This window comes from Callospermophilus lateralis, chromosome 20 (genome assembly GCF_048772815.1).
Source record: "Callospermophilus lateralis isolate mCalLat2 chromosome 20, mCalLat2.hap1, whole genome shotgun sequence".
Classification (NCBI taxonomy): domain Eukaryota; kingdom Metazoa; phylum Chordata; class Mammalia; order Rodentia; family Sciuridae; genus Callospermophilus; species Callospermophilus lateralis.
The window spans coordinates 3247385-3385044 of record NC_135324.1 but is presented as its reverse complement, the minus strand read 5'-3'; the positions used below and the strand labels follow the sequence as shown (position 1 = coordinate 3385044).

The following is a 137660-nucleotide window of genomic DNA, read 5'->3' as shown; positions in this document are numbered from 1 at the left end:
GACTAGTGAAGACACAGTGTGAGTGTTCTTGTTTGGATTCTTTCTTTGGTGGTTCTTGGGTTTGAACCCAGGGCCTCACACATGCTAAGCAAGCACCAGACCCCTGAGCCTCATCCCAACCCCTTTTATTTTAACATAGTATCTCACTAAATTGCCCAGGATGGCCTTGAACTTGGGATCCTCCTGCTTCAGCCTCCCGAACCTCTGGGATTACAGGCATTGGTAATGCACCTGGCGTGGTTTGGACCTTAATTGTCTTTCAAAAGTCTCGTGTGCGCCGGTGGCCGTGGCACACACCTGTCATCCCAGAGGCTTGGGAGGCTGAGGCAGGAGGATCACGAGTTGGAAGCCAGCCTCAGCAAAGAGGGAGGCCCTAGGCAACTTAACGAGACCCTGTGTCTAAATTAAAAAAAAAAAAAAAATTATACAAATAAGGCTGAGGATGTGGCTCAGTGGTTGAGTGCCCCTGAGTTCAATCCCCGGTACCCATTAAAAATAGAAAAGAAAACAAAAAAAACCAGTCTCATGTAGTAAAGGCATGTTCCCTAGGAGGAGACAGAACCTTTAATAGGCGGGGCCAAGACAAGAGGAAGTGAGGTCACCGGATTGCATTTGGACCCGCCCCTTCCGGTTCCTGCTTTCCCGCTTCCTGCTGCCCAGTCTTGAGGGCGTTTGGCCGCCATGATGCGCTGCCTGGTGCTCAGACCCGAAGCGACGCTGCCAAGGGGCCTCGGGCTGCAGCCTCTGAAGCCGTGAGTCCAAATGGACCTTTCAGCTCCGTAAGTCGATGATCTCAGGTGTTTTGTGGCAGTGAGTGACAGAGAGGTGACAAAGTGTGTCTCAGGGCGGGGGCTGTAGCTCAGTGGTCAGAGCACCTGCTTGGACCCTGCCAGGACCTGGGTCCGTCCCTAGTGCGCCCAAGAGGATGAAATAAAATAAAACAAAGTAAATAAGACAGAATGAAATAATAAAAAATAAGAAAATAAATTAAAATAAGAATAAAATAAGACACAATAAAATAAGATAAAATAAGACAAAATAAAACAATAAAATAAGACAATAAAATAGGACAGAATAAAATAAGAAAATAGATTAAAATAAAATAAGAAAATAAAATAAGAATAAAATAAGACACAATAAAATAGGACAGAATAAAATAAGAAAATAAGAAAATAAACTAAAATAAAATAAGAAAATAAATTAAAGTAAGAATAAAATAAGACAAAATAAAATAGGACAGGATAAAATAAAATAATAAAATAAGACAGAATAAAATAAGAAAATAAATTAAAATAAGACAAAATAAGACAATAAAATAAAATAATAAAATAGTAAAATAAAATTAAAATAAGACAATAAAATAAAATAAGACGAAATAAAATAGGACAAGATAAAATAAGAAAAAATAAAATAAAGTAAGAAAAAATAAAATAAAAATCTCATAATAAAAATTTATATCGAATATAAATAAATATAAGTAAAAATTTATAACAAAAATATTATACATAAAAATGTAGTACGCAATTTAATTTTTACATACATTCACGTGTAATTACTATTCATATGATACATATAACAGTATTCATATACCATGCATATAAATAAATATAAAATTAATAAAATAGTAAAAGTAAGTAAATGAGATAAGAATAGACCTTATCTGCTTATCTACTTGGTGTAAAATGTCATTGAAAGCCAGGTGTCATGAGTCTTCATCTGCAGTCCCAGCTCTAAAGGAGGCTGAGGCGGGAGGGTCGCCTGAGCCCTGGACTTTGAAAACAGCCCAGGCAACATGGCAGGACCCTGCCTCAAAAAAGAGAGAGAGAGAGAGAGTCAAATGACATCAGGTTATCTTTTTAACATTTTTGCCTTTGCTTGGTGCTGGGCATTATTTTATGGATTTGTACATCTGTATCTGCCCTTGATAGATCTTCGGTTGGGTCTGGTCGAGTCTTGTACTGTGGCTTACACGCAGAGGGTCCATCTTGCTTCTGTCGCATGGTGGTTTGTGGTAGTTTTTCAGTTTTTGAATCTGGTTCCATTGTGCAGATTTGGAGGGTACGGTTCGATGATTCAGGGTATGTATATAAGCATGTATTGAGCCAATCAAGGTGGTTGACGTTTCCATCTCCAATATTTAAAAAAATCAGCCAGGTACGGCCGTGCATACCTGTCATCCCAGTGGTGTGGGAGGCTGAGGCAGGAGGATGGCAAGTTGGAGGCCAGCCTAAGCAACTTAGTGAGACTTTCAGCGACTTTTTTTTGGTAGAGGGGTACTCAGCATTGAACTCAGGAGCACTAGGCCACTGAGCCCCATCCCCAGTCCTGTTTTGTATTTTTTAAGAGACAGGGTCTCACTGAGTTGCTTAGCACCTCACCACTGCTGAGGCTGGCTTTGAACTCGAGATCCTCCTGCTTCAGCCTCCCAGGCTGCTGGGATGACAGGTGTGCACCACTCTACCTGGCCAGCTCTCAGCAAGTTTTAAAGGGCTGGGGCCGTGGCTTAAAATTGTTTTTACTTACATGTGATAATTGCACATATTTTTGAAGTGTGGTGTTTCAACATATATGTGTGCTGTGCACTGATCAAATGAAGGTTAATGAATGTTTCCACCTCCTTGTCATTACTTTGTGTTGAGTTGTAGTTGTTTATTCTGGTAACAAGTCCTTTGTCAAATGCATACGGGTGTAGTGAAAAATTGTCCCCAGTCTCTAGTTTGCCTATTAATTTAGTTAATGGTGCCTATTTAAAAAAAAATTCTGTACTTGCAGATGGACACCATACCTTTATTCATTTATTTTTATGTGGTGCTGAGGCTCGAACCCAGGGCCGTGCTAGGCAAGAGCTGTATCTCTGAGCCCCAGCCCCAGCCCTTAAAGGTGCCTTTCAATGAACAGAACATTTGCATCTGGATATAGTCCACCTTCTCTTTTTTTCTGGGGTTGGGGTTTTATGACTCCTAATCAGGAAATCTTTGCCTCCCTGGTGTCTGTTGTTTCCTGCTTTTCATATCTAGATCCACTTTGAAGTGAGTTTGTGGAGCCGTGAGCTGGCGGACGAGGTACATCCCCCCTTGTTCCACATTATTTGTTAAAAGTGTTTTTCTTTCCCCAGTGACTTGATTTAATTTGCGTTGCTTTATGTTTTAATTTTTTCTAGAGAGAGAGAATTTTTTAATATTTATTGCTTTATGTTTTAAAAGCATTGTTCTTTAAATAGTTCTAATCCTCTTTTGTGTGTGTGTATATATATTAGTGTGTGTGTGAGAGAGAGAGAGAGAGAGTCAGGGGAACATTATAAAAAGGCTTCAGTGCAGTTCTTGCAGGCATAGTCTTCAACCCTGGGGGGACTGTCAGTATGGGGGCCTCTCCCAGCTCCTGTGCAGGTGACAGTCCCCTGATGGGACTGGGCTTGCTGACTCAATTGATGAGGTGTTCGTGGTTTCCCCCGAGTGGAGGAGAAGTTGATGGACACCAATTGTTCCTGTGAACAAGATCTCAAGGTCTCAGTGGACCACAAGCTCAACCAAAACCAAGAATTTAAAGCAACTTATAATAACTTCCCCGTGAACACAGGTGACCAGAGCACGGTGACTCTCCACATGTACAGCCACCAGGCTGGGGTCCTGATTGGAATAAGGGGTACTCCATGATTTTGTAAACAAGTCAAAATATACTGTCACATATAACCCAAAAGAGCAGATGTAAAAAAAAAATCGAAGGTGGCTGAGGTGTCCTCTGCTGCTGGCTTTTCCGACAGTCCATTCCGTGGTCAGGGTCGCCGAGGGTCCTCCCTCTGTGCGTCTCAGGCCCTGTCCTCTGTTTGCTTCTTCCCAGGGGTCTCAGCCTGTCTCTGGAGTGGACAGAGGCGCGGGGAGAATCTGCGGGTGAGGGGCAGGGGAGGGCGGGGGACGCCCCGTGGGGTGTCACCTCCAGGTGCAGGAGCTAGTCCTGGTGTGGCCTGTCCCACATGCCAGGGGTTCCCAAGGAGAGGGGTCCTCCTGACGGGGCACGGGGCAGCTCCCTGTCCTTCCAGGCTGGTGACTGGGAGGCTGCTTGGTCCCCCTCCACAGCCCAGTGCCCGGGGGAGGGCCCCAGGAAGCCCTGAGGAATGCGTCACCAGCCCCTGGCTCTGTCTGGAATTTCACGGGGACATTTTACAGTCACTAAACTTAGCACCAGGGCCTGTGGCCTTCGTTGGCCCAGGGTGCCAGGCTGGGCAGGAGTCAGTGAGTCGGCAGGAAGGAATGCGATGGGCCCGGCTCTGGGGACAAGGTTCTCCAGGCAGGAGCCACTGGGACTCGCGGGGTCTGTCCTGTCCAGGTCCCTGTGGCCCTGAGATGCCTCCCCTGCCCCAGATAAGGGTCCATGTTCCTTCCTCAGGGTAGGGTGAGGCCTGTGGTCAGCCATTCAGTCCATAAGTGTCCATTCAGGACCTACACCCTGTGCCAGGCCCCTGCTGCGCCCTGGGGACACTGCAGGGCGGGGACAGGAACCCAGTTGTCTCCTGGAGGAAGCAGATAGGGTCTGGGGAGAGGCGCCCAGGAGAAACCCAGGGGGGCTTCCCTGAGGAGGCAGCGTCTCAGTGGGGACCTGGAGGTAGAGGGAGGGGCTTAACTGGGGCAGGGAGGGGACGGGCTCCAGGCCAGGCACTGGGGACTAGCCTCAGCTCTCCTGCGTCCACCCCGGCTGCTCTCCAGGGCACCAGGGCACCATCTTGACCTTTTTGCTTATTTAATTAGTGCTGGGGGTTGAACCCAGCTTAGGGCCTTGCTGTTGCTGAGGCTGGCCTCCAAAGTGCGATCCTCCTGCCTCAGCCTCCCGAGCGCTGGGGCTCCAGCCGTTGGGTACCTGGCTGACTTATCTCCTGGAGACGAGGCGGGAGGAGCAGAGGCCGCCCTTGGTGGTGGCAGCTGGGGTGTGGAATCACAGTCCCCACCTCCTCCTGTGTGACACCTCTCTGGCCTCTGTTTCTCCTTCTGCCAGATGGAGGTCCTCTGTCTTCCGAGGGCCATCGTGAGTGGGAAGGACGTGTCCTAGTGGGCGTGGGGCCGTGCTGCTGGGGATCAGCAGGTCTTTGAGAACCTGCCCGGCTCCCATGTCCCCTGCGGTTCCAGGCCCCTGGTTCTGTGAGCGTGGCCTGCGGCCCCCACCTTGGGACTGGCTGGTCCCCGGATGTGGTGGCACAGTTTCCCAGGCAGCCCTGGTCTGTGGCCAGGATGCGTGGCCCCTCACTGACGCCCACCACCCAGCCTGCCCCGCCCCCAGGGCACAGGGAGAAGGTCATTGTCCCCTCTGTGGCAGCAGCTGTGAGCGACAGGACCGCAGCTGCCCTTGGTCTCTGTCCTGTGTGGATGGTCCTGTGGCTGCCAGCCCTCAGATGGACAGGGACAGCTTTCCGCTGCCCTGGCCTGGGCCTGGCAGGCGCCCTGACCCACATCCGCCACCAGCCCGCCAACTCGGGCAGAGTGGGGCCGGGCGCAGAGACCCCCGTGGGCTGTGTCCACTGCAGAGCACTGGGCGCCCAGGGGGGGCTGGTGTCCACCATGCCCGGCTCCTCCTGGGTCGCCAGCCTGTGAGGTATCACAGGTGTCCTAGGGGCTGCTGTGGCGCTATTTTTAGATTTTATTGGGTGCCTCCCGGGAGGCGCATCCTCCTGACCCCAAACCCGGGCGTCAGGGCCGCGCTGAAATGTCTGCGTGGGCCTCATGGTCAGGGTACCGAGGGCTGCTGGGGGCTGATGGCCCGGGCGGGCAGGGCTGGGAATGGCACCTGACCCGTGGAGGGGACCCTCCAGCCAGAGGAGGGGCCAGGGTGAGCCAGGCCTGTGTGGCCAGCCCAGGGCCGGAGCAGGCGGCCCCGAGGGCCCAGCAGTGGAGTCGGGTACGGTGATGTCCAGAGTGGAGGCTGGGGGCGGGTGACGAGTGCCCACGACCTCATTGGTGCCCTTGACCTGGTGATGCCGTGACGCCCTGGCCAGGCTGCCCAGAGGCTTCCTCCTGACGTGTGCGCTGTGCCCCTCCTGCTCCTCCCGGCCACCGCGGGTTGGCAGGAGGGTGGCACCAACTGGGCCAATTGCAGCCCGTGTGCCCTGGCCACGGTTGGCACAGGCCCAGCTGATCTGAACTGGGCCAGGGAGGCCCGACTGGGAGGGTTATTTTGGGGGAAGGTGGGGAGTGGGGACTAGGAGGGTCGGGTTCTGGGGCTGTGAAATGCGAAGCTCAGGGTTCAGTCGAGGCAGCTTTCACTTGGCAATAAACCTGAGCATCTGTGGCTTTAGCAAGTTTAGTCGTACTTTTCCTACGTAACCAGAAACGCAGACCTAGGCCTTGCTTTAGTTGCCCAGTGGGTAACAGTTGGAGTTGTGTAACGCTTTTGCCTTTCCTTCAAGGGTATAAGGTGGCTGCTCCTGTTCCAGCCATCACATCTGCATTCTAGGGAGAATGAGAAAACAGAGCTCTTCCCAGAATCCAGAGCACGCGTCCGGTCACAGTCTTCACCAAGGCTGTCTCATGGCTGCAGCAAAGGAGGCTGGGAAACGAACTTGGGTGAAGAATATCAGGCCCCTTTTAAAGGAGAAGGGACACTGGAGGGATGGGCAGCCACCGCTTTGCCCTCTCCTCAGGAAGCAGAGAGATGGGAGGGCCGTGGCATCTGGTGCTGATTCTAGACTGGGTTCACCTCCCGTGGCCTCTCCGGTGCCTCAGGCCCTGGTTTTGGCCTGGGGGTTGGAGTGGGTTTCCACACCAGCCTGGGAGCTCTTCTGGACGCCGGGCCGTGGCCGCCTGGGACTGTGTGCCCACCAGGGGCCGTGGTCTGGCTCTTACGATCTGGTTGCCATGCCAACATGGTTAGGCCAGTAATCAGGGCCCGAGGACCTGGCCCAGTGACAGTCTTCAGGGAGAGCATGGCATGTGGGTGTCAGCTGCACACCTCCTGAAGAGAAAGGAAGAGGGAGTGTCACTGTGCTGGGGGCAGAGAGCAGGACTGAGGGGCCGTCCCTGGGAGGATCGCAGCTCCCAGAGACCCTGCCGTCTGCTCAGGGTAGTCGGCCGCCTGCTGGGTGACAGGTGCCTGCTCCTGGGGACTCCCTGAGCCTCTGCCTCCTCAGTGTCAGGCAGCTGCATAGCTCTTCCCGTCTCTGAGGAGATCACGGAAGACTGTGGGGTCGAGTGCGTGGCCCAGTGTCTGGCGCATAGTAAGTGCTCACTAAACTGTGATTTCAGCGTTATTATCGGAGTGGGCCTCAGCATTCTTCTCTCCCCACTCCTAGGGTGGACCCAAGGGTGCTCGGCCACGGAGCCATCTCCAGCTCTGTTCAGATCTCACTCTGAGCCGGGGTCTCTGCTGCAGTCACTCACACCATCCGGGCCTTCTCAGCCCTTGGCCCCCCCCTTCCTGATGGCCTGGGTCCTCTAGCGCATCCTCTGGGCCCTAAAAGGAAGGAGAAACAGCTTGGCACGTTGGCCTGGGGGTTTAGGGTCAGGTCAAGGAGCGCCGTATGTCTGCCCACATCCCATTGGGCAGAACTGAACCACAGCCCCACCCACCTGCAGAGCAGCCTGGGATATGTAGTCCAGGGGGTCCCAGGACAAGGGCCATAGGTGCGCGTGGGCACTGTCTCCCCAGAGATGGGCTCCCCGTCCTCACCGGGTCTCGCTGGGCTCCCCGCATCCACTCTACACAGAAGAGCAGAAGGATTTGGTCAGCACAGAATCCAGGGCCAGCCCCTGTCTGCCTCACACCTGCCCCGGCCTCCCCACGGGTGGGACGGAGGCCAGCATCCTGTCCTGTTGCAGGACTCCCCTGCCCACTTCTCCCGATTAAGCAGTCTCCCCATTTTTCAATTTGAGAAATTTGGGGGTTTTCTAATTGAAGATTTGCAGATTCAATAGAAATGAATGTTTTTCTGTTTTGTTTTAAAAATTCAGCTGGCCGAGGGGATCTTTTATAAATAAGTATGTGAATATGATCAGATGATGTGTTCAGGAGGTTTAGAAACTGGAATTCATGGTGTGTTTGTTAGTTTATTTTTTTATTGGGTACTGGGGATTGAATCCAGGGTGCTTAACACTGAGCCCCTCCCCAGCCCTGTTTTGTATTTTATTTAGAGACAGGGTCTTGGAGAATTGCTTAGGGCCTCACTAAGTTGCTGAGGCTGGCTGTGAACTGGCCATCCTCCTGCCTCAGCCTCCTGAGCCCCTGGCACATTTATTTTTGGTACTGGGGATTGATGCAGGGTCGCACTATCACTGTGCTATATTCTTAGCCTTCTTTTTATTTTGAGGCAGGGTCTCACTAAGTTACCGAGGCTGGCCTCAAACTCGTGATCCTCCTGCCTGAGCCTCCTGAGTAGCTGGGGTTCCAGACGTGTGCTGTGCCCTGTGACAGCCTCTTTACTTCCTTAAAAAAAAAGAGAAGAGATCTTCTTAGGCTGGGAGGGCCAGACTGTCTCTCTGAAGTCCATGATGACGGGGCGTCACCAGGTCTTGCTGTGGAAGGTTCTAGAACTCTAATCCTAGTCCAGCTTCCCAGCTCCCGGCTGTGGGGCTGGTCTGGCCCTCTGCAGAGGGAAGCCCTGTTCATAGTCCGTCACCTTCCGTGGCAGTGGGTCCCATGCCACCAAGGCCGACTCACCAAGTGCCGTTTGCAGAGAGGTGCGTCCTTGGCCCCTGTGAGCCCGTGAGCATGCTCCGCCGTCCGCCCCGACCTGAGACGAGACGGGGGTGGGGGGGCCCACTGTGCTGACAGGTGACTGAGGCTTGGGAGGGACTGTGGTTTGTCCCAGGTCCCCGCCTGCGAGGACCCGGCCCTCTGCTTAGGCATCCTGGTGGCCGATTCCTCCCGTCCCCACCTACCAACTTCTCCTCACCCCTCAAAGCCCTACCAGAGGGTCGCCGACTCTGAAGTCCCCCTTGAGCTCCGGAAGAGGACGTCTCAGGACACACTGCTTGGACATCATGGGGTTCAGTGACAGTGACAGTGGGAGGGAGGTGCTGGGCGCTGAGGGAGGAGAGGCTGGAAGGAACAGGAGGTGGCAGGGCCAGGGAGAAGGGAGAAGTGACAGGAAAGACGGGGGCCGGCGGGGAGGGCAGAGTGGCCGGGGGCTTCAGGCGGAACAGGAATGAAATGACAGGCCTGTCCCCTTGCTGCCCAGGAGTGACAGATCTGGGTTCCTCCAGAGGCATCATGCAGGGTGAAGGTCAGTGGGGAACGGGGCCCTGGTCAGCCCCAGCGGCCTCAGGTCTGTCCCCAGCCTGGCTCACCCTCCTGCCCCTGAGTCTGCTTATCAGTCTCCTGAATTGGGGCTGCAGGGGGTCCCAGCCGGCAGCCTGATGGGGCAGGGGGGACTGGGAATTCACGGAGGTCCCCTCAGTCTTCCTGGGGCCTGGAGGACTCTCAGGGCTGGACACAGCGCCCACAGCTGCTCTCACAGACACGTCTCACATGGGGTCCATGCTGGCCTAGGGTGTGGGGGGCCCCAAATAGTTAAACAGTGAAGAGTCATAAGAAACCGGGGGCCAGGTCATAGGGCCAGGTCAGGGCCAGCTGGGAGGACCAGGACGGGCGGGCACTGGGGAGCCACGGAGGGTGCTGGAGAAGGAGAGGGGCCGGCTGGCCAGGAGCCACGCAGGGCTGGTTCTGGCGCAGACCTGTTGTTTATCTGTGTCTGGCGAAGGCCTTGGCTCCCGTGGAGACTCGGGGAGCCAGCAGTGGGCCCCCAGTTAAGCCCTGAACAATGGCCTGTCAGCGGCCTGTGTGGAGCCAGATTCCTGCTGCCCAAACCAGCCCACTTCCTGCTCCCGACCTGCTGGGAGCTGCGGGAGGCGCCTTGATCCCTGGTCAGGCGCCAGGGGGAGAAATGCGAATTCACCCTGGGCCTCTCCCAGCCCGCCCCGCCCCGCAGCCCGTGCCAAGGGACCTGCGCGGGCCAAGGCGATTGGCAAGCCTGGGCTTTGGCACTTACTCAGGCGAACGGTTCCTAAAAGGTCCCTCTTATCCCCTTTAGGTGCTTTATCTGCACGGCAGGTTCAAGCAGAGTTGAGACCTAAGTCTGAGGCCCACGTCAGGAGAGGGCACCCAGTCCGCCCAGGGGCAGGGGCGCTGTCAGAGCGCAGAGATTAGCTTGATTCAGAAGCTTAAGATGCCAGGTCTTAGTCCCTCCTAACCGTCCTTTGTCATTAAGCAAACTGTCACCTCCTGCAGACAGGAGCCTCCCAAGGGCACCTGGTGGATGCGCTGCACCTTCCCCTGAGCTAGCGCCCAGGCCGCCCCCCACCCGCCCCAGGACTGGAGCTCAGAGGCTCCACCACTGGGCTGTGTCCTCGGTCCTGTTTTGACACAGGGTCTTGCCAGCCACCAAGGCCAGCCTTGAACCCCACGTGGCGGGGACCACAGGCTGCATCTCAGTGTTGGAGGCACGAGGCGCAGTGAACCTTTGTGGGTCAGGTGTGTGGCCCTTGTCCTGCCACTCACAACAGGAGACCCCATGAAGCTGGGAGACGTGGGTGTCAGGTTTGTTTCCAAAGCCTGTGTCTGAGTGAGCAGGGTGCAAGGAAGAGAGGAGAGAACTTTCTAGAACATGACGCCACCTCGTGCTTCAGAAAGATCTCTGTTCTGGTTTAAAGTTGCAGGCTCCCAGCACCGGGAAAGTTATTGTCTTTAGGAGGCTCATTTAACCCAGTTCTTTATGGAAGCTGTTTGGCAAGGACCTGGTGTCGGTACCTGGGCCATGGTGACGGCACAGGGCCACCCACAGGCTGGTGACCTTGCAGTTGTAGTTGCTCAGATCACCGAGGTGCTAGGTGAGAAGTGAACCCAGGGGAAGCTCATCTGTCCTTGCCCTGGACGTCTGTCTGTGCTGTGCCTGGGGCTCTGTCGGGCAGCAGGGCGACCCTGTCCCTGGGCTCAGGGGTAGAGCGCTCACCACGCACGTGGGAAGCCCTGGGTTCCATCCTCAGCACCACAGAAAAATAAATAAAATAAAGGTATAGTGTCCAACTAAGCTAAAACAAAACAAAACAAAACACCTCAGGGCCATCTCCTTATTCAAACCAAAAAGCTCACATTCTCTGTACCAAGAAAATCCACCCAGGAGCTTTTACCCACCTGAAATCTCCACACTGGCTCCCACGCACGTTCAGGGGGCACATGTGCAGTGACCAAGGATCAGGAGCGCCTCAGGGTCCTTCACGTGGCTCAGTAAGAAGAGTGCCTTCAACTGGTGCCGTGGCACACACCTGTAATCCTGGCCTCTCAGGAGGCTGAGGCAGGAGGATCATGAGTTGGAGGCCGGCTTCAGCAATTTAGTGAGGCCCTCAGGAACTCGGTAAGAGCCTGTCCCCAAATAAAAAATTAAAAGGGCTGGGGACGGGGCTCAGGGGTCAAGCACCCCTGGGTTCAATCCCTGGTACCAAAATGAAATAAAAGGAGCCACTGTGGGAAAAGGGACAGACCCCTGGGAGCCGAGCAGCCGTCACCCACCCGGCCCAGGAGTCTGGAAGCAAAGGCTGCAGGACTCCACAGGTCAGCCTGGCGCTGAGGCCAGCATCCGGTGCGAGTGGCCGTCCTCTGCTGGGAGCAGGGGCTGCTGGGGCTGGTTCAGACCACCCCCGAGTCGCGGGTGTCTCTCTGGGCCCTTCCTGGGTGTCGGAGACATGTGCTGCGTCGGTTTCGTCCCTGTGTTATTTTGGGAAAGGGAGATGCTGAATCCCCTTTGGAATCGAGTAAAGGCTGATTTTATTTTATTTTGGGTCCCTCTTGGAAAGGTGTCAGTCTCTTATTTTCCTGTTTCAGGGGAAGTGAAAGGGAAGCTGGTGTTGGGGGCGGTTGTGGAGAGGCCCTGTACCGCGGTGGGCTGAGTCTGCTGTGTGTGGCAGGAGGACGGCCATCCTGGAGCCCTCGCCCTGCACAGGGGACCCTCCCCGCAGCCCCTCTTCTCCCGGCCCTCGGCCCCCCCCAAGCTCAGCCCTGCGTGGCCGTGGCTGCTGTCCCCCTGCTGCCCTCATTGTTTGCTGTGTCGTCCTGACGTTGCGGGTGCTCTGCGACTCCCTGTGCTCTTCTCTGACTCTGTGTCCTTTATGACCTCCTCAGTCCTGTGCTTGTGGCCCCAATTGTGCACCTCTGTCTGGACCCCGGCACAGGCTCCAGGCTCTGGATCCTGGGAACCCCTTGAACATGCCCCACGTGTCTGGAGTCACACATGTGGTTTCCGGCCTCGGGCCAGCTCTTCATTTATTTGCTCAGATCAAAACTGTTGGAGGGAAGGCCTGGGGCCCACACCTGTCATCCCAGTGGCTCAGGAGGCTGAGGCAGGAGGATCACAAGTCAGAGGCCACCCTCAGCCACTCAGTGAGGCCCTAAGCAACTCAGGGAGACCCTGTCTCAAAATAAAAATTAAAAGGGCTGGGGAGGTGGCCAGGGGTTAAGTGCCCCCAGGTTCAGCCCTTGGTGTGCCCCACCCCCCCAAAAAATAATCTTGGCGGTCCTTTGACCTCTCTTTCTATCTAGAAAGTCCAGGGGCCAGGGGCGGTGGCCAGCGGTGGGGCTCTTGCCTGGCATGCATGGGACCCTGGTTCAGTCCCCAGCACGATGGGGGGAGATGAGGTGAAAGGGTGCGCCAGAGCCTGTCCGTGTGGGGGTGTGACTGACCACTGACCCCAGGCCCAATCACTGACCCTGACCTTGGAGTGCGGCCTCCCTCAACCTTCATTGGATGGAATTCTCCCCTGAATTTCTTGTTCCCCAATAAAAGGCTACTCCCTGGCGTGCTCCTTCTCTCTCTCTCCTGCTAGCCCTGAGTAATCCTTGCTGCCCTTCTAGGTGGGAGCCAAAGGGAGAGCCCTCTGGGACCTGGTGATAGAAAAAGGTAACTGAGTCTGTGTGTTGATTTGATCTTGCTAACTTTATGTTAGGAACCTCTTTAATGAAACCAGTGCGCTGGTCGCATGGTGGAATCCCTCCTCCTCCCCACTCCCTCCTCCCCCTCCTCCTCCTCCTCCCTCCTCCCCCTCCTACTCCCCACTCCCTCCTCCCCCTCCTCCCCTCCCCCTCCCCACTCCCTCCTCCCCACTCCCTCCTCCTCCCCCCTCCTCCTCCCCCCTCCTCCCCCTCCCCCCTCCTCCCCCTCCTCCCTCCCCACTTCCCCTCCCCACTCCTCCCTTCCCTCCTCCCTCCCCTCCCCTCCCCCTCCTCCTCCCCCTTCTCCCCCTCCTACTCTCCCCCTCCTCCTCCTCCTTCCTCCCCCCCTCCCCCTCCTCCCTCCTCCCTCCTCTCCCTCCTCCCTCTTCCCCCCTCCTCCTTCCTCCCCCCTCCTCCTTCCTCCCCCTCCTCCCTCCCCACTCCTCCCTCCCCTCCCCCTTCCCCTCCTTCCCTCCTCCCCACTCCCCCCTCCTCCCTCCCCTCCCCCTCCCCCTCCTCCCCTCCCCCCTCCTCCCCCTCCCCCCTCCTCCTCCTCCTTTCCTCTCTCCCATCTGTAATATGAAATCAATAAAAACCCTAAGGTTTGGAAGACTCGGGTCTAGGGCTTCGGATCCGCGCAGGACGTCCAGCAGTGGGACCGTGGTCCCCGTCTCGCTGTGAGAGCACCTGGGGCTCAGGGAGTGGGGGCTAGGCCTCTGGGCTGGGGTTGGTTTGACCCCAGGAGCCCTGTGCCGGAGGGTGGGCGGGCGTTCAGGGGAAGCTGGGTCTCGGGGGAGGCCCTTGGGTCATGGTGCTGCTGGGGCATCACGCGCTGGCCAGCACTCTGCCCCCTCTAAAGGAGGACCTCTGAGCTCTGGGGGGGACACGGGGTCCTAAGAGCAAGCCTGTCCCCAGATGGCTCCCTGTCTTCCTGTTCCAGCCCTGCAGATGGGGAGGCCCCTGCCAGTGGCCACAGCCACCCTGGGCTCCCTCACCTAGTCCTGGGCCAGAGTCCAGCCCTGCCACCCACCTCCCTGTCGCTGTGGTGTCCTGTTCCTGTCCTTGGTGGTGGGGACTTCAGATCCACTGTCCCCAGGTGGGAAGGCGGGCGGGGAAACCCAAGGTCAAGGTCCTGCAGGGCCAGCGTCTAGTGAGGGCTCTGTCCCTGCCCTGCAGGGGCCACCTTCCCCTGAGGTCTTGCTTCTGAAGTCTCAGCTGCCCGGGGTGGCCCGGTGGATTCAGGGGTTCAGTCCAGGCTGGCTCCATCGCCCTGGGCCCCAGGTGAGGCGCAGCTCCTGGTGGCAGGGCACGGGGGGCAGCTGGGTGCCTGGTGACAGCCAGGAAGCAGGGCTCAGGAGCCCTCATCCATGACTGGCACAGGAGGGTGGGCGGTCACCGGTGGTCTTCTGGGTCACTTGCTGGCACTCTCAAGCCCTCAGTAAGGGGTGGTCTTGGTGTCACCGTTGGTGTGAGCGACCATGGCCTCAGGGTTAGCCTGAGCAGCCCTAGCCCTGGGCGCCCCTCTGTAAGAAGGGCCACCAGTGCCCGGGGTCGCTGGGTGGTTGAGTGAGCTAGTACTTGGGGACGCTCAGTGTATTGGGCCAGTGATCGGGACCCTGCTGACTGTGGTGGCCGTGGCCGTGACCCACTGGGTCCTGGAAGGCTGGTGGCCGCGGGCTGCTGTGGGAAGCCCCTTCCTTGTGCCCGATGGGGGAGGGAGGCCTCTGGCGGCCAGCCCCTTCCCGGGTCACCCGGAGCCCCTCGCCTTTCCCTCGGCAGGTCGCAGCCCTCCTGGGCGGGGTCGGGCCGCCTGCTGGCGTCAGCCCCGGGCCAGGCGGGGAGCAGCGGAGGAGCAGCCGCAGGCGGGAGCACGCGGGGCCGCACGTGCCGGGGCCCTGCACGTGGCCGCCCACGCCGGGCCGCCTGCCCAGCCGGAGGCCAGGGTCGGGCTGCGGAGGCGCTGGCGCCGGGGCCGGGCTCCCTTCCTGGGCCTCCAGCGAGGGCTGCGTGGGCCGAGGGGCTGCTCGGGGACCGCTGGGTGCCGCCGGCGGGGAGGGCGGGAGGGCGGGGATGGAACCGGCTGGGGACCTGGGTGGCCCTAGTGGAGCAGCTGCGGGGCACCCTGCCTCGCCCCCAGGTCGCCTTTGTCGCCTGTCTCTTTAACCCCACCCACCCACCGCCGGGACCTCTTGTCCCCAGACCACAGCCTCTCTCCCAGCCCTGGTGTGGCTGCACCCCCCCCAGGGCCACAGCCGCAAGGGTGACAGCAGCGACCGCCCTTTGAGCCCGAGAAACAAGGCGCTTCCTTCCGGGGCTGCTGTCTGCTGAGACCCCTCCCAGCTGCTCACTGGGGGGGACAGTGGGGGCACAGCTGTGCAGTGTGGGGACCTTGGGGAAAGTCCTGACATCTGGGTCACGCAGAGGACGCTGAAGGGAGAGCATCAGTCCCGGGAGCAGGACGGTGTAGACGACGACAGATGCCACCCCATCCCGCCACCCAGGGAGACGCGCCATGGCCCCACGGGCTCCGCCATGTGCCCCGTGGTCGCTGGGTGTCTCTGTAGAGGGGTGGCCTGGTGGCCCTGTTGTGTGCAGAGAGAATCAAAGAGCTCAGCCTTCGCTCTAAATCGCTCCATAAAATAGTTTTCTTTTTTTAAAAAAGTTCAGATGTTGGTTTTAGTATCACAACTCGCACTTGGAAAGGTCTTATTTTTATTTAAGTTAAAATGTTGTGACTTCGTGGCGACCCTGGTGTGTCGGGGCGCTGTGGCGGTTGGTGCGAGGTCAAGGACCTGGGTCAGCGCTCCGGCCTCCTGGGTCATTTCTTCCCATTGGGGATCCTCCGACTCCTTCCTCCTCAGCTGCTCATGACATACGTGACACAACGAGACCCGCGGTCACCCCGATGTACTGAACTGTGACCCGCGGTCGCCCTGCTGTTCAGGACCACCCCACACTTGCTCCTCGGTGCCTGTGTCTCGGTCCCTCCATCTGACCCCATGGCCAGGGCCTCCTGGTCCTCCAGGCAGCCGCCTCTTGGTGACCAAGACCTTTCATCTCAGCCAGGATTCCCAGGTTTGTCCCCAAGGGCAAGGAGACAAGGACCCAAGTGACAGATGCTCAGAAAGAAGAGAAGGGTGGGGGTTAAGTCACCCTGACCTTGAACCCGAGAGGGGCACGGAGCAGGGCAGTGGGGTGGGGTGGGGACAGCTCCGCCCAGTGAGCCCTCCCGCCAGCCCCTGCACGTGACCTTCATAGGGCGCTGGCCTTAGGCAGCTGTTGCTGGAGCTTGGGTCTCGGGTCCCCTGGGGGGCCCCGTGTTCAGGCTGGAGCCTTTAGGAGATGGGGCTGGATGGGGGGATCAAGTCACCAGGGGAGGGGCTGACCTTGGAGGAGGTTCTGGGACCTTCTCCCTCCCTGTTTTCTTCCTGGCCATCACGAGGTGACAGCCCTCCTCTGCCATGTGTTTTCATACACTGCTGTCCCGTTGCCCAAAGCAACAGGGCCAAACATGCACACATCAAGACCTTGGAGACCGTGATCCAAAATAGACCTTCCTAAGTTGATTATCTCAGGTATTTTGTCATAGTAACGGAGAGCTGGCTCATACACCCGCAGCGCGAGATGCAGTAGTGAGCGAGACAGACCAGGCTCTCTGCCCCCTTGGAGCTTAAACTTTGGTGCTAAAATCAAAAAATAAATGAGCAGAGAAAGACAGTAAGAGATCAAGAAGGATAAGGCAGAAAATTAAAACAGGACGAGGTAGCAGGAGACACCTGAGCTACGTGACGTTTGTGCCAAAACCTGAATTAGGACGCTTGACTCCCACCCTCCATCAACACAGTGGGACACTGATGTCACTGGTCCGTCCTTTGCAGCCATCTGCACAATATCCCCTTTGCCTGATGTGGGTGGGCCCTGTGCTCCCCTGAGGGGTCCCCTCTGGGCCTGGAGGGGTGCAGCCTGGAGACCCCAAGGCTCCCACCCATCGCCCAGGTGCTGGGAGGGCAGAGCCCAGGAGCCAGCGGGAGGAAGTGTGTTGGAATGGCTGCACTTGGCCCTGCGCAGGGTCATGTGTCATACCCCGGGGTGACCGCGACTGTCCAGGTTTTCCTAGAGCTGTCACCTCAGAGGACATCGAGGTCCTAGGACATCTAGATCCTCCCGGGTTGTCCACCGCCCCGTGCCACGGCCCGCACCTGCTGCAGAGCCGAGTGCGTGGGTGGCACCAGGTCACCCTATAGGTCTCCCTGTGACACGAAGCCCCTGGCAGGACGGCCCTGCCACAGGCTGTACAACCTGTCCCCACCGCTTCCCTCCCGGGCCACGTCACCCTGTGTGGCCAGCAGCATCACCTTCAGATGACAGGGGCTCGTCCTTGGAGTCTACCAGCTCCTAAATTTAGCAGCGTGGACTGAATCCAGGGAAACGGAGTTACGTAACCGCACGCCCTCCCCCCGCAGCCCTCCCCCCAGCCCCCCCCAGCCCCCCCAGCCCTCCGCCCCGCCCCCGCAGTAATCAGCCTTAATCAGCTAACGAGGAGGAGGAGGAGGCTGGGAGGCTGCGCAGCCCCAATCCCTGGGAAGCTGCGGGGCTTACATAAGGAGTGACATTGGCCTGGTGTGGGATGACACTTGGAAATGCGTCCTCCCTGCCTCCCTGTCGATTGCCCATCTCCCCCTCTCGCCGCCTCAGCCCCAGGTCCGCCCCCTGGAGGCTGCCCCTCCACGTCCCGGCTGCTGAGGCTCCACTGGGGTGCAGCCCCTGCAGGCTGAGAGGCTGTGCCGACAGGAGGCTCAAGTTTATCACCTAAAAATAAGTCACCTACATCTGAAATGACAGCTACTTCAGCAAGGAGGGGACTCTCTGCCGCAGAGAGCGGGGGAGAGGGACAGAAAGGGAGGCTGGAGAGGGAGGCTGGAGAGGGAGGCCGGAGAAGGGCCTCCCACAGAACCTTCCAGCGCCCTGATGGCCTGGCAGGTGGTGAGCTCCCTGTCCCTGGGGGTGAGTAAGCCGCCATCGGGGAGAGTGGCTGCGCATTCCTGCCCTTGGCAGAGCCTGAGTGGCACCTGCCGTCCATACAGCGCCCACCGAGGGCCCTGCTGTGGCAGGAATGGCAAAGGTGCCCTCCCCAACACCAGGCCTGCCCAAAGGACACGGGGACCCTGAGGCGCAGCGGGTGGATGAGCAGCGTCCGCCTTGGGTGCAAGAAAGCCAGCGAGAGGTGTGTGGGTCACCAGTGCACCTTGTCACTTATGTGTCCCTGTATAAGCAAGTGACTGGGATTCCCGAGTTCCTGCACCTGCTGAGCCCAAGATCCGGACCCAGGCGTCCTGCCCAGGGGCTGTGTCCCTGGTCATCGCGCACTCTGCCCCACACACACTCGGGGACCGTCACTTTCTAAGGCCACGGACAGCCGAGTCCACGGTCTGAGGCCCCCGGCTGACTCTCCCGACCCCTGCCCACCTGATGCCCGCTGTGGGAAGCGGAGCTGTCCCCAAGCAGGGGCCACTCCCCTCCTCGGCCTTCCGTTGGGTGGCATGGCGCAGCCCATGCTCCTGGCCAGAGAACACTCTAGAACCAGCACAGGGCGCAGGCCAGAGGGGCTGGGAGGGACCTAGGCTCATGCCCTGGCCCCCCTGGTACCAGCAGCGCCATGCCACCAGCCTCCTGGGGGTTCCACAAGACCCCAGTGACGGGGACGTGCCCTTCTCCAGCCACCCTCCAGGCCCAAGGCGCCATCCTGGCGGGAACAGCCCAGTCCTCCTGGTCTCCTGCCTGTGGCCACCTCCCGGCCACCTCGCCCTGTCCCCTCTGCGCAGAGGCCCCTCTCTCCAGCCTGCTGTTGAGCCACTGTCCTCACCTCGTCCTCCCACGGAGGTCACCCCCCCTTGTTAAACACAGGAGCCAGGAGGACGAGAGGACGTCACATGGGACAGATGTGCCAAGATCTTCCAAGGACATTAAAACAAGGGGGAGCAGGGCCCAGGGCTGGCCTCTGGCAGGGCCATCAGCCTCTCCCTTGGTGAAGATGGGGACGCTGTGGAGGACAAAGGCAAGGCAGCTCTAGGGCCACTCGGGACCTTGGCCAGGACCTCTGACTGAGGCGCAGGATGCAGTCACTTCTGGAGTGTCTGATGGTGGCTGTGACTGGGCCAGGTGGGGAGGGGCCGTGGAGGCTGGGAGCAGAGGCCGTCCTCCCTGCCTGTGGGAGACTCAGCCTTGAATCTTCTCCACAGTGGACACAGGGTCCTGTTGACACCACGGAAGTGCCCCCAACCTGAAGACAGACCCCGGGGCGCTCGCTCCCAAGGATTGGGCTGGGTTTCTGGTTGAAGGTGGACCTTGAACCGCGCTGCTCCACAGTGTACTTGAGCCTCCACACGGCTCCCTAGCTGGGGGCTGCCTGGGGGGTCACAGGGCCAGCCATGTCCAGGTTCTTGGCATCAAGTTTTTCCCCCAGTTCTGGTGACTGAACCCGGGGCGCTTAACCACTGGGCCACATGCCAGTCCTTTTTTATCTTTTTTTTTTTTTTTTTTTTGAGACAGGGGCTTGGCAAGCAGTTGAGGCTGGCCTCAAGCTTGCGATCCTCCTGCCTTAGCCTCCCACGTCACTGGGAGTTCAGGCGTGTGCCCTGTGCCGGGCGATCCAGGTGGCTTCTTACAAAAAAATCCTGGGGCCCCAGTCTGTTGAGACGGAGTGACCACCCAAGCTGTCCAGGTGGGATGGGCCTGTGACCCCACTAATGTGACAGGCAGAACTATGTCCTGTTGCCTAACTCTTCCTTTGGGGGGCGTGGTCTGTGGTCATCTTGATTCTCCAAAGGCCGCCCGCCCCCGGAAGGGTTAAGAGGGGCTGGAAGTGGCCACTGCGAGTCTAGGATCCTGTGATTGTCACGTCTATTTCTGTCACCTGTTTGCCTTTCTAAGCTCTGTGTTTCTGCAGCTGACATTTCAATGAGTCCGCGTTTGCGGAGCCCACACCAACTGGCGCCCGGTGCCCGGGTGAGGGGTGAGGAGGCCCAGCCCAACAGATGGGCAGGGAGGGGCCGCCCAAGATTAAAATGTGCTCCCAGCTCATCGGGAGTTGCCGGGAGCTTCTGTCAGCTTTAAAGGGACAAAGCCAGGTGCTGCAAGAAGGGCACGTGGGGTGGGGGTGGGCCGCTCCTCCAGGTTGTGTCTCTGAGAGGTGCTGTGTGACCTCGGCCAAGACCCTTTCCCTCTCTGTTCTCTGTGTGCTGTGAGGAGCGGTGCACCTTCTGAGATGTGTGTGGCCCTAATCAAGGGACATTAGCTCCCTCACATGGAAACGGATCAGGTCCAGGGGGAGGGTTCGGGCTGGTACTGGGCACTCGGAGGACCCCTGTGACCCCTCTTAGCTGGCAGACGGGGACTTCGAGGTGCAGCACCTGGCTGTGGCGTGTGCACGGGTTCTAGTGACAGGAGCCAAGGGCCAGCGTCCCAGGGCAGAGATCTGAGTGGCCAAACCTGGCTGGGCCTTGTGGCCACGCCCTGGCAGGGCGCAGTGACTGACAGATGGGACTCTCTGCCTGCAGTGGGGGGTGGGAGGCTGCCTGAGGAGGAGCCGGGACCCCCGTCCAGGAGGGGGGGGGAGACAGGTGGCGCTCCTGTCACCTTGCCCCCCCACCGGCCTTGACTTGCTCCTCTGTCACCGTGGGGAAATGGTCGCGCCCTCCGAGGACAGTGGAGGAGAGGAGGTGACGTCCCGTGCGCAGGGCCTGGCTCTGAGTAGCTGAAACCCTGTGAACGTCACCGATGGGTAAAAGCTGTCTGGATTCAGGGCACAGCCCGCGGCCTCCAGGTTGGCACAGCCCCGTGGGCACATCCGGGTGCCAGGTGGCCTGGGCACAGCCAGGCGGGGCCAGGGGGCAGGTGGGGCCCTCGCTGAGAGGCTGGGGGGAGGCTGTGGGGGACCAGCACCTGCGGTGTCCACAGGGCGGGTGGCCCCAGCTGAGCCACTGCGCATGCCAAGGACCGGGGGGCATGATGGTGGCCCCCGTGGGCCTGGGGGGACCCTGCGAGGACGGGGCTGCGGGACCTGGGGGAGCCCCGGTGTGCAGTGGTCACTGTGACCTCTGTGGCTCCATCTGCTTCCACGGACCCTGGAGCCTGACCCGGGGCCAGAGCCCAGCAGCGCTCACGGTGCACGTGGCAGTGGACAGGCCACGGCACGTGTTGTCACCACTGTCACCACCACTGGCTCGTGGCCCTTTACCAGTGGCCTGTGGCCTTTAGGGTTTCCACGGTGACTTTCAGGGAGACAACAGCCATGTACTTGGGGAGCCCTGGCTGTCCCCTGTCGGCCCTCTCGTCACCCCACGCTTCCCTGTGGGCACCAAGGCAGGCCACGGTCAGCCGGCTGGTGTCGTCCCCAGGTTCACGGCTTCAGGCTGGGCACAGCTTCACGTAGAGAGGGGGACGTGAGTCCTGGGGTCCGCAGGGAGGTCACAGAGCCTGGCCACCAGCCCCGCTGTGTGTGGCTGCTCAGTGGCCCGGGTGGCCCTGCCTCTGTCCCCCGATGCTCAGTTTTGAGGGCCGTGCACCCGGGTGGCTGTGGGAAGGAGGGAGAGGAGGGTCGCCGAGGTTCTGCTTCTGTGTGACAGGCGAGTCCCAGCCCCCGAGCCTCCTCAGTACGGGGCAGATTTGTGCTGGAAGGAGGGCCAGGTGGGCGACGGCAGGGTGACGGCGCTGGGCAGCGGGAGGCCACACGACTGTCCCTAGGCTGCCAGGTGGCAGGCTGCGGGGCTCTGCCCCAACCCAGGGTCCACGCGCATCTGTGGCCGCTCCGCTCCTCGCGCCTGGCATCCTCCTGGGACCAGCTGGTGACAAAGGCACGGGCAGGTAAAGGCCCTCAGGGCCAGGCCTGGGCCTGTCACACTGTCACTTCATCCCAGTGGGCAGAGCAAGTCCTGAGGTCAGGTTCAAGGTGAGGGTGGGCAGCTCAGGTGGGACCAGAGGGTCATTCTCAGCTCCAGAGAGAGGGAGAGCGAGCGAGAGGGAGGGAGGGAGGGAGGGGAGGGGGAGGGAGGGGGGAGGGGGAGGGGAGGGGGAGGGGAGGGAGGGGGGAGGGGGGAGGGGGAGGGGGTTGTGTTGCTACATGGGGGGAACTGGCTCATGTGACACTGAGTGTGACAGGTCCCACCGCAGGCCCAGCACAAGCTCGAGTGTCCGGGACGCAGCGCAGTGGCTCAGAGCGGGTCTGGGGACCTCAGAACCAGAAGGGCCATTGGGGCGGTTCTAGCCAAGACCCAAGGCCGGGACCCCAGGGGTCATGTGCTGGTGTCCAGGGCGGGAACTCGGGCTGATCAGTGCCCACTGTCCCTGGGCGGGGCCGCCTTCCCTACTGGACCCCTCGGTCCCCATGCCAGTCTTCTCTGGAAAAGGGCCCTGGGGTCTGCTGTGTCGGGGGACAGGATGCCCCGGCAGGGAGTGCCCGCCTCAGAAAGGCCGTGTGGGCTCCTGCCAGGGAAACACGCCCAGAGCTGGGCCCAAGGGTTGCCCTTGAAGAAGATCCAACGGATCCTCTGCCGAGGGACCACCCTCCACGTCTCAGATCGGCCAGGACAGGACCCTCGGGTGGACGGCCACGCTCAGCCTCGCAGGTGCAGCAGGCGGTGCCCCCCAGGCTGCCAGATGGACGGTGCCTGCACAGCGGCCTCCTGAGGAGGCCCTTCCCCATCCCAGGCCCGTCCACAAGATGCACTGAAAGAACAACTGAGCGTCCAGACTGCGGACCCCCAGATGGACACACGGACAGACTGGACGTCACCAGAACTAAAAGTGCGCTCTCTGCAGAAGCTCTGCCCAGAGGGAAGGACCAGCCACTGTCTGCGAAGGAGTGTCTGCAGGTCACATCTGCAGCAGGGGACGTGTGTCCAGAAGGTCAGTGGCCATCTGAACTCAGAAACACATGGTCCAGTGGGACAGAGAGCAGCAACTCGGACAGACGCTGACCTGGAAGGGGACACGCAGGGCGGACGGTGTTCATCTGGAATCCCAGGTATGGGGACCGTGGAGACTGCGAGGCTGTGGGAAAGCAGAGGCTGTGAGGCTGTGGAGGCTGCAGGTTGCAAATGGGTTCTGGGACTCCAGCCTGTCCTCTTCCTTTCTGCACCTGCTGCCACCACACTGGACCACCCTCCGTGCCCCAGAGCCACACTCTAGCCAGCCTAGACTGGTACCTCTCCAACGGGAGCCAGAACAGACCTGGCCTGTTTTTAAGTTGACGAGCTCAGGTATTTTTTTGACAGTGACATAGGTGACCAAAGTACCACTGCTGCCCAGGACCCCGCGCAGCCAGAGCCCTGAGACTCTGCGCATCACACAGCCACTCTGGAAAGTGGTTCAGCTTTTGCTTTCCAGGTTAAAACCACGTGGCTGGGCAATTGTACTCTTGGGTACTTGTCCCTGAAACATGAAGGCGGCTTGCAGAAAAAACTGTGCACATCCCTAGTAGCTTTATTTATAACAGCCTCAACCTGCAAACACCCACATGTCCCTGCGTAGGTGAGTGACTGAAAAATGCCACCATCCATACACTGGAATTCTGCACAGTAATAAAAGAAATGGTCCCAGCGGCTCAGGAGGCCGAGGCAGGAGGATCACAAGTTAGAGGCCAGCCTCAGCAACTTGGTGAGGCCCTGAGCCACTCAGCGAGACCCTGTCTCCAAATAGAAAATGCAGAGGGCTGGGGACGGGGCTCAGTGGCCCTGAGTTCAGTCCCTGGTACCCTAGAAAGAACAAAAGGGCTGTTGGTAAACACAGCGTGAACTGACCCCAGGGAAATCCTGCCAGCGTCAAAAGGCCACCTACTGAGCTCTTCCATTTCCACAAGTGTCAAGGTGACGTGAGAATCACGGTGACAGAGAGCCACGTCTGTAAGATCCGCGGTTGCCAGGGACCAGGGCTGGGCGAGGCTGCGGTTGGCTGTTGACACCAAGTCCTTTCTGGGGGCAGTCGATCAGCTCTACATCCAGGGGTCACAAAGCTGGTCGGGTGACAACCTCCTATAGACCTGTGCGCCCCAGAACGGCCAGCCCAGACCCCTGTGCTGTGGAGACTGGGGACTCCAAGGGACATGGACTGGAGGTCCCTGTCGGGCCCTGTCAGCGCCCGGGTTCTGACGGTGCGCCCTGGTTACGCAAGAGGGTCCCAGGGCGCTGGGAGGAGCAGGGTGACAGGGACTCGGGAGCTCGCGCTGCTGTTTCTGCAACTTCTTGTGGCTCTTAAACGATTTCAAAATGAGGATGTGACGAGCAGCCGTGGCCTGGAGCGGCCGTGCGCAATCCAGATTTTTTTTTTTTCCTGTAAAAACAAAGAGCAAGAGGAAGAAAGTGAGTCGAGTGTCATCCGTGTGACAGGTGAATGCTGAAGTGATCCTGTGGGTGACAAGGTGATTCCTGTGGGACAAGGTCCTGGGGATGTGGGAGCCGGCCACAGACAAGGACAGAGAGACAGGTGACAAGGGAAGGCAGGAGGGTGGCTTTGCCTTTTGAGAGTTTGGGATTTTACGCTGTGAACACCTGCTGCTGTGGCAAAGTGTCGTAGAGTTGGTGGCTGATAAGTAGCAGAAACCCGCCGCTCACCGTCCTGCAGGCCCCAAGCCCAAGATGACAGTGCCACTCGGCGGATCCTTGCGCGGGGGACGTGTGCCGTGAGCCACCTCCTGGGCCGCAGGTGGCACCTTCCCACCGTGTCCCCACAGGTGCCAGATCATCAGGAGCTTCTGGGGCCTCTTCTATCGGGGGCCCTTGTCCTGATGTCGGGTGGCCACCTCAAGCCCTGCCTGTCCACTGATCAGAGGCCTCACCTCGTCACACCGTCACCGTCACCTGCGGGAGAGAGGGTTCCAACACGGGGGTTTTGGCAGGACCCAGTGATAACCAGGCAACGATAGTCACCTCTCAAGAACTCAGAGTTGATTTTTGTGAAGCTGGGAGCAGGGCCCGAGGCAGGGGGAACTGAGGGGTCATTATTCTGACTCTCTGGAGGTCCTTAAGCCAGTCCAGTAGGGAAAGGGACAGTACCCCGGGGACAGAGATTTTATCAAGAAACTGACATTTGTGCAGTGGTGCATGCCTAGGATCCTAGTGACCTGAGGCCACCGCAAGAGGATGGCGAGTTCGTGACCACCTCAGCAGCTCAGTGAGACGCCGGCTCAGAAATAAATGAGTGAATCAGGCGAGGTGGCGCCCACCTGTGATCCCGGCAACTCAGGAGGCTGAGGCAGGAGGATCGCAAGTTGGAGGCCAGCCTCGGCAACTTAGTGAGGCTCTATCTTCAAATAAAAAGGAAAAAGTGGCTGGGGATGTGGATCAGTGCCAAAAACCAAACCAAAGAAACAGTATGTTTGAAAAGTGCAACTAAATCAAGTGACTTCTAGGTTTATCAAAGTGGGACTCTTTCTTTTTGGTACTGGGGATTGAACCCAGGGGCCCTCGACCCCTGAGCCCCGTCCATAGCCCTGTTTTATATTTTATTTAGAGACAGGACCTCACTGTTGCTGAGGCTGGCTTTGAACTCGTGATCCTCCTGCCTCAGCCTCCGGAGCCGCTGGGATGACAGGCATGTGCCACCACGCCAGACAGGTGACAGCCTTTCTTTGCTGTTTCCTTTTCAAAAATGGGGACCACAGGGGCACCTGCCCGCCCGGGCCCCCTGCTAATCTCCAACGGGCTCCATCAACAGGCAGCTTCAACGCCTGGCAGCTGCCCAGCGTCCATCAGCAGGTGAGGGGTGACCGGGCAGGTCCCTCCCTGGAATATCATATGGAGCAGGGAACAAGAGCAACCACAGCCAGATGCGAAGAAGAACTTCCCCGAGTACTGAGCAGGAGGAGCTAGTGGCTGGGAGGGGAAGGGAGCAGGCTGCGTGGTCTCTCTGACATCAGCTTAATCTATGGGGACTGGGGTAGGCCTCTGGGGGCCACAGTCACGCTGGTGCGCTCACTTGTGACAACTTGTTAACTGGATGAGAAGGTGACCTGAGGTTGCGCCTGGTGGAGCCGCGATTTCCGCACTTTGTAGGCGGCTGGAACCTGCAGTCCTTCCCGCCCAGGTGTTCTGGGGTCAGATGGTGGCAGGTGATCGCGTGGGTGTGGAAGTGACTCCCTGGGAGCCGGTGGGTGGGCTGTGGGCTTCTGAAGCCCCCTGGTGGGGAGAGCCTCAGGCCCAGTCCTGCAGGAAGGGAAGCCTGCGCTCACAGTGGACCCCAGCAGGCCCCAGACCTGATGGCCAAGGGCCCGGGGCCTCCCAGGGCTGAGCTGAAGAGCGCCGCTCCCTCTGGAGTTCCTTGTAGATAAGGTCCCCGGGGTGCCCACCTCCCCGCACGCCCCAGGCAGCCTCCTGGTCACCTCTGGGGACTGTCACCAGTGCCATGTTCAGTCCTGGGCAGTGCTGCCTGGTCCATCGGGTCAGAGCAGCTCCCAGGCCTGAGGCCCCTCTGCTCTGTGGATGGGGAGGTGGTGGGGGTGTCGGGGGGCCTGGGGCGCCCCAGGAGAGGGCTGGCTCCTGCTGCCGGGATGGGACAGCACTGTCCTGCTCCAGACCCCCCCAGCCCTCGCAGTGGCCTGGCCCTGGGTGCAGATCCCGCCTGAGCAGGCAGCGGGGGGCCACGCCCTTCACCCTCAGCCTCTTCCTTGGGTCATGGGCCCCGCCTGGGGCCTGTGGTCCTGGGGCCAGGACTCTGGGGTTACTCTGCCGCTCATGGCTGTGTGGCTTGGGGCAGTTACTGACCTCTCTGGGCCTCAGCTTTTGCTCCTCTGTAAACTGGGGTAACAGGCCCCGCCTGGTGGGCGTGCCGTCCAGAGGGAGCTGGCTCCTGTCCAGGGGGCCCCGGGTACAGGCATGGCCTTCGTGGTGCGTTCCAGGGGAGCTGGTCTGTGGAGGCCCGTGCTTGGTCGTGTGCAGTACCCTGGCCCATGTGCACGGCCCGTCGGCCCCCTGCCTCCCGTCCCCCCTGGGCCTGGCTCCCGGACCTCTCAGCCGGCCAAAGCGCCTTCAGTCTGGGCTGGGGACAGAGCTGGGGACAGAGGGGAACCTGCCTGGGCCTGAGGGGCAGGGACTGCGGAGACGGGGCTGGAGCTGTCCTGCCTTGGCCTCGCCTGCGGTCCCTCCTGGTGGCCACGCAGGACTCTGGTCCAGTCACGTGAAGGTCTGTGAGTAAACCCTGTTCTCAGGCCTCGCTCCCAGTCCAGTTGAGCTGTCCCCCGGCCGGCTGGCAGGAGCCATCTAGGAACACTGCACGGTCCCAGGGGCTGACCTACGCAGAGCCCTACTGCCCTGCCACACTGTCCTTCCACGGTCACCCTAACACTGGGGACACCCCAGTCCTCGCTTCCTAAGTGACAAGCTGAGGTCACACGGAGGAAAAGGACCCAGGATCCCGAGTCGGCCACCCCGGGAGCCGCGCTGCGTTCCCTGTTGTCCCCCGACACCCCTGAGCCTTAGGGGCTTTGACAGTCACTGCGGACCTCGCTCCTGGGGGTGCACAGCGGCCACTGCTGAGAGGACAGGGCCTCTGCTCCCGGGGCAGCCGCTGGGCCTGCTCGGTGGGCCCTGGAGTGGGCAAAGCCCAGGTCACCGGTTTGAAGACATTCAAGTGACTTGGTGGGGAGGGGGCAGTCAGCCCAGGGTGATGGTGACCAGCAGAGTTTGGGGCGTCCAGCTGGAAGGCACACGGGGGCCACCTGGAGCATGCGCAGCTCTGTGGGGGAGTGGTCCCGGAGGACTTCCCGGAGGAGGTGGCTCCTGGGCTGAGTTAGGAAAGCTCTGCTCCCGTGGCCGCCTCCGAAGCTGGCTCTGTCCTCTGCCCACCGACACCTGGACGCAGAGATGAGGAGGGAGCCTTCCCCAGTCCACGGTGAACCCCCATCCCAGGGGCCAGACTGAGGCTCTGGGCGGGCAGTGGTCTGAAGGACGCTCCAGGAGGCCAGACGCCCAAGGTCCCGTCCTGGACGGCCTCCACTTGCCCCATCAGCACCGCACAGCGACCCGAAGGCAGCCCGAGTGGCAGGCGCCGGAGGACACGGGTCCTGAGGCCCCTCAGCCGCCCACGTGGCGCAGGATGGCAGCTGGACCCCAGGGCAGCTCGGGCAGAGAGGGGGCTGCCGGGAGGGAGGCGGGAGGGGAGTCGGTGAGCACCAGAGGACCCTCTGAGTGTCCCCGGGGAGGGACCTTGGGGCCACCACTCGGGTTCTGTTAGAGCCCTGGGGGTGGTGGGAGCAGGGCCTGCGCACACTGGGGCCGTGGGGACACGGATCCACAAGTGTCACCTCCCGCTCTCACGGAGTCGCAGAGTCGCGTGATGGTCCTAGTGAGCATCTCCTTTGCCTCCTGGTTCTGAGACCGGGTCCAGATGCTGTGGTCCCAGGATCTGTTTCTAAATACTCAACTCTCACATTCTGTCCCTCCTGGGCTGGGCGGGGCTCAGTGCAGAGTGTCACCTAGGGGTGCAAGGCCGGTCCGTCCTCAGCTCCAAACAAATAAAGATATTGAAAATAGATGAACAATGCAGTCGTTCTAGACCTGACCAACCATGAGACTTCGCATCTGTATCAGCAGCTGGAAGCCAGAGATTTGCAGAGGAAACAGTGGTTTATCTGTGGACCACGTAGATTGCATTTTCCTTTGCATTTAAAATTTAAATTTAAATTTTTTTTTAATTCCTTCTGAATGGTCAGATCATCAGAGGTCATGGATTTGGAGGACAAACACTATTTTCTAACCACCTGCCAAATCCGCTTTGGTAACAGGGTCCTGGCACCCCTCAGGCCCCCTGGGTCCCGCCAGCCACCTGCGTACTGGGGTTCAGGAGCTGCAGCCCAGGGTGCCGGCCCCTTCCCCGCCACTCTGTAGGCGACAGTGAGGTGTCCACTGTCAGGGGGCAGCGAGTCACCCCAGGGCAGGCTCTGGGCAGTGAGGATGTGCGGTCCACCCACCCGTGGGGCTCTGAGGAGGGCCGCCCAGTCTCTCTGGGTGGAGGTCCGGGGCTGGAAGTGGGGTGCTGTTCCCCAGGGGAGTCTCCCCTGAGCTGGACCCCCCCTGCCCCCCAACACTGGACACTGTACAATAGCGCCACCTGGTGGCCAGCGCAGGCACCCAGAGAAGCAGCCCCAACCGTGCAGTTCCCAAAAAGTGGGAATGGAGATAAAGGGACAGATGACCAAGGCCCAGCCCGGTCTGGCAGCTACCCAGGTCCTAAGTGGGTGGGGCAGCAACAAGAGCCCCCCAGGGAGACCGGCTGCCCAGCTCTCTGTCACCCTGAGCGTCCCGTGCCTGCGCCCCCTGGAGCATCTTGTGACCCGGAACGTGTCGCTGTGACTTCTGGCGTGTTTGGGGAGCAGTATCACGTTGATAAGATGCAAGGAAGTAACCAGGTCATTTGCCTTTAGGATGACACTGGGCAATGCCCATTTTCCTTCTCAGGATCTACTTTTCCCACATTTTTTTTTAAATAGGGGGACACAACACCTTTATTTACTTATTTACTTTTCTGTGATGCTGAGGATCCAGCCCAGCGCCTCACACGTGCCAGGCCAGTGCTCTGCCCCTGAGCCCCAGCCCCAGCGTCTTGGACCATATGTTCCCAGTGGTGTGTCCATTTGGGTGTGTGGATTGAGCTGCCCCATGAGAGCCTCGGTCCTCTGGTTTCAGTTCATGAATTGGAAGGACTGCTGCCTTTCTCCTGGACTCACCCGCTTCAGGTGGGAGGTGTGATCCCAGACTTCTTTGGTCCCCCAAAGGAAGAGTGTGCCTTCCCCCTAGAAGAGAAAGCAGAGCCAAATTTGGGGAAAGCCACATTCTTGGGGACAGTGTCTGAGCACCTTGATCTAGCCACACCTGAAGGCATTTCCCTCCAAGACTCTTTATATCTGTGAACCAAGAAATCCCCTCCTGGGAGGCTGAAGTGGATTTCCTCTGGTGTCTGTCACTGGTCACTCAGGTTCCCAACGTCCCCTGGTCTGGCGGGAACAGGGACTTGCCCTGGGCGTACCGTGGCTCTTTTCTGGAGGCAGAGCTTTGGCCCAGTGGCCTGAGGTGTCTGTGGGACTCGGAGCCAGAACCTGGAACCCGCCGGCTCTCCTGTGACGGCCCCCAAGCCACAGCCTCCTCATCCGTCCAGACCCTCAGGAAGGGGACCCAGGGACAAGAGTGGCCCTGGCAGGCCCCTGGGGGTTGGCTGGGGCCCAGGACGTGTCCCCCCTGCCCCTGTCCATCTGGGCTCCCTGCAGGGTGCCCTTCTGGGAAGATGTGGCCTGAGACCGGCCGCCCACCTCCCCTCGCTTGGGCGACCTGAGGTGCCACCGTGGGCCGAACCAGCCCCAGAGAAACAGGTGGGTGAGACCCACACCTTTCAGGATCCAGGCTTCCAGAAGTTTCTTGATGCAGTAGAGCATGCTGCTGACCACATGCACAACGACACCGTCACTCAGGGTGACGCGCCAACGAGGCCTGTCCCTTGCTGTCGCTCCTGCTCAGCACGACTCTGCGGCCGGATGAGCTCAAGAAGCCAGATCCGGAAGGAAGGTGACTGAAGACAGGGAGGAGGCACGCGGTCATCCTCACTGTCACTTCGGACCATGATGCTGTGGTGGGGAGGACCCAGGAGCATCTGCAAGGTGCAGAGTTAACGGTAGGCCCCGCTGGGGCTCAGCGGAGGGCGGGCCTGGGTGTCCCGGCTCCGCGTCTCCCTCCCCGTGTGTGGATCAGGATCCCGGGACCCCACCACACGGAAGGCCACCTGAGGAGCTGCCTCAGCAGCCACAGTCGGAGACGGCACAGAGGCACCGGGCGCAGGGGCCCACGCCTTCACCCCAGCAGCTTGGGAGGCTGAGGCAGGAGGATCACGAGTTGGAGGCCAGCCTCAGCGATTTAGCTGGACCCTGTCTCAAAAAAAAAAAGGGGCCAGGGGTGTAGCTGACCGTGACCTCTTCGAGCTCGGGATCCCTGTTCCTAACCCTGTGCTGAGGTTTGGGTGGCCCCGTCCCTGCATCCCAGAGCTGTGGTCACACACACAGCCTCTAGCAGAGCGGCCATTACAGCTGGCCTCTGTGGACGGAGGACCCTAGGAACAGGGCCCCGGGGGGCATGCGGGCAGCTGGCAAACCTGTGACCCCATCCAGGGCCCGGACCTGGTGCAGGCTCAGGCCAGCGCCGCCATGGGTACGGGCATCATTGGCTTCGTTTGCAGGTTTTCTTTGCAGCCTGCTGTGCATGTGTCCCCCTGCAGCCTGCGAGGGACGGTCCCCCAAGTCACAGAGACCAAGGCGCCACCGTCGGGAAGGAAGGGCGATGAAGGATTGTCCTCAGCTGTCGTCCTTTGTGTTTTGAAAAGCCGGAGGACCTTCTGATTTCTCCCAAGGACTGGAAGATTGGCAGCTCAGAGAAGCCAGGAGTCGCCAAGCGGGAAGGACAGCGGGGTGAGAAGTCTGAGGCCCAGAGATGGCAAGCGGGGGACCCTGGGTCACACAGCGACTCAGCAGGAGCAGAACCTGTGCAAGGATGAGCCTGGATCCCTGCACCTCAGGCCCCTGCTGGATGGAGGTGGGGAGGGGACAGAGTGAAGACCAAGCCCAGTTCCCTCCAGTTCTTGAAAGACCAGCCTCCCTGCTGCTGAGACCCTGGCCTGGCCCCTGTCTTGCAGGGGGGCTGCCAAAATCCAACCAGAACATGCTCAGGGCACCCCACTCGCAGAGCGTCCCGGCCAGGAGGAGCGGAAGGCAGGCCTCGGTACTGCTGTCCCCAGGACACAGGCAGGCAGGGCGCCAGAGTCCAGGGCTTGAGGCCCGGTCATCTGGAAGCAGGAGGAGGGAGCAGGCCAGGTCCCTGAGGTGGACACTCAGGACAGTGTGAGTCCCCAGAGGGGCCTGGGCTGGTCTGTGTGGTTGAGCGCTGCGAAGACTCAAGAAAAGTCCCGCCGGACACCTCGCTGAGGCCTGGCTAGCACGTGGTCAGGGCTGTCCTCAGAGGACATGAACTTGGCGGTCGACGAGAGAGGCCCTAGCGGAACCCAGACTTGGTGTCATCCCTTAAGTGTCTAATTGGTGGCCTCTGAGGTGGCTGGTGCTTCACCCGTCCCCAGAGACCCTGAGCCTCCTGGCTGCTGGGAGGAGGAGGAGGAGCATGTGATCTGGTCACTAAGCCCATTGTGCCACTGACCCCTGGAAAATTGTGCAACAGACACGCCCAACCTGTGCCCGCAGCGGTCCCCAGGGATCCCCCTGCAGCCTTGCCCCACGCTCAGCCTCACCCTGCGCCCCGTGTCCAGGGCTTACCCTGGCACACGTGACTGGAAGTTCCAGGGGAGGCGAGGACTTCAGGAGTGGCTTGATCCAGGACCTCTGAGTCTCGTCGACCGTCCACTCCGATGCCCTCCTGTGCTGTATGTGGGAGCCCACTCTCAGCCTGGTGGGCTTCTCCCCTCCCACCTGGGGCTCGGCCTCTGTCCTGCGCTTATTGGACCAAGTATTTATGGAGGTGACTCTGTGCCATGCATCAGCTGTGAGTGGGACACGGAGAGTGAGTGGATCTGTCCTCGCCCTCACACGACTTGCACTCTTGTAGGACACGTGACAGAGGGACAGATAGGCTCATGAGTGACCATACACAGCCCTGGAGCCCCGAGTGACAGGAGGGGTTCTGCGGGGAGAGCTGAAGGGCGCAGATGGCGGGCTGTGTCCTCTTTGGGGCTGAAGTGACGTGGCTGATTCCTGGCGTCGTCCTGCCGCCGTGCAGATAAGATCTCCCAAACACGGGGACCCACGGGGCTGTTTGTCTGCTCCTGCTCTCAGACTTGTTTATGCACGACTTCAGGGGAGGTTCCTTGTTCAAATAGACGCCAAAGCCCCGCGGAGAACTGCCTGTCCCCGGGGTGGGGACTGCGTGTTCCACATCCCTGCTCCCCCCAGGACTCTGCCCAGCACCAGGCGGGGGGCGTGGATTATTTATTGACCAGACTCCGTGTGTCCTCTGTCGGTAAAGCCGGGGCCAGAGTCCTCGGCCACGTTTTCAGGGTGACAGAGCTGTCCCCTGAGGGGAGGGCTCTCAGGACCGTGGCCCCCCACCCCAGGAGCAGAGATTCTGGATTAGCCCGGGGTAGTGTGTCCCCGGAGGCCCTTCCTCCTGGGCCTGCGTCCAGTTCAGTGTTTCCTTCGTGTCTGGCCCTGGCCCGGCCCTGGCCCGGCCCTGGGGCAGAGTGATGAGCAAGACAGACCCAGATCTACCCCCGTGGAGCCACAGACAGGTGGGGGACGGCTGTCCATCACATCGTCAGGCACCGTCTGAGTGTCACCCAGGTGCTGAGTGCAGTGTCGCACACCTGTGATCCCGGGACTCGGGAGGGGTCAAGTTCAAGGCCAGCCGCAGCAATTTAATGGGGCCCTGTCTCAAAAAATAAAAAGGGCTGAGGATGTGGCTCAGCTGTAGAGCACCCCTGGTCCTGGGTTCAGTCCCCAGAACCAAAAAAAGGGGGGTGGGGGTGGTGTCGCTTGTAGGGCAGCCCAAATACATAGTCCATAATAAGTGTTGCTGAGTTGCTGAGCAGGACATAGAGAAATGCATGGGGGTTTAAGTAGGAGTGACAGGTAAGCTGGTTTAGGTCAATGATTTAGTGACATTAGAACCCCAGAAGTTTGAAGGGTGAGCGCAGTGACATGGAAGGGGAGGGAAAGCAACCAGACAGCATATGCAAAGGCCCTGGGGAAGGATGGCTCAGGGCATGTGCAAAGGCCCTGGGGAAGGATGGCTCAGGGCAAGTGCAAAGGCCCTGGGGTAGGATGGTCTAGGGCATGTGTAAAGGCCCTGGGGTAGGATGGCTCAGGGCATGTGCAAAGGCCCTGGGGTAGGATGGTCTAGGGCATGTGCAAAGGCCCTGGGGTAGGATGGCGCAGGGCATGTGCAAAGGCCCTGGGGAAGGATGGCTCAGGGCCTGCTTGAGGAACCAAGGAGGCAGATGTGGCTGGAGTAGAGTAAGAATCTGGTAGAGCAGCTCAAGAAGGGGAAGGGCAAGTGGAGTTTGAGTACCCTGGAGTTTCTTCTAGAGCCATGAGCAGCTATGGAAGGTGTGAGCAGGAGGCCAGCATGGCTGCCTCGCTGGAGACCAGGCCAGACCCCCTCCCAGCTGTCTCTTCCTCGGGTCCTTCCTGCCCACTGCGGTCTTTCCAGAATACCTCTTATCCCCTCTCCTCAGCCAGGGGCTTCATGTGGACCCCCGCTCTAGTGACTTGGGAGGCCGAGGCAGGAGGACCCAGTCTTGAGGTCTTGGTAACTGGTCTCAACGTTGAAGATTGAATACGGGCTGAGGGTTCCCTGGAGGGTCCCAGCTGTCACCTTGTCCTGACGTCACGGTCTTCTTTAGGGAAGAGGCCGGGAAACCGCCTTTCTCAGGTGTCCAGCAGGAAGCCTGAGCAGGGCGTGGCCCACACTGTCATGATGGTGGCCACCATCAGGCCTGTTCATTGGCTTGTGATGACCACACTAAGCACCTGACCTTCCGTATTGATCAGCTGTCGCTCGGCAACCCGGAAGCCTAGACTGAAGGACTTCTTATTTAGCCCAGGGCTCGGCAGCAGGCTGGGCTCAGCCGGGCGGCTCTTCTGGCGGTGCCTGGGGCCTCCAGTGCGTCCTCAGCTCACCGCCAGCTCCACGTGTGCACCTCGGAGCTCTCCGCCCCTGCATCCCTCTGGTCTCCCGCCATCTGCCACCCCATCCCTGACCCTGCAGTGAGGTACGGGCGCCTGGGCTCTCAGACGTCACGGGGCGGGAGAACCTCGTGCTGGCCAGGAGGCGCAGAGCTGGAGCACTTCTGTGGAGCAGCCATGTGAGGAAACAGGCCGTACCCACCACGTGGCCTGGTCTTCCCACTTCCCAGTGTTTATCCAGGAGGAGAAAAAAGATGTCAACCCAGGACTTGGACCTGAATGTTTATCGTAGCTGTATTTATACAAGCCCCAAGTTGGAAACCATGGACCGCATGGGCCTGTACCACAGTGAAGCTGGGTGTGGTGGCCCAGGCCTGTCATCCCCACGACTCAGGAGGCTGAGGCAGGAGGATCTCAAGTCGGAGACCAGCCTCAGCCACTTAGCAAGACCCGGTCTGAAAACACAGAATAAAAGGAGCTGGGCATGTGGCCCTGGGGTGAAGTGCCCCTGGGTTCCTTCCACAGCGCTCCCCCAACCCAGGAAAGCAGAGGAAATCACCAGGCCCAGGAGGGAAGCCAACCGAGTCGTTGGGGAAATGAGAACTCTGCTGCTATTTAAAATATTTCTGGGCGCAGAGAAAGAGGGACGCCTTCCAAATTCCTTTTATGAAACCAGCGTGACTTGGGTACAGGAACCTGGCAGGAGCAGCGCTCTCAGGGGGGCGCGCGGCTCGGCACACACTTGTGGAGTCATTGTTAACTCTGTCAACCGTCCCACGGCAGCTGGCCTAGACTCTCCCTCTCCTCCATCCCCAGTTTCCAGGCATTTCCTGGGGCTCTCGCCGAGGGAGGTCAGCATCCAGGTTGGATGTGCAGAGGGACAGGGGCTGTTGGCCTCGAGGTGGACGCCAGTGACCAGGCTTCCCACGGGGACCCCAAGACCAGGGGCAGAGCACGGTCCTCCCTCTCTACGTTCAGGGTACGTCCTGGGGCAGACAGCACCAGGAAGTCCACCCTCCGGTGACACTGTACCCCCCAGGGATGTGGGCACAGACCTCGCAGTTCACCAAGGAGCCAGGGGGTCCTGGGAGGAGAATCGGGGCCAAGGAGGACAAGGACTTGACCTGTGTCCCCTGTGGGCATGGCTCAGGGAGGTCCAGCAGGACCCGAGCCTTTACCACAGGTGTCCAGCAACAGCAGCAGAGCCCGGGACACCTGTCACACCAAGAGCCAGGACGATGGCAGGTGGAGTGAGTAAAAGGGTCACCAGAGGCCAGCAGGAGGCTGGCGGACATGACCTGGCCTTAAAGCAGCCATTAAAACGGCACCCAAGGGCCATCGGGAGCCAACTGCAGAAAAAGAAAAGAAATGAAAATCCTCGGGAAGGAAATAGAAGGTACGAGAAGCTCCAGATAAGCCACCTCCTCGGCCTTTTGTCGTATTTTATTCTGAGTCAGGGTCTCACCAAGTTGCTTAGGGCCAAACTGAGTTGCTGAGGCTAGCCTCAAACTTGGGATCCTCCTGCCTCAGCCTCCTGGGCATCCATCTCTCTCCACTGCCTGATGTCATGTCCTGCTGTGTCCGCGGGGCCCTAGGAGCACGGGGCACCTGTCGGAGGTCTTGTGGGCAGCAGGCCATTCTGTTTACGTTGACATACGGCCCTGTGACGTTCATGTTTGTCAAGGTCTCCTAACTGAGCAGTTGTTAGGTGGCAGGAGGTGAAGGGTGACTGTATCCATGACTACAGTAGCTCCCATTTCTCCAACTGGCCACGCGACTGTCCCGGGGTTTGTGACTGCCTTGTCTGCCTCCTGTCCCCTGTTCTCTGTCCCCATGAGCACATAGCTGGTCGTGGTTCTTCCCTGGAGGACAGGTAGCATCAAGAGATGCCCTAACGCACCTCTGGTGCCCAGATGGCCTCTTCCTTCACACAGTGGCCACGCTGTGCACCTCTGCATTTCCACGTTGCACAACAGACACAGTTCCCAGTCGTCACCCCATCCCACAGGAGGGGACAGTTCCTCTGGGTGGTGACAGCCGGTGCCAGGACTCATCTCCTCGATGGCTTGCCTGCAGGGTCCCATGCTCACCTCCAGGGACCCCGCCATCCCCTGCCCGGTGTCCATTTCCCCCACTCCCCTGAGTCCCAGGCAGACCCCCGAGAAGCCAAGGGCGGATCTTGGGTGCTCTGTCCTGGAAGCGCTGCGCAGAGGCTCTGGGCCAGTGGCTTCTGGGAATGTCGGTCTCTGGACCGGCTGCAGCAGGAGAAGTTGGAGAGGTGACAGGCTTGGCCAGGACTTCGCAAACAGCAGCTCATCCAAGTGGCCTCGTCCCAGGAGCTCACTGTGGAGACTCGGCCTCCCTGATGCCTGTCAACCTGGCTGAATCACTGACCACCCACAGCCCCATGCCCACCCTCAGTCCCCGTCCCCCAGGTGGGCCCTGGCACACTCAGCCTCTCCTACATAATAAATCCCTTCCGGGGAAGCTTGGGCATCATTTCCTGGGCCAGCCACGACGATTGGCATCTATTTGATCATCCCTGAAGCCAGCAAGGAAGGTACTGTGATCTCTCAGTTTATAGATGAGGCCCAGATCCTTCTTCAGAGTCACACAGGAAACTAGCCAGGCCTGTTGAGCTCCATGTCCATCCTTCTTCCATTACACTGGATGCCATGGTCCCCCGTCCAAAGAGCCCAGCTTCTGTGTGTCCTTGAGAGGAGTGGCCTTAGGGAAACTGGGAAGACGGAGGGCTGAACTAGTCTGTTTTGTGTTGCTGTAACAAAATACCAGAGGCCGGACACTTTAAAAAGAAGAGAAGTTTTATATTATTAAGTTTTGAACACTTAGAATGTAAAATCAGGCCCTTTCAGGCCACGGGTGAGGGTCCCCTTTTCTGTATTTCAACATGACAGTGGCTTGTGGGAGGGGGAGATCACGTGAGGCGACAGGGGAGGGGCCAGGCTCACTTTTTGACAGCAACCGTTTCACAAGGGCTCACCAGGCTCCCATGGGAACCACCGTAGTCCCTTCTGAGTGCAGTGACATAAACCCTCCCACTAGGTCCCGTCTCTGACACCCCCCACACTGGGTCCAAGCTTCCCATGTAGGGACCCTTGGGGGACAGGGCATCCAGACCCAGTAGAGGTGGGGACTGCCCTCAGTCCACGGGGTCTGCTGAGTTTTCTCAGCGGGAGGCCCACATTTGCATGTCTGCAGGGATTGGCTGAGCGATGGGCGTGTGATTCCAGCCGGACCAATCAGAGCTGCCCGCGGGGCTGGTTCTGAGACTCTAGGGCAAGGAGGGGCGGCGCTCGTCTGCAATCCCAGCGGCTGGGGAGGCTGAGGCAGGAGGATGGGGAGGTCAGAGGCAGCCTCAGCCGGGAGAGGGGCTCAGCGACCCAGCAAGACCCTGTCTCCGCCTATAAGAAGGGTGTGCTGTGGCTCAGTGGTTAAGCACCCCGGGTTCCATCCCTGGGCCCAAACAGGAAAGGACACAACGTATTAGAGGGTGTCCTGAGAGACCCGACAGTGCTTTGCCTCTACGTCCTGAGAGTCCTAGTGTCGCTGTCACCTTGGTTGTCAACAGACTCGCAAGTCCCCAGGCACCAGGGGCTTTAATTCCCCAGCGCTCAGCAGTGGTGGGTATAGAGTAGGCGCCCAATCAATGCTTGCCAGGATCAATTGGAAAGTAAATCTGTCCTCCCACCTGGAGTGGGCTGCTTGGGGACAGCGGCTGGGTCACCCCGATCTTCCGTTCTTGTCCTTGCCCTCGGCTCGCCATGGTTTTGTGTGACCATTTATCAGTTAGGACCAAAAGGATGGAAATAAGTGCCCGGCACAAACCCCGATGTCTGGGGCCAGTTTCCCCAACACGGGGCTCGGCTGTTCTGCTTATTTCGTGTTTTCCTTCAGAAACCCAGCCGCACCGGCCGGCCCTGCCATTTGGAAATGAGACCCGGTTCCCACGTGTCCCTGGTGCCGTCACCGTGGGCGCAGAAACGGGACGTCAGGTAATGGGGAGCAGCTGCTTGGCTCGGGCGGCCTCCCAGGCCCCCAGGGGGTGACGAGGTGCCTCAGACGAAGGACAGGCCGTTAGGGTTTGGGCGGGGGCTCCGCGGGGACTGGGGGAGTCCTCTGGCCAAGTTCACAGGCAGGCATCTGTCCCCAGCACCCAGAGCGGGGGCCTGCACCCTGTGGTGGGGACACATCCCCCAGGACCTGATGCACACAAGAGCTGACCTGGGCCCAAGGAGCTGCCTGGGGTGGCCCCTGCTGGCCGCTGCAGCCACATGCCAAGCTCATGTGTCCCTCAGGGTCTTGGCTGTCCCTCTGCCCACAGCCCGGCCCTCATCTGCACCCCGCGTTTGCCCGGGACACCCCCATTCCCACTGTGGGTCTCAGCACAGATGTCATTTCCCCCAAAGGCCAAGCCTGTGACCTCTGAAGGGCCCGTGGCCTCCCTCCGTGGCCACCCTGAGTCGTCCTCTGCCCAGCACAGACCTGGCTCTTTGTGTATTTGCTTCCTGTGTGTCCCCCCATAGACTCCAGGGGCCTCGGGCACTCACCTCTGGTCTCTTGTCCTGTAGGATTGGGGTACAGCGGATATTTGGGAATGAACGACGTCGTGGAGGGACGGATGCTACACCTGCCTCCCTTGTCCAGAGTCGCTCTGTCCCACGGGCCACTTGGTGACAGAGACGTATGTTTAGAATGAACTGAGGTCATGGCCTCCCTCACTACCCAGGCCTCTATAGCTCCAGCTGCTCCGATAACACTGTCCCCCTCGCTCCCCCGCAGGACCCTGCAAACATGGACCCCCACCTGCTGCTGGCAGCCCATCTCTGTCATCCTGAAGAAGAGGTGCCCGTAGGTCCACCGAGGTGACCCCAGAGGACACCCCCTGGCGCTGGAGGTGTTCTTGCACCGATATCAGGAGGTGGGTGGTGTTCCAGGGACTCTCCTTTCAAGGTCACGGACACCTGACTGGTGAGAGGCTGGGACGCCGTCCAGTCTGCTCCTGTCACCCACCGGGCCAGGCTCTCTGCTGTGACAGGCGGAAACAGAGGACATGACCTCTGCAGACCAGAGCCAAGGAGCACCAGGGCCCGAGCCGCGGGAGGCCGGGGTGGGGGACTGAGGGCCTTCAGTGCTCTTTGTGGCCTGAGTCGAAATGACCACAGGTGACGGGGGACAAGGGAAGAGAGAGGGCCGTCACCAGACTGGGGTTTCGCAGTTACGGGCGCCTCGCGTGCCCAGGGTCTCTTGCTTCCCCACAGCTGCCATCGCGTGGGATGACTCTGTCGGAGGGACACTTCACTGCTGGGTGGCCCTGAGCCGAGAGGTGAGTCGGCGTCTGCCTTTTGGATTTTCAGATAGAACTTCCAGAAGGGAAATCCCACGGCCCCAAGCAGGAGCTCCCCAGTGACGTCACAGAGAGTGGGTGACAAGCTCCAGGCGCCCCCTTTCCCCTCCGAGCTGACAAGGGTCCCAAGGTCTTGCGTTTGTGTGTGGCCCCTGTTCTTTCTGCTTCGCCAAATTGGCCCTTTTATGCCGGTGGCCCTGGGCTCTGCCGTGCGGTGACCCCCACAGACGGGACGCGCCCCACTTCTGGTCATTTTTAAAGTCGGGCCCCTGCCCGGGGCGTCGCCCTGTGTCCTCCTGGGGAAAGCTCTCCTTGGTCCCCTTGTCCCTGACCCTGGTTGACCCTGGCTCATGTCCTGACCTCGTGTCCCCTTCTGAGGATTGAATCCTCCGTCCTCCTTGTCTCTGGTTTGATGACACCGGGTCCTGGCTGTCCTTCCAGAACTTCAGCCCAGCTTGCTCAGTCCACATCCCTTCCCCCTGTATCCTGTGTCCCTAGCGATGCCCAAGCAGATCAGCGCTGGCCCTGTGTCTCTGACCATGGCCAGGCTTGGTCCCAGCGCCGTCGTGGGAGCAGGGCCCATGTGGCCACTCCCTAGGGCAGGAGAAGCCCCTGCCGCAGCGCCGTCCACCTTGCCCTCCTGGACACAGTGCCTCCAAGGACGGGGACTGTCCTTCCCTTCCCTGACAGCCTTATCCGAGAGCCCGAGCTGCTGACAGGCCCGAGAGCCTCAAGTCACTGTTTCCTGCTGCGCTGAGGGTGGTGTGGAGCCCGGGCGGCTGCCAGCCTGCGTCCTGCCATCCTGGCTGGGACCCGCGGGGGCGGGTGACATCAGTCATCACCTCCGCTCTTCACCAGGACGGCTCCTGGGCTCCTGCTGCCTCTGGCCATTCACAGAGCACAGATGACAGATGCCAGGTCTGGCTCGATATAGCCCCTTATCGTGGCTCTGCTGCGTGTGGCTCATTGAGAAGTTTGGGGATACTTTATCAATGAACTCGGGGCAGGGCTCTCTGTGGAGGAGGCTCCTGAGATACAGGACCTGCTGAGGTGACGCGCTTTCCCAGGGAGGGCAAAGTCAATGTCAGGACCGTCCCAGGAGAAGGACACCGCGGGGGTCCCGGGCTCCAGGACCCTGCAGGCCTCACAGTGGGAGAACGAAGCCCAGTGCGAGGAGCAGAGCTGACCAGGGTTACCTGGGGGGTCACGGCTGAGACGCAGGGCTCCTGAGAGCAAGAGAAGGAACAGATGAATGAGTCTTGGACATATCCCCGAGATGCACGTGAAAAGAGAAATTTTAAATAACTGCATTGATTGGATCTGCCAGTTGTCACGGACCACACCTACTTCATTCCTGTAGTGGGACTGAATCCCCTGAAACCGTGTCCAAACCTTTCTTTCCTTTAAGCTGATTGTCTCGGGTATTTTGTCACAGTAACACAGAGCTGACTAACACGAGATGAACTCGACATACCTATAATCATCCAAGAGGAGGTTGCAAGGGGCACCTGAATACAGAGTGAAGTCCAGGGACACTTTATCACTGAGTTGATCCTGACTCTCAACCCAATATCACTACGTTGGGCCCTGGGAAGAGGCCCAAGGTGATAGTGATATTGGTTTGAGCGTTGTTAACCTCAACAAGGTGCTTAAAACCTACACAGGACAGGATGACATCGCTCATCAAGAGAACGAGTGCCGTGGGAGAAGAAGGGGAGTCAGGCCTGGGCCCGGCAGCCCTAGGTCAAGGCAGCCAAGGAGACAGAGGAGGAGAACCCAGAGGAAAAGGGAGTCAGCAGCTACGTCCACTGCTGCTGATTGGACAAGAGACACTGAGAAGTGACCACTGACCATGTGATTAGCAACTTGGAGGTCACCCTTCAAAGGCACGCCCCCAATGACCTAACTTTCTCCCAATAGGCCACGCCTCTTAAAGGTCCACCGCCCCCCTAAGGGCACCAGAGGCTGCAGGGCCCGACAGGCCCCAGCAGGAAGGGACAAGGGAGTGTCTGAAAGAAAACAGGCGAAGTCCTCTGCATGAAGGACCTGGAGGAGGGCTCTCAGAGAACGTCACTGTCAGGTCTGAGGACCAGGTCACCAGGTGACAGTGACAGGAAGGCGTGGCGGAGGCTCCGAGGGGCCCAGAGCACAGCAAGGGGGAACCTGGAAGCCACCGTGGGGCGACAGGCTGGAGTCGGATGGCCCAGAGGTCCAGGGCTGGCCAGGGGGGGCAGCCTGCTTGGACCGCAGTGGCCAGGCCCGAGGGGGCAGGAACAGGAGACCTGCTGGCCCTTCCTGGAGGCCACTGATTGGACAAGAGACACTGGGGAGTCACAGTTTCTACCAAGAAGATGAACTGGGCGTTGGTGGGACAAGCTACAGGTCACGTCGCTGCAGTAGGTGCCCCTCCTGTCACTCCTCAGTCTGCGAAGCCCTCTGTTTTTTGAAGGGGGCACTGGGGTTGAACTTGGGGCCGCTCCACCCCTGAGCCCCGTCCCCAGCCCTGTGTTGCATGTTATTTAGAGACAGGGTCTCACTGAGTTGCTTACGGCCTCACTTTTGCTGAGGCTGGCCTCCACCTTGGGATCCTCCTGCCTCAGCCTCCAGAGCCGCTGGGATGACAAGCATGTGCCACCACACCTGGCCCAAAGCCCTCACTGTGACCAGCACTCCTGCTAATGGGGTTGTGGGTCTGGTGACTAATGGGACCTCTGTCTCTGGGGGGTTGACCCCCAGTCACTATGCTGTGGTCAGACTCTAGTTGCCCATGATCATTGGCCCTGGACAGAGGAACACCAAGATGAGGAGCAGACCCGAGTCCTGCGTGTTCTTTCCTGACCCCGTCATTAGCCGCGGCCCAATTTCCCTGCTAATCGGGATTTAATGTCCCTACAAGCACAGGAGCTCATGTTTGGGTTTTGCCTACTGCCCCCTTGGCACCCGGAGCCTGCAGTGTCGGGCACGCGGTCACTTCAGGTGTCCCTGGGAGGAATAGGTCCCTTCGCTTACCCCTGGCCATGTCAGGAGGCCCAGAGTGCCAGTCCAGCAAGTGAGTGGTGGTGACATGCCACCCCAGCTTCCATCCTGTGCCCCATGTGGTCATTGGCTGGAGCCCCAGCCTGTGGGACAGCCACCGCTCTGGACCTTGTGCCGCATCTTGTAGCATCTGAGGTCATGTCAGAAGCTTGTCCTGCCCGCCTCCCCCCAGAACCAAATAAACTGGCAGCACCTGTCAGATCAACTTTACTGGAAGTTGGAAAACTAGACTTTCCTCGTAGCCAACAATGCTTACATCAAGGAAAAACAGGGAACAAAAAGTCACCAGGTGGGGTGCCGTGGACCACGCCTGTCACCCCAGCGGCTTGGGAGGCTGAGGCAGGAGGATCGTGAGTTGGAGACCAGCCTCAGCCACTTAGGGAGACCCTGTCTCTAAATAAAATAGAAAAAGGGCTGGGGACGGGGCTCAGGGGTCATGCGCCCCTGGGTTCAATCCCTGATACCAAAAAAAGAACCGAAGTGTCCATCTATTCCGTTTATGGGGACCGACACTCCCCACGTACGATCTCCATTCACTCTCTTTGGGACGAGCATCCTTGTCGTGCACCTGGGGACACTAGTGACTGTCACCTGAGTGGCTCCCTGGTGCTCACGGGCTAAGAGGGCAGGTGCCCATGGACGCGGGGTCAGCCTCCATGAAACCCAGTCCATCTGTGGCATTTCTGGGACCAGCGTCAGTCCCAGCCCCTGGCACATACTGGTGGCCAACCATGGCCTCTTCTTCCTGAGTGTGGACTTGGCCATCCTCCCTGTCCCCAGGAGCAGCCGCCAGTGGTCACACGGATGCTCCCCGCAGCCCGTGGGTCCGTCTCCTGTGGTCTCCGTGGCCATGGTCAAGCATGCTCAGTGGAAGGTTCCAGAACACACAGCCCTCGGGTCTTCAGTTGTGAGGTTTCAGTCCCTTACTGTGCCTGATTCATAAAGTGGGCGTCACCACAGATGTGACACTTCTGTCCCATCTGCAGTCCAAGCCCGTGACTGGGGGTCTTGGAAGGTGTCCCCGTGGATAAGGTGGGGGCCGCGTAAGTGGCTCAAGAAGGAAGCTCGTGGGCCACCCTGGCGCCCACGCGATGCTGCCCTGCTCTGCCTGAAGTGGCATCTGCTGGACCTGCCCTGGGGTCAGCAGGGGACCAACTCGGGGTGAAATCCCCGGGGACCTCGTGAGGTGGCTTTAAGAGCCTGGCTAACTGAACGCACAGTGACAAGGTTGGAAACGGAAAGAAATAGGAGGAGACCCCAGGCAGGAGACCACAGTCCCCCACCCACGTCCGCTTCATCTGCAGGAGGAAGCAAGTCACCCAGGATCCCCCACGGGCTCCGACGGAGCATCCTGGGTCCTGAGACTTTGGTTGGGGAAGGGGGGACCGGCCCTCACACCTGTCATCCCAGCAGCTCAGGAGGCTGAGGCAGGAGGATTGCAAGTTGGAGGCCAGCCTCAGCCACTTAGCAAGGCCCTAAGCAACTCAGGGAGACCCTGTCTCTAAATAAAATACAAGAAAGGGCTGGTCTGATTCCAGTCGGCATTTTTAGGAGAGAGAGGGAGGGAGGGAGGGAGGGAGGGGAGGGGCTGGGGCCAGGCTGCCACCTCTGCCACCACCCACGACTTCCCAGGTCCAGAAATTCTGGCAATGCTTGTTAGGACAGAGTCAAACAAAATATCTGAGCTACAGGACCTGGAAACATTTTGCACGGTTCTGGGGATGGAACCCAGGTCCTCTCACATGCTGGACGTGGGCTGCCCCACTGAGCCGCCTCCCCAGCCCAGGACCCAGAAACTTGAGCCTCCTCCTGGGCACCGCGATCCTGGAATAGGGAGGCGGAGCTCATCAGGATTCCCAGACGAACCCGACAGAGGACGTTTTCCTGGGCACAGTATCTTGGGGAGGCGTTTTGTGAAACGAACTTTAGGGAAAGTTCGATTTGGGGGGGGTCTGTAGGATCCCTTTCAATCCGGAGAGATTGGAATTCAAAATGCAGTGTTTTGACTTGGGTCTGCGGAGATGCTAGACCACATCCTGATGCATAAATACCATCACAATCACAGTGGTGTTTAGATGGGGTTTCAGAGGGAATTTTTAGAATTCCAGTTGCTAAAAATGAGTGCAAGGCGGGTGCAGTGGTGCCCGCCTGTCATCCCAGCTGCTTGGGAGGCTGAGGCAGGAGGATCAAAGCCAGCCTCAGCCAAAGCGAGGCCCTGTCTCTAAATAAAATATAAAAAGGGGCTGGGGACGGGGCTCAGGGGTCGAGTGTCCCTGTGTTCAATCCCTGGCACCAAAAAAAAAAAAAAAATGGAGTGCAGATGGAATGGAGGGTAATGACCCCCAACAGAACCCTGTGAGCTTGACCGTGATTCATGACACAGTAACTCTCAGTTGCAAAATCAAAAAGACTTTGTTTGGACAAAGAATCAGGCTCAGGCAAAGAAATGTCCCCGGTGCACTTGGTCCCCGCAGGAGAGGCAGAGAGCAAGCCCAGCCCACAGGCAGCTCTCAGAGGAACTGGCCCCGGGAGGACATTAATCCCACAACAGGCTTAATTGCTAATCAGAAAAAATGTGCACAGTGTGACTGACACCCCGCTCAGAAAGCTCCCTTTATTGTGGTGTTCTGGTGACCATGAAAGTACCCACAGGAGAGGAATTCGTAAGTCCAGCCTGGATGGGGGGCCCCTAAGTGGATTTGCACTTTAAAAATGGAATTTTTCCCATCCTGGGAGTTCTCAGGAAGCCGCAAGATGGTGGGGGGCAGAGGGCATGACTTTGGAGTCAGACATGGACTTGGCAGATATGGATTGGGGTGTCCTCGGGTCGGCCCCCAGCTCTGGCATTGTACAAAGTCCAGAGATTCTTACAGAGGAACCATTGGCACAGATTTGGGGTCAGTGAGCACACAGTTTGCCCAGTTTGGCTGTCTATGAAAAATGGGGTCAATGAGCCCTACCTCTGGGTGGAGACTGTGGACTCCCGGAAGGAACATGGATCTTAGCTGGGCATGATGGCCCACGCCTGGAATCCCAGCAGCTCAGGAGGCTGAGGCAGGAGGATGGCAAGTTGGAGGCCAGCCTCAGCAACTCAATGAGACCCTGTCTCCAAATAAAATATAAAAGGGGCTGGGGATGGGGCTCGGGGGTTAAGCGCCCCTGAGTTCAATCTCTGGGACCCAATAATAATGATAAACAAATACAGAACATGGACCTTGAGTTGGGTGGACTTGGCTTCAGATTCTGCCTCTGCCATTTGGCCCAGCTAGTCACATCCTGTCTCTGGGACCCTCAGTCTCTTCATCTGCAAACGAGTCTCTAGCACCCACCTCGAAGGACTGTCACTGCCAGGGGGTTGGGCCACGGGCCACACCTGCACAGAGGAGGACTTCGATGATCAGGAGCTGCCGTTAATGGGGCCAGGATTTAAAAGGAGGGCCTGCTGAGCCAGCAGCGCCCCGCCTTCCACCATGACGCTCACCTCCTCTGGGCATTGGGGTTCCTGATCAGTAATGGAGCCTTCTGGGGCTCAAAGCCGTGTCGGGGGAATCCCAGGCGCTGCCCCAGTTCCCGTCAAGCTGCACAGTGCGCGGCCCATGTCGCCCGTCCTCCTTAAAGACGTCTCTCAAACTCGCACAACGCCCTTACCGCTGTGGTCTGTGTCCCCTCCAGAGCCCGTGTCAAAACTCAATTGGCACTGTGACAGGGTCAAGGGGCGATGAGGTAAAGTGAGTCCCGAGTGGGTTGCTACTGTCCTTGGGGACAGGGACTGGCAAGAAGCAATAGATGTGTACGAGCTGAAGAAAAGCCCTAGTATGCGAGTGTGGGATAATGCTCACAAGAGTGGGTTTGTTATAAATCTGGCCGCCTTGCACACTCTGTCTCACACACGCTCACTTGCCCTTCCGCCCTGTTATGATGAGACGGGAAGGCCTTGACCAGATGCCTCTGCCAGGCTGTTGGGCTTCTCGCCCTCCAGAACCACGAGTTAGAGAACCTTTTTACTTCATAAATCTCCCAGCCTCTGGGATTGTGTAACAGCAACAGAAAACGGACTGAAACACCTAGTGACTGAATTCTCCTGCGATGCTCCTTCTGGATCATGTGTCGTAGCCCATGTTGGGTGTAAACCAAAGCTGTCCCTTCTTGGGGTGATTGGAATGTCCTCATCATTCACTTGCCAGTTTAGCTGTGTGGCACACTTAAAAAAAAAGTGACATTCATCAGCAACAAGAAAGGCCTCTCCCCTGAGGGAGCTGTCTGTGAATAATAGTTCCAAAGAACAAAGCTGTTTGCTGTCCCACCGCCTCGTCACCTCTGAACCCTGTGGCCCTAGTGAACGGAGACGGTGCATGTCTCCCTCTAGAATGTCGAAGCTCTGCTCGTGTGTCCCCTTGTCCACCCACCCACTACGCGTTCCTGCCAGGGCTCTGCCTCAGATGCCCACAGATAAAGCCTCTGCGATTCTCGACTTAGTTAGCTGCTTCCGGGAGGAGGAGGAGAGGCATCGACGGGCACAGATCCATCCTGTCCTGGGCCCAGGACGAGGGCGAACCATCTCAGGACGGGACGTGTGGGCCACAGGATCCATGAGGGGACGAGAACTGAGGCCCCTGGGTACGGGCTGCCCTGCTCCCTTCATGCTCCGTCTCTTCGGGAGACATTTTTGATGTGGGTTTTATTCTGTTCCTTCTCCCCCCAGATCTCAGTGCTGCCAACGTTACCCGATCCCCCCTCCGGCTCAGATCCTGCTGCCGTTCCACGGAGCCTGACCTCTGCCCAGTAAAGCAGAACGTCTCCCTCTTATCTTGAACTTGGACCGAGAAGGAACGTGGATAATGAAAACCACCAGCAGAAATGGCCGAGATACAGCACGTTCTGGGTTTCTTTCCTGCCAAGAAAGGGGAACAGCGAGGGTTAGTGCTGGGGCCACGAGACGCAGGTAGGTGACCTTGTCACTGGGGTGGAGGGAGCAGGGGAGCTTCCCGGGTCGGCTGGGCACTTGCTGTGTGACGTCAGGTCGCTGGGCAACCTCTCTGAGCCTTGGTTTCTCGGGCAGCTCTTGCTAACGTGGCTGGGGGACTCCCTGTGGGTAGGGCAGAGAGCAGGCACTTGGGACACGAGAATGGACCCAGTAAGGGACACTGTGGGCGGAACTGAAGGGTCCTGGTGAGCATCAAGGAGCAGCTAAACCCGGGAATCAGAGCAGCCCCCACCTTTCCTTCTTGAGTTTTTGGGGTGCACCCCCCACAGCCACACGCGGTCACACGCGGTCACAGCCACAGCCACACACGCATTGTCCCCAGAGCTACCTGGGACTGCACAAGGCACCCCTATTTCCCTGGTGGCCTTAGGAGGACGGCCCTTGTCTGACATCACCGTGTCCACAGCTAATCGGTCCAGGTTTAAATTTGGTCAGTGGCTCCAAGAATAACCTTCTGGAACCCCGCGGGTGCCTCCAGGTCCAACATCACCTATTATATTCTCCCGTCCCGTCTCTTTGGCCGGCTTTGGCCTGGAGCCGTTCCCTGGCCACGTTGTGTTCCTTGACCCCTGCAGAGTGCACTCTGATTATTCTCTGGAACATTCCTCTATTCGGGTTTGGCTGACGTCTCTGAGCATTGGATCTGTTCTGTTTTCCCATCGTCACGGTGCTGTGTAAGTTGAACGAGTCTTCTTCATACATTTGTCTCATTTCCTGACTCCTCCAGGCGGGCACGGTGGCCCACGACTGTCATCCCAGCGGCTCAGGAGGCTGAGGCAGGAGGATCGCAAGTTGGAGGCCAGCCTCAGCAACTTAGCGAGGCCCTGAGCAACTCAGTGAGACCCTGTCTCTAAGTAAAATACAAAAAGGGCTGGGGACGGGGCTCAGTGGCTCAGCACATGCCCTTTTCTCTGTCAGGAAGGCCACAGAAGTTGCAGTGTCCCATTGGTAAGGGCAGGACATCAGTGGGCACGCACGTTGGTCGGCTCCAGCGTTGAGGATGGTGGCCTGGGCTGGGCTGTGCACTTGCGGGGGTCTCCTCAGCCCCAGGTCTCTTCACTCTGAAGTCGCTACTTTTCCCTTTAATTCCTGACTGGTTAGCGGGGAGGGACTTTTACCGTGTAAATATCTGGATTGTCCTTGGCCCCAGGATCCACAGGCGATCATCTTTCTTTCTCTATCTTTGCTCCTACTTAGTAGTTGCTGTTTCCGTTGCTGTGACAAAACACCCGAGGTAAGCAGCTTACACAGAGGAAAGGTTTCAGCCCATGTTTGCTGGGCCCCAAGGCCGCTGGGTCCTTGGTGAGAGCAGAACATTGTGGCAGAAGCAGGTGGCTCAGGAAACCTGTCACCTCGTGGCAGCTGGGAAGTGAGGAGGGAGGAAGGGGCCAGAGTTCTCATAGCCCTTTCTAGGGGAAGGGCCTGCCCCCAATGACCTCACTTGCTTCCTTTAGGCTCCGCCTCTTAAAGGTCCCACCCCCTCTCAGCCGTGCCTCAGGCCAGAGACCAGGCTTTGAACACATGGCCTTGGGGGACATTCCCTGCCTCAGCCTTGGAAGCAGCCATCTCTCTGATGAGCCTGGATCCTTTTGGGGCTCAAAGATGTTTAGGATCCATGATCTGGTGGCGGGGGGTGGCAGGGGGACTCCTGCTCCCAATATGTCATTGAGTCCAGGCCCCTCGGGGGACGGGTCAGGAAGTACTGCTGCATTTATCCCCCAGTTGCAGACGGGCACAATATTTCACTTATTTGTTTTCATGTGGTGCCGAGGGCGGACCCAGGGCCTCACAGGAGCTGGGTGAGCGCTCTGTCACCGAGCCCCAGCCCGGGCCCCCAGGAAGCTCTGGATATAGAAAGCGCGTGAGTCACCAGGCTCTTGCTCCAGTGCAGGTTCTGACTCAGTGCCAGCTGGGACTGCGTCAGAGATCCGCACATGTGACCCGCTTCCTGGGTGTGCGGGGCTGTCAGTCCCCAAGGCACATGGAATACAGCGGTTCTCCAAACCTGGTGGCATCGGAATCAACCCGACGGCCACGCAGAGTCCTGGGCCCTACGCTGATATTTCTGACTTCAGCAACTTTGGGAGGGGCACTGAAACTCCGCCTTTCTGTCTTTCTTTGGTGCTGGGGACTGAACCGAGGGACACTACCACTGAGCTATATCCCCAGCCCCTTTTTATTCTGTAATTTTGAGACAGGTCTCGCTAAGTGGCTGAGGCTGGCCTCCAACTTGCGATCCTCCTGCCTCAGCCTCCAGAGTCGTGGGGATGACAGGTGGGCACATGGCCCCCTGGTGAGAACCTGCATGTGGCTTAGTCCCCTGTGATGCTGCGCGGTGGCTGACCTGGGGCCACACCTGGAGGATCACCAAGGAAGGGCACTGGTCCTCAGAAGCTCAACCTGGACCACTTGGCCAGACCCTGTCTCAAAACACAAAACAACACGGAGGGGAGGCAGCTCGGCGGCAGAGGGCCCCGTGTTCAGGTCCCAGTTCACACAAACCACAAGGAGGCCGCTGCGTGTGGGCAGAAGGAGGTGAGGTCAGAGGCCAGGGCTGTTCTGAGAGATGGAGGCCATCGAAGGCTCTGGGCAGGAGCGGAGTGACCTGAACATTTAGCCAGGTCCCCACCCACCGTCGCGAGGCCAGCTGTCCCTCTGCCAGGCCGGGCACTGTCTGCCCGAAGGACTTTGGCTTCTGGTGAGGAAAGGATGCTTCACAGTCTGCTGAGAGCCACCCTCAAGTTGCCCATGGGTTTGTGCAGAGTTACTTTTCGAGGCTGGGGGCAGGGGGCAGGGGGGTCATGCCTGTCATCCCCACAGCTGGGGAGGCTGAGGCAGGAGGATCGCAAGTTGGAGGCCAGCCTCAGCCACTTAGCGAGACCTGTCTCTAAATAAAATGCAAAATAGAGTTGGGGACTGGGCTCCATGGCTGAGGGCTCCTGAGTTCAATCCCTGATACCAGAAATAAAAGAAAAATTAAAAAAATGAAGAAAAGCTGATAGCATAAAGAAGTTTAATGGAGGGTGACCAAATTGTGCCCACATATTGGACAGTTCTCAAGATGTTGAAGGGCAGCAGGAGACGGTCCAGTTCACCAAGGTAGAACCAGAGCTTTAGAGAAGGCGACGATCTCATTCCCAGGTGAGACCAGCAGCCAAGCCTTGGCCGCTCCAGATTTCTTTCCATTTTGCTTTGTGCCGTGGGAAAGGCACCCAGTTCCCTCTCCCCCACGAAGACGGCCTCCCACCATCGAGACCTGGAGCCGGGTGTGGGGCGGACTCCACGGCACCTCCTGAGGCTGCGGAGCTGCAGTGGGGTCAGGTTGAAGACCCAGAGTGGCCATGACAAGGGGATTGTCCCCGATGGGCCCTGAATCGAGCCACCTTCAGGAGAGGGTCCCTCCAGGGCACCAAGACGCAGCTCAGTGGACACAGCCCCCGGGAGCCAGGGGCTGGCTGCTGTCCTCCTGGGCTGTCACCTCCAGCCCCGTGCTGATGACTTATCTGTCCCCAAGGGCACCGCAGCGGCCTGGGCTTGGCCGGACAGGATTCCTGGGACGCGAGTCACCGTCTATTTTGACTCTGGCAGTTGTTGACATTTCTTCTAGGAAAAGGGGGGGGGACCTGTTGGTAGGGATCCGCTGTCCCCAGCGAGTTCAGGGCAAACTGAGCAGGGACGGGGTGGCCCGGGTCCCTTGGGGGCTATGGCAGCCCCTCACCCAGGACAGAGGCCTGCCCCGAAGCCTGTCCGCCTGCCCTGACGGTGACCTGCCCTTTCCCTGGTGATCGGAGCCGTGCGTTTTCCTGGGCAGAACCTGACAGTGATGTCACCGTCCCCTGATGCTGCTGGGTGACCTTGCTGGCTGAGCCGGTCCCCCTTATTCCTCCCGCACCCTTAAAGCTGCCCAGGGGACAGCATTGCTGAGAACCGAGGTGGGGGGGCAGGAGGCTGCAAAGGGGGCGTCGCTTGGCCCCTCGATGAGTCCTGGGCCCAAGACAGGGTCTCCCTGAGTGGCTCAGGGCCTCACTAAGTTTCTGAGGCCGGCCTCCACCTTGCGATCCTCCTGCCTCAGCCTCCCCAGCTGCGGGGATGACAGGCGTGGGCCAGGCTTACTGTCCCCCTTTCCTGGAGGAGGAAACTGAGGGTGGGGGAAACTGAGTCTGGTTCACATCCTGCCAGCCACGGTGCTGGGCTCCGGATCAGGGCTCAAACCCACGTCTTAACAAAGAAATGTGGCCGTCCGCGTGAGGCCAAGTGTTTTATTTATTTTAACTCCAAACCTCGACTCTGTGAGTCCAGTTCAGTGATTCCAGGCCTTTCTCGGGACCTACCTCGGTTGAGCTGAGAGGACACTGGACACGGGAGGGAACAGGGATCCGCTCACTGGAGGGACAAACCCAACTTGAGCCCTGACAGACGTTCTGTCCAGCGGGCAGCTGGGGACAGGGACAGGCCCCTGCGTGCTGACAAAAGGCTCTGGCTGGGAGTGTCGTCCTCAGCCCCGCAGGCCGTGGGCAGCACCAGAAGCCCGTCTTTCCTTACAGCTTCCATGTGGAACAAAGAATGTTTTCTGTACTTTGCTTTTGGCAGCAGAGCGTAGGATGGAGTCTCACCAACCACCGGGACTGAAGGGCAGTGGGTCATGTTGCACACAGACCAAGGGCGCTGCGAAGGCAGAAGAGCGCCACCTGCTGTCACAGTTGAGATTAGGAAACGGGGCTCAGCAGTAACGGGGCAATCTCAGAGGCATCTCAGAGGGGCAAGAAGGGCTGGTGCGTTCTAGCAGGAGGACACCAAGGACAGTATGCCATGTGCTGTCATGGGCTGTCCACTTCCGAAGTCCACCAGAAAAGATCCAGAAAACTGCTGCCCATGATAAGTATCTGAGGATAAAAAAACCATTTTTATGTCTTTATGCACCAGTTAAAAAAAATGTGTGATTGATGGGGGCTTGGTGGTGCACGCCTGTTAGCCCAGAGACTTGGGAGGCCGAGGCAGGAGGATCGCCAGTTGGAGGCCGACCTCAGCAAATCAGTGAGGCCCTGAGCAAGTTGGTGAGACCCAGTCTCAAAATACAAAATAAAATTAAAGACTGGGGATGGGGTTTAGTGGCTGAGTGACCCTGGTTCAATCCTCAGTACCCAAAAAATAAGTAAAACAAAAATAAAATAAAACAATGACCCACACTTAATTGGAAAAAAAAAATAAGACGGGAACTTTAGGCGCATTCTCTGGGCCTCTTAGATTATTGTTACTATATATTACTTTATTGGGGGGCACTGGGGATTGAACTTAGGGGCATTCAGCAACTGAGCCCCGTCCCCAGCCCTATTTTGCATTTTATTTAGAGACAGGGTCTCCCTGAGTTGCTGAGGGCCTTGCTAAGTGGCTGAGGCTGGCCTCCACCTTGCGATCCTCCTGCCTCAGCCTCCCGAGCCGCTGGGATAGATTATTATTATATTTTAAAAATACTTTCAGTCGTAAATGGACGTTGTACCTTTATTTGATTTGTTGATTTTTATGTGGTGCCGAGGGTGGAACCCAGGGTCTCCCACGTGAGAGAGACCTCTCCTGTGGCCTCAGACAGATCTCTGTCCCCCTCCTAGATTCTTCATCCCTGTCTGCAATGACACCTGGGCCTCTGAGGTCCCCTTGACCCTGTCCCTGTCCCACCTCACCGTCCCCTGGCCTCCTGGGCTTACTCTTCTGGGGGCTGTTGTCCCCTTGCCTATCTGTGATCCACCAAAAAGCCTCTTTTTTCCTTTTTCTTTTCCTCAGTTCTGGGACCCAGGGCCCCGTCCCTACTAGTTGAGGGCCCCGCCACAGAGCCTCATCCTAGCCTCCCGCCACTGGCCTCTTTATGTTGAGACGGAGTCTCGCGGAGTGGTGGAGGCTGGCCTCAAACTTGAGATGTTCCTGCCTTGGCCTCCCGAGTCGCGGGGATCCCGGAGTGTCCCTCCTCCACGCCTGGCGCGTGCTGGACACCTGGTCGTGGCATGTGATGAATATGGACATCCCAGCGCCAGCCCAGGCTGCTCCTGGAGAGGCCTAGCCGCCCTTAGGTGACCTCGGGGCACCTCGCTGGTCCCACTGGGTCGGGAGCCACCATGGGCTCCTTCTGCTGTCATCTCCCAAGGACAGGAGGGTCCCTGTCAGGTCCCCAGCCTGGATGCCCCCAGCATGGCGGGTGGGGCTGGCAGGGCGGAGCCCAGGAAGGAATCCTCCAGAGTCATCCTTGGAGAACCCCCGGGCCAGGTGGCTTCCACGCCCTGGAAACTTCTAGAAGCTGCCAAGAAGACAGGAATCTACACGCTCCGGGGTGTTGGCAGGAGCCACGGCGGAAGGGAATTCAGAACCCGCGTGGCCTTCTCTTCCTGGGGTCAGGGACGCCGGGCGCGGCCTCGCAGCTGGCTCATCTGCCACATCTGGCAGGTGGTGGCCACAGGGGAGAGGGCGCGGGGGGCGGGGGAGAGGGACGCGTCGTCCAGCCGTGGGGGTGGGCACCAGTGTCTGGGGACAGCCCACAAACGCTGACTGCAAGGTCCCGAGGTCACCAGTTTGGTCACCGGCCTGTGGACTCGCTGGGTATCCACAAGGCCAGGCCTGGCCAGGCCCGAGCCAGGGCTGGGGACACCGTCTCTGCATGGAGCAGCAGCCTGTCCAGTGCCCGTGGACTCTGTCCAAGGAGCCGCCCTCCCAGGAGGACCCTCCTGGGAACCCGACACTTACCCTCAGCCTGACACCCCTCCTGGTGGCAGGTCCCCAGCGAGACCCCGGCCAGGGGACTGCAGCCACCACTGGGCCCGAGTCCAGGGCCCCCCAGTGGGTCCCCAGCAGGGGCTGAAAGTCACACTGAGGTCTCTTCTGGGAAGTGGTGACCACGGTCACGTCACCCACAGCATCGGCTGCCTCTGTCCCCTCCCTGTCCCCTCCTGTTAGGTTCCCCTTGAGGGAACCACCTGTCCCCACTGGGGACGACCCAGGCCTGTCACTGCGCCCCTCCCCTGGTCCCTCGGGCCCAGGAAGAGCCCAGGGAGACGGGGACCCCTCCTGGTCAGGCAGGCCGGTGGCCGGTCAGGATCTGTCCAAGAATGAGGTCCAGGCTCCGCAGAGTGAGGGACAGGGATGTCCTTTCTCTTCCCTGAGAGGAGGAGGGGTTACTGGGGCTCGTGATTTTGGGGTCTCAGTCCACAGCTGGCCGGTCCCTCGCTCTGAGCCCCAGGTGACGCAGGGCATCTGGCCCAGGTCAGCAGGCAGGACGGGGCGCGGGGAGGCAGGGGACCAGAAATGGCCACTGAGCTGCTCGGCCCGGCCCAGGGCGACCCCTGGCCTTGCAGATGTTTTCTGTGATCAACACGCGGAGAGCCACTCAGATGGCAGCCGTCACCCGGGGGACAGTCCCCTCCCGGCAGTGGCTAAAGCAGCAGCTCGGTGTCATTTGTAAGAGTGAGTCAAAGGGAACTGCCCGCCTCGGGTGGAGTTTGAAGATGTGCCCAAGTCAGAGCTCTGGGCCCACTGGACAGTACTGAGACCGTCCCTCCGTGGCTCATGACTGTGGCTCGACTTGGGACACGCAGAAGTTACTCGGGTGGACTTTAGGGCCCCTTCGTCTCAAAGATGTGGCGGGCAGTGGCCATTCATGAGTGTCCCTCCAACAACTCGATCAACGTGAAGTTTTGTAAAGTTCATTTTGTTCATTTTTAATGTGGAGCCCAGGACGGAGCCCAGGGTGTCACCTGGGCCAGGTAAGCGCTCTACCACCGCCAGCCCCCAGCCCCAGGATCTTTAAAATGGTGACAGATTTTCAAGCTGAGCTTCTATAAAGTCTATGGTCAACTACGACAGTAAGACGAAGTAGGTGCTCAGGAAAACCTGACCCTGACGTGATGACGGACACCAAGTGCTGAGGTCAGTTCTATGTAGAGGCCGTGGTCATTTACAGGAAGGCAGATAAATCACGGTGTTCACCACGCCAAGTGCAGGTTAAGGTCCAGAGGCCTTCAGAACCCGTGAAATTAATGTGACCCGGGAACAGAGGTGCACCACGTCCTGATTTCAACACACCCATGTCCTTATTTTATTGCTATTTACAGTCTGGGTCCCAGGAGAACCTGCGGCACAGAGTCCTGAGCGACTGTGAGTATCACTCATCTGGCTGACCCTTTTTTTTTTTTTTTTTGTACCAGGGACTGAACCCAGGGGCACGCACTTAGTCACTGAGCCCCGTCCCAAGCCCCTTTTTATATTTTATTTAGAGACAGGGTCTCCCTGAGTTGCTCAGGGCCTCGCTAAGTGGCTGAGGCTGGCCTCCAACTTGCGGTCCTCCTGCCTCAGCCTCCTGAGATGCTGGGATGACAGGTGTGGGCCATCCTACCTGGCTGTATTTTGCATAATAGATGAAAGTCCTGTAGACACAGGTGACTGGCTCTGTTCCCATTTACTGTACAGTCATTATTTCAACTGATGAATGATCAAAATCAGGAGATGAGTCCCTAACTTCTTAGAAAGTTCTTTTCATAGGAAAAGAAAAGTGTGTGGGGTGCGGGGGACCCTCATGAAAATCCAAGGGGGATCCTAAGGGAAAGAGAGTCAGCGGGTGGGAAAGGGGAAGGGGGCAAAGTGCAGGGAGTGACACTGGCCCAATGATGTCGTCATAGCATGTGTGTAAGAATGTGCAACCACACACCCCACCATTGCGTACAGCCCTGATGCACCAATAAAAAATAAGTAAAATGTTCCTCTTAGCATTTCTGAATATGTGAGTAATTTCACGATTTTCTCCCTTCGTTATGGTCCTGTAAGAGAATCTGAGTTGCTCTGAGTCTGACCGAGTCCCACCCATATTTTCTCGTATTTCGTGACACCCGGTTAGTGACGACGTCCCCTTTTCTCCTGAGAACAAGACAGGTGTCCACTAGGGGGAGGAGCCAGGGCGCCCGGGGTCTGCAGTGGAGGGTCACCGTGGGCCCATGGTCAGGGCTCAGGAGTCCGACTGTCTCACCTCGAGTCACTGAGCAGGTGACTGAGGGACTCCAGATGTGGCCAGGCCGTCTCATGAGTGACAGAAGGTTCTGGTCTCCCCAGCACTGACACCACCCAGTTATAGTGGACGTCCTCTACTGAGGCTCACACCCTGGCCAGGCTGCCCATGAGGTCCTGTCTGTACAGAGCATCTCTCCGTGGTCAGTGGTCAGGGCTGGGCACATCTGACCCACTCCCTCTCCACAGCATCTGTTGAGAGTGACAACTGCTTTCGAGTTGCCAAACCATGAGTCTGAAGTGCGACCTGGACTGGGCAGTGGACCCTGTGTTCAGAGGTGACTCCTGTGTCAGCCCACCTGGCCTCATATAGTCACCTATAGTATTTGGCAGGTTTTTTTGTGCGTGCTGGGGATTGAACTCAGGGGCCCTGGACCCCTGAGCCCCGTCCCCAGCCCTATTTTGTATTTTATTTAGACACAGGGTCTCCCTGAGTTGCTTAGGGCCTCGCTTTGGCTGAGGCTGGCTTTGAACTCACGATCCTCCTGCCTCAGCCTCCCGAGCCGCTGGGCTGACCGGGGTGCGCCATGCCGTTCTAACATGACTCTGACCGTGTGGACTGACTTCTCTGCAGGTTTCAGTGTTATCTGGAAACTTGGTCCTTCTCTGAGGACAGTCCTGGGACTCATTTTGAGCTTCCCCAGCACCATGGGAGCCATCCACATGGCCACCAGGGGTCCCTGTGCCCACTACCTTCCTGTAAGTGTCCTCATGAAACCAGGAAGACAGGGATCTAGGTGTGGCATCTGCTGACAAGGACTCCAGAGGAGTGTGACATCACCAGAAGGTCCCCTCCAGGTATGCGACAGCACGTGGCAGTAACCACCAGTCCCCAGCTCCCACGACGTGGCCACCGGCTGGCGGCTGGGGCTCAGAGTGCTGTGTAGCTGCAGAGGCCCAAGTCACGGCTCCCAGGATCCCTGGGGACAGCCCTCCTGCAGCCTTGGGTAGGTGACCTCGACTTGGGGACCGTGGCAGGGCCCTGGTTGAGCTATAGGGACTTAACCCCAGCTCCCCAAGACCCCCCACCTCACAGTGCCTCCCCTGCCTCCTCATCAGCCGCGTTTACTCTGCAGTTCCCTTGTCCTGGTCCCCGTCCCTGTGGGCGGCCGTTAGGTGAGGGGCGTGTAGGCTGCGGTGGTCCTGTGCGAAGGTCCCCAGGTCACATGGCAGGTTCCTGTGTTTTACACTCAGGGGTGAACGATCCCACGGGGCTGCCGGCTCCAGGAGGAGGAGGACCGAGGGCGGAGCAGAGGTGTCCAGAGACTGAGGCACGAGGTGCTGGGGAGGGCAGACGGGGGGAGCGCAGGGGCACGGCAGGGCCACCCCAGGCCACCCCAGGCCGGGGCCTCTCAGCGCCCTGTCCCCTGGCTCCACAGGGGTCCGGTGCTCCTTAGCTCTCCGCACCTGCAGAGGTTTTTGTGAGGATACAAAGTGCCTTTGGCCTGCGCATGTTGTTCCATAAAGGCCGGCGACTCTCCTGTCCCCCTGTCCTCGACATTCAGGCCAGAGTTCTGCTCAGGAAGGCTCCCAGGATGGCGGCTGGCTTGCCCCCCACCAGAGCCGCAAGTCCCCGTTTCCTACAGTGAACAGCCTTTGCCTCCAGGGACCACTGACCCCAAGGACAGCCCAGGGGTGGCTGAAGGGAGGCTGGGGTCCCTCGCGCCCTGGGCTCAGCACTCCGTCCTTCCCCAGTAACTTGCGGGGACAGGACAGTAAATAGTGAAAATGGACCCTGTGGACACGACACCCACTAAAAGCGTCCCTTGCCTGTGGCTCAGTGCGCGTCCCTCGCGACCACACGGCAGGGCCCGATGGTGGGTGTGCCAAGAGCACCCCGTGTCTCCGGGTGGGTCGCCCCAAACCAGACTTTCTGCTTTTCAGAGTCGACGCTGGCGCAGGGCCCGGGGCTCCGCCGTCTTGATGAATGGCTTGAGGGCAGGGCGGGCGCGGGGCGGGCAGGGACCTGCTCTTCTGTGTTTAGGGCACCAAGTGCTGGGAATCAGGACAGCTTGGCTTTTAGCCACCCCCTGCCTTCAGGTGTCGCTAAGGTGTTTTAGACTCGGCCTCCGATGACCCAAGAGTGGAAAGTGACCTGGGGATTGAACCCAAGGTCACTCAGCCACTGAGTCCCTCCCTAGCCCCATTTTGCATTTTATTCAGAGACTGGGTCTCGCTGACTTGCTTAGGATGTCACCAAGTTGCTGAGGCTGGCTTCCAACTCGCGATCCTCCTGCCTCAGCCTCCTGAGCCCTGAGGTGACAGGTGTCCACCAGGCTGCAAAGTGGTTTCTCTAAGTGTAGCTCTGGTGCCAGAAATCACACCTTGTGGCCCACAGGAACGTCAACATTAAAATGACACCTGAGGTCGTGCGGCACCCTGTAGGTACGTTATTGTGTCACCTGAGTGCCCTGCTGTCCTGCAGTTGTTGGTTTGGACAACCGCAGGGGACAGGCAGGGCACAGGGACAAAACCCCAGGTCCTGCTCTGTCAGCTGGTGCCTCCAGCACCGCAGTGGCCCTGTTCCTGGGCGCTGCGCGACACAGACACACGCTGAGAAGAATCCACAAGACAGGAGGCCGCGTTAAAAAAGAAACCCAAAAGCAAACACCAAATTTAATAAAAACCCAAACAAACCATCAGGACGCGTGTGCAGGAACAACGGGGGAAACTGACCCTTGAAGAAGACGCGGGCATCTGGAGGGATCGGAGGGGACAGTGCACTGAGCTCAAGAGGCTGCAAGTTGTTTGCAAACCAACTCATTTCCGGGTGGAGGAGCCGCGGCCATTTTCTTAGTGACACCACGCAGCAGCAGGCTCGTCTTGTCAACGTCCTGGACATTTAAAGGGGCAACTGTACACGGTCTCCATCTTCTATTCGGGATCCACCCTTGGTGTCAGCCGACTCTCAGTGGAGGGGCGACAAGCACGACCCCATCTCCCCGGACAAAGAGCATCGGAATGTTCCGCTTGGTCGACTGCAAGACAAAACCAACCGGGCCACGTTGAATGACACTAAATAATGTTAATAAACATAGTTACAGAGACACATCATTTAGGATATACCTGAGCCACCCACGAACCTCCCCCAAGGGCTTGTCTGGGGTTGTCCCCCCACCACTGGGTGGACTCAGGTGACCCAAAAACCCAGGGGGATACCAGAGCCACCAGGAGAAGCAGCTGGGTCCCTGATTTACCACCTGAGAGCATGCTAGTGTGGCGGCCTCCTGGGGACAGTGGGGACAGTCGCAGGGGCAGGAGGTGAGCTGCTTCTGTGCTCTCCACTGGGCATTGCTTGCGGGGGCTGCAGGGGGCATGGGGCACGCACAGAATGGACACCTGAGGCTTCCGCTGGCTGCTCGGGCCTGGGCCTCAGGACGCCTGGACTGTCTGAAATCTGTCTGAGCCTTGGCTGGATGTCAGGTAGAACCTGGAAAGGAGCTGCAGGCCTCCCAAACCTGCAGGCCCTGGAGGGTTAGGGTGGAAAGGGCCAAATGGGAGTGGGTTTCACTCTCAGGGGACGCTGTGTCCAGCAGACAGCCACAGGAAGGAGGTAAACTCGGGCAGAATCTGGCTGGTCTTCACGCAGAGAAGAGAAGGAACGGAATCCACAGAGTCAGACATGCTGAAGCCAAACAGCAGACGTATAGATTTGAAGCTTGGATGAGCGAAGGCAGGGGGCTGTCCGTCCACCCAAACCTACGAGGCCAGTGGTCAGCAATGGCTGGAGGGAGGGGCACAGACATCCGCTGTGTGGCCTCCAGGCCTCTGGTCCCTAGGGTAAGGGAGGGAGCCCTAGGCAGAGGGGACACAACTACGTGGTGAGCTGAACTCATTAAGTGCAGGGTAAACTGATGGACAGCTAGGAAGGTGGCTGGGGACGCAGAGCGCAGGCCACTGTCAGCAGCCTGCACAGCGGCTCTCCAGCTGCAAAGTGACACTCAAAAGAGCAAGGCCAGCCGCTCTGCCCTCCCGTTAGTGGTCAGCAGTAGGCTGAGTTGTCCAGGAGTTGGTCACGTAAGTTACAGGAAGACCCCACAAGACACCTCTGTTCTGTGTGTCCTGGTGCTGCGGACAGACGGCCCTCCGTTATGTCAGTAGACGCACAGGGCGAGGCCACACTGGGCCCGGGGGTGGAGGGGTATTAGCCCAGTTTCCCGTGTTGAACAGGATCATCCAGGGACGGCATTTTGACACTCCCCCAGGAAGTCCCACAGTCAGGGGTGTCTGCGGCTGAGCAGAGTGTGACACTCCCCTGCAGCTGCGCCTGGAAGCCAGCCCCGCCCCCTGAAGGCTTCTGTGTGGTCGTCAGAGGACCCTGCAGAGCCCCAGGAAGCAGGCACCCCACCGGCCCTGTCTGATAGTCAAGGTCGCAGTCACAGTTGGGGTCGGTGCTTTGGCTCCGTTATATCAGTGGTGAGCGGGACCCAGATCTGAACTCGGACAGTTCTGAGATCTGAGCCCATTATTTTTGACCACTAGAGTCCAACAGGCCACAGACTGGCTTTGTGATGTCTAAAGCCTTTTTTGAGGAGATATTAACAAATGTGAGTATTAAAATATGAAGCAGTGAAATGTGTGCGCATGACTTGGTGACCTGGGCATTTCCAATGAGCAGTGTTTGGGGTCACCACATCATGCTTCTTACCAAGGTCCATTAAAGTGCAAGGCAAGTCCGTATTCATGGAATAAGAATATAAAACAGCTTAGTGACTCGGTTTCCGATGCCACAGGGCGATCGACCGTGACTGCAGCAGGCGTCTGTAAACACCCTTCCCTTTCCCAGTCCCCATCTGTGGGGTCAGACTCTGACTTCGACAGTAGACCACGATGGGGGACATGCAGGCAAAGGGCACGCAGACCTGCCCTCAGCTGGCCAGGCAGTAAGGAGGTTTGCAGAGACATTGGCAAACTGCACAGCACACGCACTTCACTAAATACTGTTCTAGGAAACAGCTGTTGTTTGTGACAGTGTTATTTTTTAAAAAAATATTTATTTTTTTAGTTGGACACATACCTTTATTTTGTTTATTTATCTTTATGTGCTGCTGAGGATCGGACCCAGGGCCTTGCACGTGGTAGGCAAGCACTTTACCACTGAGCCACAACCCCAGCCCCGTAACACTGTTACTAGTATTCACAATGGATATGCGTGTGTCTGAGTGAGTGAATACTTCTGCGAACTGTCTCCGTTTTAGTTCCTGACACATTAGGATCACTGGGTCAAGTCCACGTGATGTGGAAGACTATCATCCTGTATTCCTGCTGTACGTGGCTCACAGGCAGCACCTCACCCTGTCACAATGACCCTGGCCACCCCAGGAGGTCGGGCGCAGCCTTCCTGCTCACCCGCGACAAGCCGACTCAGTGGATTCTCTTGCCCAAGGGAGCCCGGGTAGGTAGTGGCCAAGTCAGTAGCGGAAACCAGATCCGCCTGACCTCCGGGCTCTCCTTTTAATCGCCACACTCGATCAAGTCCGTAAGTAGGTGTCCCAACCTGACAGGCCTTCCCGAGCTGTGGCACGGGAGCCGTGGCATGCCGAGAACAAGTGGCAAGTTCAAAGTGATGAGCTGAGATAGTCGGGTGACTTACCTTATAGATCTCTTCATACGTCTCTTCGTCGATCTCTATCGTGGTCACGGTTTCCTCCACGTCGCCCAGGATCATATTTAAGTGTTGATCATAAGCCTGGAGTTGGAGGGCGAGGAGTCAGAAAACACGCACCCATCCAGCAGAGAGACCACCACGAGCAGGGCCCACAACATGTCACCTGGACCACCACAGGTAATGCACCCGATGCTCACAGCACACGCTTCACCGACCAGTGACAACAGTCTGCTGCTACCCTACCTCTTCACAGATGGTCTCAGCGACAGCTGAACTGACCCAATAAAAACAACGCTGCCTATCACGGCCCAGAATGCGTTTACTAAAAGTGACTTGGAATAATTTCTTGAGTGTCCACCCTGCTTCTTACCCACAGTGGTCATGTCATGTCATTAGGAAAAGTAGCATATTGTCACTGATCAGCAGACTCGTTTCCATGGAGCCTGTCACAGTGTGAAAGGAAAGAAACAGGAACTGAGAGAAGAAATTCTTCAACTGTTAAGATGACGGCACTGCAGGACCCTGTCATCAGACCCGCCCTGTCCTGGGGTGGACTGGACACCACAAAGGGCAGGTAGGCGGAGCAACTGTCCAGGACATGGACGTGCCTGGCACCTGTGGGCCGAGGGAATAAATGTAACCCAGACACTCAATGCAGCCTCGGGAGTTCACGCACTCTGCCAACACGTGGGCCCCAGGTCCCCGCTCAGCGTCTCCTCACACTGACTCCAACAGTGTTGGATGGTTTACGTGCCCCCCTCAGAATAAATGGCCCACAGGCCACGTGGGGAGGTGCTGGGCAGGGAGCACAAACCAGGGCCAAGCAAACAGTTTAGGATGGAAAAGAAACCCCACTGGGCCACGGCGAGAGGCAAACACCTCAGAACAACAGGACCTGACGTGCAGCTGGTGCTCAGTAAACGTCAGCTGTCTTTAACAGTTCAGGGGACAGAAACAGTGATGAAAGCAGCACGGTTAGGAGGTGACCAAGGAGAGGCCACATCTTCCAGGTTTTCTATGAACAAACAGGATCACTTCAAGGGGCCAATTCTACAGAAAGAATTGCACACGTGCACAAAGAAATATGTGCATCATTTATAGGAGCAAGAAATGGAAGATAGTCTAAATGCCACCGTCATACCGTCATAAAGTCACCATTATACCCAAGGACTGTCTGCAATATAAAATAGCGCTCATTCATATAGCACTGTTATTCGTTATCTAAGTCTTCCCTAGTGGAAGCAAAGGAGACTTATAAATGAAAAAGGTGCTGAAAAACATGTATAACAGGATTCCACTTTTTTTAGAGGTGGTGCAAATATAAGCACATACACACAGACGTGTGTACGTATATATATGTCTTACACGTGTGTATTTGAGAAAATATACAGAAAAGATCTGAATGAGTATATATGCATATATTTAAGTAAGAATGGAGGAAAAATTTATTTACAAATAAAAGTGAGAAATGAAGGGGAGGAGAAGGAACTATAACAAATATCCTTGCTGAAATTGCTAAAGAAAAAATGGCTAAAAACAAGTAAAGCACAGTTGTGTTGGGTTTATAGAAACAGGAGCGATTTTCTACCCACCCCACCCTTCTCCTGCATTTTAAAACACGCTCTCACCTGCACAGTCCTGCACTACAAGGAGCGAGGGAGGAAGGAGTGGCAGAAAACAGTCTGATTTCGAGGTCATCTGATGTACTCACATGTAACCTGCCTCGCAGCTCCCGGTCATTTCTCATCTTCACGTAAATGCGCTCATCCAGGCTGAGCCTGATGAGGTCCAGCGGCTCCTCTACGGTGTTGGTGGTTTGTTGCTGGTAAAAGAAAACAAGCTTAGGATGTGATACTAGAGAGGGCGCGGAGTTTGGATCTCTGCCCTGCTGTGTCACTGTGGGCAAATTACTCAACCCCTCTGTGCCTCAGTCTGCAAAACAGGAATACCAATAGTGTCCACCTAATTCTGTTGTTGGGAGGCTTAAATGATACATATGAAGGCTTAGAACAGTGCCTCTTGTATAACACCTGCAACATAAATGAGGGCTAAGACAGAAAAACATGAATTACTCAGCAAAATAAGCATGACTTTGTTTCCTTGATATCCAGGTACTTTAGTCTTGTCTCAGATCTTACTCAGTCACTTAAAATACATTCATCTAGGGCTGGGGATGTGGCTCAAGCGGTAGCGCGCTCGCCTGGCATGTGTGCGGCCTGGGTTGGATCCTCAGCACCACATACAAACAAAGACGTTGTGTCCGCTGAAAACTAAAGAATAAATGTTAAAAAATTCTCTCTCTCGCTCTAAAAAAAAAAAAAAAATACATTCTCCTAATGTCTCTGTGAATTCAGAATTTAAGGTGCAGATTTAAGGGAAGATCATGAATCAAACACTGGGCAGGTGGAGTTTACGGTGGGAACTGGTCAGGAAGATGCAGAATCTGGCAGGCGTATAGAATACTGACTGAAAGCACCAGCTTTGGAGTCAGCCAGTCGGTGTCCAATCCTGACTCTGACTGGACTCTCCTGAACTCGGATTACAAATCCTGCCATCACAACCCTCAGACTCCTCATTTGTAACACGAGGAAGCCATAACCTTCCTTGAGGGTTCTTATGAGGACTAAATGACCCAATACCCAGTGAACAAAATACATGGTTTCCATCATCACTGTTAGACAACTATTCAACATACGGGCCTCAGAGGTCAGGGCTGGATGACATAGGGTCACCCTCATGGACAGGATGGCTGCAGCCAGGAGGAGTTGGTAAGATCATTCAAGAACTGCCTCACTGAGTACACGAAACTAGTGGAAGGAGGTGACAGGAGGTTCCAAAGGAAGAGTGAGACGGTAAAAAAACCCCAAACCCCTGACATCAGTTGGTACGTTCCTCACCTCAACTGAACAGCTGTTTAAGGACTGGCTGACCACAGTCGCCACCATCAGGGAGCTCAGGACATCATTATCATCACTTTTAAATATTCATTTTTACGTGGTGCTGAGGATCGAACCCGGGTCCCGCCCCTGCTGGGCGAGCGCGCTACCGCTGAGCCACGACCCCAGCCCAGGGAGCTCATATTATCGTGGAGAAATGCACATTAATAGGTAACGAGAGTTCTATAAAACCATCCTCCTGCCACCCGGCCCAGGATGCCCACGGTGCACCCCGAGTCCCCACCACTGGGTCCACTCAATCCGTATTCGCTGGGCGCTTCCACTGCTCAGGACAGTAAAGGAGCGCGAACACAGCAAGTGCGCTCCCCTGGCGGGAGATGCCCACTAAAGGACGCAGCTCACGTTCAACATAAAAAAAATGCTGTAAAAAAAGAAAAAGAAACCAAGCGCCACTGTGCGTAAGTGGCCGGGAAGTCCTCCTCGCGCGGCGGGGACGGGGCAGTGGAGAGCCGCAGAAGCCGTGGCCCGAGGCGCAGCGGGACCCGGGCGAGCGCCGGAGCAGGGGCCGGGCCGGCCACGCCCTCCCCACCCGGGGCCCACGCTCCCGTCACACTCCCCGTCACAGCGCTGCACCCGTCTGTCCTCCTGCAGAGCACGGGCTCCGGGGCAGGCAGGCGTCGCTGTGTGACTGGCAGCGTCCCCGGGGCCACAGCCGTGTCCCTCCCGAGTGGCGTGTCCCCTCGGCCGGCGCCCGGGACGGGCTCCAGGGACCCTGACCGCCCGGTCCCGCCTCCCGCGGGAACCCCGACCGCCCCGGGAGGCAGCCAGAGCCGGCTCCTTCCACTCCACAGACCAGGGCAGGCCTCGCGGGCCCAGAGGTGGCGAGCGCGACGGGCCCCTCTCGGGCGGGCTGACAAGGGCCCCGGGGTCCCGGCCGAGCGCGGAAGGGGCGCGACGGCCGGAGGCACAAGAGGCAGCGGCGACCCGGGACGAGCCACCGCGGCGGACCGCCTTCCCACGGGCTTGGAAGCAGACAGCCCTGGTACGCGAGGCCGAGCAGGGCCACGGCCGCAAGGGGCGGGGACGCTGTTTTGGAGCCGGGTCCTCAGAACCCACTCACCTGGTCCACGTCGTCCGCCATGTTTCAAACCCTGCGCCCTTTCCCGCCTTCTCGCGAGAACACGCGAGCGTCTCCGGGACCGGAGAACCGGAAGCGCAATGACGCCACGCTCCGGAAGTAGTGATGAGGCTCGGTTCGCCTGGGCCCTTCGGAGCTGGGCGGAGCTTCCTCCTGGGGGAGGAGCTCGGCCCAGCATGAAGGGGTGCCGCCAGGCGTCGCCCCGCCTGGGGGCGGGCCCCGCGCGCGCGCGGCTGTTTTGGGGAGTCCTCCTGCGTCACGCGCGGGGAGATTTGCCCGGGCAGCATGGCTCGCAGGCGCGGGGCCCGAGGGAAGCCGCGGGGACGCGAGCCCAGCGGCCGGAGCGTCAGGGGCAAGAATGCGGCGGCGCGTGAGGAGGCGGCGGGTGAGAGCGGGGCCGAGCCGGGCTCCGCGGGGCGCTGCTGCGGGCGGCGGCGGCGGCGGGCGGAAGCCGGGCTGCGCCGGGGACGGAGCGGGGTGGCCGAGCCGGGAGGGGACCCTGCGACGTCCCGTGCCTTTGTTCACCGCGCCGGCAGCCACCCGCCACGAGCTCCCGGAGCCTCCCTCCTCCCCGTCCCCGTCGCCCCTCGGTGCCGCTTAGCCGCTGGGCAATGCTCAGGTCGGCGCGGGGGAAAGTGGTGTCCCCAGAAGACACAGGGACCAGGACGTGGTTAGTGGCGACTCCCAGGATAGTGAGTGCCACCAAGTTTCGTCTCTGAGCCCCTGCGCTGCCCCGCGTGGGTGTCGGACGGGCCTCCTCACTGTCCCCAAAGCTCAGCCTCACTGTCCCCAAAGCACAGCAAACGGCTTTTCCTCCTTCAACATGTCCTGGTCCCATTTCCTTCCATCTGAGTACGTGATCCCTTGCACCCACTTGTTCCGGCCCCGTCCCCGCTTCCTCCCTTGCTCCCAGTCCGTCTGCAGACTCCAACCAGCTCAGCCTCCCAACTGTGCCTCCCTCCTGTCTCTCTGTCCACCGGATTTGCATGTCCATCGCCCTGGTCCCAGCCACCATCACCTGCCTCCTTTCCTGCTTCCCCTCCTCCCTCTGCACTAGGTGCCCACCTGGCAGCCCCCCAAGATGTTCACAGCAAAAAAAAAAAAAAAAATGTGCCTTGCTCCTGCTTCGAGACCTTGTGGGTTTCCCATTTCTTGGAAGTGGAAAATCTGCCGCCGTTACCGGGGCCCGCGTGCCCCTGCAGATCTGGATGGGGCTCCTCTCCTCCTCTCCTGCCACTCCTGCGTGCCAGGCAGCTTCCTGGTTGGCCCTCTTTCCCTTCCCCAAATGCGGATGCCAAGTTGTCTGCCCTTTGATGTTGGAAGCCTTTGTTGTTGATGTTCCTTTTGCCTAGAATGTTCCCCCCAGGGGCTCATCTCTTGTTATTTCTTTGTCCCATGGGACCCTAGTCGTTCTCCGCCCCCCCCCTTTCTCAATCTGTAATGATCTTGTTAATTTTTGACTGTGTTTCTGGAATTTCAGCTTCATGAAAGCATGCCTTTGTTTTGGGAAAAAAAAAATCCAAAAAACTATGTTCTAATGTTCTCCCCAACTAGTCCCCCCCCCACACACACACCATATAATCAATAAATAGCATCAATTTGTGCAAAATGCATGTTGTAGAAGCGACGTCTAGACCTTCTGAGATAGCTGGGTAGAAGATTCGATTAGGTAACACTTGTTTGCTTTCAGGACGTGAGATTATGTAATTTTGAACACATTACGAATTCATTTGGATGAATAGCAATCCATTAAGTGAATCAAATGGAGTCAAAAGTCCTAAGTTTAGGAGGTGATTTACTCCACACTTAATGTTATGGGTTTCATATTGTTCCTGCAATTACTCAATTTATACAGATAACTTTTGTTTTTGTTTTTGTTTTTGAATACCTGGCATGTGCTGTCCATCCGTCGGATGACATAGAAGGCAGACATGTCTTGCAGGAACTTAGAATACTGTGTAGACATAACTCATGCCTGTAAAATATCCAAGGAAGAGCATGTTAACTATCACAAGAGAAGGTGTGAGCCTTTTTCCCTTCCAAAGGAATAATCAAGTTTGACCCAAGAGACTGGAAAATACTCTGTGAAGGAGTTGTTCCATGTGCCCCTTTAAAGATGGCTATTATTTCAGCAAAGGGACCTTGATAGGAAGTGGGTGTTCCTCTCGGCTTGTGTTCCTGGTAGGTAGCAATTCAAAAAGTCAAGGTTTTAACCGGATGAAAGTGCTTGGGCCCGGATCAGTAGTCACCTGGGCCTGAGTTTCGTGTAGCTCCAACACTTAGTAGTCGTGTGCGCTTGGGGAAGTTATTTTGGACAAATAATCTAGCCCTTCTGAACCTCCTTTGGGAAACAAAACTGCCCTTTGGGGTGGCGGTGAGTTTCCAGTGAGGTACGCAGGAAGCCCTGGGCATGTCCCTGTAGGGACATTGTGGGACTAGCTCACAGCGCTCAGGCTGAAGGGTGTCCTGCAGGTCAGCTGGTGAGCTCTTGCCAACCAGAGGCGGGAGCAGTGCGTTTCCAAGGCAACCTGCAGGGTCTGAAGTTCTTAGAACCTTTGTTGTGGTTGGGTTGAGGAGCACAGGCCTGCTGGTTGTGGTTTAGATGCAGGTGACAATGACCTGAAGTTGACTTGATGTTCAGCATCGTTTCTAACATTATACCACGGTTGATTTTAAAAAAAAATAATTTCTTAGCTGTAGATGGACACAACACCTTTATTTTATTTATTTATTTTTATGTGGTGCTGAGGATGAACCCAGGGCCTCACACTTGCTAGGTGAGCGCTCTACCCCTGAGCCCCAGCCCCAGCCCCCAGCGTAGACTGTAACAGCACTTCTGTGCATGCAAATGAAGGTGACAGTGTGTTGCTCTGGACAGTTAGGAACAAAGTAGCCTGCCCCATTGCTTCCTTGTTGCGGTGAACACCTCTGTGGTTCTTCGTGGTGCTGTATTTTAAGGCCTCTATTGCTATAACTCATCAATTCCTCTGACAGCTATTTATTGAGCATGTACTAACTTGAGTGAAAGAGATAAATTAATTTTATATTTGAGGTTAGTACTGCATTCCCTTTTAAGACCTACATAAAAGCTATAATATTTTTATTTTCCAAAATTAATTGAAGCAGGGTCATGTAAAAATGAAGAAAGATTTATTTGTGTGAATGTCATTGCAAAGTGGGACAATATTTTTCCTGGTCCTTTTATTTATAAACTGTTAAAGTGAATGATATGATCATACAGAAACATGGTATGTTTAGACACCCTCTCCAACTAAAATCAACAGCTTGTGAATTTTTAATAATTTCCTTGAACAGAAATCAAGAATACTTATTTTAAGAAGATAGTAGTGTGCACTGAAAATCTGATGTCCCCAAAATTTTGATGTCTGAAACATGGCAAAAATGTTGGATTTTGGACTTTTGGGTTAGGAATGGGTAGTATTTCAGAATCTTTAAAAAAAAAAAAAAAAAAAGAAAGAAAGAAAGAAAATGGTATGTGAGCACTTCCGTTTGGAGAGGAGACGCCACCTTTGTGTGCCCTGTCCTTGTCCACCTCTGAGTTTGGTGGGACAGTGGGGTGAGGTTGGAGAGATCTTGCAGCAGGATGGGTTTTGACCAGGGGCCCGTCTAGCTATGGCAGAGACAGATTCATAAAACCAAGGTCGTGGGAACACTTGGACTTGGAGCTGAACTTGAAGCCTGTCACTCCTGAGGTCTACCCTCCCGACAGATCAGGGCGTCAGGAAGCCAGGTCTCCAGGAGTGGGTTCAGCTAGTTTGCTTGCTGGGGGGAGCTGAAGGTTTAAGGTACAGAATTTTGATTTTACTTGAGTCCTTGGTGGTTTCCAGAGTCTCAGGAGAAACAGAATAAAGGCTGAGTCAGGGGCCTGGGTTGGCCAGGAGCAGGGGCTCACCTGTCACCCCAGCGATGCAGGAGGGGAGCCCGTGGGTCAGAGGCCAGCCTTGCTGTCTCAAAAAATCAGGAGGAGGCAGCCGGGGGTCAGAGCAGCCCTGACAGGAAAATGGATCTTCCCACGGCTGCAGGGGGCGAGGCCCGAGCTGGGCCACGGCGGGATGGTGAACTGCAGTGGAGATGCGCTTTGGAGAGAGATCGCAGACCCTGTCCCTAAGCCACTCTGTGTCCACGTTCCTGTTGTCCCCAACTCTTGTTCTGTGTGGTCACCCAGGTGTCTGTGAAGACAAGAAACCGGAAGCCCCCAAGAAGAGCCTCGTTCCAAAAGTCTTCCCAGGAAAGAAGAAGAGAGGTCGCAGTCACCCTGGGGACTCCCCAGAGCGCCCAGCAAGAAAGAAGGTGGCCAAGGCGACTGTCGCGGCTGGGAGCCTCCCGGTGAAGGAGGAAGCCCTGGGTGAAGGGGAAGAGGTCAGGTGAGGGCCCGGCGGGCGTCGGACTCCGTGTCCACCCTTCCCATCGGAGCAGCGTGGAGAGTGAGACCCCCTCTTCTCACTTGTCACCAGGATCCAGGGACAGGGAGGAGTCTCTAGAGTCTTCTAGACACTAGGAGCAGGGGACAGTGCGGACACTGATTTATGCAGTCAGCCAGGGGACACTAGCCAGAGAGCCCGGGGCTATTGATTCTGATCTGTAGATACGAGGTGCCTGCCACTCTGGCTTCCTCTTGTGCCACCTTTCTGGGGACATGTGGTCCAGGCCCAGCTGGAGCTCTCGGCCCTGGTTCCACACATCCCTGTACTGGGGCCTGGACACTCGCTGCTCACGTTTTCTCCTTCCACGTAGAGAACCTTCCTCTTTGGAGATCATCAGTGGGGGCATCTGTTCTAGAAGTTTCCACTGATTCCTCCCCCTTGCCTCCTTGGACTCCCTGTCATGTTTTTGAAGAGCATAGCGTGTCTCTGCCTGGTGTTCCAGCTGCTTGTGACCGTGCCACAGGCCAGGGCTGACTACCCTCTGGGCTCGGAGAGGGCTGGGGCCATCTGGGATTCATTTCCGGGGGCTCTGTGGGATCTCGCACTGGGCCCTGGTCTGGCAGGCAGTGCGCGTATTTTCGCAGTGATGAGCAGCGGGTTCACATGTGGCAACAGCGGACATGAGCCTGGTGGATTGTCTGCCCCCTGAGGAAGTTGGTGGGGGGTTAGAGCAGGAACAGAGGTGTGCTCGTTTGATCTTTGCTTCAAAACGAATCTCAGTTGTGGTGTAGACTTTTCTAGAACCTCTAATCCAGGCATGAGAGAGTAGTCCAGGAGAGGCCAGCAGTTTCAGGGGCGTGGGGGACGCTTGCAGATTGGCCACCATCATTCATCTCTTCTGTTCCCTTAGACTCTGTGAAGACTGCCTCTGAGCCAGGTGCGGTGGCTCATGTCTCTAATCCCAGAGGCTCAGGAGGCCGACGCAGGAGGATTGCAAGTTGGAGGCCAGCCTCTGCAAAAGTGAGGCCCTAAGCAACTCAGGGAGACCCTGTCTCTAAATAAAACATAAAATAGGGCTGGGGACGGGGCTCAGGGGTCAAGTGCCCCTGGGTTCAATTCTTGGTACTGGAAAAAAACCCTTTGAACTACTGCTTCCTCACGGGCTCCTTTGCTTGGTGAAGTCCCGTTAACCCCTAAACAGAGACAGGCCAGGAGGCTGCTCTGGTCTCCCCTGGGCGCTGACCATGTTCAAAGCCATAGCACACGGACACTTCTCCTGTGTGTATTGTAAGGAAGTTTTTGTTGGTGTGGTGTTGGAAAAGACGATAGGCCAAATTCAGTGTGTGTCCTCTTAGAACTGAAATCTGAGAATTGGTGGTTTTTAAATGTCTGTGCAAGAATCTTATTCAATGTCATATCATAGTTTGCACAAGCTGAAAGTGACTCAGCACGTTTCTATATGAATTTGCATGTATTTATTCCATGTTAGCAAGCATTCAGTCTTGAGCGATTGTTTAGCTGGCTGCTTACCCGTGTGGTTAGCTTGCTTACATTTTTTATGACGTACCTGTGTATAGTCATGTTCTCGCTTATCTGGAAGTTAGAGTCCTTCCAACTTTAGTTTATTTACATCTTTTCTTTCCTCTTTTTTTATTTTTTATTGGTATTGGGGATGAGCCCAGGGATGCTTAACCATTTAGCCACATCCCCTGTCCTATTTTATATCTTATTCCTGAGTTGCTTAGAGCCTTGATGAGTTGCTGAGGCTGGCCTCCAACTTGCAATCCTCCTGCCTCAGCCTCCGGAGCTGCTGGGATGACAGGCGTGCGCCACCGCACCCAGTGTCTTATGTCTTATTTCTTAAAGGTGGAGGGAAACCCCTTCTGACTTGGTTTACAGGGGGATCAACAAGCGGGAACCCCTTCCCCTCTCTGGCCTGGGCCTGCACCTGCACACACAGATGTCTAGGTTAATCAGACCCTCCAGGTGCAGCTTGGGGAGATTTGGGGACCCACGCTGGGGGAGGGAATGGGACTGGGCCCTCGGTGTAGCCACCTTCACATTCGGAACTGCCACAGCCTCCTGATGCACTTTCCATCCCATTGAGCCTGAAGGCGACACTGCGGCTTCTGAGCCTTCTGTTTCCTTCCCGTGTCCCCACACAGGGGCTTTTCAGGGGACTTCAAGAAGGTACATGTGAAGAAGGAGGCCCCCGAGGACAGAACCAGCAGCGAAGGAGAAGATGAGGAGGAGAGTGAGGAGGACTGGGAGGAGGTGGAAGGTAAAGCTCGTCTGTCTCCTTGTCTGCTGAGCTGGTGGCTCTCCTGGACTCCGGCCACTTGCTCTAATTCTGACACTTTCTTCTGAATCTGATAAAACCAAAGATCAGGTTGTGGTTAAGGACTTCCTGATTTCTCCCCACCCCCGCCCCCCCCACCACTGAGCCACATCCTCAGCCCTTTTTAAAAATGTTTCATTTAGAGACAGGGCCCAGCTGAGTTGCTCAGGGCCTGCTCAGTTACTGAGGCTGGCCTCCAACTTGCGATCCTCCTGCCTCAGCCTCCTGAGCTGCTGGGATGACAGGTGTGCGCCACGGCGCCTGGCCAGGGACTTGCTTTTGATATAATGAAAAATCCACGACCACATTATCCAAGAAGGTCATCTATATTCTCTTCCTCTGGTGAGCATCAGTGGAGTAGCCATAAGTAGACAGGCAGCAGGGTGTTGTAGAAACAGCACGGGCTTTGGATGACGTTAGAGCAGGTCTGCAATCACATAAGAACTTTTCGTTGGTAGCCCTCTCTAAACACTGGCTGCTTACCAGCCTGGCCGTCTAGGCTCTAGAATGTCGTGGAAAAGCAGGACCCCAGGTGTCCTGGGGTGGATCACGCACTCACAGTAGACAGCCGCTGATGGTAGTGTCCCTGCTGCCTTTCTGCCGAGTAGGGTTTCCCCTTGGCATTTTATTTTATTTTATTAATCATAGGTGGACACAATATCTTTATTGTGTTTTATGTGGTGCTGAGGATCGAACCCAGTGCCTCACGCATGCCAGGCGAGCGCTCTACCACTGGGCCCCAGCCCAGCCCAGCATTTTATTTTGACAATGTTCAAACTTGCAAAACATTGAGACAGTAGTACATACCCTTGATCCAGGCTCCTCCCTTTAACATCTTGCCACCTGGAAGGTTTCTTTCCCGTGGAAGTTTACATTGGAACGTTTGGAAAATTAGTTGCACACGTCCTGACACTTGTAATATATCAGCCTCGGCATACACGTCCCTTACAGTGACAGAGCAAGAGTGTCCCACCTCAGTTGTCACAAACCTCTCCTTCACAAACCTCTCCTTGTAGCTACGTCTTTGTCTTTATTCCAACTCAGGTTCCAGTGGGTATAAGCCTTGTAGTTGGCTGTCAGAGCTCTTTATTTTTTCCAGTATTGGGAATTGAACCCTGGGGGCTCTTTACTCTGAACTTTTTAGTTTACTTTGAGACAGGGTCTCATTAAGCTGCTGAGGTTGGCCTCCAACTTGGGATCCTCCTGCCTCAGCCTCCTACGTCACCAGGATTACATGCCCCGCTGAGCCTGGCTGCTATTGTTATGTTTAAGTCTCTCTTAATCTAAACTGTACTCTACCCCCAACTCACCACACTTTTAAATAACTGTATTTTTATGTGGAGCTGAGGATGGAACCCAGGGCCTCACACGTGCAAAGCAAACGCTCCGCCACTGAGCCCCAGCTCCAGCCCCCATACATGGTGAGCTCTTGGTAGCAGGGTTTTGGTTTTTGGTACCAGGGATTGAACCCAGGGGTGCTTAACCCCTGAGCCCCAGCCCCAGCCCTTTTTATATTTTATTTAGAGACAGGGTCTCGCTGAGTTGCTTAGGGCCTCACTAAGTTGCTGAGGCTGGCCTCCAACTGGAGATCCTCCTGCCTCAGCCTCCCGAGCTGCTGGGATTCCAGGCACGTGACACAGGCCCCGGGGGGTGTCCTGGGTTCGCCTCGCTCTCTCTGAGGTTTAGTTTGTCATCTGAAGGTGAGACACCTGCTGCCGTGTGGGTTACATGAGATACACAGGTGTCGGAGACTGAGCAGGGTGGCGTGTGTTCTGGGGGCTCCTCCCCCACTCCCCCTCCTCTGCCTCCCACGCCCTGACTTGGTTTGGTGCAGCGTGTTTCGTGTCATTGATGTGAAACATCCTTGTCGACAGAGCTCAGCGAGCCTGGGCCGAGCCACGTGGGAGGCGGCTCAGCCTCGTCTGCGTCTGCGGTGCCTGTGGAGCCCGTGGAGATAGAGATCGAGACCCCGGAGCAGGCCAAGAGCAGAGAGAGGAGGTAAGGGCAGGCGCCCTGGGTCTGTCCCCACCAGGGCCGCAGGTCCACGAGGGAAACCTGGTGACAGGGACTGGGGAGCAGGGCTGGGGATGCACGTGGTCAGGAAGGTCAGGTGAGCAGGCCCGGGTTCCCTGGAGGACTTGAATGAGCACCCTGGTCAGAGGGAACCCCTGAGGCCCAGCAGGTGGATCTTGCGCCATCAGGTCTCATCTGCAGAGTGGGACTGCAGATGGGCCAGAGGCCCAGAGAGGTCAAGTAACATTCCCGGAGTCACTCAGCAGAGAGCTGAGGCCCAGGGTCTGAAGCCCTGTGCTCTGCTGGGCACTCCCACCTCCCCTGCCAGGGTGCCTGCTGCCTCTGATGGCTTGGGAAGAGGAGCCGTTGAGTGGTCAGCTGTCCCCTGACTTGAGCATCCCAGGTTCACGAAGACTCCTGGAGGTTTTGCACTAGAACAGCATCTCACAAACGACGGTCGGTCACACGATGGGATGTGACCTTGACTCAGGGTCCCTGCACTGGGGCGAGGCGTCAGATTAGGAACCTTAAAGGTCTGAGAAGTTGCAGAGCTAAAGACACAGAAATAAGTGCAACGCGGGCCCAGGGGTGGCCAATGCGGTGGGGCCTGGGTCTGACCGCTGACTGCAGCCCGCGGGGGGCTTTTAAGGTGGAGGAACCCCAGGGGTTCTGAATGAAGACCTTCCCGAGTACAACAGGAAGCAGGTGGCCAGGGCAGCCAGGTGGGGGCTGAGCAGGCTTCGCCCACCTCCTGGGGACCTAGGGCTGAGGGAGCCAAGGGCAGGGAGCCGCCACATACTGAGCGGTGGTCTTGAACCGGGGACTTCACCCAGGGTTCCTTGAGGAGCAACATCCCCGCCTTGAGGTGGTTCAGACAAACCCGGGACTCATTCACGCCCCCCCCCCCCAATGACTGTGCACTGACTTAAAATAAAGGTAGTGCTTGCTGTGGGCACAGTGGCTGGGGAGGCTGAGGCAGGAGGATCACGAGTTGAGGCCAGCCTCTACGAGTTAGGTGCTAAGCAACTCAGCGAAACCCTGACTCTAAATAAAATATAAAAAGGGCTGGGGACGGGGCTCAGGGGTTGAGCACCTGAGTTCAGTCCCAGTACCAAAAAGAGGTAGCGGTTGCTAGGAAGGAGTGAGTAGTTGTAAGGTTAGGGAAGACTTCCGGAGGGACTGTCCTAGCTCACGTGTGCAGGTGGGGAAGAGTGGAAAACCACGCAGGGAATACCTGGCCTGCAGCCTGCTAGAGTAGCGCACCCGTGGCACCAGCAAGGCTCAGGGTGGACGCGTCCTGGTGAGGGGCGGTGGCGTGGACGGGGAGTGGGGTCTGGTGACAGTGTCCTTCTCACACCTTCCGCTCTGTGTGGCAGGGAGAAGATAAAGATGGAGTTTGAGACGCACCTGCGGAGGATGATGAAGCGCTTCAGTAAAGAAGTCCACGAGAACACGCACAAGGTACGGAGGCTCCGCTCCCCGGGAGGGCCGTGCCTCCGCCAGCCGGGCTCCACATGGGGCCACCGTGGCACGATTAGCCCACTGAGCTTGGTTTCCTCATCTGAAGAGCGTGTGGGGGTCGGGGTGGGCAGGGGGGCTCCCTGGAGGGCGGTTATGAAGAGTGGGCCAATGTCACCTGTCAGATTGCTGCAGCACAGTTGCCTGGCAGACAGCAGGGGCTGAGCACCAGGTTCCTGCTTCCCATCTCTTCTCTAGTTTCAACCAATTCTTTTTCTTTTTTTTTTTTGGTACCAGGGATTGAACCCAGGACCACTTTACCCCTGAGCCCCATCCCCAGCCCTATTTCATATTTATTTACAGATAGGGTCTCCCTGAGTTGCTTAGGGCCTTGCTAAATTGCTGAGGCTGGGTTCAAGCTTGCGGTCCTCCTGCCTCAGCCTCCCCAGCTGCTGAGATGACAGGCATGTGCCACCGCTCCTGGCTTCAGCCATTTCTTAACCTTGATTCTGGTCTTAGTTATAGTGCAGTGGCTTTTGACTTTTGCTGGTAGTTACCGGAATATGTACACAGACCTGGCAAGGCCATCGGATGGCACTTTGGGCAGAGACTTCTATAGGTTAAGACATTCCTAACCCTAAAATTTAATATCTTAAATGCTTCAAAATTGGAAACTCTTTCAGTGAACATCATGTCAGTACTCAAAACGCTCAGGATTTCAGCTGGGTGTGGTGGCGCACGCCTGTCATCCCAGCGACTCCGGAGGCTGAGGCAGGAGGATCGCGAATTTAAAGTCAGCCTCAGCAAAAGCAAAGACCCTAAGCACCTCCGTGAGACCCTGTCTCTAAATAAAATACAAAATAGGGCTGGGGACGGGGCTCAGTGGTTAAGCACCCCTGGGTTCAAGCCCTGGTACCACAAGGAAAATAGCCTGAACTTGAGAGAGAGCAGATGTCTCTGCTAGAGGTTTACAGCCTTCCCCCCATGGCCTCCCCTCTCCTGCCTCCCTCTCTGCAGGTTCACCTGCTGTGCCTGCTGGCCAATGGCTTCTGTCGAAATAGCGTCTGCAGCCAGCCAGACCTGCTCGCCATTGGCCTCTCCATCATCCCCACTCGCTTTACCAAAGTGCCGCCTCGCGACGTGGACGTCAGCTTCCTTTCCAACCTGGTGAAGTGGTGAGGCGGTGCGCCTGTGCTCTGTAGCGGGGCAGACGGGGTTTGGGAGGCCGAGGCAGGAGGATCGCAAGTTGGAGGCCAGCCTCAGCAATTGAGCAAGGCCCTCAGCAACTCAGGGAGACCCTGACCCTAAATAAAATGCAGAAAAGGGGTTGAGGTTCTCCTGGGCTGAGGCTCGGGTCCTGTGAACCTTCCCTGAGGTGGCCGCGCCAGGAGTGGACCTGGTGGGGAAGATGGGGGACACAGGTGTGATCCTCACCCTGGAAGGGTTCCCAGGCTGGCGGAGAGGAGCACGCCAGGTCCTAGTGCGTGGGGACACTCTGGAGGGGTGTCGGGGACAGTGGCACCTGGAGCAGGGCGCTTACGTCAGGTGGGCGGTGTGGGAAGGCCACCCCAGGAAGTGACGTCAGAGTTGGCTCTTCAGCCACGGCGGCTTGGCTGGCTAACTGGGCCAGATGTGGCCCACGGTTCCTCCCCCTTTTGATTCTCCTGTCTATGAAACAACGGAATGTCCCCTCCGCTGACTCTGCCCGGGGACGCTGCCTCCTCTCCAGGTTCATTGGGACCTTCACGGTCAATCCGGACCTCTCCACCAACGAGCAAGATGGCCTGCAGACGACACTCGAGAGGAGGTTTGCCATCTACTCCGCACGAGATGATGAGGAGCTGGTCCATGTGAGTCCCTCCTGGTGGCACTGCTGTATGAGTACCACCATGATAATGAGTCTGCAGCTGGGCTCGGTGGCTCACGCCTGCCATCCCAGCGGTTTGGGAGGCTGAGGCAGGAGGATCACAAGTTGGAGACCAGCGTCAACAATAGCGAGGCCCTAAGCAACTCAGCAAGACTTTGTCCCTAAATAAAATACAAAAAAGGGCTGGGGAGGGGGCTCAGTGGTTAAGCTCCCCTGGGTTCAATCCCTGGTACCAAAAAGAAAAAAAGATCTTATCCCTGATCTTAACCCAGGTACTAAAATTCAGGAGCCTCAGTGTGTCGGCTTCTCTGTCGCTGTGACTGAAATACCTGACAGGAGCAGCTTCTCACTGTTGTAAACAAACAGCTAGCAACAGTGGATCGACTGCATCCCGAATTATCGTGTGAGGATGAATGTGTTCTCCTCTTTTCCTTGTAGATATTCCTGTTGATTCTCCGGGCTCTGCGGCTCCTGACCCGCCTGGTGCTCTCTCTCCAGCCAATTCCTCTGAAGTTATCTGTGGCAAAGGTGAGGTTCTGGGGCGTCCAGAGAAAGGGTCAGGCAACATGGAGGAGTGAGAAATCGTTAAGTTAAAAAAGACATCAGTCAGTATATATATGTGTGTGTATGTGGCTGTGTGTGTATTTATATATATCATTTATTTACATATTTATTTATTATTGATTTTTGGTACCAGGTATTGAACTTACTGGCACTTACCCCTGAGTCACATCCCCAGTCTTTTTTATTTTTCATTTTTTACTTATATTTTTGAGACAGGCTTAGGGCCTCACTAAGTTGCTGAGGCTGGCCTCTAACTTGTGATCCTCCTGCCTCAGCCTCCTGAACCTCTGGGATTACAGGTGTGGGCCACCACATCCAGCAACAATATTATATTTTTAAGAGCTGGGCACAGTGGTGCGAGCCTGTCATCCCAGAGGCTCAGGAGGCTGAGGCAGGAGGATCGCAAGTTCAAAGCCAGCCTCAGCAAAAGTTGAGGCCTTAAGTACCTCAGTGGGACCCTGTCTCTAAATAAAACACAAAAAAGGGCTGGGGAGGGGGCTGAGTGGTCAAGCACCTCTGTGTTCAATCTCTGTTATCCCCTGTCCCCTCAAAAACTTTTTAAGAGCTGGTGTTCTGGAGGCTGAGTCCTTTGGAGGCTGCCTAGCGTATAACCTGGGTTTGGAGGGAGAGTGGGCACATGAGGGGCATCTGGCACCTGGTGCCTGGTGTGCACAGAGTGCCCTGTGGAGGCCTGGTCTCTGGTGCTGTGGTTTCTGTTCCGTGAACCAGGTGGCGCCACACACATTCTGAGCAGCGGGTGGTGATGGCACACTTTCCTCTCTGTTTTGGGGGGTGGTGGTAGTTGGGAACCAGCCCAGGGCCTCACTCAGCGAAGTGAGAGCTCCAGCACTGAGCTGTGCCCCAGCCCAAGGACCTGTGGCTTCCTGTGCTGCAGGAAGGAGACTGAGGGCCGTTTCCCCGGACTGACAGGCTACAGGTGGATTTTAATAACCCCTGAATTTTTTTTTGGGGGGGGGGAGTACCAGGGATTGAATTTAGGGGCACTCAACCGCTGAGCTCCCTCCCCAGCCCTATTTTTTATTTTATTGAGAGACAGGGTCTCCCTGAGTTGCTTAGGGCCTCGCTTTTTGCTGAGGCTGGCCTCCAACTCTTGATCCTCCTGCCTCAGCCTCCTGAGCTGCAGGGATGGCAGGCGTGCGCCATTGCGCCCGACAATAATCTCTGAATTTCTAAAACCATCGTCCCTAGTGTGTTCTTGCAGGGCGCCTGTGTGCGAGGTGGGTATGATTCTTGCAGAGCAAACTGAGGTCAGGACGTGAAGTACGTTCCCCGGGTCACGTGACCTGCAGTTCAAACCCGGGGCCTCTGTTCCTGAGTCCCTGGCCCTTTTTCTGTCCACAGTCAGGGTGAAAAGGGATCGCAGGGTCTCCGTCTCAGGGGTACAGGTCTGAGCTGATGCTTCTGTGCAGCCCTAAAGCAGGGACCGTGTCTGATCCGGGACCTCTTGCTGCAGTGATGCTCGGGCAGCGCTTGGCCCTGTTTCAGGTCAGGATCTTCCTGAGATCATTAGTGAAAAAGCCAAAAGAGACCAGAGCTCCTTGTCGTACTCAGGGAAGGAGACTGTCCAAGGAGAGATCCGCAGAAGGTGCTGGAGACTCCCCAGAAGCCGGCAGCCAAGTCCCGGGAGACCCAAAGACACCCAAGACCAGCCCAAGAGCCGGACCAGAGGGAGCGTCTTCCAAGGGCCCCAGCCAGCGGGGGGCCAAGGCCAGGAAGACCAAGGCGGCCAGGCCCGGCAGGAAACAGGGCGACTCCTCCAGCGAGGAGGGCAGCCAAGGGCAGGGGCCCGGGAAAGCCCAGGGGCGGCCTCGGGGCCGGCAGCGACGGGTGACCTCCAGGGTGTCTTACAAAGAGGACAGCGGGAGTGGCCGGTCCAGCAGCAGCTCTGACTTCGAGCTCTCCAGCGGGGAGGCCCATGGTTCCTCCGGGGAGGACTCTGAACCCGGCCCTCGGAAGCGGAGGAAGGCCCCCGCCCCTCGGAAGACAAAGTCTGGGCCCAAGAGTGAGCACTGTAAGCGCCCGGCAGCGTCGTCGGTCTCCTCGAGCCGCAAGAGAGGCAAGAAGGCCACTAGCAAGGCCGATGAGGCTGCGGAGGCCGCAGGCAGGGGCCCACCCGGGGTGGACCAGTGGCTGGAGGTGTTCTGCGAGCGCGAGGCCCGGTGGGTGTGCGTGGACTGCGTGCACGGCGTGGTGGGCCAGCCCCTGGCCTGCTACAGGTTCGCCACCAGGCCCGTGACCTACATCGTGGGCATCGACAGCGACGGCTGGGTCCGGGACGTCACGCAGAGGTATGACCCCGCCTGGATGACGGCCACCCGCAAGTGCCGAGTGGATCCCGAGTGGTGGGCTGAGACCCTGAGGCCCTACCAGAGCCCGCAGCTGGAGAGGGACAAGAAGGAGGACTCGGAGGTAAGGCCTGCCGCCCGCCCCCTGCCCGCCTGCGGTCACTCACTGCTTTCTCCTTGTTTCAGTCGAGGGAATTGAACCCAGAAGCATCTCATCACTGAGCCCCGTCCCCAGCCCTCTTTTAGTTTTTATTTGGGGACAGGTTGCTAGGGCCTCACCGAGTTGCTGAGGCTGGCCTCCACCTTGCGATCCTCCTGCCTCAGCCTCTCGAAGGTGTAAGCCTCTGTGCCCAGCTAAGTCCATTTAAAGTAACTAGTGCCCAGTGCTGTGTTGGGTGTTGTTACTGTCATTGCTCATCCCATCAGATCCTGGAAAGCTGGGGTCGTCAGAGCCTTGACTGTGCCAGTAGAATGTGACAGAGCTGAGTGACTGACTGACTCGGGCTTTTTTTTTGGATATCTTTATTTGATTATCATTTTATTGTTATCTTTCTAGGTCTTTGAACCCAGGTCCGTGTCGCCTTGGAGCCTGGATACTTTTACTTTTTATTATTTACTTATTCTTTTTAGATCTGCATGACAGCAGAGTGTCCTGACGTCACACACACAGAGTGTGAATCTGTTCGTCCCACTGTCCTTCCCGTTCCCACCCTCCCTTCCCTCCCTTCCCCTGTGTCTGATCCAGTGACCTCTGTGCGTCCTTCCTCCCTCAATGTGAGTCCGCATCTGCACATCACAGAAAGCGTTTGGCCTTTGGTTTTTTGGGATTGGCTGATTTCACTCAGCACGATCGTCTCCAGCTCCATCCAGTCACCAGCAAAGGCCATAATTTCATTCTTCTTTATGGCTGGGTGATATTCCACTGTGTGTACATACCCCATTTTGTTTATGGAACCTGCTTACTTTTAAGTCAGTGTCCCATTGTACATATGCAGCTTTAAAGTGATTTAGGAACTAACGAAACAGGGCCCAGGGACAGAGGGAATGACTCATCCACACGGTTACCACTACCGCTAGCTCTTTCTTTTTTTTTTGTGTTCCTGGGTATTGGCCTTAGGGACACTTTACCATTGAGCTACAACCCCAGTGTCCCCTCCCTCTTTTTCTCATTCTGAGACAAGGTCTCCCAAAGTTGCTGAGGCTGGCCTTGAACTCCAGATCCTCCTGCCTCAGCCTCCTAAGTAGCTGGGAGTACAGGTCTGAGCTGTTGCGCCTGGGGGTCGCTCCTTTTCCCGTGGGCACAAACACATATACCGACGGCCCACACGTATACAGACGGCCCACATGTATACAGACGGCCCACACGTATACAGACGGCTCACTGTAGCAACACACGCATCTCCTGGAAAGGGCGGGGCTTGGGATGAGGCAGTGTCCCCTCAGTGTCTTGGGGAGGCCTGTTGGAAGCAGGGACTTCCCAGACGTAACGCAGTGTGTCCCTTGGTTCTAGAACCAGCTCTGACACCAGGAAGTGGGGCTGAGCTGCTCACCAGGGCCGAGGTTTGCTCCCGTGGCTGGGGCTCCGTGGGGCTGGAGTCCAGCAGCTGGTCTCTGGTGTCGTCCCTCCACGTGCAGCGTTTGCTCTGGGTTGGCCTGTTCAGCGCACACGCCTGGCCGACTGATCCGATGGGCCTTGGGAAGGGGTGCCAAGGAAAGCTTGAGAACTTTGTGAGCAGGGTACGGGTCACAGCAGTGAGTCTGCCCCCGAGAACCCAGAATCCTCAATTACGGTGGGAAGAGAGAAACTGCAGGAGCAGGAACAGCGGTGCCCGCCTGTCATCCCAGCAACTCGGGAGGCCGAGGCAGGAGGATTGAAAGTTGGAGGCCAGCCTCGACACCATGGCTCAAAATAAACACCGACAGGGGCTGGGGACGTGGCCCAGTGGTCAAGCACCCTTGGGTTCAATTCCCAGTACCAAAAAAAGAAAAATCAGAAAAGTTAGGAGCAGGATGTGAACCGTCATTTCCGTTTCCTGTGAGAGCAGAAGCAGAAGCAGAAGGCCTTCTTACTGAGGAAATGACTTCCTTCCTAAGATGCTCAGGAGGCAGGCCCCAGTCCCCTAGGGCTGGATAAGGGGCCTGAGGGTTGGGGGCAGGTCGGGGGAGTCACCACAAACCACGGGGGGATTGATTCCTCAGAGCTTTCCGTCACTCTGCAGCCTCCCCACGACCAGAGCTGCAGTGAGGCACGAGGAAGTCACCCGTGTCCCTCTGCTCCTTCCTGCAGACACACGTGACAGTGCACTGCATGCTGACCTGTCGCGCGCACGCGGGCTCCGGCTTGCTCTGGCTGGGATCCCCTGCTGTGGTTCACGTGGTTAGGGTCTCGCTGGTCGAGTGTCCCTGGTGCACATGGAGGTGACGTCCCATTGATTCTGCCGTCTTTCCTGCTGTTGGTAGTGTCCCTGGAACCCGCCACGTGTTGGCACAGCAGCAGTGTGAGGGGTCTCTGCTGCGGCCTCCCTGCCCCCTCGGCCTCCCCCGCCCCCTCGGCCTCACCGTTCTGTCTGGCCTCTGCAGTTCCAGGCCAAGCACCTGGGCCAGCCTCTGCCCACTGCCATCGGCACCTACAAGAACCACCCTCTGTACGCCCTGAAGCGGCACCTCCTCAAGTACGAGGCCATCTACCCCGAGTCGGCGGCCATCCTGGGCTACTGTCGTGGGGAAGCTGTCTACTCCAGGTGCGTGGGCGGCCTGGTGGCCTCCTGGGGCTCCTGGTGGTCCGGAACCCGCCACCCTCTCCCTGGGCCAGGGGCTGCTCAGATCGGCTCATCTCGCTGAGTGAAGGGCACTGAGGGGTGAGCTGTGGTTGTGTCTATGCCGTCAAGAAGAGAGCAGAGCTTGGGAGGAACCCCGGAGGGTTAACAGACCAGGGATGAAAGAGTTGGAAAATGAAAAACAGCTAGAGCCACTGAGGTGGGGCATGTCTGTCACCCTAGGACTCGGGAGGCTGAGGCAGGAGGATTACAAGGTCGAGGCTAGCCTCCACAACCTTGGAAGACCCTGTCTCAAAATGTCAAAACGGCTGGGAGGTAGCTTAGTGGTAGAGCACCCTTAGATTCAGGCCCCAGAACGGCCAAGAACAAAACTGTGAAATAAGGCAAACAGTTAAAATGGTATATTTTACATCACATGGTTTACTTCAGTACAAATGAAAGAAAGGAGTAATTTAAAAAATAATAAAGTATGACACATATACAAAATTAAAACTGAAGAAATATTAATAAACTTGGACATGATGAAAAAATAGAAGCAAGATTTTTGAGAAATAGCAAATGAAAAAAGTGATTATTTTTTAAAAAATTGCTTTAATGTAAGACCAAGAAAATAGGGTTGCCTTTACTTATTTGTTTTATAATGTACTTATTTTTGGTACCAGGGATTGAACCCAGGGGTGCTTAACCACAGAGCCCCATCCTCCGTCCTTTTTTATATTTTATTGGAGACAGGGTCTCACTGAGTTGCTCAGGGCCTTGCTAAGTTGCTGAGGCTGGCCTCCAACTTTCAATCCTCCTGCCTCAGCCTCCAGAGCTGCTGGGATGACAGGCGTGGGCCACTGCGTCCAGCTTCTTTCTTTTTTTTCAAAAAATATTGTTTTCACTTGTTGATGGACCCTGGTTTTATGGATTTATTTCTGTGTGGGGCTGAGGATGGGACCCAGTGCCTCACGTGCGAGGCGAGCGTCTACCCTGAGCCAGCACCCCAGCCCCATCTCCTCTTGGCAACCACAGAGGTCCAGCAGAACAGGGTTCCTCACCCCACACTGATCCCGAGGACACCGAGGCCCAGGCAGCTCAAGGGACCCGCCCAGTCCCAGCCAGGAGGTGGCACAGAGAGCTGCTCAGCCCAGAAGGCCCGAGATCTGCGCCAGGCGGACCCTGGCTCTGTGCTTACGGGATCTCTTTCCCAGCGGAGTTAGGGGTGTAGATCAAGAGGAGCTTGACACTGTCCCCTCAGGGGGGCTTGGCAGGGGCAGGAGTGGGCCTTCTGGGGACTGCGAGGCTGTGACGTGCTCTTAGCTCGGGGAGGAGACAGGAGCCGGGCCACGGCCTGTGCCCCAATCCCCGATGGCCCCTTTGCTGACTGGTTTCCCAGCCGTCTTTCGGGTTCACCGCCTCCGTTGCTGGACGCCAGGCACCTGACCCCGTGGTGTGAGCTGCAGAGGAGACCCTCGGGTGCCACCCGGTGGGGAGTGGTCACCTGCATGCAGTGTCCCTCCCTGTGCCCTGCAGGCTGCAGAAGGAGCGCTCGTCCCCGGCTCAGGACGGGCCACGGAGGCCAGCGCAGAGCCCCAGACAGACAGGCAGCCCCAGGGATGTCGGAACCAGGTCCCAGGGACAGGCTGGGGTGTGGCTCCCGCAGCTCCTCGGGTCCCTTAGGAGCAGAGCCCGGGGGTGCTGGTTCTGGGTCCCGTCCTCAGCACCACCTAGAAATAAGTCAGTGAAACCAGGGTCCACCAACAACTGGAAACAATATTTTTTTAAATAAAGAAAGAAGCTGGATGCAGGGGCGCACGCCTGCCACCCCAGCTCCTCAGGAGGCCGAGGCAGGAGGATTCCAAGTAGGAGGCCAGCCTCAGCAAGTCAGCAAGAGCCTGTCTCTAATGAAATATAAAAAGGGCTGGGGACAGGCTCTCCCACCTGCTGGGGCCAGAGGCGCTGGGTCCTGGGCTGGCCCGGTGGCCTGTGGCCCTGGCTTGACGTCTGCCCCCCTGTCGCCCTCTAGGGACTGTGTGCACACCCTGCACTCCAGGGACACGTGGCTGAAGCAGGCCCGGGTGGTGCGGCTGGGAGAAGTGCCTTACAAGGTGACAGCCCCGTGTCCCAGGGAAGGGGGCGGGGGTCGGGGCTGGGGCGCAGGGCAGGACTGTGGCAGGATCCAGGGGTCCCTGGGGAGCCACCTACCAGGGAGGAATGGGAAGAGCCTGGCCCAGGGCAGCTGAGCCCTGGGGAGCCCCGGGCCCTGCAGGTGGCCTGTTCCTGGGCCCTTGAGCCCCCACAGGCGTGCGCCCGAGTCCCTCTGACCCTGTGTCCAGCCTGCCAGGCCTCTGCGTGTGCCCCTCTGGGGGCTCACCCCGGTGCCATCTCACAGATGTGCAGACTGGGTCCCTCCAGGGGCAGGTGGCCGCCCCGGGCCTTAGCTTAGGAACATGGCAGAGCCCAGCAGGAACCCCTGGCCCAGCCTGTCATCGGCCTCTTCCTCTCCCACGGAGCTGTGGGGTGGGGGCAGCTCCCCGTGAGGGACGAGGCGCAGCGAGGTGTCACCCACACACAGACTTTTCTCAGGACACAGCGCAGTTAAGTGGCAGAGTGCGGCGACGGCCACAGAGAAGCAGGGACCTCTCTGCCAGCTCCCGGCAGTGGCCCTGGGGGCTGGGCGCTGGGTGGAGAGGGAGGGCTCAGGCGTTGGTGGCAGGGGGCTGCCAACAGCAGCCTTGGGCGCACGGTGCCGTCTGCCGGTCCTGAGGGGCCACGTCTTCCCTGGACCACGCCTGCTCAGTTTCTTTTTTCCGGAACAGTGCTGCCCAGCAGGGACAGAACGCAGCCCTCAGTTCATAGTTTTTATTACCTTCTAGAAATGGGTCAAACCCACAAGACAGGCGGGACTGGGACGCATCTTTTGTTTTGGGTACCTGGGACTAACTCAGGGGCCCTTGACCCCTGAGCCCCCTCCCCAGCCCTATTTTGCATTTTATTTAGAGTCAGGGTCTCCCTGAGTTGCTCAGGGCCTCCCTTTGGCTGAGGCTGGCTTTGAACTCATGATCCTCCTGCCTCAGCCTCCCGAGCTGCAGGGATGGCAGGTGCTCCCCCCTGAGCCTGGCTACATCCAGTACCTTCATCTTAGGTTTACGTGACAGTCCCTGGGCTTGGACAGTCACGGGTGTTTCATTATGTTGTGCGAGCGCAGCCCTAGGATGACCCCAGGTCTCTCAGATCCACGCTCTGTTCTGACCCCACCGTCCACATCCTGCCTTCCTGTTTCCCTCTCAGATGACAGCCATAATCCCTTCCCAGTCTGAACCCGGTGGCTGTGTCACAGTTGTGCGGATCTTTCCGAAACACGACACTGTGCTCCACCCCGCGTAGCCCACCCTCAACCCACCCAGCCTCCCCTTGCCTTTGATATAGAGGCCCATGCCTTCCTCATGGTGCACGAGGGCTGCTGTGGCACCTGCTGCCTCCCTGCTAGACTATGTCCAGAATTCCAGGTAGAGGGGTTCTCACACGTCTGTGCCCTTTGTGCCAGGTGCCCTTCTCCCCACCCTGTTCTGCTGAGCAACCCTGCACCTCTCGGGCCTCCAGAGGTGACCTGAGGTCATGTGGTGGCTGTCAATAGACAGGACAGTACCTGGGTGTGAGTTCTGGCTCGTCATGGTCATGGTCACCTTAGGCAGGTGACCTTACCTCTAGTCCAGGTTTTCCTGTGGTGGTCAAGGGCTGGATGGAGTGGGGGTGGCTGAAAGCACAGGCCCGGCCGTGACACGCTGCGTGACATCTGGCCTCGTGTCCCCCTGGGCTGCTCATCTGTGAAGTGGGGACAGCAGGGGGCCCCTCTCGTGGGCTTCTGACCAACATCTGAAGCCCCAGGAAGAGCGCCAGGTGCCCAGGGCCACTTCTCGCTGGTGGCACCTGGGGTCATGTTTGTCGCGAGGCTCCATCTGGGAGCCCGCGCCGTGACATGGCGTGTCTCTGGGCAGATGGTGAAGGGCTTCTCCAACCGCGCCCGCAAGGCCCGCCTGGCCGAGCCCCAGCTGCAGGACCACAATGACCTGGCCCTGTTCGGCCGCTGGCAGACGGAGGAGTACCAGCCCCCGGTGGCCGTGGACGGGAAGGTACGGGCAGCCTCGGGGCTGGGGGCCAGGTGGCTCTGTCCTGCCTCCGGCCTCATCCTGCTGTGCCCTCTCTGCAGGTGCCGCGGAATGAGTTTGGGAACGTGTACCTCTTCCTGCCCAGCATGATGCCCATCGGCTGCGTCCAGCTCAACCTGCCCAATCTGCACCGCGTGGCCCGCAAGCTGGACATCGACTGTGTCCAGGCCGTCACGGGCTTCGATTTCCACGGAGGCTACTCCCACCCTGTGTGCGTGGAGGGCCCTGATGACGGGCAGCGTGGCCCCTGGCGCGGGGAGGCCCGGCCTCTCCTGGGCAGGACTTGGCTCTGGATTGGAGGTCAGGCCTGTCCTGCCCCATCCTGGCAGCTGTCCAGGGACAGCAGAACCAGGGACATGAGCATCCTCATGATGCTAGGTCCCCAGGGGTCGTCACAAGCTGGTGCCCAAAGCCGGCCAGTGTCCTTGCTGGTCACTGAGCTGTGTCCCCTGTGGGGTTGGCCGGCAGCCGGGGGCCTCTCAGGCAGGGTCTGGGGACGAAGTGGTCCTGTCGGTTCCCAGAGCCTTCCTGCTGCCTGGTGCTGCAGGACCCTGAGTGCACAGAAGGGACCGTGTCCCCTGCGGAGGGGAGCAGGAGCGGAGGGCAGGCAGCAGACTCAGGAAGGTCACCCACATTGTGTCCCCACAGAACCGAGGGCTACATCGTCTGCGAGGAATTCAGAGACGTGCTCCTGACGGCCTGGGAGAACGAGCAGGCCCTCGTCGAGCAGAGGGAGAAGGAGGTGAGCCTGGGGCAGGGCCGGCCATGGGAGAGGGCGGGGCAGCCGTGCTCTGAATTCTGATAATAGTATTTTTGGGGGGTTCCAGGAATTGAACTCAGGGTCACTCAACCCCTGAGCCCCGTCCCCAGCCCTGTTTTGCATTTTATTTAGAGTCAGGGTCTCCCTGAGTTGCCCAGGGCCTCGCTTTTGCTGAGGCTGGCCTCCAACTTGCGATCCTCCTGCCTCAGCCTCCCGAGCCTCTGGGATGACAGGCGTGGGCCACCAGCTGAGGTTCCCTCTGTTTCTCTTTGACTTCATGGAAAGTGAGCTCTGGGGGAAAGAGCCTCCTGCCACCCACCCACAGCCACTGCCACTGTCCCTACCAACCTGTGCAGGCCCCAGGGACAGCCAGCCCTGCTGCCAACTCCAGCAGTCCCTGCCCTGAAAGGAGTGGCCAGGTCCAGGTCCCGACGACCTTATCCACAGAGACAGTAACAGTTCAGAGGCCCTTGTTCTTGGTGGCTTTGCAGAATGTCGTTCTCTTGGGTCAGACCAGGTTTTGTTATTTTTAACTTCTTTTTACTTGTTGCTGGACCTTTATTCTATTTACTTGTTCATACGCGGTGCTGAGAATCGCCCAGTGTCCCCTCGTGCCAGGGAGTGCGCACCGCTGAGCCCAGCCCCTGCCCCGGGTCAGACCAGGGTCTGGGAATGAGGCTGGGCACGGGGGAGGGCCTTCTGGTCTGCAGTGTCCCGGGCGCGTCCTCCCGGGTCTGCCCCAGACCTGTCCAAGGTGGTGCTGACCGTCCCTTCCTCTGCGGTCCCCTGTGCAGAAGAGGGAGAAGCGGGCGCTGGGGCACTGGAAGCTGCTGACCAAGGGCCTGCTCATCCGCGAGAGGCTGAAGCTGAGATACGGGGCCCAGGTCAGTGTGCGCCTGCGCCCAGGGAGCGGCTGGGGGGGGTTTCGAGAAGGTGCCCACGAGCACGGACACCCTGACGCCCAGCCTGTGCCTCGGGCCTGGCCTTACGTCTTGGGGTGTTGCTGGAGGGAGGCCCCTGCTGGCTCTGCAGCCGGGTGTCCCTGTCCTTGTGAGCAGCCGCCACAGGCGGGGTTGGCCAGGAGGCTGCGGGTTTCCTAGGGACGCGTCCCTCCCGGCACCTGCAGCCACCTGCACACCTCAGAACAACTGCCACGTGCCAGACAGGCCCTGGGTGCAGTGGGGGTGGACAGCCTTAGGTCCCCGTCAGGCCCGGGGGGTTCTGTGGTGGGTGGGATGGGTCCTGTGGGAGGCCCAGCGGAGGGAGCTCTGGGACCCTCCAGTCCCCACCCTGTCCCCACACCTATCGGCCCTTAGAAAACATTTCTGTCCTGTTCTGCACCCTCCCCTGTCGGGGGCCCGTGTCTGGCTGTGTCCCGATGGGGACCAGGCTGCCCGTGCGCAGCCCCCCTCCACCAGGGTCCCCAGCCTTCCTGGGGTGTCCCCTGTGGCCAGTCAGCACTGAGGAGGGTCCCCCACGTCTGTGCAGCTCAGAGACACAGGCACGTTTGTCCAAGTGGGGTGACAGAGTGGCCGGCAGTGGCCCTGGACGTGGCTGTGCTGTGGAGCACATCTGGTGTCCCCAGAGCGAGTCCCCCAGCACGTTCTCAGGGCCCCGCCCGCACCAGTCCCGAGCCAAGAGCCAGGTCCCTCCCCTGTGGCCCCTCTTCCTCCAGCCCAGGGCTCGGCCAGGCTGGAGCTGGGGCTGGTGGCTGAGAGCGTCGCTGTCCCCGCGGGCACCTCCTCATGGCTGGGTGCTGACCGTGGCCTGTGGCGCCCCTTGACTGTCCCCTGCAGAAGGAGGCGGTGGCTTCCCCCGCAGAGGCAGGAGGTGGCCTGTCATCCGATGAGGAGGAGGGGACCAGCTCTCAAGCTGAAGCCGCCCGGATCCTGGCTGCCTCCTGGCCCCAGAACCGGGGGGCTGAGGAGGAGGAGCAGAAGCCCAGGCGCCCCCAGACCAGGAGGGGCAGGAAGGCGGCCGCCGCCCACCTGTTCCCGTTTGAGAAGATGTGACGGAGGCCCGGCTCTGGGTCCCAGGGCCGTGTCCCCTCTGCGGAGGAGGCCCACAGAAGTCACGGGCCCCACAGGGCTGGGCCTCCGGAGTTCGTGGCCTGAACCCCGTCACACCCCCAGGTGGCTGTCACAGCTCTTTGGTGCCAACCCCACTCTGCGCTGTGGGACCTTCTCAGGAGACACCCCGAGCCCCACCTGTGCGTCCCACCTTGGGAAACGTGGCCTTGTTTTTAAATGCACAAACACTGGGGTCCCGGGCGGATGTGCCCTTAGGAACGCAGCCGCCCTTTCCCCCAGGTGTCCTCTGGGGGACTCTGTGCTGTCCCTCTGTCCCCCACTGAGGGGCCGCTCCCTGTGGGCCCCTCCCTCTCCCCGATCAGGCTGGCTCAGTGGAGAGCGAGAGCAAGGGACTGCAGGCCACCACCCATGATGGCATTTGGGGTCTATTGTTCTGAAGTCACATTTTCTGATGACGGGAGAGTTGAACAGAGCTCAGGTCAGGAAAGAAACGGAGACGCCAACGGAGGGTCAAGGGACCACACGTCAGCAGGCTGGCGCTCAGCTGGGCCCTCCCGCGGCTGGATAAATTGGTGAAGCTGCTTGCACTGAGGATGTTCAGGAGAAATCACTTTTATAAACATTTGAGAAAGAAATAAAGCATTTATCTAAAAACACTTGGCTCCACGTTTTCTCTCCAGTTTCCCATCAGCTAAGGGCACCCAGACACAGTGGCCTCTGGGCACGTCGGACTCCCCAGAGGCCAGCCTCCGCCCTCAGCTGGGGTCTGATCCCACGTGGAGTTTGTCTTTCTCTTGGTTGTGCCCACGAGAGGACACGGGGTCTCCGAGGAGAGAGCCCTCCAAGTGTTGACTCACTCTGATCCAAGAAAACAGGCAGCACGCTGGGGCTTGGCCACAGACCAGGGCTGCCATGGGAACCGCGTTCTCACGCTGCACCAGTCTGCTGAGCCGCCTGGAGGTAAGCCACTTGTTTTCTGAGGTTTTATGACAAGGGTGTTGCATTTCTTTGGAGAAATAATCCATCCAGACAGCTACTCAGAGACGTGGCAATGGAAGGAAGCAGTACGTTTCGAGAAATTTAAGAATATAAGGGGTGTAGTGGGGCACACCTGTCATGCCAGTGGCTCTGGAGGCTGAGGCAGGAGGATCGCAAGGTGGAGGCCAGCCTCAGCTACTTAGCAATGCTCTAAGCAACTTGGCGAGACCCTGTCTCTAAATAAAAGATAAAAAAGGGCTGGGGATGGGGCTCATGGTCAAGCACCCCTGGGTTCAATTCTCAGTATACCCCTCCCCCCAAAAAAAGTCAAGTCCTTGTCCCTGTTTTGCAGATGAGAAAACTGAGACCCAGAGACTTGAGTTGCCCAACCTCAGGAGCCACTCAGTGGCTGACCTGGGAACCCAAACTCAGGTCTGTGTGGGCAGGACCCAAAGCCAGCGCTGTCTGGACTGTCCACTCCCCCACTGCTTCTAGCACATTCTGAAGACGGGTGAAACAGGAGTCATTCACTTTAAACCCGGTCAAGACAGAGCAGGTCGGTGACAGTGCTGGGCATCTTGAGTCGCTCTTTTTAAAAGAACTGAGACCAAGTCCACCACTCAGAGCCACTTGGAACTGATTTCTAGAGATTCTCACTGCTCCGTAAAACTTGGTGGTTGGATTGTTTGAAAGAATGCAAACTAACCACACTGAAAAGGAGCCACCAACTTCAAAACCCAAAATAGGGTAACAGCAAAACATTCAGACATTTATTTCACAAACTTTATCAAAAATACGAAGATAATACAAATCCCGTGGTGTTTTTCCAAAGCTTCCCAATTATTTTAACATTGTTTTGCTATTTAGGAACCATTCCTAAAGCCGACCACCCCCAGCAAGGACCAACCAGCTGTCACTGTAACCAAGATGAAGGACGGACGAAGGCTCTGTTAAGATGCGAAGGTCGCGACACACAGCGTAAAGGGACACTCAGAAGGATCCAGTGGGGTGAGTCGGACCAGCAGAGCCCAGCCCAGCAGGCACAGGTGCCCAGAAGCTGCTGCTGCAGGGCCCAATGCACCCCTAGGGACAGCAGCTGAGGCCGAGGCAGGTGTCCTCTGGGGTCGCCGTGGAGGAGCCCTTTACTAGGAGGCTCCCCACCTTTTCATGAGTGACTTCAAATATCAAGACCAGCTTCAAGAGAACAGGTGGTTTGTGATGCCAAGATTTTCAGAAAAGAAAGGCTGTCTTCCACCTGCAGAGCTTCCTAGGTCCTCGCAGGGGGAGAACAAGTTGTTTTGCTAAAAACACTGATTTTTTTTTTCTTTTTTGGGACCAGGGATTGAACTCAGGGGCATTCGACCGCTGAGCCCCGTCCCAAGCCCTATTTTGTATTTTATTCAGAGACAGAGCCTCACTGAGTTGCTTAGGGCCTCACTGTTGCTGAGGCTGGCCTCCAAGTCTCGATCCTCCTGCCTCAGCCTCCAGAGCTGCTGGGATAACAGGCACATCCCCCTGCACCAGGCAGCGCAGTTTTGAACACTAATTTTAGAAGCATCTAAAAGCTCCCCATTGTCCCGCGGTAACCCCCGTCTCCCAAATTTAACACCTTTTTTGCTCTGAATCAATCTCATCTGACAGAGTCCAGGATGATTTTTTTTGTAACAGTCGGAAAGGTTGATCATTCAGGAGTTTTTAAAAAAATCTTAGACAACTCCTTGTTGGGACAGGAGGGGACACAGGAGGAGGGAGGTGACACAGGAAGACCTAAGTTGGACCGTGGCAGGTCTGGGCACTAAGGATTCTCCCAAGCCACAGAATACACGGAAGTCCCAACAGCGTCCATTTTCCCCTGGACATCTTTGGTGGTTGTCGTTGAAGTTCCCAGCGGAGTCCTGTCTGCAGACCTGCAGTCACACCCGCTTCCCCGGGCGTCACCCGGGTCACCAGTGCAGCCTAGCAGTAAAGGATGCCTTTGGGGTCGGGGGTGTGACGGGGGCCGTGGCCCTTGTTCTCAGGGATGAGCAAGGACAATGACCAGGCCGAGCTCCCTGTCAGCAGGTCTCTGTGGAGCTGCTCCACATCGTCGCGTGGGGACAGATCAACTGGGTGAAACCAAACTCGTGACCTGGACGGCCACTCAGGCCCGAGGGAAGGGAAGGGGAAAGGAGGCCGGACAGGGCCCGTGGGGTCACTGCCCTTGAGCTGCTTCTGCCCACCAAAGCGACAGACTGGCAAGAGAAGGGGTGGGGACATGTGCACAGAAGGACCCCAGGTGGCAGAGGACAGGGGAGCGGAGCCCACAGTGCGGGTGTCGGCAGGGCCAGGGCCTCCTCACTCCAGTTTCTTGGCTGGCACCCGGGTGCGGGCGATGAGGATGGGCACCAGGGCCAGGCAGCTGATGAGGAGGGCCCAGAGGGGCCGGTAGAAGAGCCAGCCGGCAGCCACGGTCAGCAGGGTCAGCGAGGTGGCCACGCAGAAGGCGAAAGCTTTGAGGCCGATGTTGACCAGGTCCCGGAGGACAGGGAACCAGTCCACTGTGGGGAGGGACAGTCAGTGTGGGGAGCGCAGCAGCCTGGCCCTGGGGCCCTGAGCTGGGTGGCAGGCCTCCCCTGTGAGCCACCTGCTCTGCCCAGCACCAGGAAACTCGACGCGGTCAGCTCTGTAACCTGGACTCTATGCTGTGACCACCTGAGGCCAACGTGCAGACATCCCCCTGTGGGGTTCTGAGACCCTGCTCCCTACTTCCACTGCCCGGGCCCAGGTCGCCACTGCGCTGACCCAGGAGGGGACAGGACCCTAGCTGTGCTGCCCACTGCTCAGGGCGCCCAGTAGGCGGTCACCGAGGACTGGAGGGGTCCTGCGTGGCAGCCTCCCGCCTGTGGGTCACCAGGACCATGGGCAGCTAGAGCCAGAGAGGGGCAGCAGGCAGGCCTGGGGGACAGGTGCGTCCTGACTCCTGGCCCCGATGGCGACTTTGCTTGGGCCCTGAGCTCCCCGTGACGTGCCCAGGACAGAACCAGGTCGGCTGTCCACAGCGCCTCGAGGACTCGGCCTCCCCTCTCAGGGCCTCCGTTTTGCTGTCTGGGACGAGGGAGGAGGTCCCCCAGCCAGAGCCAGCGGGGAAGGGCTCCTGTGGGGGCCAGGGCAGCCTGGGCAGGGACACACTGGGCAAGGTCCCCGAGAACCTGTCTCCCAAACCCACGGCCCAAGCCCAGGACGCGCTCCCGGCTCTGACCCCAGACAGGCTGGGTCAGCTCACCCGGGAGGCCGGCCTCCTCACGGGGCTGTCCCAGGGTGCAGCGAAGGACACAGGGACACGGTGGGGCCAGGCCTTCAATCTCAGAAGCCAGCCCTGCCCCTGGGAGGTGGCCCCACGGTGCCCTCCTGGAAGCACCACGTTGCTGACTCTTCACTTCTGGTCCATTCCAGGACAGCGCAGGGGACAGACATGGCCCAGGCCTGGACTCTGCCCCAGGGAGGGACAGGCAGGGGGTGGCCCGAGGGCCCGCGAGACCCTGGCCCCGCACCTACCCAGGGTGTAGAGGATCCGCGTCATGAGGCTGAGGCCCGTGAACATGGCCATCCAGCCGGCCGCCCGCAGGCCCCACGTCCTCATGGAGTTGCTCTTCTGCTCCCTTCGGAAGGCCTCCTGGGGGACAGGACAGGGGGATGTCACCAGCCGGCCAGCGGGCAGGCAGGGGCCACGGGGCTGGACCTGAGGCTCGGGAGCTCTGCAGCCCCTGTCAACCTGGCACAGTGGAGAGAACTTTCTGGAAGGCATAAGCCCTTCTCGGCACAGAGCCTCAGCGCGCGACCTCTGGAGTGACACAGAGGGACCTTTCCGGTGCCCCTTGCCACCCTCGTGTGCGTGATGACGTCGGACAGCGCGAGCCAGGCACCGGGCACTGCTCAGCCTGTGGCGTCCACCAGCCCTGGGACACTGCTCCTGGTTTCGGGGACCCTCCCCTCATTCCCGTCTCCCTGCATCTCAGGATGCACCTTCTGGGTCTCATGGCCACCCTGACCCTCACCTGGCCCCTGGGGTGGCCTCTGTGGGCCACACTCTGCCCAGGGCCTTCCTTGGCCTCTTGGCCCCCGTGTGGCCCCCACGTAAGGCCGCAGCCTCGGCCCCTCGGCTGGCTGCCCAGCACCTCTGCACCTGGCCTGGAGACACAGGGGCTCAGGCCCCGCAGCCTGCACCCGACTCTGTCATCCGCACTCAGCAACGGGGACCACCGCCCACCCACCCCGGAGCTGCGACCTGGCAGACAGCCGCGGCCTGCTCCCTCCACCCACTCCACCTCCAGGGCTCCTGCTCCCCCACCCCACATGCCCTTGACCTGCCGAGGTCCCACCAAGACCAGGTCCTGTCACCTCTGGGCCTTTGCCCATGTGGGTGGCTCTGCCCGGCCATCCACATCCTTCTCGTCCTGGCTTAAATGCCACTTCCTCAGAGCCTTCCCCGAGCCCCCATCTCTGCCAGGCCCCTGTCACAGTCTACTGGTAACATTTACTGTCCAATGATGTCACACCAGGCGCGGTGGCACACGCTGTCATCCCAGGGCTCGGGAGGCTGAGGCAGGAGGATGGCGAGTTCAGAGCCAGCCTCAGCAACCGCGAGGCCCTCAGCCGCTCAGGGAGGCCCTGTCTCTTAACCTCTGTTCCCTCCCCGTGTGGTCGGTCACTGTCTCCCATGTGTCCTGAGTGCACTGCTTGGTCCTCAAGGTGACCCAGGGAGGCGGACACTTGTCCCCTCTCACAGGGGAGACAGACGGTGGAGGACGAGCCGGTCACAAGCCCCGGGCCCCACGGGAAGTGCACTGAGCCGGGGGCAGGTGAGTGGCTCCCCGGGGCCCACACGGCTGGTCCCCTGCCCTGCTGTCCGGCCTCCTGCCTTTTGGGCCCGTTCTCAGTGCCATGGGGTGTCCTTGGCTCAGGGCCTTTTCTCCCACTGGGCAGAGACCCCGCGTGGGGGAGGGGGTGGCTGGTGGGGGCGAGGCAGGGGCTGGAGCAGCACCAGGAGGCCACACCCTCCAGGGCCAGGGCCTTCCCTGTGGGCCCACGGCACTCACACGCCCCACCCCACCCTCCTCCCTGCGAGGACCTGGGACGCTGCCCAAGGAAGCTGGGACTGGGCCTGCGGCCAGGGGGGCAGAACAGGGCCTGGACAAGGCCTCCTAATTATAGCAAGTCCCCAGGGTGACTCACGGGGTGCCAGGCTGGGAGGGGCGGCCCCACCCTGAAGCCGCTCCCGGGCTCCTGCAGGAGAGCCTGGCTCCCCAGGTCCTGGCCAGGCACCACCATGCAGGAGGGTCACAGGGACAGGGGACAGACGGAGCCAGAAGGTCACACCTGGTCCCCGCGGCCCGCTCCTGCCCTCGCCCTCTCTGGCCCCTGATTCAGGGCAAGGGTGCGTCCCGCCAGAGTCCCAGTGCCCTCCACCGCAGCAGAGCTGTCACCCGGGGACTCTGCCTAGAGAGGGGTGACTTCTAGGGCTCAGAGCTGGCTGCTCGGGACCCCTGCAGGACCTCCCTGGTGCAGACGGGCAGAGGGATGCCAACGGCTCTGGGGACCGTCCCAGGGCACTTGCCCCACTCACCCGGCCGGATACTCCAGCTCAAACCCCTCTGCTGCCCTCCTGATGGCCTCCAAGGGGCACCTCCGTGTGGCCTCTGCCCCCTGTTCCTAGTGCGCCCCGCTGAGGGGCCCTTTCCTGTCCCAGTCCCTGAAGGGCCCGATTCCTCCAGGGCTGATACCCTCTCTTTATGTGGCCTCTGCACAAATGTCACTCCTCGGGGGCCCTCGATGGCTGCAGACTGGTCTCTGCGCAGGAGCCCAGGTGTCAGGGCAGCTCTCGACCCCCGTAACACCGCGGGGCTTTGTATCCGTCCGTCTGGGTGTTTGTTCTATTTCTTTTTCTTGCTGCATTGCAGTGGCTACGGTCGCTAGCAGGGGAAGTTTCTGGAACAGCCCCTGGGAGGGAGGAGGGGCCGACACACCTGTTCCCCCTCCACGCAGGCGGGACAGCGGCCACTCACCTCTGCCGAGAAGTCTCCATGATGCAGCAGCAGCAAGGTGTCCCCGGACTTGGTGGAGTACGGGACGAGCTGGTCACCCCGCTGCCTGGCGATCACAGTGACCTAGTCCAGGAAATCAGCGTCAGAGGCCCCTGGGCACAGGGTGAGGACCCCCACTGCCCGCCACACTTCCTCTCTCTGGGACTCCATGGCGACCAGGGAGTGGGGGGGGACCCGGGCGTGTCTGTCCCTCCTGGACTCCCCCTGGACTGTCCTGCCCCGGGGCTCTGGCTGAGCTGCTTCCTTCAGAGCTCCAAGGAGGACCCTGGGCCAGAGGCAGGTGGTGGGCGGAGCAGGGCTGGGCACGCCCTGGACTGAGAGCTCAGGGGAGGACTGGCTGCCACGGGGCCCAGCTGAGCCACACTGCAGCCAGGCCACGTCGAGGTCACGTGGCTACCTGGGCCCCAGAGGTCCTTCCTGCCCCTTCCTGGGCCAGCCAGGATGGAGCTCCTGAGTGCACCCCCAGGGCCAGGAACCAAGGCCACGGTTTATACATAAACAGTCGGGGGCACAGAAGCCACCTGTGACTGCACGGTTCTTGTCAGACACGATGAGGCCACCGTCATCCATGACAATATTTCTTGTACCAGGGATTGAACCCAGGGGCACTCGACCCCTGAGCCCCGTCCCCAGCCCTGTTTGGTATTTTATTTAGAGACAGGGTCTCCCTGAGTTGCTTAGGGCCTCGCTATTACTGAGGCTGGCCTCCTACTGTCGATCCTCCTGCCTCAGCCTCCCGAGCGGCTAGGATGACAGGCGTGGGCCACTGCCCGGCCTAGACCTGCATTTCTTGGCCTGGGGTCTGGGGATGGTGGCAGGGAGGCACAGAACTCAGAAGCTGCCCAAAAGCCAAGCCTGGGACTGTGTGAGGGCGGGCGTGTGCGTCCCCAGGGGGAGGGGACCAAGCAGTCACCACATTCCCCCGGGGCCTGTGCCTGGGGAGGCCAGGTTACCACGTGAGCCGGGCCCAGGTCAGGGTCATCGCTGCTGAGTCCCGCGTAGGAAAAGAAGACGCGCAGGTCTCCAACCTGGGGGAGAGACAGGAGGGCGTCAGCAAGTGGCCACCTGGGGCTGGGCCTCGGCTCCTTCACTGGCTGGCGGGTCCCTCCCTCCACCCCTGCCCAGGCTGGGCTGTCCCCTCTGACTCTATCTGGCCACGCGCAGCTGTGGGTCCACACGGGGAGCCCACTGGGGCAGGAGTGGGCCGCGGGGACGCCGCGCCAGGCCCTGCTCTCCGCTGTCCCCACGGCCCAGGCCGCTCCTACCTCCGGGTACTTGGGGTTTTCACTGTGGTAGAAAAAGTCGCCCCGGCGAACGATGTCCACGTGGGGGTCCTCCAGCTTGGCCAGGCTCAGGGGCTTGAAGTTGTCGATCTTGTCGATGAGGCCTGACAGAGAGGCCCGCGCTCAGCCACCCGGCTCAGCCGCCCTGACGTCCCTCCCACGGTGCCCAAGCCCTCCGTGCGCCACCACCCGGCCGCACCTCGGCGTCCTCACACCTGGCCTCTCCCCCAGGAGGCCCCTTCCCGACTCGGGCTCTTCCAGAGCTTCCTGGTGGCCTGTGTCACCCCCTCCCCAGGGGGCTGCTGGGTCCCCTCTCCCTGCTGGGCCAGTGTCCCCTGCTCTGAGAGTGGCCCGGCCTTTCCCACTGCGCAGCAGCTGAGCCACATGGTGGACGGGGCGGGAGGCCAAGCCCTGTCTCTGGGCCTCCCTCCCTTGGACGCTGGACCCGCCCATCTCGTCCCCTCCTGGGTCAGGCCATGGGGGTGTCTCGGGTGACTGTGGCCCGTGGTGCGGCCTCATCCCCGGGAGCTCCTCTGGAGTCCCTGAGGGAACAATGACATGCCACCCTCTTTTGGGACAGGGCTGCACCCGGGTGGGGCCCACGGGTGGAGCCACAGGGAGCCGCGGGGACAGGGAGTGGCCTTTTCCTGGCTGCTGGAGGGACGGCTCCCTCAGAACCTCTGGTCACCACAAACGGGCGTGGCCCAGGAGGGGACAGGGAGCTGGGCTGTTCCGGGGGACCTGGCTGGGTGGGGGCGGTGCTGCCTGGGGTCCCCACCTCCTGGGGACCCGCCTGTCCTCGGCCCCAGCCCCGAGCAGGACACAGGCTGCTCCCATCCTCCACCCCTGGGGGCCACGCGGGCAGGACAGGGCCTGGGGCTGGCAGCAGCGGGTCACCAGGGCTGGGACTCACCCGCCGAGAGGAAGAACCTGCCGATCTGGACAAAAGGGGCCGTCGCCGTGAACGACTCCACTGCCATCGCGCTGTGGGGACAGGGACGTTGGTGACAGGGACCAGGAGGGACCCTAGGTGGTCTGGGCTTGGCAGGTCCCACCCAGGGGGCTCCTGAGAGTCCAGAGACCAGGCAGGACACAAGTCTTCCTCGGCCGTCCCCAGGGCTCCTGCCCCCACTCTGTCCCTGTCCCCAGACCTCTGGTGGCCCTCTGAGCTGCGGCGGGGGCTTCCCTGGACTCGCACCCCTCACTGACCCCTCCCCGCCATCTTCCTGGCATAGCCCTGACCACAGTGGCGCTCGAGGGACACGCGGGCTCCACCACGCTGTGCGGCTGAGCTGACCCCTCTGTGGACACCAGGTCACCAGCCTCTGCCCCAGAGGCCCTTCCTGACGGTCCTCCAGAGGTGACCACCAACAGGGTCCTCCCCTGGTCTGTCCACGCCTGTCCCTTCCCGCCCTTTGGTCAGGCCTCCCAAGGGTGACTTGCCCGTGTCCTGGTCCCTGACATGTCCCATGTCCTCTTCGACCCCGGGGCAGAAAGCCGGCTCCTATTGCTCAGATGGGGAAACTGAGGCTGGCCAGGCCCCGGCCGCGCTCACCTGGGGTTCTTGTGGCCGATCTCTCGGTCGAAGTTTCTGCTGCTGACGACTTCTGACCGCCACTCGGTGTCTGCCCAGGGAGAGGGGACAGCTCAGCCGTACCCATGTCCCCGACGGCCGAGGCCCGCGGACCCTGAGCCGGTGACACCAGAGGCCAGGGGACAGCTCCCGACACCCCCAGAGGGGAGGACTCCTGGGCTCGGTGCTGTGCCTGTCCCCAGCTCCACCCATGGGTCCCGTCCTGCCACGGGCTGGGGACAGTGGACGGAGGATGCGGCCAGCAGGGCCCTTGGTGGCCGGGCGGTACTCACTGTAGGAGTACCTCGTCTCCGTCTTCGTCTGCCCGTCCTCCGTGTACTCCCTGCAGAGAAGCACAGGGCCACCGCAGCCCGGTCACCTGAGGCCCCCCGGGATCTGGACACCCCCAGGACCACAGGGCTACAGTCCCCAAGGGAAGGAGAGGGTGGTGGGTCCCAGCCAGAGCCGGCCTGCTCGGGGCACAGGGCCAGCTCCCCCCGGGATGGCCGCAGTCTCTGGGCAGGGCCCACGGGCCACCCTCCCCTCACACCCAGCTGCGCAGTAGCTCAGGGGGACTGAGCCCACCTGGCCGGTGCCATCACGCCCTGGACTCCCGACAGGCTGTCAGCAGGAAGGTGACCTCTGCTACCATGGGGCCAGGTGGAGCCCAAGGAAGGGAAAGGCGGGCACAGAGGCTGGAACGGGGGCCACACGGTGCCAGCGTCGTTGGAGACCTGGATCCAGGAACATCCCCAGTGTGCGCTCCCGGGATGTCCCTGGGAGGGAGCTGCTCAGTCCCCCTTTCATTTTGGAGCCACTCTGCGGGGGGTGTTGGCCATCCCCAACCGAAAGATCAGCGGCTTTTAACTTTGGGATAATCTGATATGTTTCTGGTACGAAGAGTCTATCCTTTGAATTTCAGAGGCTTCAGAATGAAAGGTCTGCTGGGCGCAGTGGCCCACGCCTGTCATCCCAGCGGCTCGGGAGGCCGAGGCAGGAGGATCGGCGGTTGGAGGCCAGCCTCAGCAAAAGGGAGGCCCTAAGCAACTCAGTGAGACCCTGTCTCTAAATAAAATGCAGAATTGGGCTGGGGAAGGGGGCTCACGGGTCGAGGGCCCTGGGCTGAATCCCTGGTACCCCTAAAAAACAAAAGCCGCTGCGTTTTCTCTAGGCGCCTGCACCTCCTTTACGGGCTCCTCACCTGGACTCCTCCGTCTCCACCCACTGGTACATCTCCACGTGTCTGCGCAGCTTCACGGCCGGAAGGTGGACTCCGTAGTTTGGATCAGACAAGAGCTTCAGAAGAGAGTCGAAGGGACCAGAAAATTAAGGTGACCCTCACATCTCCCCAGAAACCCTGGCTCGGGGAGGTGGGCTGGAAGGAGGTGGAAAACAGGGACAGGTGGGGGCGTCAAGTGGAGCTGCCTGTCCAGTTCTTAACTCTTGGATATTTTGGGGGGATACCAGGGGTTGAACTTGGGGACACTCAGCCACTGAGCCCCCTCCCCAGCCTATTTTGTGTTTTTTTTTTTTTATTTTATTTAGAGACAGGGTCTCAGTGAGTTGCTTAGGGCCTTGCTTAGTTGCTGAATTAGCTGGCTTTGAATTCACGATCCTCCTCCCTCAGCCTCCCAAACTGCTGGGATTTCAGGGTGCACCTCTGTGCCAGGGTGTCCCCCGTTCTTAACCTTTAATACCCATGATGCTGACTCAGAGTACAAGGTGAGGCTGCAGGCCCCACAGCGTCATGCCAACGTTCAAATAACAGCACAGCTGGTGTGGGTGGAGCACTGTAACCCCAGTGACTCTGGAGGCTGAGGCAGGAGGATGGCAAGGTCGAGGCCAGCCTCAGCAACTTAGGGAGGCCCTGTCTCCAAATAGAAAGGGCTGGGGAGGGCTCAGTGGTTACGTACCCTGAGATTTGATCCCTAGTACAAAAAAAATCCTATCTACGACAGCAGAGCTCTGACAACCAGAGTCGTTGCCTTCCACGGGGACTGTCCCCGCGAGAGCTCCTGTGTGTGACCTTCCTGCCACGCGCCAGGCGCTGTGCCAAGAGGTCGGCCCGGTCCCATATGCCACGAGTGCACACTGCGGCCGAGAGGTGGCGTTGGGGGTCACCCGGTGTCCGTCACCCTCCAGGGCCCACCCCTGAGCCTGCGGCAGGTCCTACCTTGGATGTGCGCAGGGCCCCCACGATGTGCACCAGCCTCCCCTCGTTCTCCGGGGCCACCACGTGGATGCTCTCGGGGGACACCACAAGCGAGAGCCCCTCCGCCAGCGAGGTGGCCGTCTTCAGCGCCCGGCCCTGCAGGGGAGGGCAGGGGACGTCACCTCAGGGTGACCCGAGGCCGCTGCCTTCACACCCGTCTCCCCAGTTCCCTGCTGAGACTCAGGGGTGGGACTGGGCCAGGCCCCGCGCGCCCAGGCTCCCCTCTCCCGCCACCCGCGGGGTCCCATCAGCCCCGCTCTCGGCCTCACATGGGCACAGTGGCCTCCCTGTCTGCCTGGACACCCCTCCCCTTTCTCCGCCCCCTCTCCTGTCCTCTCCTGGTCCCCGTGGTCCCCACAGGCCTTTCTGACCCTGGCCTCAGGCACTGGCTCAAAGGCCTGAGACCCAAACCCGGACTCTGAGAGATCCTTCTGCAACTTTTGCAAAATTGCTGTAGAAACACTTGGTTCCTTTTTTTTTTTTTTTTTCCTTTCTCTAGGATCTCTGAGCTACTTGGACGTGAAACTGGAACTGCTGAGCCACCTCTGCCTGCCAAAGGAGGGCCCTGCCCAAGAGAGATGCCACAGCTGAGAAACACAGGGGAGGGCTGAAGGAACGGAGAGTCGGGGGACCCCGCACGAACACCTGGATCCAACCATGCCTGAAGCAGGATTTTCAGGAGCCGCGCCTACACCAGGGGGAGGTAGGTCACCACAAAATGAATTCTGATTTGTTGAGTGTTATTCTTTCTCTTTTATAAAAGTCGAGGTCCTTTATTGCCAAATGCAGCCTCTGGATTTATAACCCTTGTTCCCTGATACGCTGTGTCCACGGGGACAGGAGACATCTTACCTCATTGGTGAAAATTAAGTAGAAGGAGAGGAGGAAGGTCATGAGCCCCACGAACATTCCCCCCGAAGTCTCGCTCAGCCGCTCCAGGAAGCCTGGCTGGGGGTCAGAGGTGACCTTGACGTGTTCCCTTCTGCTGCCTGTGCTGGAGTACTGCAGGGGACCAGAAGAACATCCGAATGCAAATCAGCCTTTAAAACACACTGCATCCTGCTGCTTTAAATGTGTTAATTATCGAGCATGAATTTAATGACGAGGGAGTTTGATTATATATACTAAAGCCACAGAGCTCTTCAGTGACCATCAGATGGGTCTGGACGAGAGATCCCGGGGTCTGAGGGGTCCCGGAGCCAGTCCGTCAGCTCACCTGTAGCTTGGGAGGTGGCCCTGAATGATTTATGGGGACATCTGATAGCACTCCTGCCAGCTAACGCCCAGATGGCTTTACCCCGCCAAGGCACCAAGCCACTGGTACTGTACCCTGGGGCTCTCAGCCCCGTCCTGCACAGTGGACTCTGACCCCCATAACCAGTGAAGACGGGGGGCACGGAGGGTTCAGATCATTTGGCCAAGGACCCTGGCCCTGGGTGACGGAGTGGGAACTCACCCAGACCCTGTGCTGTGATTGGCTGGGCCAGGCCTGATCCCCTGGCCCTGGAGAGGGAGCCTGGATCCTGCTCAGACATGCCCGGCCCCTCCTCTCCCCACAGGCGTCCACAGCCCAGCCCCAGCAGACGGCAGCTGCTCCCCAAAACCACTCCCAGCCTCCACATCCCTGACGCTGCTCCCCCATCCCCTCCTCCAGGGAGCCCGCCTGGGTACCCCAGGGGAAGGTGGACTCCAGCCCTGGACCACCCTCTCTCACTTGACCTCCGAGTATTGTTGGTGGCTGCGACCTGACGGCCACCAACAGGCTGTCTACCCCTCTCCAGACCCCAGAGGGGTCAGCACGCCCCTCCAAAAGCCCAGCTCCTCCTTAGTTACTGAATTTAATTAAAAATGCACTTCTAGCCCCACATGGTGGCGCACGCCTGTCATCCCAGCGACTCAGGAGGCCCAGGCAGGAGGATCATAAAGTTGAGGCCAGCCTCAGCGACTTAGCAAGACCCTGTCTCAAAAAAAAAAGAAAAAAATCAAAAGGGCTGAGGGTGTGGCTTAGTGGTTAAGCACGGCTGGGTTCAGTCCCTGGTACCCAAAACAAACAAACAACAAAAAAAAAACATTTCTAACAATCTCTTTGTCAAATAGCTTGGAAGTTGTACACATATTTTCCCTTTGATCCATTAAAATATACATTTAGTATATTTAAAATAAATTAAAAATATATTAGGAAAAAAAAAGAATTCCATCTTTGCCAATCAATTGCTGTACAACCCCAGGTAAGTTGCTGTGCCTCTCTGATCCTGTTTGCTCACTCGATGGAAAGAATGCACTCATCCCAGGACAGTTGTTAGGTGGAACTGAGTTGCCTGCCTGCTCCACCCTGCTGAATTCGGGTCTCTCCCTCACCTGGTGAGGCCTGGTGGCCCCATAAACGTGTCCTCAGCTGCTGGATGAGCTGACAGGGCTGGGCAGCAGAGGGTGCTCAGATGGCCAATGCTGCTCACTGAGGGGTCAGATCCCAGCATACCCAGGATGCTCTCTGCCCACCAGGGCCAACAGCCCTCCCTCAATGTCACAGTTAGGGATCCCAGGGACAGCGGTGCAGCGGAAGGGTCTGAATTCCTCCCCACCCAGGCCTCTTGATCCCCTCTGTCCCTTTTGACACCTTCCCATGCTGCAGGTGCCTTCTGCCAGGGAAACGCCCATCTGTAAAACAGGGAGGCTGTGACCACGAGGTGGCTTGGAGGCCACCCCACCCTACTCCTCGTGGACCACCTCTGGGGACTTTCAAGACCCCTCTTCCCCGGGGGACACCAGGCAGAGCGTGCCAGGGCAGAGGGTGACACAAGCCCTGGCCTCTCAGGAGAGGAGGGAGGCAGCTGAGAGGCTTGGGGACAGAGGAGGGACCTGGAAAGGGAGCCTAACGGCGGGGGAGGGCGTGCCTGGGGCTGGCGGGGCTCCCAGCCTGGCTCCCGGCTGAGTCACGGCTCCTCACCCCGCACCGTGGGCGGTGCTGCCCGGAGCCCAGTGGAGAGAGAGTTCCCCAGGAGGACGGGGCACGGGAGGAGGGGACCCAGGAGGCACGGCCATCCAGGAGGACGGTCCCCTCCAGGGACCCAGGAGGCACGGCCATCCAGGAGGACGGGCCCAGGGAGCCAGGAGGCACGGTCATCCAGGAGGACGGGCCCAGCGGGCAGCTCACCGCCCCAGGCCGGGCTCCTCTGCAGCCGGCGGGCTCGGCGCACAGACCCCCGAGGGCGCGGACGGCCCCGTCGCCCACGCTGGACAGCTCCGCCGGGGGGACCGGCCTCCCCGCGCTCGCGATGGACGGGCTCAGCCCCCAGGTCCCAGATCCCACGACATTCAGGACCCAAGGTCCAGGAGCTGGGCATGCGGGGGCCAGGCCTCCCGAGGGGCTCCGAGTGGGGAAGGGGTCGGCCGAGGACTGCGGACCGGGCAGCGCGGACCGAGGAGCCGGAGGCGCTGCACGGGGGTCGCCGACACGGGCGAGCAGAGGGACAGCGGGAGTCGGATCGCGGAGGGGACCTGCGGCGGCCCCGGGGATGGGCAGCCTGGGTGTGGCCGGCCCGGAGACACTCACGTTCGCGGCCATGGTGGGAGCCGGCTCTCCGCCGCCGCCTCGCTCTGCTCAGCTGGACTGACCACCGGAGCGCGGGATCTGGTGGCCTCCCGCCTGTCCCAGAGCTGCAAAAAAAAGACGCCCGCACGGAGTCCCAGATCAGGATGAACTTGCTACGGAGTTACCGCCCCGCGGGGACCCAACCTCCCTGCGCTTGCGCGCCGCAAGGCCTTCTGGAAACTGTAGTCCAGCGTCAGGCGCTTTGGCCACAAAACTTTCGCCCCGCGCGCCGTGCCTCAGCGGTGCGCCTGCGCGCTGCAAGATTTCTGGGAAATGTAGTTCCCGCTGCCGAGGGGGAGCGCGGCCTGCCGGGAAGTGTAGTTCCCGGCTGAGGCGGCCGGGCTGCGGCTGGGAAGGCGCGGAGGCAGGCGCGCGGCGGGCAGGCCTGGAGGGGGCGGGTCCGCGCGGGCCTCAGAGCCGCCCGCCCTGCCCGAGGAGAGCGAGGTCACGGCGTGAAGGGGCAGGAGCCGCCGCCGCCGCCGCCGCCGCTCGCGAGGGGCCGAGGCGCCAGGCCCGCCGCCATGGCCTACTGCCGGCAGGAAGGTAGGCAGGGCGCGCTGCCGCGGAGACCGCCCGGGAGGCCCGGGGGCGACGCGCGGGCCACGCAGTCCCCGCAGGCCCCGGCGCGGGCCACCGAGGCGACGCGCACGTGCCCTCCGTGGGACCCTCGGGGGCGGGCGGGGCGGCGGGGTGGTCCAACCCCGGAGTAAAGTCGACCAAATGGAGCCCCGAGGGGGACCCGGGGTGGCCCAAGGTCACGGTGAAACTCGAACCCGGACCCCAGAGGGGCCTGCACGTGGGAGGTCCCCACTCGGGCGGCGGGGCGGTCGCTTCCGGTGACGGGACCTGCCGGGGACGCGTGGTGGCCGCCCCTGCGGGCACCCACGTGGCCCCGTTCGTACGGTTCGGGGACTGAACCCGGGGGTGCTCACCCCTGGGCCCCGACCCCAGCCCCTTTTCTGTCTTATTTAGAGACAGGGTCTCCCCGAGCTGCTTAGTTGCTCACTAAAAAATTGCTGAGGCTGGCCTCCAACTCGCGGTCCTCCTGCCTCAGCCTCCCCAGCCGCCTTGCCACTGCGCTGGGCCGCAGGCGCTTTTTTTTTTTTTTTTTAAACTGTCCTGGAAAGTTGCCTCGAGGGCTAGACCGTGCAGGGCTGGGGTAGTGGCACCAGTGGGAGCATTTATTGAGCTCCAGCTGCATACCAGGCGCCATTTACGTTTTGTACGTCTGATCTCATTGACCTCTCAGCGACCTTGATAGTTCAGGCGCGGTGACCGTCCATATTTTATGGAGCAGTAAAAGTGAAACAGGTGGCTTGAGCAGAACCACAGAGCTGGAGGAGTCCCAGACCTGGCCATCTGGTTCCAGAGCCGCATTGTTCAACCCGGTGCGCGGTTTGGACCTCTCTGTTGGGAGGAACTATCCCTTGGAGGGTCCTCGGAGTGTCCCCTGGTCCCTCACTTCCTCTCTGGTTTCACCTGTACCCGGTGGCTCAGAAGAAGCCCCCTCTCTGGTAAGGCCTGTGGTCACCTGAGCTGCCACCTAACCCCTCCTCCAGTCCTGAGTCCAGCCCGGGAGGTGGAGAGGCTGGGCTTCATTCATTCATTCCGCAGAGGTCACCAGGCACATTCTGGGGGCCAGGGAAGGGGGTTGGGGGGTGCCTGAGACACCCGTTTCTCTGTCCCTTAAAAAATCCATTGATTCTGGGGTTTAGGAAAATGATCTAAACCCCTTCCTATCTTAAAGCCTTCCTTTCCCACCTGCTGCGTGTCCCTCCAGTCTCTTCTGTCCCCTTCCTCCCACCCCCTGTTGCTGACTCCTTGTCCTGTAAGATCAGCTCCCACGGGGGAGACCAGAAGATGGGGTGACCTGACCCCAGGGTAAATGATGTCGTGGAGAAATCCGGGGGTAGCTGGTAAGGATTGAAACAGGGGCCTTCCTTGACCCTTTGTGACTTTCACATTCTAAATTTTCTGCAATTACCTTATTTTTTGTCTTGTGTGTGTTTCTCCCGCCAACCTGAGAGCTACCGCCTTATAATAGGTGCTCAGATCTTTTTTGGGGGGTAGGGGTGGGGGACACCAGGAATTGAACTCGGGGGCACTCAAGCACTGAGCCCCGTCCTCAGCCCTATGTTGTGTTTTATTTAGAGACAGGGTCTCCCTGAGCTGCTTAGGGTCTAGCTGTTGCTGAGGCTGGCTTGGAACTCGCGATCCTCCTGCCTCAGTGTCTTGAGGCAGCAAAATTGCAATGTGTGCAATCGAGGGGAGAAATAAAGAATGGCCACGTGCTTCTGCCCCTTTCAATGCTTTATTTGCTCAAATTACTCCAATCAGTTTCACTCTGCAGGTCCTTAATCAGGAAAACAGCCCTCCTTAATGCTGGGCACTGCCATAGACATAATGCATTCACAGCCAGCAATTCTGGATCAATTCCAGCACTGCAAAGCCCACTTCACCGTGACAGGCTGGTGACAGACCGCTCCTCTGCATGCTGAGTTCAGAAGTCTCAGCCTTAGGCTTTAAGTCCAGCAGATGCACACCCACCCAGGCCTCAGTGACCAGGTCCAGACCAAGGCAGGCTTTTCCTGGCGCGGAGTGGACGACCCGTTGAGGGAGGGGTCCTAGGGAGGTGTTGCAGCTCTCACCAGGGTCCAGACGAGGCTGTAGAGTTTGAGAGTGGTGAGGATCACGCAGAGGACCGCTGATGACAAGTGATGGGACGTCAGGTCCTCAGGGCCCTCCAGCTGCGTGCATCCTTGTTCCGGCTGCTCATTGGCTTCTATGGTTCATACTAAATTTGGGGGCTTTTGACCCCCGTTTCAGTCCTTACCAGCTCCCACCGGGTTTTCTATTAGATCATTCACCCTGGTCAGATCACCTGGCCTGGTGTCTCCGCCCTGGTCTTCTGGCCTTTCCCTCTTACCAGGCCAGGACAGCCCGCCAGGGCTTCACCCTGTTTATCAGCAGAGGGGAGGTGACTGTCTGAGGCCACACAGGGGGCTCTGTGGGTGCCTGGGGACCCTGCAGGTTTCCCACTGGAGTTTTACAATGGAGTTGCCTAGGCTCAGGCCGTCCTCACACTCAGCCTCCAAGCCCTGGGGGTTACAGGTGTGTGCCACCTCCCGTGTGCCACCGCGCTCAGATCTTGGTGCGATGACCTGTGCCTGCCCTCTTTCCTCAGTGAGCCGTTGCTTGTGCACAATTATAAGGAGGCTCCTCAGCCTTCAGATTGAAGGCCACGGCTTGGCGTTGAAGGCCACCTAGCGTGGGCTCCCTGGCCTTGGGCTGCCCACTCCTGGTAACGCAGAACCTGCCTTCTCCTGTTCAGTGTACAAACATTTATTGAGCGCCTGTGGTGTGCCAGCCACTGGGCACAGGTAGTGAAGAAAGTAACTCTGTCTGTGCGTCCTTGGGTGGCACGTGGAAAAGGTCGGCGTGACCACATTGCCAGGTGAGGGCGGTCACAAACCCTGGTAGCTGACGTGGAGACAGTGCTGTGAGAGGCTGGGCAGGGGCTTGGTCAACACTTTGAGTCCTGACCGTGTGCAGATGAGGGTTGTGGCCTCTTCCAGCCACCTGGTGCCTTGGGACATTTCTTTCTGGAAGGCCTTGTCCCTGCCATCCTCCCCTGAGGTCTTGTTCGGGGACCTTGCCCTGGTGGGATCCCACCCCGGGCCTCCTTCTTGAATGGCAGCGCATTTCGGCTTCGGGGATTGGCGCAGGGTGGAGGGAGGACGGCTCCCACTTCCAGAACTTTCCTGAGGCCTTTGGTTTGCCCGGGACTCTCCTGGTCTCCTGTGTCCTTGCCAGTTGATGCCATTGTCCCCTGAGTGGCATTTCTGGTGAGGGCAAGGGGCCCTTCGCTCCCTCTCTAACCCTTGATTCTCGCTGAGCTGGGGAGGGAGGGCGGCCAGGAGGCAGGACTGCTGGTGGCACTGTTCTCTGAGACCCAGAATGTTCCTGAGACAAGGAGGCCGGCAGGGCTGGAGCTGATGGGCGCTGCACCCCTCGGGTGCTCGGGTCCCGATGTCACTGTGCGCCGCAGGGTGTCCCGTGCTTAGCCACGTCCTGGAGTCACGGATCCCTCTTTGGTTCGGTGTGGTCGTCTCACCTTGGAAATGAACTCGAGCCTTTGAATATTGTATTTCTCCAGGGAGGTGCCGGGAGAGCTCGGGGAGCCCTGGCCTGGCTGGCTACCTGACTGTGACCATCTGTGACTCTAGCTCCGTCCTCAGGCAGGTCCGTTGAAGAGTCGTTGGCGCTGACTTTGCAGCATTTAGTTTTGCTCTTCTTGATGGTGCTGAGGCTGCCCCTCGGGCCTGGCACTGCTGGGCGAGCGCTGTCCCTGGGCCTGGGCACGTGCTAGCTGAGCTCTGGGCGAAGGTGATCTGCCCCGTTGGTAGAAGGACAGGGGACATCCTGGATGAGGAGCACTCTGCATACGCTGCAGGCCTGTAGGGATCAGCTGTCACTGCTGTGCCCCGACAGTCTGAGCGAGGGGGTGTCAGGTGCGCAGGAAGCCTCGCCCCTGGGGAGGGATGGGGTCCTCCGTGCATTGTGCTGGGCTGGTGAGCCCTCACCCGCTGTGTGTCCCTGTCCCCTGAGAAGCACGGACATGCCAGGCAGCTTGACTCGGCTCTGTTGGGGGAGACCAGACTCCACAGATGCTTCCAGAACGTGACCGCGTTTGGACCTTTTGGGCCTCTGCATCAGGTCTCGGTCAACAAAATTGCCACAGCCCAGCTGAGAAGTGTGCACCCGCTCTCCTGTGCAGCTGACATGGCCTGGCCAGGTGCACATCCTCCCCGGGCCCCAGGACAGAGGGACACACGAGGTGTTGAGGCCCAGACGGCCTCTGCGGGCAAAACCCAGGTGGGTGCAGGTCCCAGCCCGTGTCACAGGGAGGCTCACGGGCACTGCTCACCTGGTCCTGGGGACCCTGCGCAGGTTGAGTGGGGGAGGAGAGCACAGTGGGCTGTCCTTGTGTCCCCTGAAATGTCCTCATACAGGTATCACTCAGACTTTGGCTTTCACCCTCCAGAGAGCCCCCTGTCTGCAGGCTGGGCAGACCTGTGTCCCCACAGAGGCTGACCTACTCAGGCCCAGTCCAGGGGCACTTTTGGACGTAGCCTGAAGACGCATTCCCCTGCCCTGCACTGGGATTGACCCCGGGTGCTGTCCTGCTGAGCTACGCCCTGGCCCTATTTATTCTGTGACAGTGTCTTGCTAAGTGGCTCAGGCTGGCCTCCAGTTGTGATTGTCCTTCCTTAGGTTCCTGAGTCACGGGGATCACAGACCTGTGCCACCACGCCTGGCTGAAGGAGGCCCCAGCTACTTTTTTTTATTTGATTCTGTTTTATGACGGGGTCTGAGCTGCTCAGGCTGGCCTCCACCTGGCCTCCACCTGGCCTCCACCTGGCCTCCGCCTCCCGAGCAGCTGGGTTGACAGTGAGCACCGCTGCGCCAGCCTGGAGAAGGCTTTTAAAGCACTATGTACCTCCTATGGCCCCAGCTGAGGGTCCCCTCAGCCCAGCTGTCCTGGGATCTGGTGGGTAGTTAGTCAGTAGGGCTGCAAAATTTGGCCTTGTACTTTTTCTGGAAGTTTCTAGAAGGATCCTCCTTGTTCACTCAGCAAGCTTTTCACTGCATTCTCGGCAGGGGCTGGGCTTCCTAGCCCGGGCAGGCAGTGCCCAGTGGTGCCAGGCCACAGTCAGCCCTCAGGACTGGGCTTGCTGGGGGAGGGGACCGTGCCTGGGCAGGATCTGCTGGACTTTGGAGCTCCCAGCCCTGGGAGCCTGGGCAGGAGACCCAGAGCCTCAGGTCAGCCCCATAAAGTTGTACAGTCTTTAAGCCTGAAAGCAGGGTTCTCTTTCAGAACTGGGGAACCAGTAAGAAGACTGAGCTCCAGTTGGGGAGCAAAGGGGACTTTTTTTTCTTTTGGTACCAGGGATTGAACTCAGGGGCCCTTGACTCCCCAGCCCTATGTTGTGCTTTATTTAGAGACAGGGTCTCCCTGAGTTGCTTAGGGCCTTGCTGTTGTTGAGGCTGGCTTGGAACTCACGATCCTCCTGCCTCAGCCTCCCAAGCTGCTGGGATGACAGGTGTGCGCACTGCTCCAGCCAAAGGAGACTTTTATTCTTGGTGAAGTAGGAGAAGTGGGAAGTAAACCCTCCAATGTGGTAGCACCCTGTGGGAGGAGGTTACAGATACACGGCTAAAGGAGTGAGGGGGCCCAGGTTAACAGGGGTGTTCATGTATTATAATAAAGCTGGAGGTCGTCCGGCCTCACTGGCAGCCATCTCGGCCTGGCCAGGTCCAGCCAGCCCACCTGAAGAGGCCTCCTGTCCTCCAAGACAAGCAAGACCAGGGCGGGACAAGGTGCTGCTGTCCCCCTCAGGGTGGGGTGGGTGGACAGACCAGCTGACGCCCAGGACCAGAAATGGACCAAGCCGGCCTGCCCTCGGGGACCGCGGGACAATGGATGACCCACCAGGCAGCGCTGGGGACAAGGCGCTCCCATGCACAGGGGAAATGGCTGCCGTCCCTGCTGGGGTCACCAGTGGCTAGAGGTTTGGGGAGGGTGGGGTGCTGTTGGCGCAGCAGGGAGCTGGGTGTCCCCTGCTTATCTGGAGCCGTCACCGCCCTCCGGGCCTGGGATTTCTCCTGTCCTCATCGGGTCGGGTGCTGATGACGCTGTGCTGTGTCACGGTCACTGAAGGCTGGCTGTCTCCGTCTCTGTCTGGTGCGTCCCTGCCCCTCTCTGTGGTCACCGCCCTCCGTTAGGAGGAGCTCACCGTGTGGCCCTGGCTTGGCTGGAGGCCTGGGGACCCCGGCATCAGAGCCAGGCCGGGACTCTGACCCTGAACGAGGGTTGAAGCCTGGCTCCTGTGCTGGCCACTGACGTCAAACACACCAGCCCTCCGGATCCCTCCTGTCCCCAACACTGGGCGGAGTCCTGGAGTTCACGGGCGCTGTCCTGCCTGGGTTCCTGGGGGTCCTGGGCTGCGCTCCCTCTTGTGCTGTTTGCTGTTGGCACAGTTGGAGACTCGCGCTGTCACATCTGCCTGGGTTTGGAGCCTGTGTCCCCTGGCTTTGCGAGGTGGGCTGTGTCTCCCAGTGGGATTGTGTCGCGCTCCTGGTCTTGGTTCGAGTGGCTGCTGGATCTTCCCCAGAGTGGGTGATGCGCTCCAGGTTGAAGGTCCCCCCGGCGGGGTTCTGAGTGGCTGTTTGGGGCACCCAGTGGAGTCGCTGCTCTTGAGTGAGACATTTTCCTCCTCTTGTGTCCAAACACCAGGGAAAGATCGCATCATATTTGTGACCAAAGAAGACCATGAAACTCCCAGCAACGCAGAGTTGGTGGCCGATGACCCCAATGATCCATACGAGGAACACGGTGAGTGACGGGTACTTCGGCCACCCACAGGCGCCTCCGGGGGTGAAGCTCAGCGGACACTTCCTTTCCCACCTGGTCGGAGCCGAGGCTGGGGTGGAGGTGCCGTCTGGGCCCCGGGTCGGCTTTGCAGGCAGCGCGTCCTGCCTCTGCCCTCCTGGGGTTTGGCTCTGGCCTAGGTGGCCGATGGATGACGTTTCAGGGGTGGACATCCAGCAGTTGCAGGTAGGGAGAAGTGACAGGGATCTGTGTACTCTGTCAAGTGACCACATTGCACTCTGCCAACCTTATCAGCAAGCAGTTGTGGGAATCGTCCTGTGAGGCTGCTGCAGTCCCCTCTGTCCCCCTGTGAAGTGCTCCAGCAAGCACCTGGCGTGGAAGGATCACTTACAGACGGGCAGCTTCCAGCAGCAGGATTCAGCTCACCTGTCAGAGCCGTTGACCGTGATGACTGGGCCTAGGATGTCACTCTTTTTTTTAATTTGGTACCAGGAATTGAACTCAGGGGCACTTGACCCCTGAGCCCCGTCCCCAGCCCTATTTTGTATTTTATTTAGAGACAGGGTCTCACTGAGCTGCTTAATGCCTTGCCATTGCTGAGGCTGGCCTCCAACTTGCTATCCTCCTGCCTCAGCCTCCCCAGCTGCGGGGATGACAGGCAGGTGCCAGCTGGGTCCACTCCAAGGCTCTGGGTGTTGGACGAGTCAGTAGTGCCCAGTTGGCCCACCAAAACCCACTTCTAAAAATAGCAACAATAAAAAGCCCAAACTCCTTCTGACATTCACGCTGAGCACTAACAGGACTTGTGGTGTGAACTGGTGACAAATAGGACCCAAGAGCTGGCAGCTGACCCTGGAGTGGGGGGTCCTGGTGGGAGGTATTCAGATGCTGTCGCAAGTGTAGATAGTGGTGAGCGGGAAACTCCGTTTCCCAGATTAAAGCTCAGGATGTGTATGTGGCAGGAACAGTTCTCACGCAAAGTGTCCGTGTCCTGAGGGGGGAGGACAGCCACAGGGGTATCTTGAGTCGGAGCTCCGTCACCTCCAGTGCTGTCTCTGCCTTTAGTTCCAAACGAGTTGAGCAGATTTTGTTGATCCATGAAGACTCGGGAGGCCACCGGCCAGGCTTTGTTGGGCTCTCCTGGGGGGGTTTAAACATGTACCCCAGCTGTGAGCCCCTGCCCTGTCCTGCTCCGCCCCCCTAACAGCAGGAGTGTCTGCAGGCCTGGCTGTGATCCTTAATGTCACCAAGCTCGCTCTCAGGGACTGGGCGCAGGTGTCTTACCAGACTGAGCCTCCAGGGGGCAGCATTTGTACCTGTTCAGCCCCCAGGTCCCGGAGAAGTGGGGAGAGGTGGGGAAAAGCGGGGAGATGGGGGTCACGCTGGGGCTCTGGCCGCAGTCCTGACTTGGATCCCATGAAACCCAGAAATGGTGTCAGGTGGCGTAGGCAGGGCGCTGCAGGAGACCCCCAGAGGACCCCGTGGTCACCAGGCGTGGCTCAGTGCACAAGGGCTGGCTTTGCTTTTGTGGGTTTGGGGTGCGCCCATCGTCACCCCACTTTATGAACGAGGAACAGTAACAGGTCCACTCATCCGTGAAGCTTCCCAGGTGAGGATTAAGAGGGGGGTTCAGCCGCGGACCCCAGACACCAGGGCACAGCTGGGACATGTCCTGGAGTGAAGGGTCCCTTGGAATCTCGGTGGCGTTTTAGAGGCTCTTGAAGAGTGCTGTCCGTAGAAGACTCGGGGGAGCAGCTTCTGTGAGCATGGCCATCCTCTGTCCACCACAGAGCCGGAAATGAGGCCATCATTTTGAAAGTGTCTTTAGAAACCAGGAAGTACTGTTCAGATGTCAGCAAGGTTCAGAGACAAGAAAAGATGCCACAGGTGAGCTAAGTTAGGGGCACGGCGATGCGGGCCTGTCATCCCAGGACTCGGAGCCTGAGGCTGGAAGGTCCCAAGGTTGAAGCGAGCCTGGGCCACGTAGGGTCTCAAAATAAAATTTCAAAAGGGCTGGGGAGGTAGCCTAGTTGTTGAGTGCCTCTGGGTTCAGTCCTCAGTATCAGCACCAGGGGGTGCTCTGCCACGGAGCCACGTCCCCAGCTCCTGTTACTTTGAGACAGGGTCTTGCTAAATCGCTCAGGGCCCCACTAAGTTGCGGAGGCTGGCCTCAACCTTGTGATCCTCCTGCCTCAGCCTCCCCAGTTGCTGGGATGGCAGGTGTGCACCACCGCGCCCTTCCAGTGACCTCATTCACCACCCAAGTGCTCACTGCTTTGGATGAAACAGTTTGCAATATGTAATTGTTGGAGCGTGGCCTCCTGCGCAGGAAGGTGTTTTAGAATAGAGATGAGCGTTTTCCGTGGAGAGGGATCCACGGCCACTCTGTCCAGCTGAGCCAGGGAACTCTGGACTCGTGCTAGGCATTTGAACTTGCTCCAGATCCAAAGGTAGGTGCCCAGGGGAGCGCCTGCCAGGCCTGGGGGGTGGCTGACTTGGCACTTTCTGAGACCCTAAGGACCTCTCACGTCTTCCTGCCGTCTTCCTGTTGCAGGCTTGATACTGCCAAACGGAGACATTAACTGGAACTGCCCGTGCCTGGGGGGCATGGCCAGCGGCCCCTGTGGGGAACAGTTCAAATCGGCCTTTTCCTGCTTCCACTATAGCACAGAGGACATCAAGGGGTCAGACTGTGTGGACCAGTTCCGGGCCATGCAGGAATGCATGCAGAAGTACCCGGACCTCTATCCCCAGGAGGACGAGGAGGAAGAGGAGGAGGAGAAGAAGGCTGCGCAACACGGAGAGCCAGCGGCTCCCCCCGAGGCCACTGTGACCAAAGATGGGGTGGACTCCAGCTAATGCAGGCCCTGAGACCCTGGGTTCTAGCTTTTCGTCTGCAGAGTGACGTGGACCTTCTGCAGAGAGCCTTTGAGTCACCCACCCTCAGAAAGTGTCTTTCCTGTCCTGCTGTGTGCACTGTAATGTACAGAATGACTCCTGTCGATGACCGGGGTGACCTGGCCCCCTGACACCATGGGGTCCCAGGTAGGTGCGTCCCACACACGGCCGTCCCCGAGGGTGGCCGCCCCTCTGACTTCTCTGTCAGGTTGCCCTGAGCTTTACCACTGTCACACACTGTGCTGAACCTCTTCAGCAACCCCAGGTCACCACCCCGGAATGTTCCTGTGAGTGAGCTGATGTGATCTGATCCATCCTGTCCCTGTTAGTAGCTCTTACTCCTCTTTGGGAAATGAAATAAAAACCAAAAAAACTGTATAAAAATGTGGGTGTGGGGCTGTCCCCAAGAGGCCAGATGGTCAGGGCTGGATCTCTCAAACCGTCTTGCCTTTGGGTGTGTGAGGAGGGACTTCATTCCTATGAATTTTGGTTCCTGTGTTTGCATTGAGCTCCGGGTTTCCCACAGTTAGAAGGCGCAGACTTGGATCGTTGGGTTCCCAGCATTTGCTGGTTGTGCTGTCCGGAGCCCTGGCCGGGCCTGCTCACACTGGCTCTCACTCTGGTCCGCTGCGGTCTTCTTGACAGCTCGGGACCTAACTGTGGCCAAGAGAGGACGTGGTGTGAATGGAGTGCTCAATTAAAGGAAATGTGATTCCGACCTGCGTCTGAGCGTGTCTCTTATTTTCACAAGTTGGGCATACTTTGGATATAAGGAAATGGGAATTTTGGAAAATTGCAGTTGAAACTTCTCTTTTAAAGATCCCGACAAACCGGGTTGAGTCTGTTAAAAATTTTCTACCGTGAGTTCAAAGCCAGCTCCTGGTCTTCCTGCAGACATTGCAGTAGCCCCTGACGGGGGTGAGGCTCTCTCCCATCGGGGAAGAGGAAACCGAAGACCCTGGCCTCCCCGGCCTCCCGGCCTCCTTGGCCTCCCCGGCCTCCCTGGCCTCCTGGACTTCCTGGCCTCCCTGGCCGGGTCAGATGAAGTGGTCATCCTTGTGGGTGACTCCGGCTCGCCAGGCCTTTCAGAATCACCCAAGGGATTGTGGGAGTAGGATTCAGTGGGTTGTCTTTGTAGGTCATTAGATCGAGGGTCTGTGTTCCCCACTGGCTGATGGCCAGAGGCCTCAGTTCTTTGCCACTTGGGCCTTGCCTTCACCAGTGCTTCGAACAGAAGTCCCAAACCATCACCTGTCATCAGCCGGGTCCTGTGTCATTAATTCCTGTCTTGCTTGACGTCAATGTTGCGATTTTATGAGTCCAGCTTTCCCATTAAGGTTCTGGAAATTTCGGTCCATGCCATTCGGAGGGTTTCAAGTTATCAGAAGCCTGTTGGATGAGAGTTGTGCAACTTTTCCATGAAACTTCTTCCTTAGAGACATGACACTCTAGGGTCATGTTGTTTGCAAAGAGCACTTTAGTGAAAGCAAGAAGATTTCAGAACTGGGCACGGGAGACTGAGGCAGAGGGGAGGCTGAGGCAGAGGACCGACCGCTGGAGGCCAGCTTGGCAACATAGACTGTCTTGAAAAGAGAACCTAACAGAAAAACCCTCAAATAACCATGATATAAAGGTCTGATGAGAGTTTGAATAATAACGATGACTGGAAATTTTGGTCATTTCTGTGGCAAACAACAATTTGCCTTTATGATCGACGGATAACATACAGTTTTATAATGTACATTACTAACCTTACAAATGGAACTCAAATTTGAATATCATTTCTTATTCGATGATGTTTCCCACATAATTTTAGCATATCAAATTAGCCTTCTGAAGTGTTCAAACGTTAGTTTGTGGTTCAAAAAAAAATTTAAATGCTTTATTGAAATAGGATCACAGGTATCAGTGTATAGTTGATAAAAAAGTGAATTTTTTTGGTATTGGGAATTGAACCAGAGACACTTAACCACTGAGCCACATCCCCAGCCTTTTTTTTTTAAACAGGGACCTGCTAAGTTGCTTAAGACCTTGATAAGTTGCTGAGGCTGGCCTTGAACTTGTAATCCTCATGCCTCAGCCTCCTGAGCTACTGGGATTATGGGTGTGCACCACCGTGCCCGGCACAAAAGTTAATTTTAATAAAACCTTATAAATGAATCCATCAGCGTTGGCTTTGACCACTCAAGAGATTTTCATAATTTCATAAAAACCTTTTTAAAGACCCATCAATCTTACCTAATTTTTTATTCACTCTTATCATTCTCTTTCAAAAAAAATACATCTTGTTTTTAATGGGTTTTCATCAAAAATACTTCCTGCTTTCTTTGTACACTTTGCATATAGAATTCTTTTATTGTTAGCAATTTTAATTCTATTAAGTAGGATTTCTAAATTTAATAGCTATAAGTTCTAGTTAAAACCTAGGAGGTAAGCACTTTGAACCAGTCCGGTTTATAAATATACACTGTAATTTCTAAAAATGTATGCTTACTCATAGGAGAGTCTTTTCAGAGATACACAGGACATACTTACTGAGGATCCAAATGTTTTATTTCTACATGAAATTTAAGAAACCAAAGGTAAATAAGCTTAAACAACTGTGTTGAGTACTGATAATGTCGCTGCATTTAGAAATGACCTGGGCAGTCCGTGAGTAACATCTAATTTAACTTAGAAAAACTCTTGGGGGTATAATTACTTGAAAAGGTTCTGGAAGTCTTTTATTAACACATATAATTTTTAGTTGTCAGTGGACCTTCATTTTGTTCATTTGTATGTGTCACACGTGGTGGGCAAGCGCTCGACCACTGAGCCCCAGCCCCAGCCCAGTTTTGCTCATTACTGTGACCACCAAACGTGACCCTGAGGTTAAGTAGGTGTTTTATCATCCGCCACCTACACTGACCCGGTGATGGAGGTGTCACCTGGAGCTGAGGGAGCCTCTGGGTTGGTTATTTAAACCATGGGGCTCACTGACGTCCAAGTCGGCTGGTGCCACCAAGACCACCCAGACACAGAGACAGAACTGTAGACAGAGCCCCATATGCCCGAACCCTGGGGTCCATGGAGACACAGGAACCCATCTTTCAGCTTCCGGGAGATGTTCAGCCACAGAACCCACTAGTTTCGAAGGACAGTAGGGTCCCAAGGGTGCTGGACTTTAGGCAAGTGGCATGCAGGGGATGGCCAGGGTGACACCATCTTAGGAATCCCCTGCAGGGTTGGATCCGAGCCTGCAGAGACCTGCTCAGGAGCATTTGCAGCTCTGGGGACTCAGGCTGGTAAATGTCCCAGGCAGGTGTGGCTTGGAGCACTTGGTCCCCCCCCAGGACCCTGGCAGAGGCCCACAGGGAACTGCCACAGCTCTAGGCTGCCCAGTCCTCCCATGGGGCACCTCCCTGTGAGGCCCCTGTGACCACCTAGATGTCCCCTCAGCCACCCAGCTAGTGTTATTTACGGTTTGGTTTGGTTTGGCCACCAGTGGCCACTCACTTCCTGTTTGCTCTGAACAGACATCTCCTCCTGTGGCTGCCAGCACTCTGAGGGTTCCTCGGGTTGCTTTTTGATCCACAGATCTCAAAGGCTTGAGGGGGAGTTGTACATGATCCTCCGCAAGTGAGGGCACCCAGAAAGGAAGCCGACAGGGATCCAGGTCAGGTTAGCTTAACTTTATTAAAATAAATAAAGTTTTCCTATTAAATAGGAACCAAGATCATAAATTGAAGTAGGGCGTGTGTGTGTGTGTGTGTGTGCCTGTTCTTGCTCCCCATAATTTAATCCTTTAAATTTGAGAGCATCATCACCATCATCTTGGCTTAAAGCCCTATACAATGCCAAAACCTTAGTTGTTGTCATCCTTTCAACAGCAGCTTCTACCGTGGACCCAGTAGTTTTAATGCACAGTGGAGCCAAACGTGGGGGCAATGAGCAGGTTGACCGCGGAACGCCCACTACACCCGTTAAGCTTTAAAATCTGCCAAGAGTTGAAAACCATCTCCCAAAAGTATGATTGGGACCCAAACTTTAATGCCCTTCTAGTATGCACTAGGACACGTGCCGGTTCTCTTGGGTCGTGAGTATGTTCTTAACTGTTTGTCTGTGGTCATCCATTTGGATGCAACAATCTGAGCTGTTGAACTCTCCACATATACTTTTTCCTCCACCAGGAAGAAATCGAATGCCAAGCGGTTTTGACAGTTAGCCACTCGCATCTGGTCTGTTGTGTGGCCAGGAGGTCTAAGGAGTCTGGTGATGATAATTTCTAGTACAGCTTGTACGTGAACGATTCTGTTTAACACGTAAATAGGAGTCCTATAGCTCCAACTGCCATTGTGTGCCCAGGTAGCTGGAGCATACATAAGTGGCAATGATCCTCTGGGGTGGCCAGGTACCTTCACCCCAAGATTGGTGACTTCCTAAATCAAGTTTCTTTCCAATGGACCTCTTTTTTTTCCTCCAAACAGTCATCCATCTATAGCATTCCTAAATATATGTTTTACCACCTCTTATATATAGTGGATTGTCTTGACACATGGTTCACGTGATCTCCCTGGTTGGAATAGGAGTAGGGCAGAATCCCTTATGGTTATCAAAGGAAACCAAACTAGATAACAGACTAGCATTTTGGTTAGCATGGGTTAAACAGCATGGATCAACAGAGCCAAACTCATAACCCCAAACAAACCCTAGAAAGCTTATATAAGCAAGATAAAAAAAAAACTGTAAGTGAAATTTTGTTACCCAGAGTCCAGTCAGTAAGAGTCACTGTCATCAAACCAGTAGCTAAAACCAGGCCGCAGCTGCAGGCGTGAGTCTGGTGTGGTGAATCCAGGGACCTCTCTCTGCAGACTTGACTGCAGCTGGGTGGATAAATCACAGGGAAAGGGCCCTTCCAAACAAGTTCAGGGGCTGAGTATTCCATTCTTGGGCCCAGACTCCATCTCCAGGCTTGAAGGAGTGTGCACCTGGGTCAAACTTATGACAGTCTTTCTCTAACCCAGTGGTGGAGAACCTGTAAAGTTTTCCCTAAGACCGGAAGCTGTCGACTCAGGGTTAATTTTCCTGTCTCTCTTAAGTCTCCCTGTAGTCCCCTAATAAGGGGAAGGGACATCCCATATATCTCAAAAGAAAAGAATCCAGTCCTCCTAGTGGGAGTGGATCTAATCCTCAGCGGTGGGATAGGGAGAAGTCCATCACAATGTGAGTCTCCTGACACAGCTCACCCAATGGAGCCTCAAAGTCCTGTTCATCCTTTGAACTTTACCAGAACCCTGCAGCCTGTAGGCAGTAGGTCACTTCCATCTGACGTTTAAACTCTGGGTGAGTGATCCTATCACTTCTGCCCCAAAGCTGGCCCATTGTCTGAGCCAATAGTTAGTTATTGGGACACCAAATCTGGGAATCATTGCCCAGAGAAGCATCCTAGTATCTCCCTAGCCTTTTCAGTGTGGGTGGGAAAGGCTTCCAGCCGTCAGAGTGGGAACACACAAAAACCAAAAGTTACTTACAGCCCCGTGAGTGTGGTAGTTCAGTGAAGTTTACTTCCAAGTCTTCAAAAGTCTCCTATAGTTTGGATTCCTGGTGGGAGCTCTGGCCCTAACAAGGATCGTTGTGAGCACAAACCTCACACGGTTTGCAGACCATCCAGGTGATGCTTCTGAGCCGGGGGGCATAGAAATGTGGACTCAGAACTGTCTCAAGTGCTGTGTGTCCAACATGTCTTCCTGCAAAACTGATAAAGGCTGGGGCTAGAAACTCCAGGATGGCTATTCCGGCCATCAGAAAATCTCCACCATCCACTTGGGAGAAAATTTCCTTTTTCAGTCTTAAATCGCTTACTTTCATGTTGGGAGTGTGTGGGCTCCCGTTCTGTTAGCTAGTCGGCCAGGCAGAAGGGCGGCCTTTAGACCTGGGACTGGATTTTCTTCCCGTTTCTTGCAGACAGCTCACCTGGCCTCTCTGTCAGCTCTCCGGTTGCCCTGAGAACCACAGTGTTCCCCTTTCCATGACCTTGGCAATGTATAATCACACCCTTCCTGGGAGCCCACAGTGCATCCAAAAGTTCAAGAATTCCTTGCCCATCCATCATGACCCCCACTTTTTCTCTCCTGAGTTAATGAGCCCCTTTTCCTTACATAAGGCCCTATGGACATGAAGGTAGCAAACACATATTTTGAGTCTGTAAATATCCACAGAGACTCCTGCTGTCAACTCAGGTGCTCGAGTCAAAGCAATAAGTTTTACTTTTGTGCTGAAGTTCCCTGAGGCAGACATTCTGCCTCGACAGTGGAGTCCAGAGTGACCACTGCATATCCAGCCAAACATACCTCATCTTTTATAAAACTGCTTCCATCTGTGAAGTCCTCTGCATCAGCGTCCCCGAGGGCTGGTCTGCCAGGTCTGGCCTGCTGGACAACACTTCACCCATGACCCCAACACATTAGTGATCAGGTTTCCAGGTCCAAGGGGCAGCGCAGTTGCTGGGTTTAGAGTTCTGACAACCTCAACGCGGATACGTGGGTTTTCACATAGCATGCCCTGCTATTTGACCATTCCTTCATTAGTCAACCAATAGTGTCCTTTATATTTTCACAATGTCAAAATTGAATGAGGAGCTCTGACAGCCAGTTCTTGTCCCACGGCCAGTTTATCAGCTTCCAACACCAGAAGAGCTGTGCCTGCAAGGGCCCATAAACAAGGTGGCCAGCCCTGGGCTACAGAGTCCAGCTGTTTGGACAAATAGGCCACTGGACAGTGCCATGTCCCCAGCATCTGAGTCAAAACTCCCATAGGTACTCCAGACCCATCATGGGCATGCAGAAAGAAAGGCTTCGTGAGGTCAGGGAGCCCTGATCCAGGTGCACTGGTGAGTGCTTATATAATGTCCTCAAAGACCTTTGGCTCAGTTGTCCCCCACATCAGAGGGTCTCATTCTCCCCCCTTTGTGGCTTCATAGAAGGGTTTGCCATGACTGAAAAGTTGGGGATCCATATATGGCTGAACCCAGTAGCCCCCAAGAATTCTCTAGTCTGATGGCAGGTTGGAGGGACTGGAAGTGAGCAGAGCTCCTGTTTCTGTTGAGGCCCAGTTGCTATTGTCGGTCCTGTTGCCCGGTCAGATGGTAACCAAGCATTTGGCCTTTTTCTTGGTAGACATGGGCTTTTAAGTCAGAGTCCAGTGCTGTGACAAGGATGGTGTGCTCCAGCCCCCGGGAGGAACTGTCATTTAGGGAAGGGAGGCCTACATAGAGCGTCTGCTGCTTTAAGATGCAGGAATTTTTTTTTGTTGTCTCCTGGTGCAGGATCTTGGCTGCTGGGATTCTCCAACTCTTCAATCTAATGTAGATCTCAGCAGAGGCTGATGACATGGGACATCATTTGCCGCAGTCTGGCTGGGCACAAAATCAGGAGCCACTCACAGCTTTGTAGATTCAAACAGCAATTCTTCATTCCCGATCTCTCACCAGCACTCTACATGCCCGTTCTGGGAGATTCCACACTTCCAACTGGGCTCTGCATCCCAAAATACTCTCTGAATCCTGGGGAGAACTCAAGGGGAACTCAAGGAGCGGGTGGGCGCCTGAGGCAGCAGGATACGCCCTATTCCCAGCAGGGTCCACCTTAAACCTGGAATGGCTCTAAACCCAAGGAGCGGGATACTCCCTATTCCCAGCAGGATACACCCTAAACCCGGATCCACCCTGGTCCTTGAGCAGGGTCACCTTACTCAAACATTCATGCAATGTCACTGCAAATGACCTGGGTCCAAGGCCAGCCCATTTCCACAATGGAGAGTCCTCCCTCTAAGCAACATGGGGTAGGCTGACGAGGAAATTGCCATGTGTTGAGAGCCACAGCCGAAGGGGCCCCAGCAAACTTTCAGACTGCCAGCTGATGATTGGCTCACAGGCCCCAGCAACATCTAGCTGATTGGCTCCTCGGCAGTGATGCTCATTGGGCTGTTTCCCTGCCCTTTCAGGCCATGGAGCTGCTCATTGGGGGACTTTTTTGGCTCCGCCCATGCGACCCAGCCAATCGGCCTCAAGAGCAGGAGGATGGTGGGAGGTGTGGAGGCTGGTGGTGGGTGGAGTGGCTTGTGGGAAGCCGGTGGTGGCAGTTGGGCTCTGGGGGTTTTCCTGAGGAGCTGTTTTGTTTGGAGTGTGTGGTTCTAAAAATAAAGTCCGTTTCTTTTGACAAGCGGCTCCTGAATTGTGCCCAGCCAGACTGCGGCAGCCATGCGTCATTCTTACTTGGCTATGGCTCTCAGCAATCATTTGTGTAAAAGGCACCTATGTCAATCTCACAGGGGGCCGTCTGCCAAGGCTGGAGGGCAGCAGTGCGGTTCCGTGCAGGTCCCAGTGTGGCAGCCACATTGTGCCCACCTAGGTGTTGCTCCTTGACTGCGTGGCTTTCTCCTCCTGCCAGGCGGGAGCCAGCTCTAACTGTCCATAGTAGCTACCACATTTGTGCTTTTGTTCAGTATGCCTGGGTGCAGGGGGCGCTGTGGCCCTTCCTGCTAGTGGCTCACAGCGTGTGGCGTGCAGCCAGGGAGGCATGTCCTTTTGGAGTGAGTACCCTATGGCCCACAGTTATTGGCTGTTAACATGAACATATTTCTGGTTCATTTGGGGGCTTGCAGCAGCTGAGCCCTCCTGAGGCACTGGGTCCTGTGCATCAGATGCAGTTCTGTGTCTCTGGGACCCTGCCATATTTGTCAATCATCCACTTCTGAGCAAGTGGAAGAAACTGAAAGGAGGGGCTGGGGCCCAAACATTCACTCCCTCTCTGTTCAAGGCTTAGCATTTGAACATGGCAGGGGGTTGTTGCTCGCCGGGGCCATTGGGGGCTTCCCCTTTTGTCTGGCCACACTTTTTTTCCTTATGAACATTTGGACCATTGGCTTTGTTCTAGTGAGACCTGCCCCCCCACCTTGGAGTGACCTCTGGGTTTGTGGTGAGGGCCGCTGTAAGAAGATCCATCCTCCACTTCATCTTTTTGGGCTGCCTGTCTTTGAGTCTCTGGATCTCGATCGATGAAAACTGTGGTGGCCACCTTCACCAGCTCACCAGCACACTTCTCAGTGAAGCCCTCTAGGATGGTAAATTTTGGCAAAGGGCTCTTTGAGCCTGTCCCACAAAGGCTGCAGTGATCACCTGTTGCTTGAGCCTGTGCGTTTCTTCTCTGACAAACCAGCACTGCGGCTGCTACGTTTGTATGTGCCCCTCCAAAATGTTGTAGGGACAAATGAGGCCAGGCACCGCAGACAGCAGGAAACGCTTTTACTGGGCTGCAGCCAGGTTCAGAGGGCACAGCTTTTGCTGTCATCCATCAATCCCCCTGAACCCCGAGTTCAGGGAGTTTCAGAGTTTTATACCCAGCATGCAAGGGGAGGGGCCCAGAAGTTCCCAGTCTGCAGCAGTTCACAGAAAAGCAGCTTTTGCTTTCACTGTTCTGGGCAAGTTAACCCTTCAAGGACAACACCTGAGAAGGGGAGAGCTTCTTCTCCCCTTTCTTTCCTCCCCCTGCCAGCTGTTACCATGGGCCCATTTGTAACTGATCTTAAAAATGTAGGCATTTTAACCCCGGAGCTGATATCAGCCGCCTGTCACTCAGAAAGAAGGCTCTAGGAGCTCAGGCTGGGGAGGGCGGAGACTGACGGACGCCCTGTCCAATCAGAAGCCCCCGTGCTGAGCGCTGTCCAATCCTGAGCGCTGTGCCATCCTGAGCGCTGACCAATCCTGAGCGCTGTGCCATCCTGAGCGCTGTGCAATCCTGAGCGCTGACCAATCCTGAGCGCAGCCAGCGAGCAGGGGGCGGGCCTCCGCGATCCGGAAGAGATTTATTTCTCCGCCGTCCCCGCTGCGCCTCAGATTCCTGCAGTCGGACTCCGGGCTTCTCTCTGCCCAGGACCCCGCGTGGCCCTGCCATTCAGGGGCCGAAGCTCCCCAGGGCAGGCTTAGCGGCTGGGCACCCGGAGATGGTGAGTGTGCGGCGGCCCCTGGTGCCTGGACAGGGAGGCTCGGGAGGTGGCCGGGCGGGGAGGCCGACCCGCGGGACGGCTGTGGCGGGAGCCCGAGCTGCCGACCCGACTCCGGGCGCTCTCTGCGGCCGCGGGCTGAGCCCCTCGGGGACAGCGCCCCTCAGTCCCCCGGGCCAGCCGGGTGGGGAGCGTGACGGTGGCGGACACCCCTCGCGGCCTCCCCACCCCTGGGCAGCCTCAGCCCCTGCTCGGGTCCTCTGTGGCGGGGAGCGCGGTGCCCGCCTCTTCCCGGGAGGGACCGTGGTGACACGTTGATGGGGTGGTCCTAGGTGAACCTGGGGGAGCGGCCGTCCGGACGAGGAGGGTTTCATCATTCAGTCTCTTATGTGCTGATCTGTGTTTGCATTTTTTTTTTCAAACTCTGCAGGTGTCCCTTTAAAAATATGCCTATATGTGAAATGGGACATTTATGTGACATCCACCGAACACTGACACGGTGTTTCGTAGTATTGGCCAAACTGTATGCAATAGGGCAAAAAAAAAGGTGCCAGAAATGGTTATTTGTGGATGGAATTTCCAGGGTGTCCTACTGAACTATATCCTCAGCCCTTTTTAAATTTTTACTTAAAAATTTAAATTTTTAATTTGTTTCTTAATTTAATTTTTAAAAATTACTACTGCCTATTATTATTATTATTATTATTATTATTATTTTGATTTAGGCAGGGTGTCACTCCGTTGCTGGGGTCAGCTTCACAATTGTGATCCCCTTGCATCCTATCTCACAATTTCTTTCTTTTTTTTTAACGATGTTTTTTAGGTCATGATTTAATTTTATATATTGTTTTTATCATTTTTTTAAATACATGATAACAGTGGAATGGATTATGATCCTTATGACACATAGAGCACAATTTTTCATATCTCTGTATATAAAGAATATTCATGTCAACTTATGCCATTATACATGTACTCATTTTTCTGCATTACAATTCTTTTTTTTTTTTTTAAAGAGAGAGTGAGAGAGAGAGAGAGAATATTTTTAATATCTATTTTTTAGCTTTCGGTGGACACAACATCTTTGTTTGTATGTGGTGCTGAGGATCGAACCCCGGCCGCACGCATGCCAGGCGAGCGCGCTACCGCTTGAGCCACATCCCCAGCTCTGCATTACAATTCTTAATACACATAAATACAACATTTTTTCATCTCTCTTTGTATGTAAGGTATGTTGACACCCAATTCAAGTCTTCATACGTGTATTTTGAATAATGATGGCGACCAGATCATTGTATAATGATAACCATCACATTCCACCATGCTTGCTAATCCCCTTCCCCCTCCATTTCCCTCCTACCCCTCTGCCCTATCTACAATTAATCTAATCCTCCCATGCTCTTCCTCCCTACCCCACTGTGAGTCACCCCCATATATCAGAGAAAATATTTGGCATTTGTTTTTTTGGAATTGGCCAACTTCACTTAACATAATATTCTCCAACTCCATCCATTTACTGGCAAATGCCATGTTTTTACTCTCTTTTAGTGCTGAGTAATATTCCATTGTGCATAAATGCCAAATTTGTTTTTATGCATTCATCCACTGACAGGCATCTAGGTTGGCTCCACAGTTTAGCTATTGTGAGTTGTGCTGCTGTAAGCATTGCTGTGGCTGTGTCCCTGTAGTGTGCTGTTTTTAGGTCCTTTGGGTAAATTCCAAGAAGAGGAATAGCTGGGTCACGTGGTGGTTCCATTCCCAGATTTCCAAGGAATCTCCATACTACTTTCCATATTGGCTGCACCAATTTGCAGTCCCACCAGTAGTGTATGCGTGTCCCTGTTCCCCACATCCTCTCCAACACTTATTGTTCTTTGTCTTAATAATAGCTGCCATTCTAACTGCAGTGAGATGATATCTTAGGTTTTTTTTTTTTTTTGCATTTCTCTGATTGCTAGAGATGATGAGCATCTTTCCATATATTTACTGATTGTATATCTTCTGAGAAGTGTCTGTTCAGGTCCTTGGCCCATTTGTTGATTGGGTTATTTGTTTTTTCATCTACCAGGGTCTTTTAAGGCCTCCGTCCTGGACCACAGCTGCTTCATTTGATTCCTCACATTATGAAGCCTCCAGCATCTTGGACCAAGCGGTTACCAGTTTCCCAGTGTTGCCATCCTGCAGGCAAACATTTGGTGACTATTCCTCCCATGATTATGTGAGTAAATATAATAAGCTCCCTTCTATACACACATCCATTTTTATGTATTTTATTCTCATTTTCTGAAGAACCCTGAAAAATACAGGCATATTCTCAACAAAATGTCTGGGTCATATGGCATCTCTAGTTTTAATTTTTTGAAAAATAACCCTTATAGTTTTTTAAAATATCGATTCAAATTTATATTCCTGGCAAGGATGTCCACGTGTTTCCTTTTCTGCATATCCTCTGAGTATGTGCTACCTACCTACATTTTGAGAATAGCCCACAAGCATGTGGTTATAGCTCATTGTGATATAACCTGAAGTCATAAAAATTCCAGAAGAAAACGAGAAGAATTCTTTACCATTCATGTCAGCAATGGTTTTAAATAGAATATGTTGAGAATGTGCAAGGAAAAACAAAGAGATAGGTGAGACTATGTAAAACTAAAAATGCTTCTATGCAGCAAAGGAATCAATCAATGAAATGTAAAACTAGACTGTGGGTAAAAGAAAATCTTTGCTAGCCACATGTCTGGTAAAAGCTCAACATCCAAAATATATGAAACTTACACAACTCACCAAAAAATAAAAAATAAACCTTTAATAATCTAATTTAAATATGGTAAAATACTTAGATTCTCCCCTAAAAAGTAAACAAGTGTGTGAAGACTTATAAAAGCTACTCAAGATTGTTAATTAGGCTAACTAAAATTATAATTTGCTTTAGCTTTTTTTCTTCATTTATCTCAGAGGATTATGTGTGCACACTCTGCATCCTGCTCAGGGCATCCTGAGACATTGTTCAATTCAGAAAATGCCAGGTTCTCATTTCCCCACATTATGCTTCCTCATTGTTCCATCTTAATTGCCAAGAAAGTTTCAAACCTGGAAAACAACAACATATGGATAAATTGCAAGATAATCATCAACTTTGAAAATTACCTCAGGAATCAATAGAAAACATTAGTAGACCCAGATGTGAAGAAATATAAAGTAGACCTACAAATTAACATTTCACTTAATTGCAGATATTTTTATGAGCAGCTGAAAAGCTGATCTTGGGAGCACACGCCCCTAGTCCCAGCTACCTGTGAGGCTACAATGGGAGGAGGATTTGGGCTAAGGGATGTGAGGCCAATCTGGCAAAAACCCAGCTCTAAAAATCAACCCACCAAAAATCCAAACAGCAATCATATTTTAAAAAGACGCCTTCACAGTTCATTTCTACCAAACATGTAATAAGGAATCAGTACCAGTAATTCATGATTACATCTAAAAATAGAAGAAAATGGACTAATTCTTCCTGTGAGGCCAGAATTACCAGACAACACAGCATCAGAATAGAAATGGCAGACCATCTTCCTGTAGATGTTGACCCAGATATTCAAACCCCTAGCAAACTGAGAGTAACAACAAAAAGAATGGACTTCATGACCAAGAGGGACAATATGGTCAGTTTCCAAAAAATCATTTTGACAGAGAAAAGCTTTTGGCAGATTACATACCTATGTCATTTATTGTACAACCTATGGCCAATGAAGACCAGAGGACAATTCTTTTTCAATCCACTAAAGGGCAGCTATGAACTGTTTTCATATTTAATGGTGAGAACCTAAGTGTTTCACAATTTAGTTTTAGAAAAAGGAAAAAGTATGATTTCCTGACTTCTAAATATTGTTCTGAGAATATTGAACAGCATTTTATACATCAAAAGTCAAATAGCACATGCAGATGATATTCTTATTTCTATAATATTTCTAAGCAATTTCCATGCACTAAAGAAACATAAGACCTAAATTAGTTCAGTAATGTCATGGGTTAAATGTTCAACATTAAGTCATGTAATTTATACACATTAGCAATGGGCAGTGTTAAAATTGAGGTATAAATCCATTCACAAATATAGGAAAAATAATTTAAAATTAAAGTTATGGGCTGGGGATGTGACTCAAGCGGTAGCGTGCTCACCTGGCATGCGTGTGGCCCGGGTTCGATCCTCAGCACCACATACAAACAAAGATGTTGTGTCCGCCGGAAACTAAAAAAAATGAATAAATATTTTAAAAAAATTCTGTCTGTCTCTCTCTCTCTCTCTCTCTCTCTCTCTCTCTCTCACATCTCTCTCTTTAAAAAAAAAAGAAAGTTATAACAAAAGAACTGTTCACTGCAAAGTAAAAATAAAGGGGAAAGTAAAATGAAAAACAAAATGGAAACAAAGTGGGAAAACAGCTAATATTCAATGATGAAAAGTTTGATTTTGTTAAAACCACAATATTCCACAGTGGGTCTGCAGGTTCAGTATGATGAGGCCAAAAATCCAATAGTCATTTTGTAAAAATTACCCAGCTGACTCTAAAATCATAACAAATGCAAAAGAAATGAAATAACTCAATATTGAAGTAAAAATTGTGTGACTTTTATTGAAAATGTGCATTGCAAAAATACGTTGTGTAGGATATTAAATTTGGTTAAATACCTCTTAAATTGCTGATGACCAGTATTCCCCGTGCATGAAGTGAGGGTCTGTGTTAATGCAGGCAAGAAGTAGCCTGGGGTTGACATTTGTCATCACAGGCACTGCCTGCTGAGCTTGAGGATGTCGATTGCTTTCATGACAACTTTTTTCTTCCTCCCAGATCTTCTGCCCCTTTCCTACCATCGATGTTCTGTCTCTTGTATTTCACCCAGATATATCCCAGTGGGTATCAGGTATTGAAATTCACATATATTCCCACTCTTCCTGCAGCTGAGCACTCGAACAACAATGCAATTCAGTGTCTTGGTGAGTGGTGGAAAGGATTCCTCCTTGATCCTCACACAGGCTTAAGTGTGTTTGTTATTTTTATTTTTTGATTTAAAACAATGACAGTGGAATGCATTACAATTCTTATTACATGTATACAGCCCCATTTTTCATATCTCTGGTTGTACATAAGGGATGTTGGCACCAATTCGTGTCTTCATACATGTACTTTGGATAATGATGTCATCACATTCCACCATCACTGCTAATCCCCTGCCTCCTCCCCTCCCCGCCCACCCCTCTAATAGATGGAGAATTCATCTATTCCTCCCATGCTCCCCCTCCCTACCCCACTATAGTCAGCCTCCTCATGTAAGAGAAACCATTCAGCATTTGTTTTTTGGGATTGACTAACTTCACTTCTCCAGTACCATCCATTTACCTGCAATTGCCATGATTTTATTATTGCTGAGTAATATTCCACTGTGTATATAGACCACATATTTTTTATCCATTCATCCACTGAAGGGCATCTGGGTTGGCTCCAAAGTTTGCTCTTCTGAATTGTGTTGCTATAAACATTGGCGTGGCTGTGACCCTGTAGTGTGCTGTTTTCAAGTCCTTTGAGAATAGTCCGAGATGAGGAACAGCTGGGTCAAATGGTGGTTCCATTCCCAGATTTCCAAAGAATCTCCATACTGCTTTCCATATTGGCTGCACCAACTTGCAATCCCACCAGCAGTGTGTGAGTGTGCCTTACCGCCCACATCCTCAGCAACACTTGTTGTTTGTCTTCATAACAGCTGCCATTCTGACTGGAGTGGGATGATATCTTAGAGTGGTTTTGATTTGCATTTCTCTAATTGCAAGAGATGATGAACATTTTTCCATATATTTGTTGATTGATTCTATGTCCTTTTCTGAGAAGTGTGTGTTCAGGTCCTTGGCCCATTTCTTGATTGGGTTATTTGCTTTTTTGGTGCTTAGCATTTTGAGTTCTTTATATACCCTCGACATTAGTTCTCTATCTGATGTGTGAGGGATAAAAATTTACTCCCAGAATGTAGGCACTCTGTTCACCTCAGATTGTTTTTTTTTTTTTTTTCTGAGAAGAAAATTTTTAGTTTGAATCCGTCACATTTGTTGATTCTTGGTTTTAATTCTTGTGCTATAGGCATCTTATTAACAAAGTTGGGGCCTAGCCACGTGATGAAGATTAGGGCCTACTTTTTCTTCTATTAGATGCAGAGTCTCTGGTTTAAATTCTAGGTCCTTGATCCACTTTGAGTTGAGTTTTGTGCATGATGAGAGATAGGGGTTTAATTTCATTTTTTTGCAAATGAATTTCCAGTTTTCCCAGCATCATTTGTAATGCATGTTCTTGGCACCTTTATCTCATATAAGATAGTTGTGATTTTGTGGGTTAGTCTCTGGGTCCCCTCTTCTGTATCATTGGTCAATCTACCAGCCTGTTTTGGTGCCAATACCATGCTGTTTTTATTACTATTACTCTGTAGTATAGTTTACGGTCTGGTATAGTGATACCACCTGCTTCACTCTTCCTGCTTAGAATTGCTTCAGCTTTTCTGGATCTCTTATTTTTCCAGATGAATTTTATTATTGCTTTTTCTTTTTCTATGAGAAATGTCATTGGGATTTTGATCAGAATTGCATTAAATCTGTATAGTGCTTTTGGTACTGTGGTCATTTTGATAATATTAATTCTGCCTATGCAGAATTTGATTTCTTTCTTTAGGGTTCTGTAGGTTTTGTTGTATAGATCTCTCGCCTCTTTTGTTAAGTTGGTTCCCAAGTATCTTATGTTTTCTTTTTTTGAAGTTACTGTAAATGGGGTAGTTTTTCTCATTTCCTTCTCGACGCTTTGTCACTGATATACAGAAATGCCTTTATTTAATGGGTGTTGATCTTATATCCTGCTGCTTTGCTGAATTCACTTTTTAGTTCTAGAAGTTTTCTGGTGGTGCTTTGGGGGTCTTCTAGGTATAGAATCGTATTGTTGGCAAATAGTGCTAATTTAAGTTCTTTTCCTGTAGTTACTCCTTTAACTTCTTTCGTCTGTCTAATTGCTCTGGCCAGTGTTTCAAGAACTATGTTGAATAGAAATGGTGAGAGAGAGCATCCCTGTCTTGTTCCAGTTTTTAGAGGGAATGCCTTTAGTTTTTCTCATTTAGAATGATGTTGGCCTGAGGCTTAGTGTAGAGAACCTTTATGATGTTGAGGTATGTTCCTATTATCTCTAGGCTTTCTAATGTTTTGAACATGAAAGGGTGCTGTATTTTGTCAAATGGTTTTTCTGTGTCTCTTGAGATGATCATATGATTCTTATTTTTAAGTCTCTTGATGTGATGAATTACCTTTATTGATTTAAATATGTTGAACCAACCCTGTATCCCTGGACAAACCCCACTTGATCTTGGTGCACGACCTTTTTACTATGTTTTTGAATTCGATTTGCCAGAATTTTATTCAGAAATTTTGCATCTGTGTTCATTAGAGATATTGGCCTGAAGTTTTCTTTTTCTCATTTGACCCTGCCTGGTTTGGGATCAGGGTGATATTGGCCTCATAGAATGAGTTTGGAAGTGCTGCTTCTTTCTCTATTTCCTGAAATAAATTGAAGAGTGTTGCTGTTTTTGAGGTTCTTCTTTAAAGGTCTTGTTGAACTCGGCTGTGTATCCAGCTGGTCCTGGCTTTTCTTGGTTGGTGAGCTTCTGATGGCATCTTCTATTTCATCATTTAATATTGGTCTCTTTAAATTGTGTATATTTCCTGATTCAATCTGGGCATATCATAGGAATTAAGAAATTTGTTGATGCCTTCAATGTCTTCTATTTTATTAGGGTATACATTTTTAAGATGATTTCTAATTATCCTCTCTATTTCTGTAGTGTCTGTTGGCATATTGCCTTTTTCATCATGTATGCTGGTAGTTTGAATTTTCCTTCTCCTTCTCTTCATTAGCTAAGGGTCTGTCAGAGAACCAACTTTTTGTAAAGGTTTAATAGTTTCTTTTAATTAAATTTCAGTTCCGATTTTAATTATTTCTTGCCTTCTATTGCTTTTGCTGTTGATTTGTTCTTCTAGGGCTTTGAGATGAAGTATGAGATCAATGATTGACTTTCTCTTCTTTTAATGAATGAACTCTATGCAATGAAGTTTCCTCTTAGTACTGCTTCCATAGTGTCCAAGAGATTTCGATATGTTGTGTCTGTATTCTTGTTTTCCTCTAAGAATTTTTTAATCTCCTCCTTGAAGTCTTCTGTGACCCATTGTTCATTCTATTGCACCAAATTGATTCACTCGTTGAACTGCTTATAGAACTTGAGATATTTCAAGTTGGTGGAAGTGTCACTTTACATGTCTGCAAACATTAATATTTTATGAATATTTTGCACATTGGGAATGTGTCATGGATGATACTTGAAACTACTTGTATCGGGGAGCTCATTCTATCTCATGGACACAAAGCAGAGAGAACAGCAACCAGACTGTCTTCAAAAGCTTTTTTACCACTCTTTTTGTCTCCCTTGGGCACAATCACCTTATGAGAATATCTCTGACAAGTCTGATTTGCATCTGGAATGTCCCCCAGATTTCACATTCACTGATGGTAGAAGAGTTAGGAGTTGGGCTTTTATTCAGTGCTTGGATGATGGTATACATCCTGCACTTCACTCTGATATGGAGTATATATACTTTTTTTGGACTTATGTATTTTCCTCTGAATTAGATCATGGAAAGTATCTTATTACATAATTAAAGTCACTCTCCTACATGACAGTCTGTTCTACTAACTCTGAATTCAAAATAAAAACTGAATAACGGTTTGGTCCGTGTGCTGTTGATCTACCAATTTGTATTTCAGGAGCCATTGACATTCGGGGATGTGGCCATTGACTTCTCTGAGGACGAATGGGAATGCCTGGATCCTGCCCAGCAGAATTTATATAGAGAAGTGATTCTGGAGACCTACAGCAACCTGCTCTTTGTGGGTGAGCATAACTTTCCCTCAAAATTCCTATTTATCATTATTCAATTTTCTTCCCTTGAAGTAGATCTTTTGGGAACTTCACCATAAGAATGAGTTTCAGATTTTTGCATTCAATAAAAAAGATGGGGTAGTTCTTGGTGCTGACGAGAAAATGTTAATGATCTTTCTTTTCGTCCTTAATGTTTTCCTTCATTGGCATGATATACATCCTTCACTTGACATATGGTTGACTTAGAGAAATGCAGTGATGTCAAATACTATGTCCCACATATAGCAGAGGACATAGTTGAGGTAGAGGAGGAAGCCTAAATTCAAAGGTTGATTGAGACGTTATCCAGCAGAAAACATTTTTGAGAAGCTTTGATTTTTTTCTCTTCTCATCATAGAAGAACCTGTCCTGTGTTTTGTGCTTTGAAATTATCTAGTCTCCTGCTTTTCCTCCAGTAATGTCTCTGTACACTCAAATTAACAACAAAACTCTCCCTTTGCCTTGTGAGTGTCAATATTATCTGACGGCTCTTCCATCATTTTTAAAAATATTTTTACTTGTTAATGAATTTCCCATTTATTCATATGTGGTGCTGAGGATCGAACCCAGGGCCTCACACATGCTAGGCAAGCCCTCTACCACTAATCTACAACTCCAGCCCCTCTTCATTATTTACAGGAAATTTCTGCACATTTCTGGAGACCTCTAGGTCCACCCATTGTAATATATTACTATCATAAGTCAGTTTCTCTAATCTTATTTGTACATTTTTTTTTCACTAAAATTTTCTTATCAGTGTTCTTTCTGAAATTATTTGCCGTGGAATGAATGTCAGATGGACAAAGACTGCTCTTTTGAGAGATGGTGTAAGTTGTAGTTGAATAAGAGGATTTGTAAAATAATACATCTGTGGATATTTACATATTGGTTGGTTGGTTTTTTCTTTTTCTTTTTTTCATTCTGTACAGTAGGATCCATGTTATGGACTGGGTTTCCTCATATCAGTTAATTCCTTCACAAATTAAGATATGCATGACTGTTGTTTGTATTGCCAATAATGTTATATGTGCTTTTGCTTGGATAAATATTAAGCCTCTTTTGTCTGTGACTTTTGTATTTTACCTTGATTGGCCTTTTATTCTGCCCATGTATGTAGAAATTGAAATCTTCTATATGTAAATGTAATGGGGTTTACCAAAATGAAAAATGTGGGAAAGTCTTGCTTCAGTGCTCAGAAGCTATTACTCATCCAAATATTCATATTCAAGACAAAACGTGCAAGTGTAAGGCGTGTGAAAGGTCTCTTAATCACAGTGCAGAGCTTGCTGAATACAAGAGAATGTATGGAGAAAGAGAGCACTACAAGTTTAGAAGATGTTGAGCAAGCCAATATAGTCTTTAAACACAGCAGATACTATGACAATGATAAACCCTACAAATTTAAAAGAAA

General features: G+C 56.4%; 5 protein-coding genes and 1 long non-coding RNA gene across 7 annotated transcripts in view; 4 read left to right on the top strand and 2 right to left on the bottom strand.

Annotated features, from left to right (window-relative positions):
• Window positions 1–59791: 59791 nt before the first annotated feature.
• Lsm3 (LSM3 homolog, U6 small nuclear RNA and mRNA degradation associated) lies at window positions 59792–66695 on the bottom strand. Its single transcript, XM_077106180.1, has 4 exons — window positions 66608–66695; window positions 64302–64412; window positions 62576–62671; window positions 59792–59960 (listed from the first exon to the last, which is right to left on the bottom strand). The coding sequence occupies exons 1-4, from the start codon at window positions 66626–66628 to the stop codon at window positions 59880–59882; spliced, it is 309 nt and encodes a 102-aa protein (XP_076962295.1). The 5' UTR covers window positions 66629–66695; the 3' UTR covers window positions 59792–59879.
• Window positions 66463–91923, top strand: Xpc (XPC complex subunit, DNA damage recognition and repair factor). 2 transcript variants are annotated; one of them, XM_077106179.1, is made up of 16 exons: window positions 66463–66529; window positions 70812–71010; window positions 73176–73291; window positions 75223–75346; window positions 76738–76822; window positions 77837–77994; window positions 78549–78669; window positions 79125–79214; window positions 80823–81680; window positions 84137–84297; window positions 86342–86423; window positions 88314–88448; window positions 88526–88695; window positions 89133–89226; window positions 90039–90128; window positions 91041–91923. In XM_077106179.1, exons 5-16 carry the CDS (start codon window positions 76751–76753, stop codon window positions 91254–91256), a joined length of 2247 nt encoding a protein of 748 aa, XP_076962294.1. In that variant the 5' UTR covers window positions 66463–66529; window positions 70812–71010; window positions 73176–73291; window positions 75223–75346; window positions 76738–76750; the 3' UTR covers window positions 91257–91923. The 2 variants fall into 2 exon arrangements, with proteins under 2 accessions (XP_076962294.1, XP_076962293.1); XM_077106178.1 differs by lacking the exon at window positions 66463–66529 and adding an exon at window positions 66846–67010.
• Window positions 91924–92995: 1072 nt separating this feature from the next.
• On the bottom strand, window positions 92996–107146 carry Tmem43 (transmembrane protein 43). The gene is made up of 12 exons (XM_077106190.1): window positions 106954–107146; window positions 104253–104402; window positions 103362–103496; window positions 102390–102484; window positions 101482–101531; window positions 101171–101240; window positions 100529–100599; window positions 99598–99719; window positions 99286–99360; window positions 98294–98395; window positions 95787–95904; window positions 92996–94789 (listed from the first exon to the last, which is right to left on the bottom strand). Exons 1-12 carry the CDS (start codon window positions 106963–106965, stop codon window positions 94587–94589), a joined length of 1203 nt encoding a protein of 400 aa, XP_076962305.1. The 5' UTR covers window positions 106966–107146; the 3' UTR covers window positions 92996–94586.
• Window positions 103908–104472, top strand: LOC143638371 (uncharacterized). Its single transcript, XR_013154597.1, has 2 exons — window positions 103908–104103; window positions 104241–104472. It is a non-coding gene; the product is annotated as an uncharacterized LOC143638371 (long non-coding RNA).
• A 165-nt stretch (window positions 107147–107311) lies between the features above and the next one.
• Chchd4 (coiled-coil-helix-coiled-coil-helix domain containing 4) lies at window positions 107312–118001 on the top strand. Its single transcript, XM_077106191.1, has 3 exons — window positions 107312–107535; window positions 114290–114388; window positions 116940–118001. Exons 1-3 carry the CDS (start codon window positions 107514–107516, stop codon window positions 117242–117244), a joined length of 426 nt encoding a protein of 141 aa, XP_076962306.1. The 5' UTR covers window positions 107312–107513; the 3' UTR covers window positions 117245–118001.
• A 9153-nt stretch (window positions 118002–127154) lies between these two features.
• Window positions 127155–137660, top strand: part of LOC143638398 (uncharacterized) — a 12397-nt gene continuing 1891 nt past the window's right edge. The window contains 3 exon segments of the mRNA XM_077106241.1: window positions 127155–127264; window positions 129330–129479; window positions 136096–136222. Of these exon segments, the coding sequence (XP_076962356.1) occupies window positions 127262–127264; window positions 129330–129479; window positions 136096–136222 (280 nt within the window). The 5' untranslated portion in view covers window positions 127155–127261.

What these genes read in the sequence shown, in the direction of transcription:
- Tmem43 (XM_077106190.1), bottom strand. An exon ending in ATCGGCCACAAGAACCCCAG is followed by an intron (nt 100,600 to 101,170) that starts GTGAGCGCGGCC and finishes CTGTCCCCACAG; the next exon opens with CGCGATGGCAGTGGAGTCGT. An exon ending in ATGGAGACTTCTCGGCAGAG is followed by an intron (nt 95,905 to 98,293) that starts GTGAGTGGCCGC and finishes CCTGTCCCCCAG; the next exon opens with GAGGCCTTCCGAAGGGAGCA.
- Lsm3 (XM_077106180.1), bottom strand. Translation starts at nt 66,628, where the DNA reads ATGGCGGACGACGTGGACCAG. An exon ending in AGCTGCGAGGCAGGTTACAT is followed by an intron (nt 62,672 to 64,301) that starts GTGAGTACATCA and finishes CTCCAACTCCAG; the next exon opens with GCTTATGATCAACACTTAAA. An exon ending in CGTATGAAGAGATCTATAAG is followed by an intron (nt 59,961 to 62,575) that starts GTAAGTCACCCG and finishes TTTGTCTTGCAG; the next exon opens with TCGACCAAGCGGAACATTCC.
- Chchd4 (XM_077106191.1), top strand. Translation starts at nt 107,514, where the DNA reads ATGGCCTACTGCCGGCAGGAAG. An exon ending in GGCCTACTGCCGGCAGGAAG is followed by an intron (nt 107,536 to 114,289) that starts GTAGGCAGGGCG and finishes TCCAAACACCAG; the next exon opens with GGAAAGATCGCATCATATTT. An exon ending in TGATCCATACGAGGAACACG is followed by an intron (nt 114,389 to 116,939) that starts GTGAGTGACGGG and finishes TTCCTGTTGCAG; the next exon opens with GCTTGATACTGCCAAACGGA.
- Xpc (XM_077106178.1), top strand. Translation starts at nt 66,911, where the DNA reads ATGGCTCGCAGGCGCGGGGCCCGAGGGAAGCCGCGGGGACGCGAGCCC. An exon ending in GGGGAAGCTGTCTACTCCAG is followed by an intron (nt 84,298 to 86,341) that starts GTGCGTGGGCGG and finishes GTCGCCCTCTAG; the next exon opens with GGACTGTGTGCACACCCTGC. An exon ending in TCGAGCAGAGGGAGAAGGAG is followed by an intron (nt 89,227 to 90,038) that starts GTGAGCCTGGGG and finishes TCCCCTGTGCAG; the next exon opens with AAGAGGGAGAAGCGGGCGCT.